General features: G+C 45.1%; 4 protein-coding genes across 10 annotated transcripts in view; 3 read left to right on the forward strand and 1 right to left on the reverse strand.

Annotated features, from left to right (window-relative positions):
- The first annotated feature begins 9308 nt into the window (after window positions 1–9308).
- Window positions 9309–15261, forward strand: cart3 (cocaine- and amphetamine-regulated transcript 3). The gene is made up of 3 exons (XM_068015165.1): window positions 9309–9488; window positions 10398–10481; window positions 15154–15261. The coding sequence occupies exons 1-3, from the start codon at window positions 9345–9347 to the stop codon at window positions 15259–15261; spliced, it is 336 nt and encodes a 111-aa protein (XP_067871266.1). The 5' UTR covers window positions 9309–9344.
- Window positions 15262–33989: 18728 nt separating this feature from the next.
- LOC137350542 (calicin-like) lies at window positions 33990–35777 on the forward strand. Its single transcript, XM_068015201.1, has one exon. The coding sequence runs from the start codon at window positions 33990–33992 to the stop codon at window positions 35775–35777; it is 1788 nt and encodes a 595-aa protein (XP_067871302.1).
- Window positions 35778–38852: 3075 nt separating this feature from the next.
- Window positions 38853–106632, forward strand: tubgcp4 (tubulin gamma complex component 4). 3 transcript variants are annotated; one of them, XM_068015547.1, is made up of 19 exons: window positions 38853–39050; window positions 43156–43284; window positions 46193–46315; window positions 50595–50648; window positions 51229–51285; window positions 57917–57996; window positions 59982–60186; window positions 64018–64183; window positions 64769–64893; window positions 65519–65569; window positions 72563–72668; window positions 78853–78960; window positions 79693–79828; window positions 80657–80834; window positions 83316–83423; window positions 88428–88562; window positions 92574–92690; window positions 93523–93662; window positions 105269–106632. In XM_068015547.1, the coding sequence occupies exons 1-19, from the start codon at window positions 38973–38975 to the stop codon at window positions 105279–105281; spliced, it is 2109 nt and encodes a 702-aa protein (XP_067871648.1). In that variant the 5' UTR covers window positions 38853–38972; the 3' UTR covers window positions 105282–106632. The 3 variants fall into 3 exon arrangements, with proteins under 3 accessions (XP_067871648.1, XP_067871650.1, XP_067871649.1); XM_068015549.1 differs by lacking the exon at window positions 92574–92690; XM_068015548.1 differs by lacking the exon at window positions 83316–83423.
- A 9611-nt stretch (window positions 106633–116243) lies between these two features.
- tp53bp1 (tumor protein p53 binding protein, 1) overlaps window positions 116244–144179 on the reverse strand; it is a 119709-nt gene continuing 91773 nt past the window's right edge. For 3 of the 5 annotated variants that reach the window (XM_068015552.1, XM_068015553.1, XM_068015551.1), the window contains exons 18-29: window positions 140753–141422; window positions 140203–140355; window positions 136232–136545; window positions 134263–134427; window positions 124832–125250; window positions 123021–123212; window positions 121620–121796; window positions 120679–120891; window positions 120117–120211; window positions 118702–118901; window positions 118046–118191; window positions 116244–116587 (exon numbers count right to left, since the gene is read on the reverse strand). In XM_068015552.1, coding sequence (XP_067871653.1) covers window positions 116400–116587; window positions 118046–118191; window positions 118702–118901; window positions 120117–120211; window positions 120679–120891; window positions 121620–121796; window positions 123021–123212; window positions 124832–125250; window positions 134263–134427; window positions 136232–136545; window positions 140203–140355; window positions 140753–141422 — 2932 coding nt within the window. In that variant the 3' untranslated portion in view covers window positions 116244–116399. The remainder of the gene's footprint in view (window positions 116588–118045; window positions 118192–118701; window positions 118902–120116; window positions 120212–120678; window positions 120892–121619; window positions 121797–123020; window positions 123213–124831; window positions 125251–134262; window positions 134428–136231; window positions 136546–140202; window positions 140356–140752; window positions 141423–144179) is intronic. The other 2 variants (XM_068015554.1, XM_068015555.1) reach the window with 2 other exon arrangements.

Below are 144179 nucleotides of genomic sequence, written 5' to 3' on the forward strand. Positions count from 1 at the left end.
TGTTGTGTCCTGACTCTGCATTGCCTTCAAGAGGGAGCTGGACTGATTCTTGGCTGGGGCAGAGCTTGCATCATACAAAAGGGAATTGGACTAAAAGATAGCATACACATGGTCAGTGTGAACTCCTGGACTGTCTTTAATTGCCGGAGTGGTGGTGCAGAGACGAGATTTCCAGAGCTTTTTTTCCCCCTTATGACCCTCTTCCTCAGTTTTTTCACCTTTTCCAAGTGATTACACGACAGGCTAGAAGCATCTAATCACGATGCTCCAGCCATCATGAGCGAGGTGCAAACTTAATGGTCCACCTGATCCTTTCCCACCCTTTAGTTCCTATATCCACAGAGAGTTGTGTTACTAATGATTTTGTCAAGGGGCACAGCTGTAATGAACATGGAGAATGCTGCAGCACAGATTATGTGGGCATACATCAACTCCTGCAGTGAGATCCTGCGATTCCCACACACACACACAATGAGCTCCTGATTTCAGTCATGCCACAGTGGCCTCCTGTCAAGTGACATCTAGGCACTTGCCTCTGGGGAGAGTGAAACCCATAGGTCCAATAGTTTTATTTAAATAGGACCCTTTCCACATGAGGTTTTGGAACAGAGCATTCCCTTTGCAAGAGTTCCAGGAAAGGAAACTCCTATTTCAGACACCAACCCACAGCTGGACAAGCCATGAATGGAGGTTCAGAGTCCAAGATGTCGACTCAGGGAGGTGGACTGCAATTGCCCTGGGCTTTCTTAAGATAGCCACTTCAGTAGAAACATTGATAGCAATGAGTTTCCTCTCTGATTTCCATGTAAATTATCCAATTATGATGCATGCATTGAAGTGGTGACTTAACAACTTTCAACTGAGTTTAGTAGATTTATTTTGAGGGGCAAATCATTGAGACAAAATGTTAAATTTTTGTACAAAAAAAACTGTGAACACTGTGGCCCTGATTGTAGAATTGGGAGTCCAGGGTCGAAGAGGCCCAATAGATTTTAACAGCCATTCCTCATTGTCTTACATTTTGTCGGTGACACACTTGGCATCGGATCCACTATCTCGGCTGGGCACTCGGGCAGCAGCAGGAGCAGGAACTCGGGCCGATGGCGGCTGCAGCCTCAAAAAGGATAGGTTGACCTGGAGAAATGGCTGGCAGGCAGAAAGGGTAAGTCAACACGCACATTTTACCTCTCCGCTCTCCCTCAAGCCCAGTTTCCAACAGGCGAGAGGAGTCAAAGTTGGGGTCTAGAAATCAAAACTGAAAACAGAAAATACAGAAGCAGTCAGTCAGCATCTGCTCAGTTCCAGTTTGTGATATTCTGACGAAAGAATCACACCTGAAGCATGAACCTGTCTTTTTTTCTGTCAGATGCTGGTTGACCTGCTATTCATTTACACCATTTCCTGCTTTTATTTTCAAAAGAAAAGCATCCACATAGCAATTATTTTGCTCCAACCCATGGTGACTTCTAATTAGTGTCAGTTAAAAAAAAGTTATTCAAAAGCGGTTTTGCCTTTTGAGTGTACGCAGTGACACTTATGGCTTATATCTAAAACACACAGGCATTTAAATCTGTTTCTTTACTCCAGTGTATACTACAAAAGACAGAGAAATACCTCATAAGGTCTACCCTGTGCATCTTAATCAGTTAAAACAGAGTGTTTTGTTCTCAGAACTATGGTAATTACATTTCTAATCCCTCGATGTCCATGTGCATTGTCAGCGTGACTTCATTCTTACATAGAATTACACAGAATTAACAGCACAGAAAGAGGCCATTTGGCCCAGATGGTCTTTGCTAGTGCTTGTGCTCCACACAAACTTCTTCCTCAACCTCTTCATCCCAATTTGGACTTGGAAAGCGAAAGTACAATTTCAAAATTCGCAGATGACATTTAATTGGGGGGGTGGTGGGGGGGGGGTGGTGGTGAGTTAATACAGAAGAGGACTGCGACAAAATACAAGAAGGCATTAATGAACTTGCTCAATTGGCATGTAATTGACAAATGAACTATAGGTAAGTGTGAGCTGCTACATTTTGATAGAAGAATAAGGAGGTCATAATCGCCTTGGAAAATACATTTTTATTTGGGGTAGAGGAAACAGAGGGATCTAGGGGTATAGGTATACACTGACACAGGTTAATAAGGCCATAAAAAAGCAAACCAAGCACTGGGGTTAATTTCTATCAGAATAGAAGTGAAAAGCAGAGTGGTTATATTCCATTTGTACAGAACTCTGGTTCCAGCATACAGGTGTACTGTGCACAGTTCTGGTCTCCATTATACAAAAAGGACGTAGAGGCACTGGAAAAAGTTCATAAAGGATTTACCAGGATGATACCAGGCTGAGAGAAATCAGGAAAGATTGAACAGGCTGGGGATCTTTTCTCTAGAAAAGAGAAGACTGAAAGATGACATGATAGAGGTGTTAAAGGTTATGAAGGGATTTGATTGGATAGACATAGCAAAAATGTTACCACTTGTGGGGGAAACCAAAACTAGGGGCCATAAACATAAGTTAGTCACTAATAAATCCAATAGGGAATTCAGGATGCAGAGAGTGATTAAAATGTGGAACTCACTACCACAGGGAGTGGTTGAGGTGAATAGCATAAATGCATTTAAGGGAAAGCTAGATAAACACATGAGGGTGAATAGAAGGATATCCTGATGAGATTAGATGAAGAAGATGGAAGGAGGTTCATATGGAGCATAAATAGCAGAATGGATCTGTTTGGCTGAATGGCCTGTTTCTGTACTGTAAACATAATGGAATCTCACCCCATCAGCATAACCTTCTTCTTCATAAGCTTGCCTAGCTTCCCATTAACTGCATTTAGGATCTGGATAGAGCAACGAGGCTCCAATATATTCAGTTGTCTGGTCTGTTGTGTTTATGACAAAGCAATTTATGGTTTGGGTCCTAAAGCAGGTGTTAAGGTCAATTGTTGGCATACTTAAGGTGCCGTGCACCTGTTTAAGGCAGCCACCAGGGACATGTATAAAGTGCTTGAACCAAAAAGGAGATGTATTTCTGGTGCTGTTCTGATGGGTGAGATTGGTTCCCTATGTCGGACCTCTGCACCTGTTTTCCACACCCCTTTGACACCCATTTTATCCACCTTGGAAAGCTGAGAGGCTAAGTTACTCATCTCAGGATTCAACCCCAAACCCTTTAGACTAGCATTCAACCAACCGAGCTACTTGTCCTTGTAATACAAAAGAACAAACCTGCAACAGATGTGATCTCTGCCCCAGCCAGAAATAGGTTCAGCTCTCACTTGAAGGAGTTTAGCAAGTCAGTATTCACTGACAAGGTGGCATCCTATTTTAACAGGTTCAATATTCCCTGAAAAACCTCCTACTATATAATTTAGTTATAACTTATGACTATGTAGCCTTGTCCTGAGTGTTCCTTGTGCAGTGCACGTAATTATTCATGAGATGCTTTCAGATCTGTCGAACAAATGACGAACATAAATTTCCATTTTTGTTAGATAACAAGGAATCAGGGTCCACATCATCCAACTGAACTTTATTATTTCATATAATCATAAAATTGTACAGCACAGAAGGAGGCCATTCAGCCCCTGGTGCTTGTGTCAGCTCTTTGAAAGACCTATCAATTAGTCACAAACTTCCCTGATCTTTCTCCAAAGCCCTGAAAATTTTATTCCCTCTTTAAATATTCATCAAATTGCCTTTTGAAAGTCATTATTGTATCTTCTTCCACCGCCCTTTCAGGCAGCGCATTCCAGATCAGAACAACTTGCTGAATTCTTATCGAACTCACTGAAATGAAGTGCTTCATCTCCCTTCCTGGTCCTTTTGCCAGTTACATTAAATCTGTGTCCTCTGGTTAGTGACCCTCCTGCCAATGGAAAAAGGTTCCCCGTCCACTCTCTCAAAATCCCTTAAAATTTTGAAAGGCTCTACTAAATCTCCCCTTAACCTATTCTGCTCTAAGGTGAACAATCTCAGCTTCTCTAGTCTCTCCACTTTGTGTTACATTTCTTTTCAAATTCCCCAAGGTGAGAAACTGCCCCCTTTATGGCTGAATACCCTTGGACTTGAACAATGCTTCCTGATGACTTTGTAGGAGGTCTGTAGAGAATTTGATCATGCTATTTAAATTAAAAGTCAGAGCTATTTTGGAATATGGAAACAAAGAGAAAACGCATTGAACATGAGAGCAAAATGTTAAGTAAATAACATTTCTTGCATGCGTTTTCAAATAAGCAAGTGATGTTGACATAGCAAATAATGGAAGTAACACTGCTGCCATATAACTTAATGCAGATAACCAACTTGTGAAATTAATGTCTACTCGGTTGTGTCGGAAGCAATGAAATTCTCTTAAATATATGATCTGACTCATGATTTTAATAACTTATATAAGAAATATGAGGTACGTCTATCAAGATCTTTGAATATAATGGTTCTCACACAACTAAGGAGGAAGGAAGTTAGACTGCCTTGTGACAGCATAGGATCAACTTTCTGAATGAATGGATGGAAAATCGTGGGAGTGTGTCTGCAATTTCCCCATTGTCTGGAGTCCTCATGCACAAGGATCTACGTTGGGGGCATATAGTCAGAGAATTGATCTGACAGGCTCCAAAGTCAGGACCCAATCTGGCTCTGGAGTGCAGTGGAAAGGGGAGGCTGCCTCATCCCATTTGGGCTTTTCAGATGAAAGTACTCAATGGGTTTGTTGCAGGAGTCAGTCTTAAAAATATATTTTAAGAATCCGTACCTGCACTCAAAACATTAAACATTTGCGAGGCTGGAGCAGAACTCTATGTACTTGTGATCTTCTGTCATAATGGCAAGAATGCTGATATGCTACTATCTGCAGCCTGTAGTATAACTTCAGTACTGCCAGCTGCTAACTGCTTTCAAGAGTGACCATATTCAGACTGTTGATACAGTATAAATGCAGCCTAACAGATCCACAAAGCAACAGGAAATTCAACCAGTGATGGAAGTCCCAATAAAAGGTTAGGGCTAGGATTCCCCTTTTGATTTGGTGGGTACATGCACAGGACACTGAATTATACAGACTAGACTCAGGTCTGGACTCAGTTAGCAGGGCTCAGCATGTGAAACTGTAGGGCAAGTCCAGTTTGTGCCAATGTCCTTGTATTCAGGAACTGAAAGGCAGCCTGGGTTCCTCACCATCTAATCATTCCTGCTGTGTCTGTGTGTATTTGTATTTGTGTGAGCGTCTGCGTGTTTGCTATGGGCAGGATTGAGTTTGGCTGTGATGCTGCTTCGCAGTTGAAACCCTTTGATACTGACACTCAGCTTCCAGAGTCTGATGCATGAAGAGCAGTCACTTAAAAGGCTGCTGGTATCGAGAAGTGTATCTGACCATGAATCATGACCGTGGAAGCACAAATACAAGATTGGATTGGTGATTACTTATTCACTATTTTATGCTTGACCTAAACTTTTATATCATTTCTTAACAAAGTATTTCCACTTTTCAACTACTGGCCCTACTGCAGAGTTCCACAAAACAGAACTAACTCAAATCATACAGCTGCTACGAAAATATCATAGAATCACAGAGTTGTTATAGCGCAGAAGAAGGCCATTTGGCCCATCATGTCTGTACCAGCTCTCTGAATGAGCAATTCACCTAGTGCCACTCCCCTGCCTTCTCCCCGTAACCCTGCACATTCATCCTTTTCATCTAACAGTCCAATTCCCTTTTGAATGCTTCAATTGAACCTGCCTCCACCACACTCTCAGGCAGCGCATTCTGGACCTTAACCACTCGCTGTGTGAAAAGGCTCTTCCTCATGTCGCTTTTGCTTCTTTTGCCAATTACCTGAAATCGGTTCCCTCTCGTTCTCGATTCTTTCATGTTTGGGAACAGTTTCTCTCTATCTACTCTGTCCAGACCCCTCATGATTTTGAATACCTCTATCAAATCACCTCTCAGTGTTCTCTTCTCCAAGGAAAACAGTCCCAACTTCTCCAATCTATCTTCGTAACTGAAATTCCTCATCCCTGGAACCATTCTCTTGAATCTTTTCTGCACCCTCTCTCATGCCTTCACATCCTTCCTAAAGCATAATGCCCAGAACTGGACACAATACTCCAGCTGAAGCCAAACTAGTGTCTTATACAAGTTCAACATAACCTCCTTGCTATTGTACGCTATGTCCCTATTAATAAAACCCAGGATGCTGTGTGCTCTATCAAGTAAGCATCCAAATCGCCATTATTAGCCAGGAGACAACATCCATTCACATGTACTTATCAAAAATATATGGTATTTGGTGTTCTGCACAGATTCTCTCTATTTAACAACCTTGTTGAATGACCCAAACATAAGAATGAAAGGATAGAGGCACAGTGGCACAGTGGTTAGCACCGCAGCCTCACAGCTCCAGCAACCCGGGTTCAATTCTGGGTACTGCCTGTGTGGAGTTTGCAAGTTCTCCCTGTGTCTGCGTGGGTTTTCTCCGGGTGCTCTGGTTTCCTCCCACAGCCAAAAGACTTGCAGGTTGATAGGTAAATTGGCCATTATAAAATTGCCCCCAGTATAGGTAGGTGGTAGGGAAATGTGGGGATGTGGTAGGGGTATGGAATTAGTGTAGGATTAGTATAAATGGGTGGTTGATGGTCGGCACAGATTCGGTGGGCCGAAGGGCCTGTTTCAGTGCTGTATCTCTAAAACTAAAATGAAAAACTAAAACGAAAGAGAGAAAAAATTCCTCCTCATCTCCATCTTAAATAGGAGACCCTTTAATTTGAAACTGTGCCCAATAGTTCTAGATTTCCCCCATGAGGGGAAACATCCTCTCACATGTCCCCTGTCAAGACCCTTCAGAACCCTATACCGTTCTATAAGATCACCTCTCAATCTTCTAAATTCCAATGAGTATAGGCCCAACTTGCTTCATAAGACAAGCCCTTCATCCCAGGATGCAGCCTAGTGAACCTTCTCTGAATTGCTTTGAATGCAAGTATGTCTCTCCCTAAACAGGGTGACGAAATCTGTACAGTTTTGGTGTGGTTTCACCAATGCCCTTTACATTTGTCACAAGACTTCTCTACTGTTATACTCCATTCCCTCTTGCAATAAAGGCCAACATTCCATTTGCCTTCCTAATTCCTTGCCCTACCTGCATACTGGCTTTTTGTGATTCATGTACAAGGACACCCAGATCCCTCTGTACTGAAGCATTTTGCAGTCTCTCTCTATTTAAATAATATTCTGCTTTTCTATTCTTCCTGCCAAAGTGGAAAACCTCAATTTTTCCACATTATACTCCATCTGCCAAATTTTTGTCCACTCGATCAACCTATTTGCATCCCTCTGCAGTCTCTTTGTATCCTCCTCACAACTTGCTTTCCTACCTATCTTTGTATCATCAGGAACTTTGGCTACAATACACTCAGTTCCTTCATCCAAGTCATTGATCTAGATCAGAAATAGTTGAGACCCCAGCACTCATCCCTGTGGCACTCCACGAGTTGCAGTTTGTCATCCTGAAAATTAGCTATATATCCGACTCTCTGTTTCCTATTAGTTAGCCAATCCTCTATCCATGCTAACATATTACCCCAACACCATTTTATGTGGTACCTTATCAAATGCATTTTGGAAATCCAAATACAATACATCTACAGATTCCCCTTTATCCACCTTTTTCTTTACATCCTCAAAGAACTCTAATAAATTTTCTACTTCACAAAACTATGTTGACTCTGCCTGATTCTATTGTGATTTTCGAGATGTCCTACTACAATCTAATAATGGATTCGAGCATTTTCCTAATGACAGACATTAGGACAACTGGCCTATAGTTTCCAGCTTTCTGTCTCCCTCCTTTCTTGAACAAAGGTGTCACATTTGCAGTTTTTCAGTCCGCTGGAACCTTTCCAGAATCAAGGGAACTTTGGAAGATTAAACCAATGCATCCACAATCTCTGTAGCCTCCTTTAAGACGCTCGGATGCAAACCATCAGGTCCCGGGAACTTGTCAGTCTTTAGACCCATTAGTAGTCCCATTACTTTTTCTCTAGCGATAGTGATTGGGATCATTGGATACACAATGGTTTCTATTTTTTAAATGATCAGGTTGGTTCAGTGTTGCTTCCAAGTCGGTGGGTTTAAGCCCCACTCCAGGGAATTGAGTGCAAAATGAAGGCTGACGCTTCAGTAATAAAAACAAGAAATGCTGAAAATACTCAGCAGTTCTGGCAGCATCCGTGGAAGCTGTCGCTTCAGTACCGTACTTTCGGAGGAAGTAATAAACTGAGATTCTATCTGCCTGTTCAAGCGGTTCTAAATCATCCCATGGTAGGTTTACCAAGGCATAGCAAGAGAGTTCTCCCAGTGTCTTAACTGATACGCCTCCCTCAACCAAAACCTCCAAGCAGATTAACTTGTTATTTATCACAATGCTGCTTGTGGCACCTCAGTGTTCTCAAACTGTTTTGCTTACAGTAACAGCAGCGACCACTCTTGAAAAATAATTCATCCGCTCTGAACCCCTCTGGAATATCTCGAGGGTATGAAAGGCGGTATAAAAAGCAAGTTCTTTCTTAAATAAACATCTTTGTGACGTTTGTGCTCATTAAAGTCAGGAATAGCAGTGAGGAACAAAATATTGTGCACCAAGTGTCAGCCTCCATTAACAAGAATGAATAGGTTAGATCCGAACTGATAACCATTGCAGTTACTGCTCCTTCCCCTAACATCTAACAACTGATAAATGTTAACTCTGATATAAACACATCCAACACGACCGGACTCACATGGCTGCCCGGGACTTTATAAGGTTTTTTTCAAATAAATAATTCAACATATTAGAAACACAATTCAGCATCTTTTCAGCTGCTTAATAGCAGAATACTCACAGTGGAAAAAAGGAAATGTCCAGCTTTTGTTTTAAAATAGCTTTATTTTATTGTTGTCTCCTTTCTTTGGTTATTAATGAATACCTACATTTTTAAAAACTTTAGGCGGATTATTTGTGAGAATGCTTTTGAAATGATCAGATCCTCGGATCGGAATCTCTCTCTGAAACCCTCTACATGCAAAGCATCACATTGGGTTATGAATGATGCCGATGATGGAGCTGGGTGCGTTGGTAATTTGTTGAGTGGGAGTGAACAAATTTTGATGTGCTTTTCAACCACACCAAAAAGACTTCGATGTACCAATCAGCAAGGCTCTTTAGCTCATCCCTAACCTGGGAGGAGCAAATGAATGTTTACAGATCAGAACCCCTCTTCTATAAAAGCTGAGTTCCTTCGTGATAATCCAAAGGCTGCAACATCCCGAATCTGCTTTGTGTCGGATCAGCAGTCCACTCAGCACCATGGAGAGCGATCGGCTACTCGCCGCCATCTGCCTCTCTATCCTACTGTCCCTGGCGATCAGCACCGAGAGCTCGGATCTGGAGACCAGAGCTCTGAGAGATTTCTACCCAAAAGATTCATACCCGTCCAGCGAGAAGGAACTGGTCAGTTTTTTTTTAAACTTTATTCCTTAACAAGGTTTCTTGAGTGCGCTTTGTAGTTTAAGGTTTATAATTATAACAGTGTGAACATTTTGAAAACGAAAGCAAAATATTGCAGATGCTGGAAATCTGAAATAAAAAGAGAAAGTGCTGGAAATACTCAGCAGGTCTGACAGCTTCTGTGGCGAGAGAAACAAAGTTAACTTTCATACAGTCATGGCGGCACAGAAGGAGGCCATTCGGCCCATCGGCAATCCAATCAGAACCATTTGTATTGAACATTTTTATATCTTTTTATATGATAGGTAAATTGGCCATTATAAATTGCCCCTCGTATAGGTAGGTGGTAGGGGAATATAGGGACAGGTGGGGATGTGGTAGGAATATGGGATTAGTGTAGGATTAGTGTAAATGGGTGGTTGATGGTCGGCACAGACTCGGTGGGCCGAAGGGCCTGTTTCAGTGCTGTATCTCTAAAACAAAACTAAAACAAAACAAATATCTGTCTAGAGGGTTAATCTGTTTTTCTTCTCCAAGAAGACTTTAAAATTTAAAGCAGAGAAGCTGTTTCAAGTGAACAAAAAGCATGAGAAGTGCTGGGATAAGATGACTTGAGATTAAAGACGTGATTCTGTGACCATCATGGGTGGGGCTGGTTGAATGGACTTCAATTTCGTACAATCAGGTTTGAGGGTTAAAATGTTATAGCCAGCATTAGGTTTGGGTCAGGTATCATTACTGTCCCGCGTTCCAAATATTTTTGTTTTGAAGATTTAGTCCTTTTCGCGTGCTGGTCATCAAATTAATTAGATCAAAATGCTTTGGAATACTTGTTTGCAAGAACTATACATGTTTCTACCGATAGTTTCACCAAAGCCCTTTCTGATTCTGAACAACTGATCTGATTCACAGCTCGGAGCACTGCAGGAGGTCCTGGAGAAGCTGCAGAGTAAGCGGCTTCCAACTTGGGAGAAGAAGTTTGGACAGGTCCCATTGGTAAAGTCAACCTGTTCTGTTTCACCTTTCTGCTTTGACGTGATCTTTATCTTCTGTGGCAGAAATGCGTTTGTTTTAAAACAGAAAATGGGCAGGGGGTGAGCATTGTATCTGAGGAGAAAGAACTGCCAACATTTCGGGTGGGGCTCTTTCTAACCCAGAGCCTATGCCCGGCATCATGAAGCCCTTTGCTGCTTCGGGTGCCTTTCCTGCATTTGCTGCCTCCCCTCCCCCCCCCCCCCCCCCAGCTTTCTAGTGTTTTTATTGTGTGTTAGTCGGTTCTGGTAATTGGTATTTTAACCAAAGGGATGTGTCAGTTACTGTTCCAAACCTCTGATACGGTCACAGGCTGAAACAAACAAAAACACTTCTTTATGGAGATGTTTGTAGGATCCCCGTTTAGTGTCTGACACAAATGGGAGCAATTTTAACTCAACCCGCCAGTCGGGAAACTGAGGGGATCGGGTACACGCTGATTTTAAATCCCAGTATTACATACATTTCCTTGACTTCACGCTTGAGGCTGTTCAATATCTGAGTGACAATCTCCCTCTAAAAGGCCCACTGAAATGAAAGAGATTGGGATTAAATAATCAATCTACAGGAGATGAACTTTCAATTTCCATCCCATCATGTCACTTGGTAATAACAGTGCACCATCAATGAGGGATCAGTCAACACCACGGAAAGACGGGAAAACGTTTGTAGATAACCCTGGCTGTAGAATAACATTTCCTATCCGTTTAGTTTCTGAAAGGTAACCCATCGCCCAATAACCGTGTAAATCTGGAAGACCTCTTTCAGACAATTGTTCAGGTCCGTTTCACCAGTTCCTTTGGTACCACTTGGGACTGATTCTGTTCGGTGTTGACTGAAGATTTTAGGATTGCTGCACAAGTATCTGCATTGATAAGTGCGTGACTATCATTGCATTCCTGCAAAGCGTGAAAGGGTTTGGTGTGAAGATCGATTGCATCCTTCCTCTAAAGACTTTTCAGAGATGTATAGTTTTACCATTACCGCGAACCGATTTCCAAATACAAATAATTGCATAAAATCACAGATGTCTGTCCAACAGTCTCCATTCTCTTTCTCACATTCCCAGCAGACAAAGCCCAGGCAGGGTTTCCAGTAATTGATCCTCCCCTAGAATGATACAATACTGGTGCAACATACTGCTGCACATTTTTAGGGAAATATGAGATGGTGTCTGCGAGCTGGAGTGTTACATTTGAGCTCAGTGCCCCGGTGTTGAGAAAGGAAATTCAGCCAGCGTTCCTGCTCCGAATCCGCTGAAGTGGGTTTCGGATGAGGACAAGACCCGGTTCTTGCAGCCGAAACCACTGTCGAGGTTTATGGCCAAGACTCACATACGAATAATGGCCAAATCACAGTTATGGGTCTGGAGACTTTAGAAGAGCACAGCTGCGAGAAAACTGGCGAAGAAAAACTGTCGAGAGGGTAAATAAACACTCTGGTGGTTGATTCTGGCGGAACATTCATCTTTTTATCGTTATTGTCCCTTAGACTGTTGGGGGGGAAAACACTTTAAACACAATGCTTTAAAAACAATGCACTTTCATTTTACCTTAACGGAAGAGGTTTCTTAAAGGAGCTGAGCCCTGAAGTTTTTATTTGATAAAACTGTTTTATAAAGGGATCATTCCGTGAAAAAGGAGTTTTCTCATTTAAGCATGACCCGATCTTTACATAATATAATAAAAACAGAAAATGCTGGAAAAACTCAGCAGGTCTGGCAGCATCTGTGGAGAGAGAAGCAGAGTTAACGTTTCAGGTCAGTGACCCTTCTTCAGAACTCATCTGATCTTGCAGGAGGTTTAATAGATGTCAGTGGGAGAACTGAATGCAAATCCGGCTGGAATTTTGCAGCAAATGGAAGGAATGACTAAATAAAGAACAAGCATCAAAATAGACAAAGTACTGGGTTTACTTCCCAAAAATCCTCGTTCAGATGAGTGAGATCCTGTGTTAAATTGTACTGTCCACAGCTATGTAATGCTGTTAACTTATTGTGGGGATATAACAGGATTGTGCAATATTTCACTCCAACAATGCAAGAAGACAGATACCATATTCAGTAAAGTTTAATTTATTCTTAGATATTGATTTGAAAGTTTGTTAAAGATCTCAAGAAATATCCAGTCTTTATCTGTTTAACTTGTGCATGCATTATTCTGTTGAAAGAACTTGTCACCATCCGTGTCTACAATAGGTGGGCGGAACACCCTCACAATCTTGGAATGAAATAGAAATTTGCAATGAAGCAAAGAGAGAATTTTACTTTCCTCTCACTGCTCATCGAGAATTGACAGGCGGTTTAACTGTGGGATAGATCACAGCTGGATCGAAGCCTACTCTCCAACATCTATTTTTCATCAGGAAGCCAACACTGAGTAGCACTGAGACCTTTTATTGAGTCTCTGTTACCACTCAACACAAACCAGGAATTAAACTTGTGCCCTTCACCAGCCTGAATTTGCAGGATCAATAAATGTGTGTGACGATGCACGTTATTAATGTGCAAATCGCCACAAAGTGCTGGACAATTTGCGACGCTCCCTCCTTAGCCTCGCGAAAAGGAGATCTGGCACTTAACCTTTGTGATTTCCATTAAGTTTTACACCGGAAGTTAAGTCTCGTAATTAACAGTGCAAGTACCCTTCCAACAAAGTGATAATTGTTATCCAAAATCAAAACTTAATGTTTCAAATTGACGACCTTTTCGATAATTATTAACTGCAAATCAACCTCTTTTGCCCAGAAAGTGAACAATTATAAGTGTGGGGTCTCATTCCTCCCGGTTCTGAGTTAAGGAGATTTTTTAAAATATCAAATGTTTTTTGCATGTTTTTTCTTACTTTTGTTTTCTGTCTCTTTCCTTCTCATTCTTAATCCAATCTTTCTTTTTTTTTCTCTTTTGGTACCTGATTTGACCTTGAATTCATCCACTCTAAATTGACTTTCCCCGTTTATTTCTCAATCCTGAAATTTCATTGGTTAAGGACAGTGGCGCAGTGGTTAGCACCGCAGCCTCACAGCTCCAGGGACCCGGGTTTGATTCTGGGTACTGCCTGTGTGGAGTTTGCAAGTTCTCCCTGTGACCGTGTGGGTTTTCGCCGGGTGCTCCGGTTTCCTCCCACAGCCAAAAGACTTGCAGGTGATAGGTAAATTGGCCATTGTAAATTGCCCCTAGTGTAGGTAGCTGGTAGGGAATATGGGATTACTGTAGGGTTAGTATAAATGGGTGGTTGTTGGTTGGCACAGACTTGGTGGGCTGAAGGGCCTGTTTCAGTGCTGTATCTCTAAATTTAAAATAAAAGAAGATAGACTGTTGCTCCAGGTCCTTCACTAAAGGTCCCGCACTTCCAGCAAATTACATTGCAAAATAATTTTGAGCTGAAGAGTGCAAATAAAAAGTCTAACAGGGCACACGGCGAGATGCCCCAATCCAGAAAGATCCAGCCCTTTGTTTTTCTGACACTGATTCTGCTGGCAAATGCAGTGTCCAGTGTGGGTTAGAACAACACAATCCAGAGAGATCCCTGGTTCAGTCTCCGGTCAGTACTAAATTAAATAATCTCGGTCGGTTCAGCAATAAAAAGATGCTATAATTGCCGTTAGCATCCCTGGGCTAGGAAGCAAAAAAAAAAAACCCCTGCCGATTTGTCATCTAGTAACTCCGCTGGAAAGTGGACATTTGTGGATTGTACTTGGCCGTGATGGTCTTGTATGGAATAATGGACAACACTTGTATCTTAAGCTCAGATGTGACTTGTATCATCCTATCAGTGGGCATCACACACCATAACCATGTGTGAGTTAGCACCTCCAAGAAAGGATAGAAAAGAGCAGATAACTCGAGTAGGAGACAAATAGTATTTGTGCAGGATATTGCACAGTATCACCATATCTTTCCATGTCTTTGGAAAACCCATGGTTTCCCCAGGGGCACAGGTGAGATTGAATTGTCTTGGTTCTTTAAGCAGTTTATAAAAGGTCAGGAATGTGCAACAAACTGAGCAATGTCCTGTTAGTCAGCTTGCTTCTAAAATAATTCAACATCTTGTGTGGATTTAATCACTTGTACTCATGGTATTGTTGCTTTTATCCTAACTGACCTGACGTATCATCAAGGAATTAGAAATAATTTTTTCTTGTCTTACCATTTAACGCTCATTGGATGAAGAATGGCAGTGTTTTTGGGGCCAATTTCACATCAGTTTTGGGCATTAAACTCTCCTTGACAAGAATCACTTTGTAAATCTAGTTTCCTCTATACTCCTCCGCTCCCCCCCCCTCCCCCCCACAATAATGTACCTTGTCCCCACTTTCAGAAACATGTATATCCATTTTCAGCTGCCTAAAATCTACCTCTTTCACCAAGCTTCTGGCTCCTAATATTTCGATGCCTCGGGGTCCAGTTTTGTTTGATATTACCCCTGTGAGGCACTTGGGACATTTTACTTTGTTAAAGGTGCGATATAAATGCAAGTTGTTGTTGTCTGGTAAAGTTGCAATTGTTATAGCCTTATTGCTCAATTGTGCGTACCTTTAAACTGAAACCGACTGGAAATGAATGCCAATTTCTTGAAAGTCATTTGGTTTACAGGCTGAAAAATCTGAGTAAGTCCTTGTTTTTGTTTATTTCCAGTGTGATGTTGGGGAACAGTGTGCTGTGAGAAAAGGCGCCAGGATTGGGAAACTCTGCGACTGTCCCAGGAGTTCTGGCTGTAACTTCTTCCTGCTTAAATGCTTGTAGAGAATCCAACAGATTTGGCAAAACCATTTCTATTTAGAATAGTCAAAAGGAGAAAATGAAGACATCTGGTGGACATATTTTAAATACAAAAATATTGTTAGTTCTTCGCATAATGTCATATTACATAGAATTGTTCCTGTAGAACTGCCTGGTTCTGTCTATGTTTCAATGTCCTTTGGAAAGATTGAATCTATTATTAAATATGTTATCCTTGTTTTCTTAAAACAGTCTGTCTGGTCTCTAGATTTCCATGTTTTGGTGCAAAAATAGCCAGTTTTGGTGCTGTTTTACAGGGTGTAGCATTGCCTGCCTCAAAATAAAATGGTCCTTCCTTCAAATGCCAGGCATGTCTTTTATCCAAATACATCTGCCACATTTTAAAATGTTAGGTCAACTCACAACCGGATTGCAAGATGCAACATCTTTAAAAAAAAATTAATATCTGGATGTAGGCATAGCTGGAAAAGCTGGCATCTGTTGCCCATCTTTAATTTCCCTAATACTACTGAGCGGCTTGTTAGGCCATGTCAGAGGGTAGTCAAGAGTCAACCATAAACCATATTGGTGTGGGAACTGGAGCCACATATAGGCCAGGTCGGTTAAGGAGGGAAGGTTTTCTTCCACTAAGGGGCATTAATGAACCAGTTGGGTTTTTACAACACTCTTCATGGCTTCATGGTCATCTTTAAGCAGTGGCTGCACTTAGGAGCATGCAAGTGGCAGAAAGCATCATAGACAGGAGTTTTAGAGTTTTAGAGAAGTGGTTACAACCAAAGTGCAGGCAGATAGATGGGTGACCGCTAGAAGGGGCAGGCAGTCAGTGCAGGAATCCCCTGTGGCTATCCCCCTCTCTAACAAGTATACCGTTTTGGATACTGTTGGGGGGGATGGCCTATCAGGGGAAAACAGCAGCAGCCAGAGCAGTGGCACCACGGCTGGCACTGTTGTTCAGCAGGGAGGGACAAAGCGCAGAAGAGCAATAGTTATAGGGGACTCTATAGTCAGGGGCACAGATAGGCGCTTCTGTGGACATGAAAGAGACTCCAGGATGGTATGTTGCCTCCCTGGTGCCAGGGTCAAGGATGTCTCTGAACGGATAGGGGGCATTCTGAAGGGGGAGGGTGAACAGCCAGAGGTTGTGGTACACATCAGTACCAACGACATAGGCAGGAAGAGTGACGAGATCCTGCAAGGGGAGTTTAGGGAGTTAGGTAGAAAGTTAAAAGACAGGACCTCTAGGGTTGTAATCTCAGGATTACTCCCTGTGCCACGTGCCAGTGAGGCTAGAAATCGGAAGATAGTGCAGCTAAACACGTGACTGAACAGCTAGTGTAGAAGGGAGGGTTTCAGATATCTGGACCATTGGGATCTCTTCAGGGACAGATGGGGGCCTGTACAAGAAGGACGGGTTGCATCTAAACTGGAGGGGCACAAATATCCTGGCTGCGAGGTTTTCTAGAGTCACTCGGGAGGGTTTAAACTAGTGTGGCAGGGGGGTGGGAACCAGAGCAGTAGGAAAGCAAGTGAAATAAATGAGGGGGATCTAGTAAATAAGGCCAGTAAGACTAAGAGGGAGAGCAGGCAGGGAGATGTTGCGGAGCACAGCGGGACTGGTGGTCTGAAGTGCATTTGTTTCAATGCGAGAAGTATAACAGGTAAGGCAGATCAACTTAGAGCTTGGATTAGTACTTGGAACTATGATGTTGTTGCTATTACAGAGACATGGTCGAGGGAAGGACAGGATTGGCAGCTAAATGTTCCAGCATTTAGAAGCTTCAGGCGGGATAGAGGGGGATGTAAAAGGTGTGGGGAGTTGCATTACTGGTTAAGCAGAATATCACAGCTGTACTGCGGGAGGACACCTCGGAGGGGTCATGCAGCGAGGCAATATGGGTGGAGCTCAGGAATAGGATGGGTGCAGTCACGATGTTGGGGGTTTTCTACAGGCCTCCCAACAGCCAGCGGGAGGTAGAGGAGCAGATATGTAGACAGATTTTGGAAAGATGTAAAGGTAACAGGGTTGTGGTGGTGGGTGATTTTAACTTCCCCTATATTGACGGGGACTCACTTAGTGCTAGGGGCTTGGATGGGGCAGAATTTGTAAGGAGCATCCAGGAGGGCTTCTTGAAACAATATGTAGATAGTTCAACTAGGGAAGGGGCCGTACTGGACCTGGTATTGGGTAATGAGCCCAGCCAGGTGGTCGAAGTTTCAGTGGGGGAGCATTTCGGGAACAGTGACCATAATTCCATAAGTTTTAAGGTACTTGTGGATAAGGATAAGAGTAGTCCTCGGGTGAAGTTGCTAAATTGGGGGAAGGCTAATTATAACAATATTAGGCAGGAACTGAAGAATTTAGATTGGGGGCAGCTGTTTGAGGGTAAATCAACATCTGACATGTGGGAGTCTTTCAAACGTCAGTTGATTAGAATCCATGACCAGCATGTTCCTGTGAGGAAGGAGGATAAGTTTGGCAAGTTTCAGGAACCTTGGATATTGTGAGCCGAGTCAAAAAGAAAAAGGAAGCATTCATTGGGGCTGGAAGGCTAGGAACAGATGAATCCCTTGAGGAATATAAAGACAGTAGGAAGGAACTTAAGCAAGGAGTCAGGAGGGCTAAAAGGGGTCATGAAAAGTCATTGGCAAACAGGATTAAGGATAATCCCCAGGCTTTTTATACATATATAAAGAGCAAGAGGGTAACTAGGGAAAGGGTTGGCCCACTCAAGGACAGAGAAGGGAATCTATGTGTGGAGCCAGAGGAAATGGGCGAGGTACTAAATGAGCACTTTGCATCAGTATTCACCAAAGAGAAGGACTTGGTGGATGATGAGCACAGGGAAGGGAGTGCAGATAGTCTCAGTCATCTCATTATTAAAAAGGAGGAGGTGTTGGGTGTCTTGCAAAGCATTAAAGTAGATAAGTCCCCAGGGCCTGATGGGATCTACCCCAGAATACTGAGGGAGGCAAGGGAAGAAATTGCTGGGGCCTTGACAGAAATCTTTGCATCCTCATTGGCTACAGGTGAGGTCCCAGAGGACTGGAGAATAGCCAATGTTGTTCCTTTGTTTAAAAAGGGTAGCAAGGATAATCCAGGAAATTATAGGCCGGTGAGCCTTATGTCAGTGGTAGGGAAATTATTCGAGAGGATTCTTCGGGACAGGGTTTACTCCCATTTGGAAACAAACAAACATATTAGCGAGAGGCAGCATGGTTTTGTGAAGGGTAGGTCGTGTCTCACTAACTTGATTGAGTTTTTTGAGGAAGTGACAAAGACGATTGATGAAGGAAAGGCAGTGGATGTTATCTATATGGACTTCAGTAAAGCCTTTGACAAGGTCCCTCATGGCAGACTGGTACAAAAGGTGAAGTCACACAGGATCAGAGGTGAGCTGGCAAGATGGATACAGAACTGGCTCGGTCATAGAAGACAGAGGGTAGCAGTGGAAGGGTGCTTTTCTGAATGGAGGGATGTGACTAGTGGTGTTCCGCAGGGATCAGTGCTGGACCTTTGCTCTTTGTAGTATATATAAATGATTTGGAGGAAAATGTAGCTGGTCTGATTAGTAAGTTTGTGGACGACACAAAGGTTGGTGGAGTTGCGGATAGTGATGAGGATTGTCAGAGGATACAGCAGGATATAGATTGGTTGGAGACTTGGGCAGAGATATGGCAGATGGAGTTTAATCGGGACAAATGTGAGGTAATGCATTTTGGAAGATCTAATGCAGGTGGGAAATATACAGTAAATGGCAGAACCCTTAGGAGTATTGACAGGCAGAGAGATCTGGGCGTACAGGTCCACAGGTCACTGAAAGTGGCAATGCAGGTGGATAAGGTAGTCAAGAAGGCATACGGCATGCTTGCCTTCATCGGTCGGGGCATAGAGTATAAAAATTGGCAAGTCATGCTGCAGCTGTACAGAACTTTAGTTAGGCCACACTTAGAATATTGCGTGCAATTCTTGTCGCCACACTACCAGAAGGACGTGGAGGCTTTGGAGAGGGTACAGAAGAGGTTTACCAGGATGTTGCCTGGTCTGGAGGGCATTCGCTATGAGGAGAGGTTGGATAAACTCAGATTGTTTTCACTGGAACGACGGAGGTGGAGGGGCAACATGATAGAGGTTTACAAAGTTATGAGCGGCATGGACAGAGTGGATAGTCAGAAGCTTTTTCCCAGGGTGGAAGAGTCAGTTACTAGGAGACATAGGTGTAAGGTGCGAGGGGCAAAGTTTAGAAGGGATGTGCGAGGCAAGATCTTTACATAGAGGGTGGTGAGTGCCTGGAACTTGCTGTCGGGGAAGGTGGTGGAAGCAGGTACGATAGCGACGTTTAAGAGGCACCTTGACTAATACATGAATAGGATGGGAATAGAGGGATACGGACCCCGGAAGTGCAGAAGGTTTTAGGTTAGACAGGCATCAAGATCGGTGCAGGCTTGGAGGGCCAAATGGCCTGATCCTGTGCTGTACTTTTCTTTGTTCTTTGTTTACAGATTTAAAACTGAATTCATATCCTCACGCCGCTATGGTGAAGTTTGAACTTTCAATTATTAGTCCAATAACATAACCACTACATTAGAGTCTCCCTGATAGTAAGGTACTTTTTAATCAAACTGAGGAATATATATAATGCCCATTCTCACAGGAGGCTTGGTTATTGATAAACTAAGTGAAGGTTTATAATACAGGGCACCACCAAACCTGGAAAATTAAGTTGATGTAATCAAGTTTTAGTTTAATGGTGAGATGGCATCAAGATTTTTATTTTTAAACTGTAGGTTAAGATGAGAAAAGAAAGGATAATGGAGATAAAAATAATTTTGAATTCCTGAAAATGAATGTTTTAGTGATAGGACAGTGTGATGAGTTTTGATCATTGCATCATTAGCACATTAGCCTGTGCCAGCTCTTTGAAAGAGCTATCCAATTCGTCCCACTCCCTGACCTCTTTCCCCATAGCCTGGCAAAATTTCCCCTTGATACTAATGGGGATAGATGATAGAAAGGTGGGAGGAGGCTTATGTGGAGCACAAACACAAGCAAAGACCTGTTGGGCCAATTGGCCTGTTTCAATGCTGTAAGTACATTGTAATGTTAATGTAGTGAGGATTCAAGGAGGAGGAGGAAGTGCTTGGAGGTAATAAGTGATCTTGAAGTCAGGAAGGAGAAGCAATTCGAACAACCATGCAGAGAGGCTCTGTTTCAATAATCTCAGCCTTGTAGTTGAAGGAAGTTACATGGTGGGAAAACACTATGGAAAAATAAGGGAGACAAGACAGAATGAACAATAACCAGCCTGGTATCAAAATGACTGAGGCACCGCAGCATAACCATGAATACTGGTGCCTAGCTCAGGAGAGTATGTGGACTAATTAATTGGTGGTTTTCATCCACCCTCCCAGACAGATGTTTGAATATTGAATTGAAATGTACTATTGCATCTTGGATGGAGGGGGAGTAAAATGTCCCTTTCATTCTGTGGTGAAGATATCTCTTGAGTAGCATTTGGATGGTAATCAGGGAGCGCCTAGTTGAAAGAGGAGATGAATAGATTGGGTGTAACTTAAAAAAGCAGAAAGCAGATGGCTCACCTGTGAAACCAGTGGAGAGTTTAGTTTGAGAATGTTGCTTTATGATGACAGTACATACTTTCTTTCTCCTGACTTTCTCCCCTCATTAGTTCTCCTCAGTTCACACACCTAAGAACTCAAGAACATAAGAAATAAGAGCAGCGGTAGGCCATTCGGCCCCTCTAGCATGCGCCACTATTCAATAAGATCACGGATGATCTTCGACTTAATTACACTTTCCCACTGATCCGCATATCTTTAGGTTCCCTTAGCGTCCAAAAATCTATCGCTCTCAGCCTTGAACATACTCAATAACTGAGCATCCATGGCCCTCTGGGGTAGAGCATTCCAAAGATTCACCACTCTCTCAGTGAAGAAATTTCTCATCTCAGTTCTAAATGGCCGACACCTTATCCTGAGACTATGACCCCCCCAGTTCTAGACTCTCCAGCCAGGGGAAACAGTCTCTCAGCATCTATCCTTTCAGCCCCTCTCATGCCAGGAGTTAAGAATATGAGATTGAAACCTGGTCCTGGGCAATCACCAGTTGCCTCGATTCAGAAGGTGCACAAGTGTGCACTGATGACATTCTTCACTTACCTGTCTGCACTCACTTGTTGGGGACCTCTGGTTCAGCTACTCCACTATTGTGTCCAGTTCTGGGAGCTGCACTTTAGGAAAGATGCGAGGGCATTGGAGAGAGTACAGAAAAGATTCATGAGAATGATTCCAGGGATGAGGAATTTCAGTTATAAAGATAGATTGGAGAAGTTAGGACTGTTTTCCTTGGAGAAGAGAAGGCTGAGAGGTGATTTGATAGAGGTATTCAAATCATGAGGGGCCTGGACAGAGTAGATAGAGAGAAACTGTTCCCACTCGTGAAAGGATCGAGAACGAGAGGGCACAGATTTAAAGTATTTGGTAAGAGAAGCAAAAGTGACATGAGGAAAAACTTTTTCACACAGCAAGTGGTTAAGGTCTGGAATGCGCTGCCTGAGAACGTGGTGGAGGCAGGTTCAATTGAAGCTTTCAAAAAGGGAATTAGACAGTTATATGAAAAGGAAGAATGTGCAGGGTTATGGGGAGAAGGCGGGGGAATGGAACTGAGGAAGTTGCTCTTTCAGAGAGCTAGTGCAGACACAATGGGCTGAATGGCGTCTTTCTGCACTGTAACGATTCTGTGATCATGGAGTGTTCTGCACTTTTCATCTTTTAAATTATCTATGACATGTGCCTCATCTAGAGAATGAAGCTGTTAATTTTTCTGAAATTGATAGATCCCTCTGGGAAAATCAGCCATATTCTGTGACATCAAATCAATAAATCCTTCCTTTTCACAAATTCCATCTTAACTCCATGTTGATTAGTTTCTTGGCATTAGTAACAGATGAGAAATGTGTTAATGTGTTTTATGAGTTTCCACGGGTTAATAACTGTAGAGATGATTTATAGGATGAAAGCACAAGCAATCATGGGGAATAGAAGCAACCCAAAGATTGGGAATATATCAACAACTTGTTAAAAATAAGAATGAAGTCAATTGTGATGCCCCTAATGCTGCACTGCCTAAAATCAACTAGCACAATACAGGCTGGGAACCCAACCTTGGACCTTTCTGGTCTCTGTGGGGCTCCATAGCAGAATTGGGCAGTGCATTTACTCACTGATTCATTTGCTCCATAAATTTTAGATTTTGACTGATATCGCTCCTCCGAAGCACCCTGAGATGTCTTCCAACATTAAAGCCACTATATAAATGCAAGTTGCTGTTGAGATAGCCCTACTCACTTGTACCCTGAATAAGATACAGTGTGGATGAAATTCAACCACTGTGGAAAGGAAAGTTGTGTGGAGTGTAAAATGCTAAAGCCCTTTTTGTGCTAACAGCCATATTTCACCCCTAATCACCACCCTCCTCTCCTGGGTCAGGGAGAGCTAAGCAAACCCTTTTGCTTTCAACTGCAGGGAATCTGGCTACAGCTTGCTATAGATTGTGTCTGCTTCAATTGCTACAAGCAGCTATGTTATTTACATGTTTTCAATATATATAAATGTAAACCTGCCATGACTATTCTTTGCCTGCTTGGGTGCACTTCCAACAACACTCAAGAAGTTCAACACCATCCAGGACAGAGCAGGCAGCTTGATCAACACCCCATCCACTGGCTTAAATATCCACTCCCTCCACCATTGGCACACCAAGGCTACAGTGTGTACCATCTAAAAGATGCACTACAGCAACTCACCAAAGCTTCTTTGACAGCAACTCACAAAACTGTAACCACTGTTACCTGGAAAGATAAGGGCAGAGGGTGCATAGGAACACCACCACCTCCAAGTCACACACTATCCTGACTTATATATCACTGTTCCTTCATCCCCGCTGGGCCACAATCCTGGAACTCCTTCCCTAACAGCATTGTGAGTGTACTTCCATCTCACGAACTGCAGCAGTTCAAGAAGGCGGCTCACCACCACCTTCTCAAGGGCAATTAGGGATGGGCAATAAATGCTAACCTTACCGGTGACAGCCACATCCCTAGAATGAATAATAAACCAAAGTAGCATTGCCAACCAATATCCAAGCACGTATGTTCAACTCTACCTTTTGTCGATATGAGTAACAAAAGCAGCGTGACCACTCCCAAAGGAAACTCTTCAGATTCTCCACAATAAACTAACTAAATAAAGGGGTCTGGACAGATAAAATAGGGAGAAACTGTTCCTGCTGGGAGAAGGATGAAGAACCAGAGGGCACCAATTTAAGTAAAGGAAGCAACGGCAACATGAGGAAAAACTTTTTTACACAGTGAGTGTTTAGGATCTGGAATGCACTGTCTGAGAGTGTTGTGGAGGCAGGTTCAGTGAGTGTTTAGGATCTGGAATGCACTGTCTGAGAGTGTGGTGGAGGCAGGTTCAGTGAGTGTTTAGGATCTGGAATGCACTGTCTGAGAGTGTGGTGGAGGCAGGTCCAGTGAGTGTTTAGGATCTGGAATGCACTGCCTGAGAGTGTGGTGGAGGCAGGTTCAGTGAGTGTTTAGGATCTGGAATGCACTGTCTGAGACTGTGGTGGAGGCAGGTTCAGTGAGTGTTTAGGATCTGGGATGCACTGTCTGAGAGTGTGGTGGAGGCAGGTTCAGTGAGTGTTTAGGATCTGGACTGCACTGTCTGAGAGTGTGATGGAGGCAGGTTCAGTGAGTGTTTGGGATCTGGAATGCACTGACTGAGAGTGTGGTGGAGGCAGGTTCAGTGAGTGTTTAGGATCTGGAATGCGCTGTCTGAGAGTGTGGTGGAGGCAGGTTCAGTGAGTGTTTAGGATCTGGAATGCACTGTCTGAGAGTGGTGGAGGCAGGTTCAGTGAGTGTTTAGGATCTGGAATGCACTGTCTGAGAGTGTGGTGGAGGCAGGTTCGGTGAGTGTTTAGGATCTGGAATGCACTGTCTGAGAGTGTGGTGGAGGCAGGTTCAGTGAGTGCTTGGGATCTGGAATGCACTGTCTGAGAGAGTGGTGGAGGCAGGTTCAGTGAGTGTTTAGGATCTGGAATGCACTGTCTGAGAGTGTGGTGGAGGCAGGTTCGGTGAGTGTTTAGGATCTGGAATGCACTGTCTGAGAGCATGGTGGAGGCAGGTTCAGTGAGTGTTTGGGAACTGGAATGCACTGTCTGAGAGTGTGGTGGAGGCAGGTTCAGTGAGTGTTTAGGATCTGGAATGCACTGCCTGAGAGTGTGGTGGAGGCAGGTTCAGTGAGTGTTTGGGATCTAGAATGCACTGTCTGAGAGTGTGGTGGAGGCAGGTTCAGTGAGTGTTTAGGATCTGGAATGCACTGTCTGAGAGTGTGGTGGAGGCAGGTTCAGTGAGTGTTTAGGATCTGGAATGCACTGTCTGAGAGTGTGGTGGAGGCAGGTTCAGTGAGTGGTTAGGATCTAGAATGCGCTGTCTGAGAGTGTGGTGGAGGCAGGTTCAGTGAGTGTTTAGGATCTGTACTGCGCTGTCTGAGAGTGTGGTGGAGGCAGGTTCAGTGAGTGTTTAGGATCTGGAATGCACTGTCTGAGAGTGTGGTGGAGGCAGGTTCAGTGAGTGGTTAGGATCTGGAATGCGCTGTCTGAGAGTGTGGTGGAGGCAGGTTCAGTGAGTGGTTAGGATCTGGAATGCGCTGTCTGAGAGTGTGGTGGAGGCTGGTTCAATCGAGGCATTCAAAAGGGAACTGGATAATTATCTGAAGAGAAAAAAATTGCAGGGCTATGGGGAAAAGGGAGAGGGAGTGAGATTAGCTGAGTTCCTTTACAGAGAGCCGCATGGACATGACGGGCTGAATGGCCTGGAGCATGTGCTGTAACAGTTCTGTGACTCTACAATGCAAAGCGAGAAATGACAAATATGTTGCTTAAAATCACACTTCAGCTTTTGTGAAGAATGGTGCAATTTGAATAATTCCCTTTTGACACTAATCCATCCAAACTAGCATCCCTTTAGGACAATTCAATGTATATTAACATCATTCAAACCCAAAAAATGTTTCTCTTCTGTCGAAATCTCGATCAAAATATTAGTGAAGAACATTAAATTGTTGTTGATGTATGTTAAGGTATTTGGAAATTATTTGGCATCCTTCCCAAACTGTCATTTTATATCTATTGGCTTCTTCAGTTCTTATTGGGAATATTTCAGTATCTTCAGTTCATATAAAAAATTTGTATCATTTAAATATATATTAAAATTCTTAGACCTGCACACACATCCTGTTTACAAAATCCTATTTCCAGTTGTCACACTTCTGTGAGCATTTTCAATTATAAATTCCTGCACCCACTTCGATGGCTATCCGATCACCGTTGCTGTAACTTGTCTGTGTGAATACTGCGAGAAGGTAGGCTCAGTTTTGACTGTGATGCCCTCCATGATCAAATAGCCTGCCAACCCACCACAGTTGTAACAAAACTCCTTAACGAGGAAATGGTGGGGTTTGACAATCTGGAAGGATCAGATCTAATGAACTGAAAGGCCTGCTTCAAAAATTTATTTGAAGAGGAGAAAATTGCAGGGGGAACAGGTTTTGTGTTTAAAGTCTACCCATCATCTGCACATTTATTGATTGAAATCGTTTGTTCCTCCTGACAGCAGAGCTGTGGAGCTCATGGTGCAGTCCACCATCTCTGACATTGAAAATGTCAGAATCTTGACAGGAGACATCTCTCCGGGGTCATTTCATCACAGAAACACACACTGAGGAGCCCATCTGTAACAACTGTCCATACATAGAGTGACATGAGTCACAAAATACTGACAGATAGTTCTCTACATCTTTGACATGTGTTTGCAACTTGCAAATTCACGGGAGGGAAATCTGTCAGTGTTCTGTCGTTCAACTGACAAAAAGGAATCTTTCAAGACACTTCAAAATTCATTGTGCAAAATGTTCACTTGGATCTAAAACAAATCCATTATTTTATTTTAGTTGTCATTTTCTGGATTCTTTGATTGCGATTCACACACATTAGAAGTGGGTGTGTTGAGCATTTCAATAATGGAGATGTTATAATGTTTTGAATGCTATTTTCTTGCTCCTCTGCTGAAAACACTGATTCTTGCTCTTCAGTACATCTGGCCCCGCCAAAATGCCACAACAGGTCTCTTCTCTGATTCGTTGAAGACTGGCCTGCTATGTAAATGTTTAAAATTCTGAAATATCGGACAAGATGGATTGAATTAGACCATTTCCAGTCGTGGAGAAGCATCGAACAAGGGGCCATAGATACGAGATTAGTCGTAAGACATTTAGAATAGATTAAGAGAACCTTCTTTCCACTCTCGTCTCTGGGTCAGAAGATTGTGGTTCAAGCCCCACTCCAGAGTCTTGAGCACATAATCTAGACTGACACTCCAGTGCAGTACCGAGGGAATGCCACACTGCCGTAGGTGCCATCTTTCAGATGGATGTTAAAGCAAGGCCAGATCTGTCCTATCAGGTAAACAGAAAAGATCCCATGGCAGTATTTCAAAGAATAGGGGGAGATGGTGGTGTTGTGTTAATGTCACTGAACCAGTAATACAGATGCCCAAGCTAATGCACTGGGGACATGGGTTCAAATCCCACCGCGGCAGCTGGTGGATATTTAAATTCAATTAATAAATAAGTTCTGGAATTGAAAGCTAGTCTCAGTAATAGTTTCATGGCACTATTATTGATTGTCATAAAAACCTAGCTGGTTCACCAACGTCCTTTAGGGAAGGAAATCTGCCATCCTTACCTGGTCTGGCCTACATTTGCCTCACAGCAATGTGGTTGACTCTTACCTGCCCTCTGAAATGGCCTGGCAACCCATTCAATTGTCAAGGGAAATTTAGGGATGGGCAACAAACGCTGGCCTTGCCAGCGACACCCACATCCCGTGTAAGCATTAAAAAAAAGAACAGGGGTGTTTTCCCCAGAGTCCTCACCAGTATTTATCACTCAAAAAACATCACTAGAACAGGTCAATCTGGTCATTATCTTATTGCTGTTTGTGGGAGCTTGCTGCGCACAAATTGGCTGCAGTGTTTCCTACATTACAACAGTGCACTCAGACTTTCTCTTCAAGTACACTGTGAATGACATCTCAGCAAAATTAAACTGCACAGCTTGTATCAATGCAAAGTTGAAACCACTACACAATCAGCACAAATTGTGTACTATTCCAAGTCCATAAGATCACATCAGAACAAGCAATAACTGCAAAAGACAAGATAATTATCAGACAACTATCAGAACTGTGCTGCTGGACACAAATCAGATACAAGAGTAGATGCATGCTGCATTGATTTGATAAACAAAAGGATTTTGACAACTATTCTAATGGAAGGCACAGGGAACAAGGCAGATCTGACTGAGTATGTTACTTATACAGAATTACACAGAATTTACAGCACAGGAGCAGGCCATTTGGCCCAACAGGTCTATGCTGGTGTTTATGATCCACATGAGCCTCCCCTCACCCCTCTTCATCTCACCCCTTCTCTTCCTTTCTCCCTCATTTGTTTATCTGGCTTCCCCCTAAATGCATCTTTGCTCTTCACCTCAACCACTCCATGTGGTAGCGGGTTCCACATTCTCACCACTTCCTGGGTAAAGAGGTTTCTCCTGAATTCGCTACTGAATTTATTAGTGACTGTCTTATATTAATGACCCCTAGTTCTGGTCTCCTCTGCAAGTGGTAACATTTTCTCTACGTCTACCCTTTCATGATCTTAAAGACCTCTATTAAGCCAGTCCTCAGCCTTCTCTTTTCTAGAGAAAAGGGCCCCAGCCTTTTCAGTCTTTCCTGATAGTTATACCTTCTCAGTTATGTCACCTTTCTCGTAAGTCTCCAGATGTCTATATCCTGTTACAAACAGGTGGGAAGTGGTGTGGGTGACTTCCACTTTTCACCTCTCAAGTGACCTCAGATAGTATTTCAAAAATAGTGTTTTAGTCCTGAGTGTTTTAAGGTCAAATAAATAGACAAATGATAAGTTTTCCTGTAGGTTAAAAAAGATAAATATTTATTTTTTACACAATAATTGAAAATGTTCACGACTTCACCCACTCACGCATTCACACACACGCACACACAAGAAAAGAGAAGACAGTAGAAGGTAGCATGCAATTAGAGTCCAATTGTTGCTTTAAAAATCCTTTAGAAGTCTTTTGGGAGGGAATCTTTCAGTGGTGCAGGTCTGAATGTTCATTGTTTTGAAAAAGATGAAGTGTTGCAGGCTCCTTGTGGTTAAGCCTCAATCTGAAGTCGATGGTGGAAATCCAGGTGCACTGTCGCAGATGGGGAGTTCCAAAGTGACCTTGCAATTTCTCTGCTGCAGTAGTTAAAATGTTATCAGCAGGGCTCCTGCTTAGCTGGAGTTGTCTCACAGCTGTTCTGGCTGGAAAAGGCTTTCCCTGTTGTTCTGCCTCTCTCTCTCTCTCCAGAGAGATATCTTTTAAGGTGGAAACTTGTCAGGTTGGGGTTTCTGTCAAGTGACTAAGGGCTGTCTCCCCTGGGGTGATACATACAATGTTCCAGGATATGGGAACCATTATTACAGGATGGCGTCTGAATGTGGTCCAGTTTGATAAATAGGTGCTATTTCACACCTATTATTTTAGCCTTGGCTTCGGAGTCAGTCTGTCTGTAAAAGTCTTTGTTAGCTCCATTCCTGCAGATAGGAGTTGTTAGCATGGAATGGGCTGTTTTCCATTTCAGTGCATCTTCCCCAAAGCTAATTTAGGTGTGGATAATGGGTTTCATCTTCAACAGACAAACATGTTTATTGACAGTACAGGAGGAGTCACCTGACCTCTACTCTATCTTGCCTGTAGAACAAATGGGCCCATTTTTGTAGTTCAGTTCAACACTTGACTTTTATTTCATAATTGCTCCAGTTCATTTCATATTTCATCACTGTTTCCTTCATGAGCATGACAATCCTTTTTATAATATGGAGCCCAGAAATGAGCATCTTCTCTGCCTTTCCATTCTATTCCTCTAAAAATGAACCATAGTATGTCGTTTGCACTTCTTATGGTTTGGTTAACCTGTGTCGCTACTTTTAATGATTTGTGAATCTGTTCCCCTAGACCCCTTTGATCTTCTACCCCCATTTAGACTCCGGTTTCCTCCCACAGCCTAAAACTTGCAGGTGGTAGGTAAATTGGCCATTGTAAATTGCCCCTAGTGTAGGTAGGTGATAGGGAATATGGGATTACTGTAGGGTTAGTACAAATGGGTGGTTGTTGGTCGGCACAGACTCGGTGGGCCGAAGGGCCTGTTTCAGTGCTGTATCTCTAAATAAAAAAATAAATAAATAAAAATTTTCCAAGGAGTAGGTGACTTCCTTATTCCTCCTATCAAATGCACCGCCTCACAGTTATCTATATTACATCAGCACGCTGCTCCGCAACACACACAGGGTTTTAAAAACCTTTCCAAAAAATCTTTTGGTGCTTTCTGCAATATAATATTAACTCTTTGCATTACATATTTTGAATTGGAACTAAAGAGGTATATTGGGAAGTTTTTCAACAGCTCAATTAGTAACTGTAATGTACAGACATCCCAGATTTAAGCACCAGTACATGTTGAGTTGGTGGTTCACAACAAAAACAGCCATAGGGACATTAGAATCAGCCTCTGTGCCCCCAGGCTAGGGAGAAGAACAAATCAAAAGATAATCACAGATGAATAAGGTCATTTTAGTTCATTAATCCAAATAAATCCTAAATCCCTTAACCCACTCCCAATTTATTTATTTAGCGAATGCAAATCCCCAGAGCCAAGCGATAGCCTCCTCATTTGCTGAGTTTAAGGAGATAGGTCTGCCACTTAGTCTGTAGAGGGGACACTTCTCGGTAATGTGCAGCATTGTCTGAGTCTCTCCACAAATGCTTAAGGGGTTTGTACTGAGGCCCCAGTGGTGGAGTTTGGCTGCGCAGGGGCCCTGGCTTGTCCTGAACCTGTTTAGCAAGGACCACGCTCGCTGCTTGTGGGTTTTCGTCAGATGGCAGATGTTGAGGGAGTGATGTTTGCGAGGACAGGAAGCCAGGGGAGGGGTGTTGAGCGGAGGGTTCCAGTGATGATGTGCATTGTTGCACTCAATTGAGTATCAACAAGATGTGTGTGTGTTGACCTATGCCAGACAGGTGCAGAGTACTCAGCTGCTGAGTATGATAGGGAAAGTGCTGAGGTCCGGAGAGCCCCAGCAGAGCCCCATGTAGATCCAGCAAGTTTGGTTAATAGGTTGTTTCTGGTTTTGACCTTTGCTGCTATTTTCTTCAGATACTCCCGGAAGGTCAAAGACCTATTATAGCACCCAATTAAATCCGCTCTTGTTCCTGACCTCTATCCAGCGACCCCTGTTGAATAATGCTCACGTGAAGACATCTGGTGATTGCAAGATGGAGTTGTGATGCCCGCCATGTTTGAATAACTTGCTTCCGACGTGGCGAATGGCCACTTGGGCCAGTTACTGACATGGCAGAGTCAGCTTCTTCTGGAGAGAGGGGAGAAATTGGAGAGAAAACAGGAACAAAAGATATAGGAGGCCAGAACATCGATGCAGCCAATGGCAATGTGTCAAGGCTTTACACACACAGGGAAACCATTGTTTGAAGAAGTGAACACCCAGGAACATCCATGCACATGACAAAAGGCGTCAACTTTCTCCTTCAAATCAGATAATCTTTCCACAAATAATCCACTTGCATAAAAAGTGTATAAATGGCTCCCATCTCACAATATTCCACATTGGGGAAGAGCTTCTCCCAAATCTCTGTGTTCCTCTAATTCTGGCCTCTTGCGCATCCCTGATTTTAATCGCTCAACTATTGGCGGTCGTGCCTTCAGCTGTCTACATTCTGGAATTCCCAGCCTAAACCTCTCCGCCTCTCTCTCCTCCTTTAAGACACTCCTTAAGACCTACCTCTTTGACCAAGCTTTTGGTCACCTGTCCTAATATCTCCTTATTTGTCAAATTTTGTTTGTTAACACTCCTGTGAAGCACCTTGGGATGTTTTACTATGTCACAAATGCTATATAAATGCAAGTTGTTGTTGAGATCTACACGTGGACACAGAGTAAACATAGAGAAATTGCAAAAGCTGTTCATGATTTCACCAATCTGTGTAAATTATCCGGGTAACATGGAGCAAGCAGAGGAAGCCTATCCCCACATTAATGATATATTATAGAACACAGAAAGGAACTCATTAAAATAAAATGCAAAGTACCAAGGCTGAGAATGTTAACAGCCAAATACCATGGCCAATTGCCTATAGGTGGAATGTAATTACTTCTTCAGTGTGAACTGACTGATTTCTTGTGGCATTCTTCATGGGTAAAAATAAAATGAAATTGTGACTCTCGCTTTCTCTCTACCTCTCTATCACTCAGTGAAATTAGTTCTCCTCGTCTCTGCTCCTTGCCTTCCACTCATTCTGTCTCCCTCTTAATATATGATGTGCTCACCCTTCTGTTATCTAGTCTACTATCTGTCGGAGTCTGTTGTTTCCACCCTCTCTCTCTCTTTTCTTATATCTTCCTTCCCTTCTGCGTGTCTGTCATACCCTCTGTACGTCTCTCCCATAGATAGATTTGCTGGTTGACTCAATCTTGTTGCTTTGTTTTGAAGTCCCTGGACAGACATGTGAAATGGACAAAAAAGCTGAAGTGAGGTAAGGTTGTTAGGTTCCATACCTCCTTCTTGCATTTCTGTCGGGAAATTACCAGGGAAAAAGAGCCCGGTATAAAATATTATAGAATTAGCTTGCAGTTGAGGTGCAACAGTATTGGACCAAGAATTTCCTCTATATCACCACTGGCTCACACTTGCAGATGAAAGGCGTATGGAACAGAACATAAGAACAATGTAGGCCATTCAGCCCCTCAAGCCTGTTCCACCATTCAATTAGATCATGGTTGATCTTCTACCTCAACTCTATTTTCCATCCTATCCGCAAATACTTGGATTCTCTTAATATCTCAGTTTTTAATATACACATCGACTGAGCATCCACAGTCCTCTGGGATAGAAAATTCCAAAGATTCATAACCCTCGCAGTGAAGACATTTCTCATCTCAGTCCCTAATGGCTGACCCCTTATCCTGAGACTATGACCCCTGGTTCTAGACTCTCCAGCCAGGGGAAACGGCCTCTCAGCATCTACCCTGTCAAGCCCTCTAAGCGTTTTACATTTTTCAATGAGATTTTTTTCTTTTTTTGATTTAGAGATACAGCACTGAAACAGGCCCTTCGGCCCACCGAGTCTGTGCCCATTTATACTAATCCTACACTAATCCCATATTCCTACCACATCCCCACCTGTCCCTATATTTCCCTACCACCTACCTATACTGGGGACAATTTATAATGGCCAATTTACCTACCAAACCTGCAAGTCTTTTGGCTTGTGGGAGGAAACCGGAGCACCCGGAGGAAACCCACGCAGACGCAGGGAGAACTTGCAAACTCCACACAGGCAGTACCCAGAATTGAACCCGGGTCGCTGGAGCTGTGAGGCTGCAGTGCTAACCACTGCGCCACTGTGCCGCCCTCATTTTTCTAAACACCAGGGAACATAAGCCCATTTAATCAATCTTCGACAATCTCGGACTTCCGTCCAATGTTAGGTTGGCTGGCCAGGTTTAGAGATACAGCACTGAAACAGGCCCTTCGGCCCACCGAGTCTGTGCCGACCATCAACCACCCATTTATACTAATCCTACACTAATCCCACACTAATCCCATATTCCTACCACATCCCCACCTGTCCCTATATTTCCCTACCACCTACCTATACTGGGGACAATTTATAATGGCCAATTTACCTACCAAACCTGCAAGTCTTTTGGCTTGTGGGAGGAAACCGGAGCACCCGGAGAAAACCCACGCAGACACAGGGAGAACTTGCAAACTCCACACAGGCAGTACCCAGAATTGAACCCGGGTCGCTGGAGCTGTGAGGCTGCGGTGCTAACCACTGCGCCACTGTGCCGCCCACTGTGGACAGGCACAGCCTCTGTCGACAGGGTGATCCCGTACATCTTACATCCTGTCATCGCCGCCTCACCAGTGCCGGATGTCACGTTCCCGTTACACAATGGGTGTCCAGTGTCGCTAGGTGATGTGTCATGTGGGAAAAACATCCAATAGGGAGACAGTAGGCCGCTACATGAATGAAGGCATCCACCGATTCCAGCCTTCAGCAGCGGCAGCAGGGCCATTTTCTCCCCCCTAGCAGGCTGTCTGGCCCTTTAAGCTGCTGCTTGTTTTGGAATCCTGCAGCAACAGCACATCCAGCCTCACTCCCCAGCAAACTCCCAACGGAAAGTAGCAACATGCTAGGAACCCATCGAAATATTTTAAATGAGTCTGACCATGGGGAAACGGTATGGTCGGTTGGGCAAGGAGAAAATTCACTGTTATCTTCCAGGGGAATGCAACCGCTGAGATGGCAACCCATATAATATTATGTGTTTACTCAATTGTCTGATGTATCTATCACAAAGGTTCTACACATGAGGATTGTAAGGGTCGCTGGTGCATTGTGAGATCACAGCTCTTCTTGTTACGTCACTTCCTGGTTACAACAAACTCCCATCTTAAGAGGCTGCTCTGCAGAAGCTTCAGAACTGTTTTGCCCATCCAAGAATGAAGCTGGAATTTGACGACCATAAGCACAGCACCTATATTTTGCAAGCTCTTAATGCCCAGAGGCAGAAGAAGGAATGTTGCGATGTTGTGATCAATGTGGGTTCCCATTCATTCTCCGCCCACCAGAACATCCTAACTGCAGTCAGTCCTTACGTCAAGGACTTAATCTACAGCTGCAATATCCAACCCTCAGATGAGCTGTCCGTCACCATTGACATTGATTACATGAGCCCGGTGTCGGTGGAACAGCTGCTGGAATACTTCTACACGGGCAAGATTATTATTGCTGACAAAAATGTGGAGGATCTGCTGAAGGGAGCCAAGTACTTCATGATAAAGCGACTGAAGTCTCATTGCGTAGAATATTTGGAACTCGTCCTTGACAAACAAAACTACATGTACACCCTCATGCTGGCAGAGACCTACGATTTACCTGACCTGGCTACAACAGCGTACTCATACCTTAAAGACCAATTCTTCCATCTGAGCGAAACAAAGGAATTTGTAGATTGTCCATATCACATCTTATTGAAATTGGTCAAAGATGAAGATCTGCACACTGCCAATGAAGATCAGGTCCTAATGACCATACTAAGGTGGACTAACCATAATTTAGAAGAGAGGAAGGGTTACTTTCCAAAACTGTTTTCCAACATTTATTTAAACGGTATCGCCGATGAGATTCTCTCAGATATCAGCAGCACGGAGCCACTGATCAAGAACAACAACACCTGTGTGTGTGCTATAGTGGACGTACTGAGTCACCGGAAACAGGAAAACCTAACTAGCCTCTCTTACTTCCAACGGAAGGGTGCGCTGCTGGACGTGGCTCTTGTTCTAGGGGGTCAAAGCTCCGACGGCAGCTTTCGCAATACAGTCTATGCGTATGTCATTGATGAGAACAAATGGATTAAAGTTGCTCATATGCCTTACCGAGCTGCGGCTCTGGGTGCTGTCTGCACGAGGAAGTACCTGTACGTGACGGGAGGCACCAATGAGCAAAATGCCAGTCTGAAGGCAGCGTGGAGATATGATCTGGACAAAAATACTTGGAGCAAACTGCCAGATCTCCCGCTGGGACTGGTCTTTCACTCAATGATAGCGTGCAATGGGATTGTGTACACAGTGGGAGGGAGTGTGGCACCGAGGAAGTACATCTCCACCATTTATAGGTATGACGAGAAGAAGGAAAAATGGACGACAGTTGGAAGGATGAGTGTTCCCATGGACTGTGCTGAGGTGGTGACCAAAGGGGACAGATACATTTACATAGCAACTGGGAGGTGCATGATCAATGACCGGATCTCCAGGGTTGGAGTCGTGGACTGTTTTGATACCATAACAGGGGAGGTAAAGCAGAGCTTGACGTTCCCCATTGAGTTCAAACACAGGCCAGTTGTTTCGTTCCAAGGGGAAACAATCCTCAGTGTGCAAAGTCACAAGCACACCATTGAGGTGAACTTGCAAAAGTTCAAAGCGAATAAAACACCCAAGCGAATCCCCTTGCTCCCCAATGCAACCAAACTGGAGGTGTGTCACGCCATGTGCCTCGTTAGGGACATGGTGTTCGTCTGCGGAGGAACATCTGCTACAGACGATGGCAATGTTAAGGAATACTCCGTGAACAAAAGTGCATTCCTATTAGAGACAAAAATAGGAATATGGAATGAGGTGGCGAAGCCTTCTGAAGCTCTGGAAAGTTCCGCCTGCTGCAGAAGCAAACTACAGTGCAAGGTCATACAGAAGCCAGAAAAATCCCTCTCTAAACCAAAGCTGGAGCACTAAAAAGATATTAGATAAATATAATATTCAATATAATATTTTCTGTAATCTTAGCATAAAAAATAAAAGTATTAAAACATGCTTGTTGTTGGAAAATGTCTTATAAAGTCATAACCAACTATAAATAATGCCATTCTTTCACTCCCGGTTATATTAACTATTTAATGTATTAAAAATTTTACAATTGTGTGCACCTTTTTCATTATATTTTCCTTTATCCATATTTATACCTCTTCCTTTCATGGGATGTGATCGTTACTGGTAATTCCAGCATTTTGTTGCCCATCACTGATTGCCCTTGACAACTGAGTAGCTAAGATCCACTTACCCTCATCTAGTATTTGCTGAAATATGAAATACATTGGCACCCCATTCCCGAGCACCTCAAATTTAAAATCGTCTTTAAATCGCTCCTTGTCCTCAGCCTATCTTACCTCTGCAACTTCCTCCAGTCCTCTGCTGCACCCCTCTCCCCCACCCCACCCCCACACATACCCCCACACACCCCTTCCCTGGACAATTTGCTCGTCTGACTCCAGCCTCTTGTACCTTCTCCCCTCCCTCTGTCTCTACATTGGCTGAGGAATCCTCAGCTGCTTAGGTCCTACTCTTTGGAATTCCTTCCCTAAATCCCCTCACCTCTCCTTTTCTCCTTTCAAAATCTCCTCAAAACCCATTTCTTCAACCAAACATTTTGTTATTCATTCCAACCTTTAATTTCCTGGCAAAAATGTCTGTTTTCCATGTGTCTTTGTTGAGGTGCTTTGATATTAATGTTAAAGGCAATATATTGCATACATGATGGAGGGATAGAGGTCAGAGTGGAAAGAGGCTTGCACGGTGTATAAGCATTGACATTGATAACTTGGGCATAGTAGCTTGTTTCTGCTATAGATTATATGGAATATTAAAGGAGATTGCTGTTGTTGGGTCAAGTGGTCACCTTACCTGAAACACTGAGATGTTCCTAGTACCTGAGGCTTGGTACATCATAGTTACCCAGTTAAAAATGAATTAGGAGCCGGAGTAGGCCATTCGGCCCCTCAAGCCTGCTCCGCCATTCAACAAGATCATGGCTGATCTGATTTTAACCTCAACTCCACATTCCCGCCTAACCCCGATAACCTTTCACCCCCTTGCTTATCAAGAATCTATCTACCTGGGACCTCTGCTCATTGTGATTTTTATAAATGACTTGGATGAGGAAGTGGAAGGCTGGGTTAGCAAGTTTGCCGATGACACGAAGACTGCTGGAGTTGTGGATAGTGTGGAAGGCTGTTGTAGGTCGCAACGGGACATTGACAGGATGCAGAGCTGGGCTGAGAAGTGGCAGATGGAGTTCAACCTGGAAAAGTGTGAAGTGATTCATTTTGGAAGGTCGAATTTGAATGCAGAATACAGGCTTAAAGACAGGATTCTTGGTAGTGTGGAGGAACAGAGGGATCTTGGGGTCCGTGTCCATAGATCGCTCAAAGTTGCCACCCAAGTTGATAGGGTTGTTAAGAAAGCGTATGGTGTGTTGGCTTTCATTAACAGGGGGATTGAGTTTAAGAGCCGCGAGGTTATGCTGCAGCTCTATAAGGCCCTGGTTAGACCACGCTTGGAATATTGTGTTCAGTTCTGGTCGTCTCATTATAGGAAGGATGTGGAAGCTTTAGAGAGGGTGCAGAGGAGATTTACCAAGATGCTGCCTGGACTGGAGGGCATGTCTTACAAAGAAAGATTGAGGGAGCTAGGGCTTTTCTCATTGGAGCGAAGAAGGATGAGAGGTGACTTGATAGAGGGGTACAAGATGATGAGAGGCATAGATAGAGTGGATAGCCAGAGACTTTTTCCCAGGGTGGAAAGGGCTATCACCAGGGGGCATAATTTTAAGGTGATTGGAGGAAGGTTTCGGGGAGATGTCAGAGGGAGGTTCTTTACACAGAGAGTGGTGGGTGCATGGAATGCACTGCCAGCGGTGGTAGTAGAAGCAGATACATTAGGGACATTTAAGCGACTCTTGGATAGGTACATGGATGATAGTAGAATGAAGGGTAGGTAGGTAGTTTGATCTTAGAGTAGCTTAAAGGTTCGGCACAACATCATGGGCCGAAGGGCCTGTACTATGTTCTACCTCTGCCTTAAAAATATTCAAAGACTCTGCTTCCACCACCTTTTGAGGAAGAGAGTTCCAAAGACTCACAACCCTCTGAGGAAAAAAAATTTCCCCTCATCTCTGTATTAAACGGGTGACCCCGTATTTTTAAACAATGACCCCAAGTTCTAGATTCTCCCACAAGAGGAAACATCCTTTTCACATCCTCCGTCAAGGCCCCTCAGAATCTTATGTTTCAATCAAGTTGCCGTTTACTCTTCTAAACTCCAGTGGATACAAGTCTAGCCTGTCCAACCTTTCCTCATAAGACAGCCCGCCCATTCCAGGTATTAGTCGAGTAAACCTTCTCTGAACAGCTCCCAATGCATTTACATCCTTCCTTAAATAAGGAGACCAGTACTGTACACAGTACCCCAGATGTTGATCTCACCAATGCCTTGTATAACTGAAGCATAATGTCCCTACTTTTGTATTCAATTCCCCTCACATTTCATGGCACTTGGTCATTTTTTGGCTGAGAATACAGCTAGAGTCTTCATACAGCATGATGAGTTTGGGTTCTGATGAAGAAAGGTCACAGAGCTGAAACGTTATCTCTGCTCCTCTCTCCACAGCTGCTACCTGATCTGCTGAGTATTTCCAGCACTTTGTGTTTTTATTTCAGATTTTAAGCATGCGTTTAAGATTTTAAGTATTGATGAATTTGGGGATGGGAGAAAAGTGTCCCCGCCTTGAACTGCACATAGTAGAATTAGGTATGCATTTACATGTTTGCTGCACTTATTTTCATTATTTCCTCATAATGAAGGAGCTGAGTCAATACACATTTCGCAAATTTGGCTGATGCCAGCAAGAAAGATGGCCGCAGTCCCAGACTGTGAGTTGGTTGGCGCCAGCAACAAAGATGGCGGTAGCCAGCGTCTTGCCAGGAGGAAATATGGCGGCAACTCGTGTTGCCATTTTGATTTGTTTAATGCCAGTTTCAAAAATGGCGGCGACCGAAGGCGCCGTTAAGTTTGAATGGCGGTGAATGGGAAACGGTTTTTTTTTAAATTCGGAGAGCGGCCGCCGTCACAGCCGGTAACGGGGAGACAGGAGACATGATCCACGAGCTGCTGCTGGCACTGAGCGGATACCCGGGCAGCATCTTCATCTGGAACAAGCGCAGCGGCCTACAGGTAAGGGAGAGCCTGAAGCACCATGGCAACCTAGTGGTTTGGGCCCCCTGGAGTCCTGGACCTGCAAATTCACTGTGAATCAGTCACGGCCAGAGCTGGAGGAAGTCATTGGGCCAATCTTAGTTTATCTAGAGAAAAAGAAACTATTGCACATCTGACTGCCTTTTAAATGTTTTCAGAGTTTTTGTCTTAACTATATGGGAGCAGAGCCCATCTCAACTCTTAATCAGTCAGAGGCTCCTGTTACTCAGGTCTAACATTTGCCTTTCAGTGGCACGCACTTGTGTTCTTTTGTTCCCCTCCCTCAATCTAACAAAGTGGCATTCATGGCAGCACCATCACTTCCAGGTCATGCACCATCCTCATTGGGACATAGACCTTCTTTGTCACTGGGTCTAAAACCTGGAGCTCCTTCACCATAGATGGCAGAGACTCAAAAAGCAGGGTAATTGTATGTTTTCCAAATGAGGTACACTGCCCCCAAGCAAACGATGTTCACTGGTTCACAAAACTCGTTCCCTGAATGAATACCCCAACTATTAGCAGCTGCGCGGGTTTAAGTCGGGAGCCACTGAACCCCGAGCTGCCCTGTGGTCCGCAGAAAATTGGACGAGGTTATACGGTGCGGCGGCTTCCGATTTGGTGGGATGGAAGTCAATCTCCTGTTTTCAACCTGTAGCACGCGGAGATTGTGCTCTGTGACCACGGTGCATATGCTGTATTCAGGCATCTCCAGCGAATCCCCAGATTGCGTGAAATTCGTTTGAAGAGAAAATGGTTCTGGAGCCAAAAATGCCTTCGTTAAGGTGGGAAGGTGGAGTGCTGGGGACTGGACTAATGAGCCGGAGCAGATCGTCCTTGGATGCTGTGTCTGCGGGTTCGGTTTAGAAAATATGGTCACCCTATCAAAAAGGCCCAGTAGCATCTTTTCAAGGGTAACTAAGGATGGGCAATAAATATTAGTCTTGCCAGTGATGCCTACATCCCGTGAATGAATTTAAAAAACATCCTGGGTTCACCTAATCATTCCTTTAATTATCTTGATTATTGCACTAAGATCACCTTTCAGATATCACCTTTCTCTCCAGTCTTCCCTCACACCATAAACCCGTGAGATCAGGATCAGGATTGCCAGAAATTATAATATATTTGTAGTCCAAAATGAACAAAATACTTGCCCAAAATTAGCCCAATATGGTGTTGCTTAACTCGTTCAAAGGTAGCCCAATAAACAAGGTATTGTCAAGTTTCTTAGTCTATCTTTACCTTAAGGTATTAGAATGATCAATGCACAGACACACATGCTCTATGCTATGATAGGAGAGTGGGCACTCTAGTTTAGTGCATTTGGAATGGTGAAAGGAAAAGGATGCTTTACAGGTTTAACTTATTTTAATTCATGATTATACTTTGGCCTTTACATTTCCGTCTAACTACAGTATTCCTACATTACAACAGTGACTACACTTCAAATTTCAAAAGTGCTTAATTGGTTGTAAAGCACTTTGGGACATCTTGAGGTAGTGAAAGGTGCTTTCTTTTTTTATTCGTTCAAGGGGTATGGGTGTTGCTGGCTAGGTCAGCATTTATTACTCATCCCTAATTGCCTTTGAGAAGGTGGTGGTGAGCTGCACATAAATGTAAGACTTTCTTTTTATTTAAAACATTAAAAAAAACTGAATTCCGATGATGGGTCGGAGAGGGAAAAATAGATATCCAGAAAACTTATGTATATAAAATTAAAAACTTTGCCGCTCCAATGTTAATAACCAATCAGAGCTCCTACTCTGACAATGGGTTCCCAGAAGCTCTGTGGCAAACTGGCAACATCTCAGCATCAATCAGAACTCATTGTACAGAAGGAAACTTCAAATCAATTGAATCCCTGTTGGATACAATATGCTAATACAATTTGCTGATGACACAAAGATAGGTAGGAAAGTAATTTGTGAAGAGGACATGAGGCTACAAAGGGATATAGATAGGTTAAGTGAGTGGGCAAAGATCTGGCAAATGGAGTATAATGTGGGAAAGTGCGAAATTGGTCTTGGCAGGAAGAATAAAAAAGAAGCATATTATCTAAATGGTGAGAGATTGCAGAGCTCTGAGATGCAGAGGGATCTGGGTGTCCTAGTGCATGAATCGCAAAAGCTTAGTTTGTAGATATAGCAAGTAATTAGGAAAGCTAATAGAATGTTATCGTTTATTGCGAGGGGAATTGAATACAAAAGTAGGGAGGTTATGCTTCAGCTATACAAGGCATTGGTGAGACCACATCTGGAGTACTGTGTACAGTACTGGCCTCCTTATTTAAGGAAGGATGTAAATGCATTGGAAGCAGTTCAGAGAATGTTCACTAGACTAATACCTGGAATGGGTAGGTTGTCTTACGAGGAAAGGTTAGACAGGCTAGGATTGTATCCGCTGGAGTTTAGAAGAGTAAGAAGCGGCTTGATTGAAACATAAGATTTTGAGGGGTCTTGACAGGGTGGATGTGCAAAGGATATTTACTCTTGTGGTGGAATATGGAACTAGGGGTCACTGTTTAAAAATAAGGGGTCGCCCATATAAAACTGAGATGAGGAGAAACATTTTCTCTGAGGGTCGTGAGTCTTTGGAACTTTCTTCCTCAAAAGGTGGTGGAGGCAGAGCCTTTAAATATTTTTAAGGCAGAGGTAGATAGACTCTTGATGAACAAGGGGGTGAAAGTTTATTGTGGGTTGACGGGAATGTGGAGTTGAGGTTACAATCAGATCAGCCATGGTCTTGTTGAATGGCAGAGCAGGCTCGAGGGGCCGAGTGGCCTATTCCTGCTCCTAATTCATATGCTCGTATGTGAATGAACGAATGAGGAACGATAGCATGTGGTGCAGGCATGTGAGGGTCTCAGCCAAGGCTGTCGGGGAGCTATAAAGAGGGATGTGGGGGAATGCTGATGGTTAGCAAGTGGCAGGCAGTGGCTGCATTAATGGCACAGATTTGCTCAAAGATCAGACACCCCACTCAAAGCCACTTTTTCCTGCACATAAAATAAAAATGTCCAAATGGGTGTGGAACCTGGATGATCATCCAGCACTGCTAGCTATCAGCATCCTCGCTGCTTTCTGCTTGAATAACACACCTTGTGACACAGTGACCAGAACTGGGCACAGTTCCCAAAGTGTGACTTGATTGTACTGTTCAATCAGTCCCAGGTAATCATCTGTGATATTTAGAGTAGGCATATAGATCTTACTTAATACCCTCCCTAAGCCACTCCCATCTCTCCTCCAATCTCTTTGGCAATGCTTTTAGTAAGCCCGGCCTCATATCTCCTTTGGCTCTGTTTCAATTTTTGTGTGATTATGCCCCTGTGAAATGTCTTGAAACATTTTACTGTGCTAACGGTGCTATATAAATGCAAGTTGTTAATCTAATCTACATATAATTACAAAAAAAACACAATAACTGACTCAGTTGGTAGTACTCCACATAAGAAGGTTGTGAGTTCGTTGCCCAGCTCTGTACAGAACATAGCAACAGATTTCAAAACAGAAAATCCTGGAAATACTCAGTAGGTCAGAGGAGAGAGGAACAGAGTTAACATTTCAGGTCAATGACCTTTCTTCAGAACTGGCAAAAGTTAGAAATGTAATTGGTTTTGATCAAGTGAAAGGGGAGAGGGTGGGAAGAAGAACAAAGGGAGGGTCTGTGATAGGATGGAGAGCAGGAGAGATTAAATGACTAAAGGCTTCATGTTGCAAGGTCAATGGGACAAGTTTAAAAAAGCAAAAGACGTGTCTAGAGGAGATTTGAATGACAGGATCCTGAATAGCTGATGTCCAAACGCAAAGTGAAGGAAACAGGAGAGAAACAAGAAGAAAAAACAGCAAAGAAACACGAAACAAAATGGGGGCAGAGGTTATGGTCTAAAATTGTTGAACGCAATGTTGAGTCTAGAAGGCTGTAAAGTGCCCAGTCAAAAGAGGAGGTGCTGTTCCTCAGCTTCATTAAACTTAATTAACTTAAATAATCTGTCTCTCCAATGTGAAGCACCCTGAGGAATGTTTCATGTTCGTGGCGCCAAACAAGTTGTTGTATCAGCATTGTCTCTGTTTGTTCCTAGGTATCTCAGGATCTGCCATTCCTTCATCCCAGTGAGACTAGTGTCTTAAATCGTTTGTGCAAATTAGGCACTGACTATATACGCTTTACAGAGTTTGTTGAGCAATATACTGGACATGTGCAGCAACAGGTAGGTTCTGTGCCGAAAAGCTTTCCTCTCCATCCTCTGTTTTTCTCCTCTTCTTACGGCTCTGACTTACACCGTTACTAATGGCTGCTCTTTGCTACCTTGCCTAAGTGACCATTTTTTCATGTGTGAATATCAGCAGGATATGCAACAGTGGAAGCATCAAAATCAATCTCATTCCCTTTTGTACCTGACCTCTAAATACATACACTTCCAACAGGAATCTCTTGAAATGTTATGTAGATTGGACTTCAGTTATGAAGATAGATTGGAGAAGAGAAAGCTGAGAGGAGATTTGATAGAGGTATTCAAAATCATGAGGAGTCTGGGCAGAGTAGAGGGAAAGGCTGTTCCCACTCGTGAAAGGATCGCGAACAAGAGGGCACAGGCTTAAAGTAATCGTTAAAAGAAGCAATGGCGACATGAGGAAACTCTTTCACACAGCGAATCATTAAGATCTGGAACCCACTGCCTGAGAGTGTGGTGGAGGCAGGTTCAATTGAAGCATTCAGAAGGGGATTAGACTTTTATATGAAAAGGAAGAATGTGCAGGGTTACAGGGAGAAAGCAGGGGAGTGGCACTAAATGAATTGCTCATGTGGAGAGCTGATGCAAACACAATGGGCCGAATGGCAGTACTGGTCTCCTTTTATTTAAGGAAGGATGTAAATGCGTTGGAGGCAGTACAGAGAAGGTCTTCTAGACTAATACATGGAATGGGTGGGCTGTCTTATGAGGAAAGGTTGGACAGGCTAGGCATGTATCCGCTGGAATTTAGAAGAGTAAGAGGGGACCTGATTGAAACATATAAAATCCTGAGGGGTCTTGACAGGGTGGATGTGGAAAGGATGTTTCCCCTTGTGGGAGAATCTAGAACTAGGGGTCATTGTTTAAAAATAAGGGGTCACCCACTTAAGACAGAGATGAGGGGAAATTTTTTCTCTCAGGGTCGTGAGTCTTTGGAATTCTCTTCCTCAAAATGCGGTGGAAGCAGAGTCTTTGAATATTTTTCAGGCAGAGGTAGATAGATTCTTGATTAGCAAGGGGGTGAAAGGGTATTGGGGATAGGTGGAAATGTGGAGTTATCAGTTCAGCCATGACCTTATTGAATGGCAGAGCAGGCTCGAAGGGCCGAGTGGCCTATTCCTGCTCCTAAATCGTATGGCCTGTGCTGTAATAGTTCTGTGATTCTTTGAATGGGGAGTAGGAACCCCAGCAACATTTCCCCTCCCTTCCAGAGGATGCTGAGACAGATTGTAGAGCCAGATGAGATCAGGTAACTGTAGCTGATTGTGGATTGGATTGGGCTTCTCCTGGTCTGGATAGTTGAATTACTGTGGCTGGCTGAGATATCAGAGCAACTGTGATTTTTTTTTAACAGAATTGTTATAACATGCAAAGTAAAAAAAATAAGTTTGAAGTTAATGCCACTGAATCATAGAAGTTAAACACAGATAAAGCCATTGTGCCTGTGCTGATGGTAGTTTTTTTAACTGGAGGTGTCTATTCTAATCCCATTTCTCTCCTTTGTTCATATTTTTCCTTTTCAAATACTTAGCCATTTTCCATTTAGCGTCTGCATCATTAGCCACTTGTGTTCTAACATTCTGTGCTCTAATAAACCTCTGTGTGAAAACATTTCTCTTAACTTCCCCCTTTGTTATTCTAGTGATGATATTGAATCTGTTTTCCTATTATCGATATAAATAATCCATTACTATCCTCTTAAAAACGCTTTCATAATCTTTTGTTATCCCCCTTTAATCTTTTCTATTCTAGTGAATAAAGCCTCAATATTTGAAGCTACTCTTCATAACCAAAACATAGGATTACTCAGAGTACACAGCACAGAAAGAGGCCATTCAGCCCAACCGCTCCATTCTGATGTTTATGCTCCATGGTCCATGGCATCATTCTTCACTGCTGCTTTCTATAGCTCTCATGACCTTCCTTAATGCCCAGAACTGCGCACAGTACTCCCATCAATGCCTAACCAATGTCTTGGTACAATTTCACCATTGCTTCCTTGTTTTAACATTTAATGCCCCCATGTCGAAACCCTAAAACCGCTTTGCCTTTTCTTCTACATTCCCATGTTCACCTTCATTGTTCTTACTTTCATTTGATCTTTCTGTTGGGATAATCTACCGGACATGGTAATAGAGGCACTAAGGTTATTCAGAATTCTATAAAATATAACAGAAGTGTTAGAAACATACACAGAAAATAGGAGCAAGAGTAGGCCATTCGGCCCTTCGAGCCTGCTCCGTCGCCATTCACAACGATCATGGCTGGTCATCCAACTCGGTTACCTGTTCCCGCTTTCACCCCCATACCCTTTGATCCCTTTAGACCCAAGAGCTATATCTAACTCCTTCTTGAAAACATACAATGTTTTGGCCTCAAGAGTGTTACTGTGGGAGTGATGACCTTCAATGAAATTCATTGTAGGAATTGGCTACGTTTTAAGAATTAAATCCTCGAATGCAAAGGATAAATTATAGTTATGGCAAATTCAACAATTTCCAGTTATTTTATAACATTTTAATGTTACATTATAGATGACACATTTTAAGGTAAGACATTAATTAGTGGAAAATGATTGCATGCATACAAATTTCATAACTGTATGTAATAGGTCCAATAAATAGAAGCTCTTGTTGGGTACAATATAAAACATTTGTGTCCAATATAAAGGAAGAATGTACGCTTTTTCTCAATTTTAGACAAAATACAAGGAAGACACAACGCAAAAGCTGGCCCTTCAGCCCAACTACTCCATTTCGGCCTTTACTCTTGACAAGAGCAAATCACACTCACCCACCCAGTTTCCATATTTCCTTTATCCCTTTTCCTTCCTCCAGTCTAATCTTGCATTGACTTCTCTTACACAGTGAGTCTTATGTTACAGGAGTGCCACCCTTCCCAACAGGGCCAGGCTGGACTGCACGGCATTTACCTTCGTGCCTTTTGTACAGGACTAGACTCCATGCTGCAGCCCTACAGACAGGCTTTACATGATCTCGAGCAGGAGGTAAGTTCAACCTGTACATAATATTGCATAAACACTAAATAGGAGATGTTTCAGCAATTTCACTATCATTTGAAAGAGCACAGTGTTGTTGGTAATACTTGAGTAAAGGTGTCAGTTTGATCACATGCTGTGCTGTGTCCACTCGAACTGTGGGAGGACAACAGCAATACAATTCTCGTTTCTTTCCTTCCTCAATCTGAGGTCCAGTCTGCCTGTTCTGATGGCTCAGGTGGGTGGTAAAGATCCCATGATGCTGTTTAAAAAAATAGTGGGGAGAGGATTGGAGGGTGGCAAATGTGACACCCTTATTCAAGAAAGGGTGTAAGGACAGTCCGAGGATCTACAGGCCAGTTAGTTTAACATAAGTGGTGGGTAAGGCTTTAGAAACAATAATCAGAGAAAAAAAATCAACAGGCATTTGGAGAGGTTTGAGTTAATGAAGGATAGCCAGCACAGATTTGTAAAAGGCAGATCATGCTTGACTAATCTAATTGAATTTTTTGATGAAGTAACGGAGTAAGTTGCTTAAGGGAATGGAGTGGATGTTGTCTATATGGATTTTAAGAAAGCGTTTGATGAAATACCACATAAAAGGCCAGTTAACAAAATTGAGACTCATGGAATAGGAGGGTCACTGTCAGATTGGATAAAAAATTAGCTTGAGGACTGAAAACAGCGTGTCGTGGTAAATGGTTGTTTTCAGGCTGGTGGATGGTAGACAGTGGTGTTACCCAAGGGTTAATGCTGGGACCACTGCTTATTTTTGGTACATACAAATGACTTGGATCTTGGAATAGAACATAGAACATAGAACATTACAGCGCAGTACAGGCCCTTCGGCCCTCGATGTTGCACCGACCTGTGAAACCATCTGACCTACACTATTCCATTTTCATCCATATGTCTATCCAATGACCACTTAAATGCCCTTAAAGTTGGCGAGTCTACTACTGTTGCAGGCAGGGCATTCCATGCCCCTACTACTCTCTGAGTAAAGAAACTACCTCTGACATCTGTCCTATATCTATCACCCCTCAACTTAAAGCTATGTCCCCTCGTGTTTGCCATCACCATCCGAGGAAAAAGACTCTCACTATCCACCCTATCTAACCCTCTAATTATCTTATATGTCTGTATTAAGTCACCTCTCCTCCTCCTTCTCTCTAACGAAAACAACCTCAAGTCCCTCAGCCTTTCCTCGTAAGACCTTCCCTCCATACCAGGCAACATCCTAGTAAATCTCCTCTGCACCCTTTCCAAAGCTTCCACATCCTTCCTATAATGCGGTGACCAGAACTGCACGCAATACTCCAGGTGCGGCCGCACCAGAGTTTTGTGCAGCTGCAGCATGACCTCGTGGCTCCGAAACTCGATCCCCCGACTAATAAAAGCTAACACACGATATACCTTCTTAACAGCCCTATTAGCCTGGGTGGCAACTTTCAGGGATTTATGTACCTGGACACCAAGATCTCTCTGCTCATCTACACTACCAAGAATCTTCCCATTAGCCCAGTAATCTGCATTCCTGTTACTCCTTCCAAAGTGAATCACCTCACACTTTTCCGCATTAAACTCCATTTGCCATCTCTCAGCCCAGCTCTGCAGCCTATCTATGTCCCTCTGTAACCTACAACATCCTTCGGCACAATCCACAACTCCACCGACCTTCGTGTCATCCGCAAATTTACTAACCCACCCTTCTACACCCTCATCCAGGTCATTTATAAAAATGACAAACAGCAGTGGCCCCAAAACAAATCCTTGCGGTACACCACTGGTAACTAAACTCCAGGATGAACATTTGCCATCAACCACCACCCTCTGTCTTCTTTCAGCTAGCCAATTTCTGATCCAAAGCACTAAATCACCTTCAATCCCATACTTCTGTATTTTCTGCAATAGCCTACCGTGGGGAACCTTATCAAACGCCTTACTGAAATCCATATACACCATATCCACGGCTTTACCCTCATCCACCTGTTTGGTCACCTTCTCAAAAAACTCAATAAGGTTTGTGAGGCACGACCTACCCTTCACAAAACCGTGCTGACTATCGCTAATGAACTTATTCTTTTCAAGATGATTATAAATCCTATCTCTTATAACCTTTTCCAACATTTTACCCACAACCGAAGTAAGGCTCACAGGTCTATAATTACCAGGGCTGTCTCTACTCCCCTTCTTGAACAAGGGGACAACATTTGCTATCCTCCAGTCTTCTGGCACTATTCCTGTCGACAATGACGACATAAAGATCAAGGACAAAGGCTCTGCAATCTCCTCCATGGCTTCCCAGAGAATCCTAGGATAAATCCCATCTGGCCCAGGGGACTTATCTATTTTCAAACTTTCCAAAATTGCTAACACCTCGTCCTTGTGAACCTCAATCCCATCTAGCCTAGTAGTCTGTATCTCAGTATTCTCCTCGACAACATTTTCTTTCTCCACTGTAAATACTGACGAAAAATATTCATTTAACGCTTCCCCTATCTCCCCTGATTCCACACACAACTTCCCACTACTATCCTTGATTGGCCCTAATCTAACTCTGGTCATTCTTTTATTCCTGATATACCTATCGAAAGCCTTAGGGTTTTCCTTGATTCTATCCGCCAATGACTTCTCGTGTCCTCTCCTCGCTCCTCTTAGCTCTCCCTTTAGATCCTTCCTGGCTAGCTTGTAACTCTCAAGCGCCCTAACTGAGCCTTCACGTCTCATCCTAACATAAGCCGCCTTCTTCCTCTTGACAAGCGCTTCAACTTCTTTAGTAAACCACGGCTCCCTCGCTCGACAACTTCCTCCCTGCCTGACAGGTACATACTTATCAAGAACACGCAGTAGCTGCTCCTTGAATAAGCTCCACATTTCGATTGTGCCCATCCCCTGCAGTTTCCTTCCCCATCCTACGCATCCTAAATCTTGCCTAATCGCATCATAATTTCCTTTCCCCCAGCTATAATTCTTGCCCTGCGGTATATACCTGTCCCTGCCCATCGCTAAGGTAAACCTAACCGAATTGTAATCTCTATCACCAAAGTGCTCACCTACATCTAAATCTAACAGGGGAGAATTTCAAAATTTGCCGATGATAGCAAGCTTGGAGTGGCAAACAGTGAGGATGATACGAGCTGCCTGGAACAGGACATTGATAGGCTAGCAGCAGGAGCAGACAAGTGGCAGATATTAAATACGGAGAAGTTTGAGGTGATGCATTTTAGCAGAAGGATTAGGGAGAGGCAGCATAGACTTAATGGCACAGTTCTAAAGAGTGTGCAGGAACAGAGGGACCTGGCGGTATGTGTGTATCAATCTTTGAAGGTGGCAGGACATATTGAGAGAGTGGTTAGCAAGGCATGTGGGATCTTGTGCTTCATAAATAGAGACGCAGAGTACGAACACAGGGAAGTTATGCTGAACCGTTATAGAGCTCTGCTTAGGCCTCAACTAGCGTATTGCTTCCTGTTCTGGTCAACTCATCCTTTAGGAAGGATGTGAAGGTCCTTGAGAAGGTGCAGAGGAGATTTACCAGAATGGTTCCAGGGATGGGGAATTTTAATTGCAAGGTTAGTTGGAAGAGCTGGGGTTGTTCTCCCTGGAGCAAAGGAGATTGAGGGGGGATTTGATCAAGGTATACAAGATTATGACAGGCTTCGATAAGTTAGACAAGGAAAAACTTCCCATTAGCTGATGGTACAGGAGCTAGGGGACACAGGTTGAAGGTTTTGGGCAAGAGATGTAGGAGGAATATGAAGAAACACTTTTTTTATTCAGCGGATGGTAATGACCTGGAACACTCTGCCCGCAAGGCTATTGGAAATGGAGACAATCAATAATTTCAAAAGGAAATTGGATACGCACTTGAAGGAAATAAACTTGCAGGGCTACAGGGTTCGATGGGGAGTGGGACTGACTGGATTGCTCCGTGAAGAGCCATCACGGACTCAACGGGCCGAATGGTCGTCTTCTGTGCCGTGAATGATTCTGTGTCTCTACTGGTGCCCTGACCAGCATTGCCCCCTCAACTAACACCACTGCACTCCAAGACATGTGAAGTGTTCTTGAATGTTTGAACATGTGAAAATGACAGACAAATTGAGGGATGAATACTGGTTATATACAAGCATCTTTTTGAAGCATCCATCTCGAGGGCAATTGAGGATGGGCAATAAATGCTGGCCTAGCCAGCGATGCCTACATCACATGAATGAATTAAAAAAAAAAAAGTGTTTCTGGTACTTACAAGATGATATAATTCTTCTTGTATTTTTATTTTCAGTTCTTGGCAGACCCACACCTCTCCATCTCTCATGTCAACTACTCTTTGGATCAGGTAAGCTCATGTTGCAGTGCATTGAACCTTTTCCAGATTCATTGCAAGTTTTGGGGGGGAGATCGATTAGTGAAATGTGGTTTGCAACCTTGCTGAATCCCTTCTGCTGCTCACAATATTGAAGGCAAATCATCCAACTGTAGTGCTTAGAGATGGAGAACAATGGAGCATGCAGTCAGGAGATTTAGGGACGAGGAATTAAGAGCAGAAGTAGGCCATTCAGACCCTGGAACATGTTCTGCAACGATCAACACAGGTGATGAGGGGAATCTTTTGTGTAATGCGGTTCTAATCAGGACCAAGCTAGCATAGAATTATTTCTTATGTTTTCTCAATATATTATTATTCCCTTTCCATTTTTCAGGATGTATAGGTTGTTTCTTATGGGTAGTCCTGCATTATGGACCTATACTGCAACGAACTGGGTTGGGACTGTCCAGTTTTATTTCTTATCTGACAGTTGCAGATGACGGGAAGTGAAGCTCTTAACCCCATCAGTCTGGGCAGACTTACTGAGCCGAAGTGTTCTGATACAATATTGACCTCTCTTCATTACTTAACAATTTATTTCTATTCCCAGTTTCAGCTGCTGTTCCCATCTGTTATGGTGGTAGTTGAACAAATTAAATCTCAAAAGGTAAGCATTGGTTTTAAGAGATATTGATGACCTCGTATGGATGGATTATTGACAAGAGCTTATTGCCCTATAGAAATTTACTTTATTTTAAACTGTCCAATAAAATGTTAATTTCCCTGTCATAAACCATGAGGGGGAAAGCCCACCTTTTAATGTTATCCACCCGCTATTTACTTCTCGAGCCTCTGCACGTACCCTCTGCCCTTGATGAATCAGGCCTTTCATCATCATTTCCTTGTCTCACGCTGTTCTCCCTGATCAGTTGCATCCTCCCTAGAAACATTCCATCTCCGGCCATCAAACCTAACTCAGAAGTTTCACTTATCCGTATCTGTCCTGTCACCGTTTATTTATGCCCAAAGGCCTGTTAATGAGCTGTTCATAAATGGCTATTCAGTCCACTGCCCTTGTTTCTTATCAAACTGTTGGTCCATGTTGATTCACTAAAGTAGCTCCTATTCTATTCCTACATAGCAATTAACTTTTATATTCCAGAAGCCATCCTAATTACCAAAGTTAGTATGGCTATCTATATATGCATTTATCCAGCTAAGGCCCCTTGCTTGGGCTATCATTACCTAACAGTGATCATTCTACTAGCTTTGTTTCTAGGGAAACAAAACCCTAAGCAGTTTCCAGTAAAACAAAACTTGCATCACTAATCTATTCCTTTACGTATTTCAAGCTGATTTTATATAAAATATATATTTCAACCATGTTTCAAATTTCTAACACTAAGTTGCTGCCCAGATGTTTACTGTTCACAGTGCAGACTGCCTTTCTTTTATGTCGCCTATTAGATGGGATCCAAGTAACTTGTCATCTTGTTACTGATTTCTGAATTAACTCAACTCTTTTTGGCCTTGGTGGTGTGTGGATGAGGAATATTTTAGTCATGGCTCAGTGGTAGCATCCTCATCTCCTGAGGCTGAAGGTTAAAGATGTTGCCTTTTGGATGAGATATTAAACCAAGGCCCTGTCTGCCCCCTCAGGTGGATGTAAAAGAACTCATGCAGTGTTCAAATAAGAGCAGAGGGGTTTTCCCCAGTGTTGCTGCGAATATTATCCCTCAATCAACATTTGTAAAAATCAGATTATTGGATTATTATTACCTTACTGTATGTGGGATCTTCCTGTGTATGCATTGGCTGCTGTGTTTCCACTCATTACCGTTGTAACTACACTTCAAAAAAGTACTTACTTGGCTGTAAAGCACTTTGGGATGTCCTGACGTTGTGAAAGGTGCTATATAAATGGAGTTTTTTTTTGAACATGCTTAGGCTTGTTTAAAATCTTTTGTCATAGATTACTGGGACTTCCCTTTCTTGAAAAGAGACAAACAGGAAGATTGATAGAAGTTTCTGAGAGGGTTTGATGGGTTGTAAATGGATGGGTTTTTTCTGCACAGTACACAGAATTTTAGAACCACAGGCATAGATTAAGGATCAGGACAATTAAACAGGCAATTCAGACAAAATATCTTTTCTGAAGGGTCTATCAATATATGAACAAAATATCAGGGAAGGGAGTGGGGGACAGGAATCCTTATTTGTCACTGGGATTTCTGTAACAATGAGACAGTAAGAGGTTGTCTACCAACTTGAACTGTGAACAAACACCCATCAATACAATGATAGATCCTGTTCTTTCAGTGTTACATTGTGTGTGGTGGGAGTTTATTGAACTATATAACACTTGGAGAAAATGGCAGCAGTTACTCGTGATGGGAGCAATTTATGATGATTAATTAAGAGAATCACACAAGAAATGTGTTGCACAGTGTAAAATCATGTTGACTTACAACATATTTTTCCTGTGGTGCTTTGGTATTGCATCAAATAAGCCTAATAAACAACACTGGAGATGCCTTTCTCAAACTAGTCTGCACAACAACAACTTGCATTTATATGGCACCTTTAAAGTAGCAAATCATCCCAAGGCACTTGACAGGAGCCTTATCAGACTAAATTTGACATCAAGCCACATGAGATATCGGGACAGATAACCAAAAGCTTGGTCAAAGAGGTAGGTTGTAAGCAGTGTCTTAAAGGAAGAAAGAGAGGTAGCGAGGTGTACGTAGGGAATTCCAGAGCCTAGACAGCTACAATAAGGAAATCCCACAACACCAGAAACCACAATATAGAGCATCTCATACAATGTGTAGCAAATTGTTTATACAACAGCAACACCAACTTATATTTATTTAGCGCCTTTAATGTGATAAAACACCCCAAGGTGCTCCATAGGAGCATTATAAAACAAAGTATGACACTGAGACGCACAAGGAGATATTAGTTCAGATGACCAAAAGCTTTGTCAAAGATGTAGTTTTTAAGGAGTGTCTTAAAGGAGGAAAGCGAGGTGGGGAGGCGTAGGGAGGAAATTCCAGAGCTTAGGGCCGAAGTAACTGAAGGTGCGACCACCAATGGTGGAGCGATTAAAATTAGGGATGCACAAGAGGCCAGAATTAGAGGCATGCAGATGTCTTGGAGGGTTGTGGGGCTCGAGGGGATTACAGAGATAGGGAATAAAGGCCTGCTTGGGTCGGGAAAAAGAACCCAACCCGAACCCGACTGAACTACAGCGGACTCGACCCGACCCAAGCCTGACCCGACCATCACTTTACTCACCTTCCGAATGGGAACCTCCGGGAAGCTGCAGCGCATGCGTGATGACGTCATAGTGACGTCACTCGCTCACTGCACAGACTCAGTTTCGTCCTGGACTCCCAGCTCAGGTAAGTTTTTTTTCCATTTCAATACTTACAGGCAGAGCACTTACCGTGTGTGTCTGGTCCGGTCCGGCCCGACCCGACCCGAGCCCGAAAGCTGGATCCGGAAGAAGGGCCTGACCCGACCCTAGCCCGGCACGTGATGTTGGGTCCTGTTGGGCTCGGGTCGGGTAGCAGGCCATGGAGGGATTTGAAAATGAGAATTTTAAATTCAAGACATTGCTTGACCAAGAGCCAATATCAATCAGTGAGCATAGGAGTGATGGGGGAATGGGATTTGGTCCGAGTTAAGACACGGGTCATAGAGTTTTGGATGACCTCAAGTTTACGGAGAGTAGAATGTGGGAGACCGGCCAGGACTGCGTTGGAATACAGGAGTGACCTCTCTGTTGCATTTGAAAGTGATAAAGATCTCTCCCAGTGGCCTTGTAGCTTGCTGCAGTACTCTGCCAAACAGAGCAAAAGGTCCCAGGTTCATAGACTTTGCAGCATAGAAACAGCCTTTTTTTTAATTCATTCGTGGGATGTGGGTGTCACTGGCCAGGCCAGCATTTATTGCCCATCCCTAATTGTCATTGAGAAGGTGGTGGTGAGCTGCCTTCTTGAACCGCTGCAGTCCATGTGGGGTAGGTACTCCCACAATGCTGTTAGGAAGGGAGTTCCAGGATTTTGACCCAGCGACAGTGAAGGAACGGCGATATAGTTCCAAGCCAGGATGGTGTGTGACTTGGAGGGGAACTTGCAGGTGGTGGTGTTCCCATGTATTTGCTGCCCTTGTCCTTCTAGTTGGTAGAGGTCGCGGGTTTGAAAGGTGCTGTTGAAGGAGCCTTGGTGCATTGCTGCAGTGAATTTTGTAGATGGTACACACTGCCGCCACTCTGTATCGGTGGTGGAGGGAGTGGATGTTTGGGATGGGGTGCCAATCAAGCAGGCTGCTTTGTCCTGGATGGTGTCGAGCTTCTTGAGTGTTGTTGGGGCTGCACCCATCCAGGCAAGTGGAGAGTATTCCATCACACTTCTGACTTGTTCCTTGTAGATTGTGGACAGGCTTTGGGGAGTCAGGACGTGACTTACTCGCTTCAAGATTACTAGCCTCTGACCTGCTCTTGTAGCCACGGTATTTATATGGCTACTCCAGTTCAGTTTTCGGTCAATGGTAGCCCCTAGGATGTTGATAGTGGGGGATTCAGCGATGGTAATGCCATTGAATGTCAAGGGGAGATGGTTAGATTCTCTTTTGTTGGAGATGGTCATTGCCTGGCACTTGAGTGGCGCAAATGTTACTTGCCACTTATCAGCCCAAGCCTGGATATTGTCCAGGTCTTGCTGCATTTCTACACAGACTGCTTCAGTATCTAAGGAGTTGCGAATGGTGCTGAACATTGTGCAATCATCAGCAAACATCCCCACTTCTGACCTTATGATTGAAGGAAAGTCATTGATGAAGCAGTTGAAGATGGTTGGGCCTAGGATACTACCCTGAGGGACTCCTGCAGTGATATCCTGGAGCTCAGATGAATGACCTCCAACAACCACAAGCATCTTCCTTTGTGTTTGGTATGACTCCCATTGACTCCAGTTTTGCTCGGGCTCCTTGATTCCATACTCGGTCAAATGCTGCCTTGATGTCAAGGGCAGTCACTCTCACCTCACCTCTTGAGTTCAGCTCTTTTGTCCATGTTGAACCAAGGCTGTAATGAGGTCAGGAGTTGAGTGGCCCTGGCAGAACCCAAACTGAGCAGGTTATTGTTAAGCAAGCACTGTTTGATAGCACTGTCAATGACACCTTCCATCACTTTGCTGATGATCGAGAGTAGACTGATAGGGCAGTAACTGGCCGGGTTGGACTTGTCCTGCTTTTTCTGTACAGGACATGCCTGGGCAATTTTCCACATTGCTGGGTAGATGCCAGTGTTGTAGCTGTACTGGAACAGCATGGATAGGGGCATGGCTAGTTCTAGAGCACAGGTCTTCAGTACTATTGCTGGAATATTGCCAGGGCCCATAGCTTTTGTAGTATCCAGTGCCTTCAGTCGTTTCTTGATATCACTTGGAGTGAATTGAATTGTCTGAAGTTTGGCATCTGTGATGCTGGGGACTTCAGGAAGAGGCCAAGATGGATCATCAACTCGGCACTTCTGGCTGAAGTTTGTTGCAAATGCTTCAGCCTTATTTTCTGCACTAATGTGCTGGGCTCCCCCATCATTGAGGATGGGGATATTTGTGGAGCCACCTCCTCCTATTAGTTGTTTAATTGTCCACCACCATTCACGGCTGGACTTGGCAGGACTGCAGAGCTTAGATCTGATCCGTTGGTTATGGGATCACTTAGCTCTGTCTATTGCATGCTGCTTACGCAGATTGGCATGCAAGTAGTCCTGGGTTGTAGCTTCACCAGGTTGACACCTCATTTTGAGGTATGCCTGGTGCTGCACTCTTCATTGAGTCAGGGTTGGTCTCCTGGCGTGATGGTAATGGTAGAGTGGGGGATATGCCGGGCCATGAGGTTACAGATTGTGGTTGAGTACAATTCTGCTGCTGCTGATTACCCACAGTGCCTCATGGATGCCCAGTTTTGCATTGCTAGATCTGTTTGAAATCTATCCCGTTTAGCACAGTGGTAGTGCCACACAACACGATGGAGGGTACCCTCAATGTGAAGGCGGGACTTTATCTCCACAAGGACTGTGCGGTGGTCACTCCTACCAATGCAGTCATGGACAGAAGCATCTGCAGCAGGCAGATTGGTGAGGACGAGGTCAAGTATGTTTTTCCCTCTTGTGGGTTCCGTCACCACCTGCCGCATACCCAGTCTAGCAGCGATGTCCTTTAGGACTTGGCCAGCTCGGTCAGTTGTGGTGCTACCGAGCCACTCTTGGTGATGGACATTGAAGTCCCCCACCCAGAGTACATTCTGTGCCCTTGCCACTCTCAGTGCTTCCTCTAAGTGGTGTTCAACATGCAGGAGTACTGATTCATCAGCTGGGGGACAGCGGAAGGTGATATTCAGCAGGAGGTTTCCTTACCCATGTTTGACTTAATGCCATGAGACTTCATGGGGTCTGGAGTAGATGTTGAGGACTCTCAGGGCAACTCCCTCCCTACCACTGTGCCACCACCTCTGGTGGGTCTGTCCTGCCGGTGGGACAGGACATACCCGGGGATGGTGATGGCAGTGTGTGGGGCATTGTAAGGTATGATTCCATGAGTATGACCATGTGAGACTGTTGCTTGACTAGTCTCCCAACTTTGGCACAAGCCCCAGACCCAACTGGTCTTTGCCGGTATTTGTACTCCCGCCCCTCTTCATCTCACCTTATTAGCATATACTATTCCTTTCTCCCTCGTATGTTTATCCTTAAATGCATCTATGCAGTTCACCTCAACTGCTCTACAAGATAGCAAATTCCAGATTTTCACCACTGTCTTGCTAAAGAAGTTTCTCCTGAATTCCCCATTGGATTTATTAGTGACTATCTTATATTTATGGCCCCTAGTTCTGGTCTCCCCCACAAGTGTAAACCTCTTCACGTTTACCCTATCGAACTCCTTTCATGATCTTAAAGACCTCTATCTGTTCACTCACACAGCCTTCTATTTTCCAGAGACAAGAGCCCCAGCCTGTTCAGCCTTTCCTGGTAGTTATGACCTCTCTATGTTGATTTAGCTGATTTCATGCTGATACTCAATATTTACACTCTTGTCATTTGGAGTGTTAGAAGAGGGCTTCTGGTGCCCATGTAACCCAACAAGAGCTCAGAGGATGGAAGATTAAAATTATATTTTTAAAAACGAAATGGAATATTTTTATAGTAACATGTTGAATTTTGAGCTATAAATAGATGACTACAGGGGAAGAGAGAGGTTGGTTTTCACTGTGTCTTTGTTTTTCCGCTTTAGATTCATGGCTGTCAACTTCTGGAGACTGTTCACAAACACAGCTGTGGAGGGCTTCCGCCAGTCCGCAGTGCATTGGAGAAGTAAGAGAACATGTGATTTATTGACACTCTGTTCCACAGGATTCCCGACATTGTGTGGCAGTGTAACCTTTGGTTGTAAACATAAACAAAAAACAGCATTTTTTATTAGTAAATTACTCATCGTGTTACCCACGATCAATTGATAAATATAAGTTATTTTTAAATATATAAGATGGTGATGGAATTGGGAGAGGGACTTCAGAAACTTGGTCCCTGGAACAACCTAGTGGCCAGAGCCTGCAACTACACTGTGACAGTTGAGAAAGAAAATTGAATAAGAAATGTTGACATAGTAATTTACAATTGGAAATGATGACAGAAAAGCGTGACTGAAAATTCATGACAGCAGGGAATGCATGTCCTACACAAGATATTTAAAGGCGTTTGTTTTTTTGGTCAGATTTCTCAGCTAAAGAAATATTGCTATGGCATTGATCCTGGTACACTCCTAGTTTTTTATTTGGATGAACAAATAGGGGCAGATGTGTTTTGTCTTCTCTCTTTCTGTGGTCTTGCTATCCCCGGACAAATTGGACAGGGATATTCACAACTTTCAGATTTCTGACAAAGCAACTGTTTGACTCGACCAGCGTTCTTCCTAATACAACCCAGGGCCCACTTAGAGCCCACCTCTCCTTCCCCCAGCTACTGCCTAGGGTGCTTCTGGACATCCGTTCACTGTGAACCTGGCTGTGGGATATAGCACTGTGCCTGCTCTCTCCTCTTGTATTCAGTGAAAGAAAGCAAAAGGTATGCTATTATGAGGCAATGCTATTCCAGCATCTATAGAACCAGAGAAGGAGCATCATTAAAACTGTCAGTTCTGTAATATTTGCCCACAATGTCACAGTCCTGGTTGGTGTATTCCAAATTCAGGAACTGAATGTGCTAAAAACTGCAGACACTGCTTTCCTGGAAGTGCTTTTTGAACAGTAAACAACTTCAGACTGTTATCCTTGAATTGGGGAGGGGAATTCCTTCTAGACTAGAGGAATGGGAGAGCAATAGGTGCCAAACTCAATCTTTAACAATACTTTACATTTTTATTGTTGTCTATTTACTATCAGGGTTAACAACAGTGACTTAAGGACAGGAAGGTTTTAAAGTTACATAACCTAAAAAAGGGCCAAGGTTTGTAGTGCAGGATGCCACAAAGGTTAAAATATGCAGGAGGGAAGCTGAGAAGTAGCAATTAGGTGATACCAATCTTGGATTTTAACAGCATTGGAAAAAGATGGGAGCCTTGAGGGTGATCAGGATTTGCATGGTTTTGATGATCTGGGAAAACTGAGATGAAACGAAGGAAGGATTGATGCATTTCTTTTTTTAAAATTCATTCATGGGATGTGGGCATCACTGGCCAGGCCAGCATTTATTGCCCATCCCTAATTGCCTTTGAGAAGGTGGTGGTGGTGAGCTGCCTTCTTGAACCGCTGCAGTCCATTTGGAGTAGGTACACCCACAGTGCTGTTAGACATGCAGTTCCAGGATTTTGACCCAGCGACAGGGAAGGAACGGCGATATAGTTCCAAGTCAGGATGGTGTGTGACTTGGAGGGGAAGTTGCAGGTGGTGATGCATTTGCTGCCCATGTCCTTCTCGGTGGTAGAGGTCGTAGGTTTGGAAGGTGCTGTCTAAGGAGCCTTGGTGCGTTGCTGCAGTGCATCTTGTAGATGGTACACACTGCTGACACTGTGCGTCGGTGGTGGAGGGAGTGAATGTTTGTTGATGTCGAGCTTCTTCTACACCTTTCACAACCCATCCAATGAAGAAGTACTTTTGAAGTGTTGAAGGAGAAGGTTGTGCTTGTCATGAGAATGAAGGCAAGTGGAAGAGTATATAGAGAGTAATATTAAGAGCTTAGGAAGGACGAGAGGTAAGCTGAAAGGAGCAAAGATCATCATAGTGCTGATAAACTAGTGAGCTAAGAGTTGTTGCTAAATAACTTTAGGTGTGATGATGAGATGCTGTGTTGTTCCAATCCAGGATCCTAGCAGTGTGTCACGGTGTGATGTACAAGCAATTATCTGCGTGGATGCTGCACGGGCTGTTATTGGACAAGTATGAGGAGTTCTTTATCAAGCAAGGGCCTTCCTCTGGCAATGTTAGCACTCAGCCTGAGGAGGAAGAGGAGGAAGATCTGGGAATCAGAGGCTTGACTGGGAAACAGCTCCGGGAACTTCAAGATCTGGTAAGGACAAGAAGCACCAAAAGGTAGAGATGACTCCAATTTGTAAAGAGGTACCAGAAGTGTCTGTAAAGCTGTGTGAATGTGCAAGGTGACGGATGGTAATTGTATATTAAAGAAGTGCATTCCTTTATTATCGACTGCACTGAATGTTCCAACAGTGTGAAGACCACATCTTCTCATGCTGTCTTGTGAAATGTTTAATCGTAGAAGCAGTACAAAAAGGAAAATAGTGGTGGAAATCTATCTGTTTAAAAGTATAGTTGTCAAGTTAGTAATTTTAATTGCAGTTCTTTCTAAGTGTATATAATTATATCTGAATGTGACTTCAGTTAAGATGGTTGAATTTGGATAGAGCTATTGTAACCATCAGCAGATACAATTTAAAAATATTCAGAATTAGTCATTTCAACTATTTTGCTTCATCCTGCCTTCCTGATAGGGTGTCTTATATAATTTAAACTGAGCGTGTCAGGGACACCGACTTGGAGAAGTTATTTGACCTGACAGTGTGAAAAAGCTGAATTAATAGACACAGCTGAAGTGCCCTAGGTTAATGACCATATCACCATTGATGTTCATTCAGCTTCCCTTGGTTAGCTGGCCTCCTTCGAGCCAGTTGCCCTTACGTCACCATCTTTTCACCTCTGGGAGCTGACTTGGAAAATAGCCTAGGCTGATGGGATGGAAAGTCTGTTCTGTCTGCCAGGTGCAAAGAGTTTGAGCAGTCTCAGGCCAGTTCTTAGTGAGTGCTGCCCAAGATTTATAATGGAGTTTTACTTTGTCTGTGGCCAAATTATACCTTAACTGGCAATACTTGAGACAAGGTGCCAAAGTGGAAAAGTGTTACATTCCCCCAGTGCTGACAGAAAAAAAGATTTATATTTATCACAGCTCTCAAATGCAAAATAGAGAAAAAAAGTAGACTTGCATTTATACGGCGCCTTTCATGACCTCAGGCCATCCTAAAGTGCTATACAGCTACTTACGTACTTTTGATTTGCAGCCACTGTTGTAACATGGGAAATGCGGCATCCAATTTATGCACAGCAAGATTCCACAAACGGCCATGTGATAACAGATAATCTGTTTTTCAATGATGTGGGTTCATTTCAATATGATAAAACAGGATCTGGCCAAAGTGGACTGGGAGCAGCTACTTGTAGGAAAGTCTACATCAGACCAGTGGGAGTCATTCAAAAAGGAGTTCAGCACCAACATGTTCTCGTAAAGGTGGAAGGGTAGGACCAACAAGTCCAGTGAACCCATAAGGAAAAAAAAGGAGGCTTATGGCAGATTCAGGGGGCTGAAAACAGCGGAGGCCCTGGAGGAGTATAGGAAGTGTAGGGGGATACTTTAAAAAAGTAATTAGGAGAGCGAAGAGGGCGCATGAAAAAACACTGGTGGGCAAGATAAAGGAAAATACAAGACGTTTTATCAGTATATTAAGGGCAAGAGGATAGCCAGGGAAAGAGTAGGGCCCGTTAGGGACCAAAATGGCAATCTGTGTGTGGAGCCGGAGGGTGTAGGTGAGGTTTTAATGATTACTTTTTATCTATGTTCACTTTGGAGAAGGACGATGTAGGTGTAGAGATCGGGGAGGGGGATTGTGATATACTCAAACAAATTAGCATTGAAAGGGAGGAGGTATTAGCGGTTTTAGCAGACTTAAAAGTGGATAAATCCCCAGGTCCAGATGAGATGTATCCTAGGCTGTTACGTGAGGCAAGGGAGGAGCTAGCAGGGGCTCTGACACAAATTTTCAAATCCTCTCTGGCCACAAGAGAGGTGCCAGAGGACTGGAGGACAGTGAATGTGGTACCATTATTCAAGAAGGGTGGCAGGGATAAACCAGGTAATTACAGACTGGTGAATCTAACATCAGTGGTAGGGAAACTATTGGAAAACATTCTGAAGGACAGGATTAATCTTCACTTGGAGAGGCAAGGATTAATCAAAGATAGTCAACATGGCTTTGTCAGGGGGAGATCATGTTTAACACACTTGATTGAATTTTTCGAGGAGGTGACTAGATGTGTAAATGAGGGTAAAGCAGTTGATGTAGTCTACATGGACGCCAGTAAGGCTTTTGATAAGGTCCCGCATGAGATATTGGTTAAGAAGGTAAGAGCCCATAGGATCCAGGGCAATTTGGCAAATTGGAACCAAAATTGGCTTAGTGGCAGGAGGCAGAGGGTGATGGTCGAGGGTTGTTTTTGCGATTGGAAGCCTGTGACCAGTGGTGTGCCGCAGGGATCGGTGCTGAGACCCTTGCTGTTTATAGTGTACATGAATGATTTAGACGTGAATATAGGAGGTATGATCAGTCAGTTCACAGATGACCCTATTTACGACACCACCAATTTTCGTGAGGATGAAAGCCTTAGATTACAGGACGATATAGATGGGCTGGTAAGATGGGCAGAGCAGTGGCAAATGGAAATTTAATCCTGAGATGTGTGAGGTGATGCATTTTGGGAGGACGAGCAAGGCAAGGGAATATACAATGGATGGTAGATCCCTAGGAAGTACGGAGGGTCAGAGGGACCTTGGTGTATTTGTCCATAGATCACTGAAGGCAGCAGCACCGGTAGATAAGGTGGTTAAGAATGCATATGGGATACTTGCCTTTATTAGCCGAGGCATAGAATATAAGAGCAGGGTGGTTATGATGGAGCCGTATAAAACGCTAGTTAGGCCACAGCTGGAGGATGGTGTACAGTTCTGGTCACCACACTGTAGGAAGGATGTGATTACACTGGAGAGGGAGCAGAGGAGATTCACCAGGATGTTGCCTGGGCTGGAGCATTTCAGCTATGAAGAGGTACTGGATAGGTTAGGGTTGTTTTCCTCAGAGCAGAGAAGGCTGAGGGGGGACCTGATTAAGGTAAACAAAACTATGAAGGGCATAGATGGGGCAGATTGAAAGAGACTTTTTCCCTTGGCAGAGGGGTCAATAACCGGGGGCATAGATTTAAGTAAAAGCAAAATACTGCTGATGCTGGAAATCTGAAATAAAAACAAGAAATGCTGGAAATACTCAGCAGGTCTGGCAGCATCTGTGCAGAGAGAAGCAGAGTTAACGTTTCAAGTCAGAGACCCTTCTTCAGAACTGACAAATATTAGAAATGTAAAAGGTTTTAAGCAAGTAAAGTGGGGTGGGGCAAGAGATAACAAAGGTGAAGGTGTTGATAGGACAGGGTCACAGAGAATAACTGACCAGAAGGTCATGGAACAAAGGCAAATGGTATGTTAATGGTATGCTGAAAGACAAAGCGTTAGTACAGAGAGGGTGTGAATGACTGTAAAGCACAGAGCACTCCAAGCACAAACAAAAAAAAACAAAACAGTGGGTAAACACAGTGGAAACAAACTAAACAAACTGAAAAACCTAAAATAAAATAACCAAATAAAAAAGGAAAAAAGAAAAAATAACTAAGCATAAAAAGGGGGACCCGTCATGCTCTGAAATTATTGAACTCAATGTTCAGTCCGGCAGGCTGTAGTGTGCCTAATTGGTAAATGAGGTGCTGTTCCTCGAGCTTGCGTTGATGTTCACTGGAACACTGCAGCAATCCCAGGACAGAACACTTCAGAATCTGTTCTGATGAAGGGTCACTGACCTGAAACATTAACTCTGCTTCTCTCTCCACAGATGCTGCCAGACCTGTTGAATATTTCCAGCAATTTCTGTTCTTATTTCAGATTTCCAGCATCTGCAGTATTTTGTCTTTATTTTGGGGTATCATGATTATTTGATTTGTATTTGGTGAAGGTATCAATCACTGCAGCTACGTTGTACCAAGTGCTGACTATTTTGTATATTTCCGACAGCGGTTAGTTGAAGAGGAGAGCATGTTGGCTACGTCTCTGAAGCAGTTTTCGCTGCGGGCTGAGATGCTGCCCTCGTACATCCCCGTGAGGGTGGCAGAGAAAATCCTGTTTGTGGGAGAGTCCGTGCAGATGTTTGAGAATCAGAACGTGAACCACACTCGTGCAGGTAGGGCTCAGTGTTTGGAATTTGCCTGATCCTCTCAGTGGGTCACTACAGTGCCCAGCGTGTGACCCTGCCATACCAGGCTGGGAAAGTCTCTGGTTCGATCCCTGTTTCTGTGCTGGGACAGCTGATCTCTAGCCAAGCGCACCACATGGCTCAGCAAGCCACTCGGTTGTAAAAGCAATTTCTACCACCATCCTCTCAGGGCACCTAGAGGTGGACAGTAAGTGTGGCCTCAACAGTGTCGCCCACATCACAAGGGCAGGTTTAAATAAATAATCGGTGATTTGGGGAGAACTCAGTGGGCAGGGGATTGGCAATAGATCCTTATTCATTTTAATAGAAAACTACTAACACTGGAGTGAAAACATTTCAGGAACATTGCTGGAAATGTGCAGTGATTTCAATAGCTAATACTTTGAATATGACACACCTTTGCGATGGTTAACCTGGCTTAGAGATATTTTCCTAAAACCTGCAGTACCAGATAAATTAAAGTAAAATTTTACATTTGCAGGTGGCGCTGTCAATCTTTTGTCCCTTGCACACCAAGCCTGGTAACACTGTACTTTCTGTGTGTGTTTGCAGGGTCCATTTTAAAGAACCAGGAGGATGCATTTGCAGCAGAGCTGCATACGCTCAAACAACAGCCTCTTTTCAATCTTGTGGACTTTGAAAATCTGATTGATAGGATCAGAAGTACAGTGGCTGAGGTAAGGAAGGGTGTAATCGTAAGTTAATTGGAGAGGTTTACATGGTGGTGCAGTTGTACCATGGCATTTGCCAGTGTGTACACCGATACATTGGCCTGTGCTCGTCCTGATGCCTTAATAAGAAAGTCCACTGCCTGGGTGTGGGGTTAAGTCATGCAGGCCAGGAACGCTTGCACCTGCTCCCTGGTCTGTGCTGCATTAGCTGCTCACAGCAGTTTGGCCACTGTTGACCTCCGTACCCCTGGGTCAAGGCAGGGTAAAATTAGCCAGGATTAACACTTCTCATTTCTATCTGTAGACCTCTGCAACAAAGAGTCTTTCCATGGATTTTGGATGGGGACGGAATTAGGCTTGGCTATGATGCCCCCGCAATCGCTATTTTACGGTTTTGAAGAATGGTTACTTGGTGCACTGGAGGGCTGCCTTGAGGAAAGTTGCGATGGGGTTGGGTGGGTTGGATTAGGCAATGGTTGGGCTGAGGTGACATTTTAGGGTAGCCATTGGGTTGTGTCCCTGTTCCTGTGACACCTACAGCAGGTCCTGATGTATTCCTATATTCCATCTCCGACCAGATGGTTACATCAGAGAAGTGAATAACCCTTTGTTTCTCTTTGCATTTAACCAGCACCTGTGGAAGTTGGTGGTGGAAGAGGCAGGACTCTTGGGACAACTTAAGGTGAGATTCACCAGCAGGCAACAATTTGAACATACGAATTAGGAGCAGGAATAGGCCACTCGGCCCCTCAAGCCTGCTCCAACATTCAACAAGATCATGGCTGATCTGATTGTAACCTCAACTCCACATTCCTGCCTTCCCCCAATAACCTTTCATCCCCTTGCTTATCAAGAATTTATATACCTCTGCCTTAAAAATATTCAAAGACTCTGCTTCCACCATAGTTTGAGGAAAGGAGTTCCAAAGACTCACGACCCTCTGAGAGAAAAAGTTTCTGCTCATCTCTGACTTAAATGGGCGACTGCTTATTTTTAAACAGTGACCCCGAGTCCTAGATTCTCCCACAAGGGGAAACATCCTTTCCACATCCACCCTATCAAGACCCCTCGGGATCTTATATGTTTCAATCAAGTCACCTCTTACTTTTCTAAACTCCAGCAGATACAAACCTAGCCTGTCCAACCTTTCCTCATAAGACAACCCGCCCACTTCAGGTTATTAGTCTAGAAAACCTTCTCTGAACTGCTTCCAATGCATTTACATCCTTAAATAAGGAGGCCGATACTGTACACAGTACTCCAGATGTGGTCTCACCAATGCCCTTTATAAATGAAGCATAACCTCCCTACTTTTGTATTCAATTCCCCTCGCAATAAATGATAACATTCTATTAGCTTTCCTAATTACTTGCTGTACCTGCATACAGGCCTTTTGCGATTCATGCACTAGGATACCCAGATCCTTCAGCATCTCAGAGCTCTGCAATCTCTCACCATTTAGATAATGTGCTTTTTTTTCCTATCAAAATGGACAATTTCACATTTTCCCACATTATACTCCATTTGCCAGGTCTTTGCCCACTTGCTTAACCTATCCATGTCCAATTGTAGCCTCCTTATGTCTATTTCACAACTTACTTTCCTACCTACCTTTGTGTCATCAGCAAATTAAGCAATCATACCTTTGGTCCCTTCATCCAAGTCATTTATATAAATTGTAAAAAGTTGAGGTCCGAGCACTGATCCCTGTGGCACACCACTCGTTACATCTTCCCAACCCGAAAATGACCCATTTATGCTTACTCTCTGTTTCCTTTAGCTAGCCAATCTACCACCCATGCTAATGTGTTACCCTTACACCATAAGCTTTTATTTTCCGCAATAACCTTTGATGTGGCACCTTATCAAATGCCTTCCGGAAATCCAAGTACAGTACATCCACCAGTTCCCCTTTATCCACAGCACATTTACTTCTTCAAAGAACTCCAATAAGTTTGTTAAATATGGTTTCCCTTTCACAAACAATGTTGACTCTGCATGATTACCTTGAATTTTTCTAAGTGCCCTGCTATAACATCTTCAGTAATAGCTTTTAACATTTTCTCTATGACAGATGTTAAGCTAACTGGTCTGTAGTTTCCTGCTTTCTGTCTCCCTCCCTTTTTGAATAAAGGAGTTACATTGGCTATTTTCCAATCTAATGGATCCTTCCCCGAATCTAGGAAATTTTGGAAAATTAAAATCAATGCATCAACTATCTCACTAGCCGCTTCTTTTAAGACCCTAGGATGAAGTCTGTCAGAACCTGGGAACTTGTCAGCCCAAAGCTCCAACAATTTGTTCAGTACCATTTCCCTGGTGATTGTAATTTTCTTGAGTTATTCCCTCCCTTCCATTTCCTGATTTACAGCTATTTCTAAGATGTTACTTGTATCCTCAATAGCGAAGACCAATGCAAAATATCTGTTCAATTCATCTGCCATGTCCTTATTTTCCATTATTAATTCCCCAGATTTTCTTTCTATAGGACCAACGCTCACTTTGTTAACTCTTTTCTTTTTTAAATATCTATAAAATCTCTTACTATCTGTCTTTGTATTTCTGGCTAGCTTTCTCTCTTACTCTAATTTTACCTTCCTTATTAATCTTTTAGTCATTCTTTGCTGTTTTTTATGTTCTGTCCAATCTTCTCACCTGCCTCCCATCTTTGTGCAATTATAGGCTTTGTCTTTAAGTTTATTATCTTCAACTTTTTAGTTAACCATGGATGGTGAGTCCTCCCCTTGGAATTTTTCTTTCTCGTTGGAATATATCTACTCTGTGTATTCTCAAATATCCCCTTAAATGTCTGCCACTGCATCTCTAATGACCTATCCCTTAACTTAATTTGCTTTCATGCCCTCATAATTGCCCTTATTTAAGTTTAAAATACTAATCTTAGACCCACTCTTAGCTCCCCCAAACTGAATGTAAAATTCAATCACATTATGATTGTTGCAGCCCAGGGGCGCCTTCAGCATGAGGTCATTAATTAATCCTATCTCTTTGCATAATACCAAGTCTAGTATAGCCTATTCGCTGGTTGGCTCCAGAGCGTGCTTTTCTAAGAACTATCCTGAAAACATTCTATGAACTCGTCATCTAGGCTACCTTTGCCCATCTGATTTTTTCAGTCTATATGTAGATTAAAATCCCCCATGATTATCACCGTACCTTTCTGACAAGCTCCCATTATTTCTTCCTTTATACCCCGTCCTACCATGTGGTTACTGTTAGGAGGCCTGTACACCACTCCTACAATTGACTTCTTGCCTTTATCATTTCTCATCTCTACCCAAACCATTTCTACATCCCGGTTTCCTGAACTTGGGTTATCTCTCTCTATTGTGCTAATACCATCATTAATTAACAGAGCCACCCCTCTTTTCCTAGCTTCCTGTCCTTCCTAAATGTCATGTACCCTTCAATATTCAGGTCCCAATCTATGTCCTCCTGCAGCCATGTCTCTGTGATGTCTATCAGATCGTACTTATTTATTTCTATATGCGCTATCAGTTCAGGGGGCAGGTTGTTCAACCTTGCCCGTCTAAGAGCGAAGTCCAAAGTACGGAAAGTCCTCATCAGGGAACTCCTCTTTGCTGACGATGCTGCTTTAACATCTCACACTGAAGAGTGCCTGCAGAGTCTCATCGACAGGTTTGCGGCTGCCTGCAATGAATTTGGCCTAACCATCAGCCTCAAGAAAACGAACATCATGGAGCAGGACGTCAGAAATGCTCCATCCATCAATATTGGCGGCCACGCTCTGGAAGTGGTTCAAGAGTTCACCTACCTAGGCTCAACTATCACCAGTAACCTGTCTCTCGATGCAGAAATCAACAAGCGCATGGGAAAGGCTTCCACTGCTGTGTCCAGACTGGCCAAGAGAGTGTGGGAAAATGGCGCACTGACACGGAACACAAAAGTCCGAGTGTATCAGGCCTGTGTCCTCAGTACCTTGCTCTATGGCAGCGAGGCCTGGACAACGTATGTCAGCCAAGAGCAACGTCTCAATTCATTCCATCTTCGCTGCCTCCGGAGAATACTTGGTATCAGGTGGCAGGACCGTATCTCCAACACAGAAGTCCTTGAGGCGGCCAACATCCCCAGCTTATACACACTACTGAGTCAGCGGCGCTTGAGATGGCTTGGCCATGTGAGCCGCATGGAAGATGGCAGGATCCCCAAAGACACATTGTACAGCGAGCTCGCCACTGGTATCAGACCCACCGGCCGTCCATGTCTCCGCTTTAAAGACGTCTGCAAACGTGACATGAAATCCTGTGACATTGATCACAAGTCGTGGGAGTCAGTTGCCAGCGTTCGCCAGAGCTGGTGGGCAGCCATAAAGACGGGGCTAAAGTGTGGCGAGTCGAAGAGACCTAGTAGTTGGCAGGAAAAAAGACAGAGGCGCAAGGGGAGAGCCAACTGTGTAACAGCCCCAACAAACAAATTTCTCTGCAGCACCTGTGGAAGAGCCTGTCACTCTAATATTGGCCTTTATAGCCACTCCAGGCGCTGCTTCACAAACAACTGACCACCTCCAGGCGCTTATCCATTGTGTCTCGAGATAAGGAGGCCAAAGAAAGAAGAGTTCATCTGTTTTGTTTCGAATGCTACGCGCATTCAGATACAGAGCCTTTAGTTTTGTCCTTTTATTATTTTTGTAACCTCTAGCCTTGTCTGCTGATTTACTCTTAGATTTGTACTCACTGCCCCTTCCTGTCATAGTCTGTTTATCTTTTCCCATATTAATACCTTCCTCTCTTGTCTCTACTCTTTGATTTACTACATCTTCCCAAATTTGATCCCTTGTCCCACTATTTAGTTTAAAACCCTCTCTACTTCCCTAGTTATGCGGCTCACTAGAACATTGGTCCCAGCACTGTTCAGGTGTAGACTGTCCCAACGGTACAGCCCCCACTTTCCCCAGTACTGGTGCCACTGCCCTACAAACCAGAACCCACTTCTACCACACCAGTCTTTGAGCCACGCATTGATTTCTATAATCTTATTTGCCCTATGCCAATTTGCACGTGGCTCAGGTAATAATCCAACGATTATTACCTTTGAGGTTCTGCTTCTTAATTTGGTGGCTAGCTCCTCGTACTGACTATGCAGAACCTCTTTCCTTGTCCTGCCTATGTTGTTGGTATCTACACGGACTACGATGACTGGATCCTCCCCCTCCTACTGTAAGTTCCTCTCCAGTCCTGAGCAAATGTCCCCAACCCTGGCACCGGGCAGGCAACAGAACCTTCTGGACTCTTGCTCTTTGCTGCAGGGAACATTCTCAATCCCCCTCACTATACTGTCCTCTACTGCCACTACATTCCTTTTTGCTCCCCACTCTTGAATGGTTTCCTGTACCATAGTGCCGTGGTCCGTCTGCTCGTCCACGCTACAGCCCTTGCTCTTGTCCGTGCAAGCTGCAAGAACCTCGAACTTGTTGCTCAATTGCAAGGTTTGAGGCTGCTCCATTCTCACCTTCTCGATTCCCCTTACCTGCCTGACTCACAGTCACACCCTCCTGTCCCTGACCACTGACTAAATCAGACGACCCCATGCTCAGGGGTGTGACTGCCTTCTGGAACAAAGTGTCCAGGTAATGTTCCCCCTCTCTAATGCATCGCAATGTCTGCAGCTCGGCCTCCAGCTCATATACTCTGAGCCGAAGCTCCTCAAGTCCACAGACACTTACTACAGACAGTTTGTCTGTTATTCGTAATTTAATACTTTTAAAAGATCCCAAAAGAGATCAGTTACTGGTCTTTCCATCGAAATGTGTTCAAATCTTGTCCTATGTCTCTGGCTGTAAGGGTCTTGCACAATAACAGTCAAAGTAATTAATTGTAAAAAGAAAGACTTAATTTATATAGAGCCTTTCACGACCTCAGACCTCCAACAATGCAGCACTCCCCCACTGAGGGTGCCATTTTATTCAAGGTACTTTGAGATCCTATGACATGATGTTTGTATATTAGGTGAAATGAGTTTGAGTGCTCTCAATCCATTTCTTAATAACAAAACTGCCCTAATTCAATTCAACGGTAATTATATTAATGTAAGTTCTTTCTTTAGTTAGGGCTGAATTGCCATTCCCACTGTAGGCTGTCAAAAACTGGCTCATGGAGGAAATGGAAAAATGTCACAATGTTGCAGTAAAGGGAACTGCCCTGAGGTTGGAGCTGAGGCACGTTGTTGGGGCAGTGTAGGGAGAGATTTACTCTGCATTTAATTCATGCTGTAACTCCTCTGGGAGTGCTTGATGCTAACACCTGATGACGGGAATGGGCATACTGTATTCAGTTCCCCAGTATTAAGGTCCTTCACCTTTCTACATAGCAAATTCACAGAAGCTTAAAAGATTTTTAGAAAGGGAGAATTAGCTGCTTCCGTTAGTGGAATTAGGATGCTGCAAATTGCATTTGAGATGCAAAGCCTGCAGTAATGCCCAGTCCTTATTAATGTTTGAAGTGGATGAAAAACTTCCATTATATTTACACTGAATGTGATGTTTATTTCAAGGCTACATTTGCAGCTCTCACAAACCTTTAGGGTTATATAAATGTGGCTAGTTTTTCTCCTGCGTATATGCAATTGTTTCCAAAAAGGCTTGGACTTTCAACGCCCGCAATGGAAACTTCTATTTCTCAATTAACAAGTATTCAAGTACTTAACAAGATGACGCATTGTCTTTCCTTCATCCCTACCTCAACCAACAGCTGCTGAAACCCACATCCATGTCATTATCATCTTCAGGCTTGACTTCTCCCACCCTTTCCTCACTGCTCTCCCAGATACACACTACACAACCTCATCCAGGGATCTGCTGCCCAAATCCCAGCCCCTAGTTAGTCCAGCTGACCTCTTACCCCACTCTTCCCTTCCAAGGAGGAAAGAACTCCAATTTATTTAGCTTCTTTCACAACCACAGGATGTGTTAAAGTGCTTCACAGCCAATGAAGTATAGTCATTGTTGTAGGAAAACGCAGTAACCAATTTGCGCACAGCAAGGTCCCATGAACAGCCATGAGATATATGTCCAGATAATGTTTCAATAATCTTGGTTGAAGGATAAATATTGGCCAGGACACCAGGGAGAACTCCCAAGATCTGTTTCACAATAGTGCCTTGCGATCTTTTACGTCCCCCTGAGAGGGCAGACGAGGCCTTGATTTATCATCTCATCTGAAAGGTGGCACCTCTGACGGTGCAGCACTCTTTCAGTACTGCACTGGATGTGTTGGCCTAGATATGTGCTCAAGTCTCTGGAATAGGACTTTAACCCAGATGTGAGAGTGCTACCGCTGAGCCAAGGCTAAGGTTTAACTGATTCTTTCCAATGACCTCAAAGCTATGGCACATCTCGTTGTCTTCCAGTTTTGCTGTAACCTACAGACTATTATTACTCTAGTTTGGTGTTAACTAACCATTCTGGCTTGATGTACCACAACGTTGTCCTGTACTATGGGCCTTGGGTGTTTCACTTTGGTTCACAAAAAAAAATTGTATGGCTTGTTATTATGGGGAGGACTAAAGATCAATACTGAACTGTTTGCTTTACTTTTCCTTGCATTTCTTCAATTGTATTGGTAAATCCAAGTTAAAAGCCATTGACTAACGGGTGTGTTTTCATTCAATACTGTTGGATCTGTCCTGGGCTGTTTTACAGATAATCAAAGATTTCTACCTACTTGGCCGAGGGGAACTCTTTCAGGCTTTCATCGACAGCGCACAGCATTTACTAAATACCCCACCGACTGCAGTCACCGAACATGGTACAGTAAGGTTACTAATGGGAGGGAGGGGATGCTGGTATTATCAGTTATGTTTCCTGAGTATTGGATGATTCCCTTGGCACTATGGGATCTCACAGTTCTTACACAATTTCACTAGAAATACTGAGCAGAGGAAATCCTCCTGCATTTGTTCACAATATCGTTGCACAGAGGATACAAATCCCTGCAGGTACTTTGTCAAAGGAATGTGATGGAGTTCACATGCTAGAGCTCCCAATATGTGACCCTGCAGGCTTCCTTCCTTCCCTTTCTCTATTAAATCTGAGATCAGTAGCTTTTTGCTAGTCAGGATATTAAAGGATGTGGAGGCAAGGCAGGTGGGTGGAGTTAGGATACAGATCAGCTATGAATGCAGGGACAGGTTCGAGGGCCTGAATGGCCTCCTCTTGTTCCTACTCGCTGCATGAATTTGAGGCCTTTTGGACTGTTTCCTTCTCAAAATTATTCTTCCCCAGGACCTCAAAACTGTGGAACCCGGGTTTGGCTTCACCCCATTACCCTGTTGGCATCCTTTCATCTACAAAAGATGATGGACTCACAGGAAACAATCCATTTAGGTGGACTGTCTTCTCTTGGTGAACCTTTGCTGATGGCTGTGAAGGCCAATCTTTGAGAGGCAGATTCTGCCACAGGTGCTGCACGTGGAGCTGCCAAGTGACGCAGTGAGTTGTTGCTTTTTGACGTTGGCACCTTTGGCAAGCTGCTGTAGCAACTGGTTGTCTTGGTCGTGCACACCAGTCTACAGGATGTGTCGCCATTTCCCTATTTCGCCAGCCAGTGACTTCCAGGTTGGATAGTTGATATTTAGGGCCTTCATGTCACGCTTGCAAGCATCCTTGAAGTGGAGCTTTCGGCACCCCACTGGTCATCTGGCTCCTGCTGCCTCACCATATAGCAGATCCTTGGGTGTGCAACCGTCTTTCATCCTGCAGACGTGTCCGCTGCAGTGAAGCCACCTCTGATTGGTGCGAACGCACTTAGGAACTCTGCCTTTGCGAGGACTGCTGCATTTGTGATTTTGTCCTCCGGCTATGTACCCATAATTCACCGCAGACAAGAAGATGGAAATTATTGAGCTTTTTTTTTCCTGTTAGCTGTAAGTCATAGAAACATAGAAAATAGGAGCAGGAGTAGGCCATTCGGCCCTTCGAGCCTGCTCCGACATTCATTATGATCATAGCTGATCATCCAACTCAGTAACCTGTTCTCACTTTCTCCCCATACCCTTTGATCCCTTTAGACCCAAGAGCTATATCTAACTCCTTCTTGAAAACATACAATGTTTTGGCCTCAACTACTTTCTGTGGTAGCGAATTCCACAGGCTCACCACTCTCTGGGTGAAGAAATTTCTCCTCATCTCAGTCCTGAAAGGTTTACCCTGTATCCTTAGACAATGACGCCTGGTTCTGGACTCTCCCACCATCGGGAACATCCTTCCTGCATCTACCCTGTCAAGTCCTGTTAGAATTTTATAGGTTTCTATGAGATTCCCCCCCTCACTCTTCTGAACTCCAGCGAATATAATCCTAACCGACTCAATCTCTCCTCATACGTCAGTCCCGCCATCCCAGGAATCAGTCTGGTAAACCTTCGCTGCACTCCCTCTCTATGCAAGAACATCCTTCCTCAGATAAGGAGACCAAAACTGCACACAATATTCCAGGTGTGGCCTCACCAAGGCCCTGTATAATTGCAGCAAGACATCCCTGCTCCTGTACTCCAATTCTCTCGCTATGAAGGCCAACATACCATTTGCCTTTTTTACCGCCTGTTGGACCTGCATGCTTACCTTCAGCGACTGGTGTACGAGAACACCCAGGTCTCGTTGCATATTCCCCTCTCTCAGTTTATAGCCGTTCAGATAATAATCTGCCTTCCTGTTTTTTCTACCAAAGTGTATAACCTCACATTTATCCACATTATACTGCATCTGTCATGCATTAGTCCACTCACTCTACTTGTCCAAATCATTCTGAAGCCTCTCTGCATCCTCCTCACAACTCACCCTCCCACCCAGTTTTGTGTCATCTGCAAATTTGGAGATATTACATTTAGTTCCCTCATCTAAATCATTAATATATATTGTGAATAGCTGGGGTCCTAGCACCAATCCCTGCGGTACCCCACTAGTCACTATCTGGCATTTGGAAAAAGACCCATTTATCCCTACTCTTTGCTTCCTGTCCGCCAATCAATTTTCTATCCGTCGCAATACACTACCCCCAATCCCATGCGTTTAATTTTACATGCGAATCTCTTATGTGGGACTTTGTCAAAAGCCTTCTGAAAGTCCAAATAAACCACATCCACTGGCTCCCCTTCATCAACTCTACTAATTACATCCTCGAAGAATTCTAGTAGATTTGTCGAGTATGATTTCCCTTTCGTAAACCCTTGCTGACTCCGCCCGATTCTACCACTTTTCTCCAAGTGCTCTGCTATAAAATCTTTGATAATGGACTCTAGAATTTTCCCCAATGCCGACGTCAGGCCGACTGGTCTATAATTCCCTTCTTTCTCTCTACCTCCCTTTTTATATAGTGGGGTTACATTAGCTACCCTCCAAACTGTCGGAACTGATCCAGAGTCGATAGAATCTTGGAAGATGACCACCAATGCATCCACTATTTCTAGGGCCACTTCCTTAAGTACTCTGGGATGCAAACCATCAGACCCTGGGGATTTATCGGCCTTCAAACCCATCAATTTCCCCAATGCCATTTCTCTACTAATACTGATTTCTTTCAGTTCCTCTCTCTCTCTCTCACTAAGCCCTGTGTTCCCCAACATTTCTCGTATGATATTTATGTCCTCCTTTGTGAAGACAGAACCAAAGTATGCATTTAGTTGGTCAGCCATTTCTTTATTCCCCGTAATAAATTCCCCTGTTTCTGACTGTAAGGGACCTATATTTGTCTTCACCAATCTTTTTCTCTTCACATACCAATAGAAACTTTTACAGTCAGTTTTTATGTTCCCCGCAAGCTTGCTCTCGTACTCTATTTTCCCCTTCTTAATCAATCCCTTGGTCCTCCTTTTGCTGAATTCTAAACTGCTCCCAATCCTCAGGTCTGTTGTTTTTCCTGGCAAATTTATATGCCTCTTCCTTGGATCTAATGCTATCTCTAATTTCCCTTGTAAGCCATGGTTTGGCTACCTTTCCCATTTTACTTTTGTGCCAATTGTTGCAGTTTGTCCATGCGCTCTTTAAATGTTTGCCATTGCCTATCCACTGTCATCCCTTTAAGTAACGTTTCCCAATCCTTCAGGGCCAACGCGCGCCTCATACCTTTGTAGTTCCCTTTACTAAGATTCAGGACCCTTGTCTCAGAATCAACTACGTCACTCTCCATCTTGATGAAGAATTCTATCATATTATGGTCGCTCGTCCCCAAGGGGACTCGCACCACTAGATTGTCAATTATTCCTCTCTCATTACACAATATGCAGTCTAGGATGGCCTGTTCTCTAGTTGGTTCCTCAATGTATTGGTCCGGAAAACCATCCCGTATACACTCCAAGAATTCCTCCTCTACGGTGTTGTGACTAACTTGATTTCCCCAATCAATATGCAGATTAAAGTCATCCATAATTACAGATGTTCCTTTATCGCATGCGACTCTAATTTCCTGTTTAATGCCATTCCCAACATCATCACTACAGTTTGGGGGTCTATATACAACCCCCACTAACATTTTTTGCCCCTTAGTGTTTCTCAGCTCTAACCATACAGATTCCACATCGTCAGAGCTAATATCTTTCCTCACTATTGCGTTAATTTCCCCTTTAACCAGCAATGCCTTTTGCCTTTTGCTTTTTGTCTATCCTTCCTGAATACTGAATACCCCTGGATGTTCATTTCCCATCCCTGGTCACCTTGCAGCTATGTCTCCATATCATACCCGTTTACATCTACTTGCGCGATTAATTCATCCACTTTATTGCGAATGCTCCTCACGTTGAGGCACAAAGCCTTAAGGCTTGTCTTTTTAACATTACTTGTCCCCTTCCCACTATTTCTCACTGTGGCCTTGTTTGATTCTGGCTCTTGATTTCTCTGCCTATCACTTTTCTTATTCCCCTTACTGTCTTTTGTTCTTGTCTTTGATTCCCCTCCTCTGACTCCTTGCAAAGGTTCCCATCCCCCTGCCATTTTAGTTTAAACCCTCCCCAACCACTCTTGCAAATACTCCCGTTAGGACATCAGTCCTGGTTGCCCATGTTTCACAGACATACAGCAAAGTGCTGAGAACACGGGCTTTATAAACCATCAGCATAGTCCTAAGGGTCAGCTTGGTGTTATCCCATGCACAATTTGTGAGTCAGCCAAAGGTGGTAGCTGCTCTTTCCCTATTGAACTCTGCTTCAAGTGACAGATTGTCTGTCACCGTGTACAGAAGGTTGCAGAATTTGCTAACCACTTCCAGTGGGGTGTTATTTAGTGTGATCAGGGGTGGAGATGCAACACCTTGTCCTCCTTCCTGATTTATCTTGTCAGATTTATGTGGCTTCAAACTCTGGAAATGTTCCTTTTAAACCTCTTTGACTTTCTGCCTCTCTCCACGCTTTCAGCAGCCTCATGAAGACTGACCAGATCTCTCTGGGGCTAATGGACCCTCTACTGCAACAGTTTCTGTGATGTTATGATGCACATATTCTGCTCATTGTTTTCTATGGAGCAGCCCCCAGACGCACAGAACTGAGGTTGAATCTCAGACTTTCTGGTCTGTATGACTCAGTCCCACAGCCTTCACTGTTGGATTCTGTCTCAAATTAACTCATGAGACATCAGTTCATTTATTACTTTGTTCGTCAAAAGTCCATGTGAGCTTAATTACACACTACATTAATAGACTCTTGCCTATTAGATCTATACTGATACAAGCTGTAAATAAGCAGTTGACTGCATGTTCACATTTGAGACACTGCTGGATTCAGCTGTGTCACCTGTTTTCCCAAAGTGACAAATTTCAAGGACGTTTTCCTCTTTTTCTTAATGCCCATTTCATTGCCCATCTATGGTCATGCTCGTGACTTCAACAATTTAGTTTTAGTTTGAGAACCTTTAGGTCATCAAATTGAACTTTTGTTGGACAATTATGAGCCTTAGATTATTGGGCAGATTGTTGAACCTAAATGTTTATAGAGGTTATGACCTCATCAATGTCCTTTATATTTTATTTATTTCATGGGATGTGGGCATCACTGACCAGGCCAGTATTTATTGCCCATCCCAAATTACCCTTGAGAAGGTGGTGGTGAGCTGCCTTCTTGAACCGCTGAAATGCATGTGGTATAGGTACAACCACAGTGCTGTTAGGGAGTTCCAGGATTTTGACCCAGCGACAGTGAAGGAATGGCGATATAGTTCCAGGTCAAGATGGTGTGTGACTTGGAGGGGAACTTGCAGATGGTAGTGTTCCCAAGTGCCTGCTGTCCTTATCGTTCTGAAGTTATAGACTGGTTAACTTTCATCACACATATGTCTTGCTGTCAGTTAGTAAAGTTGCTTCCTGTTAGCTTTTCGATTGTTTTTATCCTGAATCAAGGATTTCAGAAAGACTCACTTCATTTTATCCTGCCCACAATTCTTACCATCGAGGGGGCTGAGGGGTGACCTGATAGAGGCCTTTAAGATTATGAAAGGGTTTGATAGGGTGGATGTAGAGAAGATATTTTCACTCTTAGGGTGACCAATACTAGGGGCGATCAATATTAGAGAGTCACCAATAAATCCAGCAAGAGATTCAGTAGAAACTTCTTTCCCCAGAGAGCGGTGAGAATGTAGAACTCGCTGCTACAGGGAGCAGTTGAGGCGAATCGTATAGATGCATTTAAAGGGAAGCTAGATAAACATGTGGGAGAAAGGAATAGAAGGATATGTTGATGGGGTTAGGTGTAGAAGGGTAGGATGAGGCTGGTGTGGAATATAAACACTGGTTTGATTCTACTGAGTTGAATGACCTCATTCTGTGCTAGAAACACTTTGAACTAAGGTTCTCCCTTAGTTTCAGTAAATAAAAAGTACAAAAGCGAAAATATGTGTACTCCAATATTCATGATCAAATTCCAATCTAACTGTTTTTAGATATGAGAGCAAAGAGTCTGGTTTAATTTCTTATGATTTGTTTTTCCTCCTTTTCCCCCAACACCGCATTTCAGATGTCAATGTAGCGTTCCAGAAATCAGCACACAAAGTGTTATTGGATGATGACAACCTTCTTCCACTCCTGCACCTCACCGTCGAGTATCATGGCAAAGACCCCAAAGGTAGGAAGGGGCATGCGTCCCTCTTGATCAGTCTGTGTAAACGTTATTTAATGTTCAGTCTGGAACTGTATGGGACCTGCCTCAAACAAAAGCCCTTCAGTAAGTTGCAGTCCTCAGTGTGTCATAGGGCACAATTCGGAACATCAGCGCATAGGTTGTTTGAACCTTACAACTGCATGCGAACATCTGCCTGCTAGACTATCCTTGCAAATTGGCAAACAAGCAGCACTCGTGTGTCAAGAGGAAGGGTGTGTCACCCCTTATGTTCTAGTTTTGTGAATTTGTGATGCAGAACTACATGTAGACTTTCTACAGTTCTTAATTTTTGTTCAGTTACCCCTCCTTCTCTAAAGTAACGCCTCCTTGATGCAGCTTTTCTCTACTCCCAACCCCAACTCAATAGGTGGCTTCTCCCTGTTGAGGTATATTTCCACAGGTGCCAAGTGTTCCTCACCCAATTGGCCTGCCTTCACGTATGAACCTTGGCCTTGACTTGTTGGGACATCATTTTAGCATGAGAGGCAATCACGGTCAAGTCTGAGCTCACCCTCACACAATGTCCAGACATGTGTGCTTTCCAGCCTTATCTGGATTATTCAGATGAGTTCTGTGCTAAGTAAAGTATACATGTTGACAATGGAGCTAATTTTGTGCTCTGTTATATTTCTCTTGTCAGTTTATTGTCTTTTCTTTTCGCCTCCCTCTGCACTCTCCCCACCTTACTCAACACAGATTCAGCACAAAACCGTGAAACTCTGCGGGAATCTTCCCCTCGTGAAGCCCCTACTTCTGGCTGGTCTGCTCTGGGACTCTTGTACAAAGTGCAGTGGCCTTTGCACATCCTGTTCACTCCTGCGGTGCTGGAAAAGTAAGTTTACTTTGTGCATTTCTTTTTTCTTTGTTGTTGTTTGTTTAAAGAGTATTTCCAGTTTCCTCCCCATTTCTCCCCCTCACTACTGAACAGTGCTGGCAGTTGCAGAGGTCGCAAGTAATCTCTACAGGCACCTCTCCAGTACGTTACCCAGGATGGTGCCATCTTTCATGTGCGACAGCCTGAGCAGTGTGCTTGTCAGCAAGATATTGAACTGTATGGGGGGCATTGCAGTGTCCTGAACCAGCGTTCACATGCGTGCTTTCCAGCAGGCATTACTGACTTAGTTTTCCCTTCCTAACCAAACAAAGCTGAGGCCAGTTGTAGAATATCTACTGTTGTCCTAGATGAAAGCAGCTCACTCAGCACTGACAGTAAATTAAACACACACAGCACAAACAGAAAATGCTGGAAATACTCAGCAGGTCTGACGGCATCAGTGGAGAGAGAAACAGACTTAACACTTCAAGCCAGTGAACCTTTACCAGTGAAAATGTTACTGATGTAACCGGTAAGTGTAGAGACAGGGAAGGGGGAGGGAAAAGAACAAAAGGGAAGGTCTGTAATCGGATGGAAGGCAGGAGTGACTTACTCCTGTTTTAGAGGTGTTTGGGGGATGAATGTTGGCTGTGGCACCAGGAAGAACTCCCAGGAATTAGTATCATGGGATCTTTTACATTGATCAATAGAGCTTTGGTTTAGCATATTATCCAACGGCACCTTCAACAGTGCAGCACAAAGAGTGTCAGTTTGGAGTGGGAAAGATTTGCAAGAGCACCAGGTTTTGCTCGCGTATCTCACTCCGTGTCTCATTCTCTCCCTCAGGTACAACATTGTCTTCAAGTACCTGCTGAGTGTGCGACGAGTGCAGGCAGAGCTGCAGCATTGCTGGGCTGTGCAGATGCAGCGGAAACACCTCAAATCCAACAAGTCGGACGCCATCAAATGGAGACTGAGGAATCACATGGCCTTTCTCGTGGACAACCTGCAGTACTACCTACAGGTAACCGGGAATAAACAACTGCCTTCAGCACAATATGATTCCGGGGGTCCAAGGGTTAGATTATGAGGAGAGATTACATAAACTAGGCTTGTATTCCCTGGAATGCAGAGGTTATTAAGGGGTAATTTGACAAAGTTTTTAGGATTTTTAAAGGAATTGATAGGGTAGATCAAGAGAAACTATTTCCACTGGTGGGGGAGTCTAGAACAAGGTAACCTTAAAATCAGAGCCAGGCCATTTAGGAGAGAAGTTTGGAAACATTTCTTAACATCAAAGGTTGTAGATGTGTAGAACATTCTCCCACAAAAAGCAGTAGCTGCTAGTTCAGTTCATAATTTTTAAGTCCATGATTAATGTATTTTTTGCTAGCCAGGGTCATTAAGGAATATGGAGCTAGGACATAGATAAGCCTTGATCTCACTGAATGATGAATAGGCTTACAGGGCTTCCTCCTGTTCCTATGTAATAAAAAGCCTGTGCCCTTGCATTGTGTGGAAAATATTTTGCACCATTCCATGTATTTTTTATTTACACAGATTTAGTTTGAATGTTTCTATTCTGTGGTCGCAGCTAAGAGGTTGCAGGTCCCACCATGGCCTCGAATGTCGTTACAGTATGACATAATGAATGGAAAGGGGTGGGTTTGTGCAGGGACTATTATTTATTGAAAGGGCTTCCCGATTTCATGCTGGAAAAATAATCTGAGGACTTGTTTGTTTTTTATGACCTACTGGGAAGCATGGGAGGTCAGACTCTGCTTCCTGGCAAGATGTCCTGTTCTTTCACTGGGATTGTCCTGGAGAAGCTCCATTAAGGGCATGGGGAATCATACTGAGGGAGTACTGCACTTTTGGAGGTGCCATCTTTCGGATGAGATGTTAAATTGAGGTCCCGTCTGCCATTTGCGCCCACATCCTGTGAATGAATTTTTTTTTAAAAAGCTGGAAGTTGTAGGTGGTACTTGGGAGCAGATGTTGTTTTGCCATTTTGTTCTTGGATTGAGGTTAAGTTCCTATTACAGATTTTCTATTTCCCAAACTAGCTATCCTAAGGCCATGATTGACAATTTAGTACCAAATTGGTGTTAATTTGTTTTATTTCTAGTGTGGAAACCTATAAGGAACTGGATTGAAGCTCCCTAAGCTCATATCATGCAGAATCCTTACAGTCAGCAGGCTTTCATCCCCTCAGTCTACTCTGGGTTCCAGGTCGCTGTTGAAAGGCCAGTGTCTAACATTCAGACATTTAATGAACCCATCCTGCTTATACTGTCCAATGGTTTCATGAATTTTGGGGTGCGGGTTGGGCAGAAGAAAGGGATATGTAAGTGTCCACCTGCATTTCCCTCCCTTACAGTACTGTAATTCTGTCATCCTTCCCCCTAGCTCTCTTGGAGCGGTACGGTTAACTGGAAATCAAGTGAACTGGCACTTTTATTTGCAAACAGTAAAAGCAAACAGTTTGCACTCACAACTTTGTCGATGCTAATCTCAGTTATTGGAGTGCAGGGTTGTAAGACTGAGCTGTTATTGGCTGATCCCCCCTGTGGGTCGCCGTCCGCCGAACAATTGGCCACATTGGACTAGACAGGAGGAATATCAGCCTGGCTTCCAGCTCCTGTGGGACAGAGCATGTCAGGTTAATCCTCGCTGTGAAGCTTCTCACTGTTGAATATCTTGCTCTATTCAGGAGAAAAGATGAAAGTGTGGGGGGATTGGCTTTAAAATAACAGCTAGAGGTAAGGTGAGCCGTTTACCTAACAGGAGCATGGAATACAAGAATCCAATTAAAAATCACATCTCAATCTAGATTAAAATAATTTCCCTCCACCACCCCAGGATATATGGAAGAAACAGGCAGAAAAAAATAGTTCATTCTGGATCAATTGGAAAGTTATTGGGTTGAAGAGTAGGCAGTCTTTTCCGCTCCTGTGCAGTTCCTCGACGGACTGAGACATATTGGAGGGTGATAAGTGTCATTTATGTACCCGAAACAATGTATCATGGCAACCTGCAACTTGTCCGATTGCTTTAGGGAATTGTTTTTTTTTCCCTCTCTGTCTGTTCACCACCCCAAGTGTTAGACCCTGCCCTCCCTACTCACTTGTGATGCTATCAGACGGGGGTGAGCCTGATGGACTTCTCTCCCCTTTCTAGTTTGAATGAATTAGATTGGTGTATATTGAATAAAGGGGAGTAAGAGATATTAGGAGACTCGCTTGTTTCACTCGAGAATAAGAAAGGGAGTATAGAGACCTTGGGTGCAGCAGTGGAAGTACATGACTGAGATAGTCATGAATGAATGGTGAAAGGGGGTGGCCTCCAATGGGTTGGATGGTCTTTTTATTCTAAGCTGTCAAAAATCCTACCTGCTATAATGAATATTAAGTGTTTTAGTTTCGTGTATAATGACAGCTTTATCTGTGCCCCCCAACTTCCATATGTGACTGATTTTATTACACTTATTTCCACACCTGTATAGGGCATGCGGTTCTGCTCGGTGTGCTACAGCACTCCACGTAGCTCTTCCCCGCAGGTAGGAGTGGCACGGGCTGCAGAGCGGTGCGGACGGAGTCAGGTCTTCCCTCAGGCAAGTCGCTACCAGAGTGACCAAACTGAGAAGTGTCAGGCAACTCAGAGAGACCCGGACATGCAAGCACAGAGGTGTAAACTAGACATCTTAGATATAAGGATTAGTTAAGCACAAGTACTTTCATCCAGTGTAAGTGGGTGTTGAGAATTCAGCAGTAGTTGGAACCTGGAGGGTATGGGGTGGGGTGGGTTAGTTTGTCTGGTAATAGATTGGTTGACATCCTTGTGTAACATTCCTTTTATATACTGTTTTAATCAGACCTTCATGGGAAAGCAACATCTCAATCAATACACTACCAGAGGGAACTGACACCCATACTTCACATGACACCCATACTTCACATGACTTGTTTAATTCTCAAACCCAACTATTATCCTGATATTTCCAGTGAACATCAACGCGAGGAACAGCATCTAATTTACCAATGATGCACGCTACAGCCTGCCGGACTGAACATTGAGTTTGTTACTTTTATTTTAGTTTGTTTCATCATTCATTTTTTTTTTTTAACCATGTGCCTACCCACTTTTTTTTCATGTTTGTGCTTTGGGCCAGGACTGTTCATTTTCTGTCTATTAACACCTTCTCTGTACTAACGGCTTTGTCTTTCAGCACACCATTAACATACCGTTTGCCTTTGCTCCATGACCTTCTGGTCAGTTATTCTCTGTGACCCTCTGCCCTATCAACACCTTGCCTTTTGTTATCTCTTGCCACACCCCCGCTTTATTTGCTTAAAACCTATTACATTTCTAACATTTGCCAATACTGATGAAGGGTCACTGATCTGAAACTTTGCTTCTCTCTACACAGATGCTGCCAGACCTGCTGAGTATTTCCAATATTTCTTGTTTTTATTATCCCATCACATCCTGTTATATTGCAGAACACCTTTCAGTTGGAGCCAGTTACTTCCTCACGGCCGGTATCACTTAATCTATACTGCTGGGTCAATTCAGTGAACCAGTTATGCTTTTCTCCATCTGTATTGTGCCCATTCCAACAAACACACTAATCTTTTGATGAATTTTACATTCCAACGGCAGGTGGCCCCGTACAAGGTAGGTAAAACTTGACGTAGTCACTTGTTTTAAACTTTCTGTCAGCTGGCTGATACAAATCCCTTTGTCCTGTGCAGACACAACAGATTCTTTCTTCAGTTTGACAATTCTGATCCTTGGGCTCCAGGCTACCTTCTAATATCGAGGCCTGTTTGTCACTCACAAAAACCCACAAATTTATCTTTTCTCCTCCCCAATTTTTGGACACCAGATTTCACACTTCATTAGGAATGCAAAGCAGTTTTTTAATAGTCGTTTGGTAGTACAGAACTTGAGTATTGCTGAAAACAGAGACATTTTGTCGAAGGTTTTTGTCTTGCACTCATCAGGATAATCTGCAAGAGTACCAATGTAAGGGAAAACAACAACTTTATACTGTATGAGAAGAGAGTGTTGATTGGTTGGCAAGTAAATTCTGATTGGTAGAGGTGTTGTCATGGCGAATGCACCAGTTTATGGTGACTGACAGTTAACTGCCAAGCTTTGTTTGAAATTTAAACCAGGCAGCTTGACTCTGTTTGGTCAAGGCATTGCCCTAAGGAATGAGCCAGCGAATGGCTGTCACTTATTTTGTTTAGCTGAAACAGGCATAATGTTTGTACATGTTCTTTCTGCCTGCAAAGAACAGGGCTCTGTGTATTAACATATATATTTTCGACCCTGAAAAGTGCCCAGTCTACCTCAAATTACCCTGGAAGGGTAACGTATCCCAGGGATTTGAACAACAGATGAAGCTAGCTGTTTCACACTGTTCCTATGCAGTAGCCGCATGTGTTCACCTCTAACAGGATGCTGCCATCAAGCCACAAAGACGTCCTGCCTATCACACAAATGAGTAATGTGATATATGAATTTCAATGCCAGTGTGGTGCTAGATATATAGGCCGTATGTTCCAAAGACTGGCGGATTGTATCAAACAGCATGTCCCTACCATACCCAACTAGCCTGTGCTTGCTAAACTCAAAACACGTTAGATGTGATTCTGCGATTGGACAGCATTTGGTAAATAATCCTCAGTGTGCTAAGAGTTATGCTGGCAACCAATTTAAGATTATCAGTCGGACTCGCAGTATGGCACATTTGCGTGTACTGGAAGCTACATATATTAGTACACAGGGCTCTGTTCTTTGCAGACAGAAAGAACATGTACAAACATCGCACCTGTTTCAGCTAAACAAAGTAAGTGACAGCTATTCTCTGGTTCATTCCTCGTGGCAATGCCTTGACCAATCAGAGTTCAGCTCTCTGGTTTAAATTTCAAACAAAGCTTGGCAGTGAACTGTCAGTCACCATAAACTGGTGCATTCTCCATGGCAACGCCTCTACCAATCAGAGTTCATTTGCCAACCAATCAGTACTCTCTTCTCATACAGTATAAAGTTGTTGTTTTTTGCAGATTGTCCTGATGAATGCAAGATGAAAAGCTTTGATAACATGTCTCTATTTTCACAATACTCAAATTCTTTTTTAAATATAGCAAGAAATGAATCTGGGCATCTCATGCCAGGTTCTGACCTGGAGCCTGAAACTCTCAGTTTACTGATCATCAGTAGATCTCTAGTGTCAGCCATGGCTCAGTTGATCACACTCTCGTCTCTGAATCACAAAGTTCTGGGTTCAAGTCCCACACTAGTACATGAGCACAAAAATCAAGGCTGACACTCCAGTGCAGCACTGAGGGAGTACTGTACTATCAGACATGCCGTCATTTAGATGAAATGTTAAACCAAGGTCCCATCTGCTTGCTCAGGTAGATGTAAAAGATCACATGGCAGTATTTCGAAGAAGAGCAGGGGAGTTCTCCCCAGTGTCCTAACCAATGTTTATCCCTCAATCAACATCACTAAAACAGAGTATTTGGTCATTATCGCATTGCTGTTTGTGGGAGCTTGCTGTGCACAAATTGGCTGCCATATTTCCTACATTACAACAGTGACTAGACTTCAAAAGTACTTCATTAGCTGTAAAGTGCTTTGAGACATCCGGTGGTCGTGAGAAGTGCTATATAAATGCAAGTCTTTTTGTTTTACTTTTTTCAACATATTTATAGGTAATCGGAATTACATGGCTTCCTATCAGGAGTATTTGACAAGTTTTACTTTTAGTTTTAGTCATACAGCACTGAAACAGGCCCTTCGGCCCACCGAGTCTGTGCCGACCATCAACCACCCATATATACTAATCCCATATTCCTACCACATCCCCACCTGTCACTATATTTCCCTACCACCTACTAAGGGCAATTTATAATGGCCAATTTACCTACCAACCTGTAAGTCTTTTGGCTTGTGGGAGGAAACCGGAGCACCCGGAGGAAACCCACGCAGACACAGAGAGAACTTGCAAACTCCACACAGGCAGTACCCAGAATTGAACCTGGGTCGCTGGAGCTGTGAGGCTGCAGTGCTAACCACTGCACCACTGTGCCGCCCCAAAAAATGATCTTAAAGAGCCTTTGACTGTACGCATCGCAGGAGATGTGCCAGAATGTGTGTGTATACGCATAATATCTCTGATATTATTTTATGCCGCGCTTTATACAGAACATCAGCTAATCACAACCAGACAACTTGTAAAGAAATATGCAAACTGAGAGAGAGTAACTGGTCTTTTTATAAAGAGAGAAGCCAGTGAGCTGCCAACCTACAGCAATGGTAATTAGCCTCTTACTGACTGTAGGATCTGCCTGTTTTGACCACTACCCCACAGGATGCAGTGGCACAAAGCATTAGTAGTTGCAACATCATGACTGTGGGACCAACGGGCAAGGCCACAGGGGATCAGCTAGTCAACAGTGCAATTCTGCGTAATCATTCCAAGCAGAGGGATTTGCCAGGTGGGATCAATTAATGCAGCAAAATGCAGCTTACAAATATTAAGAAATAGATATACATCTTTAATTGTATTTGCAGTGTCAGTATGCACATGTTGCTGAAACATCTGTATGCCCACATACCATGTAAATCTGTTTACACTGAGTTTGAACAAAGAAGTTGCATTGATACCATTGCTTCTTTGGAAGTGTGTCATTTAAACTCTAAACTTCGGCTTATTTTTACAAAATGCCCCATGTGTAAAACTCAGTGTGGTACTGAACCATACAAAACGGGTAGATCCCGGGTTTGATCCTCTAGGAGAGTTAGCTGACCTTATTTCAGCCAGCTGGGAGGGAGGGGGTGTCCACAATTTGTCTCAACCTTCAATGAGGGAAATGAAAAACCTGCTAGGTTTACCACTCCTGTTTGCATCCCCTGAAATGTGCCCATGTATTGTCATCTGCTGAGGACTGGACTGAATTGTGAAGCCCCCTTCACAGTAAGACAGCCTGCTGATGCTCTCAGTTTAGCCTCATGTATGACGAAAAGCCGCTTGCATGCGTCTCTTTTTTTCTCTCAATTGAATCCTTCTTTCCCTCTCTCCATTTCTCTTTCTACACCGGGTTTGACTGTAATCAATCTCTCTCCTCCTCCATCTGTTTCTTTCTCAATCCTTAAATCCCTTTTGTTCAGGAGATACACTCAGTCCCGCTCTTCTCCGAGGTCTCAGATGGCCTGTTGCCCTCGTCTCACTGTTATCAGCTCGTTCGCGCTACCAGTAGGTCGCGGCACAAGACTTTTTCAAGCTGATGGATGCAGGAGAAGTTCTAACTAACGGAGCACTCTATGAGATGTTCCGCTTCAGCAAAGTTCAGCTCAATAACGCCCGGCAGCAGTTGCAGTCCTGATTGGTAACTCCACATTTACCATAATTTGCTCTGCACTTATTTAAATTAGAAGCTTGCAACGCTACATCCAGCAACAGAGCTGAGAGTGGAAATTGCCTGGTGCAAACATTAGCCCGAAGCAAGTTAGCGCCAGGTGTAGTTCCGAGTCCCACGATGTGTTGCCCCTCCAGATTTGCTCTTTCTGGGCTGCTAAATATTTACCTGTGCCATTCCAGGTGGATGTCCTCGAGTCCCAATTTTCACAGCTCCTCCAGGAAATAAACTCCATCCAAGATTTTGAGAGCATCCGTCTGGCCCATGATCGCTTCCTGAGTAACCTGTTGGCTCAGTCGTTCATCCTGCTTAAACCAGTAAGTATACATTCCATAAAAGCAAGGAAGTTATGCCTCTGCTGGAGTATTGTGTTCGATTCTGGACCACAACACTATAGGAAGGATGTCATGGCTTTAGAGATGGTGCAGAGGAGATTTACTAGAATTTTTTTTTTATTTATTGATGGGATGTGGGCCAGGCCAGCATTTATTGCCCATCCCTAATTGCCCTTGAGAAGGTGGTGGTGAGCTGCCTTCTCGAACCGCTGCAGTCCATGTGGTGTAGGTACACCCACAGTGCTGTTAGGAATGGAGTTCCAGGATTTTGGCCCAGCGATAGTGAAGGAACGGCGATATAGTTCCAAGTCAGGATGGTGTGTGACTTGGAGGGGAACTTGCAGGTGGTGGTGTTCCCATGTATTTGCTGCCCTTGTCCTTCTAGTTGGTAGAGGTCGCGGGTTTGGAAGGTGCTGTCTGAGGAGCCTTGGTGCATTGCTGCAGTGCATCTTATAGATGGTACACACTGCTGCCACTGTGCGTCGGTGGTGGAGGGAGTGAATGTTTGTGGATGGGGTGCCAATCAAGCGGGCTGCTTTGTCCTGGATGGTGTCGAGTTTCTTGAGTGTTTTGGGGCTGCACCCATCCAGGCAAGTGGAGAGTATTCCATCACACTCCTGACTTGTGCTTTGGGGAGTCAGGAGGTGAGTTACTCGCCTCAGGATTCCTAGCCTCTGACCTGCTCTTGTAGCTACGGTATTTATATGGTTACTCCAGTTCAGTTTCTGGTCAATGATAGCCCCTAGGATGTTGATAGTGGGGGATTCAGCAATGGTAATGCCGTTGAATGTCAAGGGGAGATGGTTAGATTCTCTCTTGTTGGAGATGGTCATTGCCTGGCACTTGTGTGGCACGAATGTTACTTGCCACTTATCAGCCCAAGCCTGGATATTGTCCGGGTCTTGCTGCATTTCTACACTGACTGCTTCAGTATCTGAGGAGTCGCGAATGGTGCTGAACATTGTGCAATCATCAGTGACCATCCCCACTTCTGACCTTATGATTGAAGGAAGGTCATTGATGAAGCAGCTGAAGATGGTTGGGCCTAGGACACTACCCTGAGGAACTCCTGCAGTGATGTCCTGGAGCTCAGATGATTGACCTCCAACAACCACAACCATCTTCCTTTTGTGCTAGGTATGACTCCAGCCAGCGGAGGGTTTTCCCCCTGATTCCCATTGACCTCAGTTTTGTGAGGGCTCCTTGATGCCATACTCGGTCAAATGCTGTTTTGATGTCAAGGGCAGTCACTCTCACCTCACCTCTTGAGTTCAGCTCTTTTGTCCATGTTTGAACCAAGGCTGGGATGAGGTCAGGAGCTGAGTGGTCCTGGCGGAACCCAAACTGAGCGTCACTGAGCAGGTTGTTGCTAAGCAAGTGCCGCTTGATGACACTGTTGATGACACCTTCCATCACTTTACTGATGATTGAGAGTAGGCTGATAGGACGGTAATTGGCCGGGTTGGATTTGTCCTGCTTTTTGTGCACAGGATATACCTGGGCAATTTTCCACATTGCAGGGTAGATGCCAGTGTTGTAGCTATACTGGAAAGCTTGGCTAACGGCACGGTAAGTTCTGGAGCACAGTCCTTCAGTACTATTGCCGGAATATTGTCAGGGCCCATAGCTTTTGCGGTATCCAGTGCCTTCAGTCATTTCTTGATATCACGTGGAGTGAATCGAATTGGCTGAAGTCTGGCATCTGTGATGTTGGGGACTTCAGGAGGAGGCCGAGATGGATCATCAACTCGGCACTTCTGGCTGAAGATTGTTGCAAATGCTTCAGCCTTATCTTTCGCACTGATGTGCTGAGCTCCCCCATCATTGAGGATGGGGCTATTTGTGGAGCCACCTCCTCCAGTTAGTTGTTTAATTGTCCACCACCATTCACGGCTGGATGTGGCAGGACTGCAGAGCTTAGATCTGATCCGTTGGTTATGGGATCGCTTAGCTCTGTCTATCGCATGCTGCTTACGCAGTTTGACATGCAAGTAGTCCTGGATTGTAGCTTCACCAGGTTGACACCTCATTTTGAGGTATGCTTGGTGCTGCTCCTGGCATGCCCTCCTGCACTCCTCATTGAACCAGGGTTGGTCTCTTGTCTTGATGGTAATGGTAGAGTGGGGGATATGCCGGGCCATGAGGTTACAGATTGTGGTTGAGTACAATTCTGCTGCTGCTGATGGCCTACAGCGCCTCATGGATGCCCAGTTTTGCATTGCTCGATCTGTTCGAAATCTATCCCATTCAGCACGGTGATAGTGCCACACAACACGATGGATGGTATCCTCAATGTGAAGGCGGGACTTTGTCTCCACAAGGACTGTGGGTGGTCACTCCTACCAATACTGTCATGGACAGATGCATCTGCGGCAGGCAGATTGGTGAGGACGAGGTCAAGTATGTTCTTCCCTCATGTTGGTTCCCCCACCACCTGCCGCAGACCCAGTCTAGCAGCTATGTCCTTTAGGACTCGGCCAGCTCGGTCAGTAGTGGTGCTACCGAGCCACTCTTGGTGATGGACATTGAAGTCCCCCACCCAGAGTACATTTTGTGCCCTTGCCACCCTCAGAGCTTCCTCCAAGTGGTGTTCAACATGGAGGAGTACTGAGTCATCAGCTGAGGGAGGGTGGTAGGTGGTAATCAGTAGGAGGTTACCTTGCCCATGTTTGACCTGTTGCCATGAGACTTCATGAGGTCCGGAGTCGATGTTGAGGACTCCCAGGGCAACTGCCTCCCTACTGTATACCACTGTGCTACCACCTCTGCTGGGTCTGTCCTGCCGGTGGGACAGGACGTACCCGGGGATGGTGATGGCAGTGTCTGGGACTTTGTCTGTAAGGTATGATTCCGTGAGAATGACTATGTCAGGCTGTTGCTTGGAAAATGGTTAGATTCTCTTTTGTTGAAGATGGTCATTGTCTGGCACTTGTGTGACATGACTGTTACTTGCCACTTATCAGTCCAAACCTGGATGTTGTCCAGATTTTGCTGCATGTGGGCACGGACTGCTTCAGTATCTGTGGAGTTGCGAATGGTATGGAAAACTGCAATCAGCAGCAAACATCCTCACTTCTCACCTTATGATGAAAAAAAGGTCATTGATGAAGCAGCTGAAGATGGTTGGGCTGAGGACACTAGATACTACCCTGAGGAACTCCTGCAGTGATGTCCTGGGGCTGAGATGACTGGCCTCCAATAACCACAATCATCTTCCTTTGTGCTAGTTATGACTCCAGCCAGCGGAGAGTTTTCCTTCTGATTCCCATTGACTTCAATTTTGTTCGGACTCCTTGATGCCATACTTGGTCAAGTGCTGCCTTGATATCTAGGGCAGTCAGTCTCCCCTCACCTCTGCAATTCAGCTCTTGTGCCTCTGTTTGGGCCAAGACTGCAATGAGGTCTGGAGCCGAGTGGCCCTGGCAGAACCAGTGATTCTAGTGGAGAGAAAAGAGAGAGCAATGTTGGTAATCTGAGGACACAGATTTACAGTGATTAGCAGAAGAACCAGAGGCAACAAGGAAAAAAAGGTTTATGGAGCGCTTTGTTGTGATACAGGACTCTGGGGAAAGAGCAAGAGTGTGGCATTAATTAGATAGGTCAATTAAAAGTTGGCACAGTTACGGTGGACCCAATGGCCTCCTTCCGTACTGTATAATCCTGTGATTCTGCTGCAAGTGCTAGAAATCTGAAATAAAGATAGAAAATGCTCCAACAGGTCAGGCAGTAACTGTGGAAAGAAAAACAGTTAATGTTTCAGGTTGATGACTGTTCATCAGAGCTGGAAAATTCAGAGCCAGGAGGAAGGGGGCGGGGTGGAAAGATCAGAATGGAGAGGTCTGTGATGTGGGTGGCAGGAACAATAGAATGACCAGGTGTCATTTTCTTCGTGTTTTCTGAGATGCGGAGACACTTGCTGCTGCAGCAATATCCCGTTTTTTTCAATGAATAGAGAGCATTTAACATTCGGGTGCTTATTCCCATGCTCTGCAGGTGTTTCATTGTCTGAATGAGATCCTCGAATTGTGCCACAACTTCTGCTCCCTGGTCAGTCAGAATCCGGGGCCCCTGGACGACCGTGGTACCTCACAGTTGGAGCTTCTTGTAACGGTAAACCAAGCTACAAACCATCATTCCTTCTGCATGTGTTTGGCTGTGCTGGCTCCGTGCCTTTTGAGCTGGAAGACTGCTGGGGTTTGACCCCAACTCCCGTACCTGAGCACGTCACCTAGGCTGATGTTTTATTGCAGTCACGAATAGCAGCTGCACTCTTGCAGGTGCCGCTCTTGAAGGTTAAAGTGAGACCTCTTCTGCCTGCTCGGGTGGTTGTCAAAGATTCCCCCGGTGGGATTCAAAGGAGGTATACTGACCGACATTCCTCTCTCAGCCAACAACAATAAAAACAGACAGATTATTCATCTGATTTGCTGTTTGTGACATCTGGATGTGCACAATTATCAACAGTGACCACCTTAAAAGCAGTTATTGGTCATGATGAACGTCAGAATTTAAATAAAAGCGAGTATTCTTTCTCTCCTTGTTTCTCTCACCTCTCACGCCTCTCTTTCCTCGCCCCCTCTCTTTCCTCGCCCCCTCTCTTTCCTCGCCCCCTCTCTTTCCTCGCCCCCTCTCTTTCCTCGCCCCCTCTCTTTCCTCGCCCCCTCTCTTTCCTCGCCCCCTCTCTTTCCTCGCCCCCTCTCTTTGCCCGCCCCCTCTCTTTGCCCGCCCCCTCTCTTTGCTCGCCCCCCCCCCCCCCCCCGTCTCTCTCCCTCTCTCTCTGTGTCTCTCTGTTCTTTCCAACAATTTGAGATCTCTGCAAATTGATGGGAAGATAGTTTAAATGTTACTTGTAACGCCCAGGAGTCGAGGCATGCATTTAAAAACAAAAACAATTCTTCTTTAGACTGCAGCAGATTTGTTTTCTGTTTTTGTTGAATCCTAGGGGTTTAGCCGTCAATCGTCACTGCTGTTCAAGATCCTGTCCAGTGTTCGGAATCACCAGATTAACTCTGACCTAGCCCAGCTTCTGCTGCGACTTGACTACAACAAGTACTACACATATTCAGGAGGCACGCTGGGCAGGTAAGAGACAGCAGAGTATACAATAGACAAGATCAGCCACTTTTGAGGAAATTCGATATCAAGCAGTGGCGAAATTCATGCCTGCTGTAGTACTGCACTAGGGGATAAATACATGGCCCGGTGTAGTCCTGTAATAGGGGTTAAATACATGGCCTAGTGTAGTACTGTACTAGGGGTTAAATACAGGGCCTGCTGTAGTTCTGTACCAGGGGTTAAATACATGGCCTAGTGTAGTACTGTACCAGGGGTTAAATACATGGCCCGGTGTAGTACTGTACTAGGGGTTAAATACAGGGCCTGCTGTAGTTCTGTACCAGGGGTTAAATACATGGCCCGGTGTAGTACTGTACCAGGGGTTAAATACATGGCCCGGTGTAGTACTGTACTAGGGGTTAAATACAGGGCCTGCTGTAGTTCTGTACCAGGGGTTAAATACATGGCCCGGTGTAGTACTGTACCAGGGGTTAAATACATGGCCCGGTGTAGTACTGTACTAGGGGTTAAATACAGGGCCTGCTGTAGTTCTGTACTAGGGGTTAAATACATGGCCTAGTGTAGTACTGTACTGGGGGTTAAATACATGGCCCGGTGTAGTACTGTACCAAGGGGTTAAATACATGGCCTGGTGTAGTACTGTACTAGGGGTTAAATACATGGCTTGGTGTAGTACTGTACTAGGGGTTAAATACATGGCCCGGTGTGGTACTGTACTAGGGGTTAAATACATGGCTTGATGTAGTACTGTACTAGGGGTTAAATACATGGCTTGGTGTAGTACTGTACCAAGGGGTTAAATACATGGCCTGGTGTCGTACTGTACCAGGGGTTAAATACATGGCCCAGTGTAGTACTGGACTAGGGGTTAAATACATGGCCCGGTGTAGTACTGTACTCGGGGTTAAATACATGGCCTGGTGTAGTACTGTACTAGGGGTTAAATACATGGCCTAGTGTAGTACTGTACTGGGGGTTAAATACATGGCCCGGTGTAGTACTGTACCAAGGGGTTAAATACATGGCCTGGTGTCGTACTGTACCAGGGGTTAAATACATGGCCCAGTGTAGTACTGTACTAGGGGATAAATACAGGGCCTGCTGTAGTTCTGTACTAGAGGTTAAATACATGGCCCAGTGTAGTACTGTACCAAGGGGTTAAATACATGGCCTGGTGTCGTACTGTACCAGGGGTTAAATACATGGCCTGCTGTAGTTCTGTACTAGGGGTTAAATACATGGCCTAGTGTAGTACTGTACTAGGGGATAAATACAGGGCCTGCTGTAGTTCTGTACTAGAGGTTAAATACATGGCTTGGTGTAGTACTGTACCAGGGGTTAAATACATGGCCCAGTGTAGTACTGGACTAGGGGTTAAATACATGGCCTGCTGTAGTTCTGTACTAGGGGTTAAATACATGGCCTAGTGTAGTACTGTACTAGGGGATAAATACAGGGCCTGCTGTAGTTCTGTACTAGAGGTTAAATACATGGCTTGGTGTAGTACTGTACCAGGGGTTAAATACATGGCCCGGTGTAGTACTGTACTCAGGGTTAAATACATGGCCTGGTGTAGTACTGTACCAGGGGTTAAATACATGGCCCGGTGCAGTACTGTACCAGGGGTTAAATACATGGCCCGGTGTAGTACTGTACTGGGGGTTAAATACATGGCCCGGTGTAGTACTGTACCAAGTGGTTAAATACATGGCCTGGTGTAGTACTGTACCAGGGGTTAAATACATGGCCCGGTGTAGTACTGTACTGGGGGTTAAATACATGGCCCGGTGTAGTACTGTACCAAGTGGTTAAATACATGGCCTGGTGTAGTACTGTTCCAGGGGTTAAATACATGGCCCGGTGTAGTACTGTACTGGGGGTTAAATACATGGCCCGGTGTAGTACTGTACCAAGGGGTTAAATACATGGCCTGGTGTTGTACTGTACTTGGGGTTAAATACATGGCCTGGTGTTGTACTGTACCAGGGGTTAAATACATGGCCCGGTGTAGTACTGTACTGGGGGTTAAATACCTGGCTTGGTGTAGTACTGTACTAGGGGTTAAATACATGGCCCGGTGTAGTACTGTACTAGGGGTTAAATACATGGCCCGGTGTAGTACTGTACTAGGGGTTAAATACCTGGCTTGGTGTAGTACTGTACTAGGGGTTAAATACATGGCCCGGTGTAGTACTGTACTTGGGGTTAAATACATGGCCCGGTGTAGTACTGTACTTGGGGTTAAATACATGGCTTGGTGTAGTACTGTACTAGGGGTTAAATACATGGCTTGGTGTAGTACTGTACTTGGGGTTAAATACATGGCCCGGTGTAGTACTGTACCAAGGGGTTAAATACATGGCCTGGTGTTGTACTGTACTTGGGGTTAAATACATGGCCTGGTGTAGTACTGTACCAGGGGTTAAATACATGGCCCGGTGTAGTACTTTCCTAGGGGTTAAATACATGGCCTGGTGTAGTACTGTACTAGGGGTTAAATACATGGCCTGGTGTAGTACTGTACCAGGGGTTAAATACATGGCCTGGTGTAGTACTGTACCAAGGGGTTAAATACATGGCCTGGTGTAGTACTGTACCAAGGGGTTAAATACATGGCCCGGTGTAGTACTGTACTAGGGGTTAAATACATGGCCTGGTGTAGTACTGTACCAAGGGGTTAAATACATGGCTTGGTGTAGTACTGTACTTGGGGTTAAATACATGGCCTGGTGTAGTACTGTACCAAGGGGTTAAATACATGGCACGGTGTAGTACTGTACTTGGGGTTAAATACATGGCCTGGTGTAGTACTGTACCAAGGGGTTAAATACATGGCCTGGTGTTGTACTGTACTTGGGGTTAAATACATGGCCTGGTGTAGTACTGTACCAGGGGTTAAATACATGGCCTGGTGTAGTACTGTACCAAGGGGTTAAATACATGGCCTGGTGTAGTACTGTACCAAGGGGTTAAATACATGGCCCGGTGTAGTACTGTACTTGGGGTTAAATACATGGCCTGGTGTAGTACTGTACCAAGGGGTTAAATACATGGCCTGGTGTTGTACTGTACTTGGGGTTAAATACATGGCCTGGTGTAGTACTGTACCAAGGGGTTAAATACATGGCTTGGTGTAGTACTGTACTTGGGGTTAAATACATGGCCCGGTGTAGTACTGTACCAAGGGGTTAAATACATGGCCTGGTGTTGTACTGTACTTGGGGTTAAATACATGGCCTGGTGTAGTACTGTACCAGGGGTTAAATACATGGCCCGGTGTAGTACTTTCCTAGGGGTTAAATACATGGCCTGGTGTAGTACTGTACTAGGGGTTAAATACATGGCTTGGTGTAGTACTGTACTTGGGGTTAAATACATGGCCCGGTGTAGTACTGTACTTGGGGTTAAATACATGGCCTGGTGTAGTACTGTACCAAGGGGTTAAATACATGGCCTGGTGTTGTACTGTACTTGGGGTTAAATACATGGCCTGGTGTAGTACTGTACCAGGGGTTAAATACATGGCTTGGTGTAGTACTGTACTTGGGGTTAAATACATGTCCTGGTGTAGTACTGTACTAGGGGTTAAATACATGGCTTGGTGTAGTACTGTACCAGGGGTTAAATACATGGCCCGGTGTAGTACTGTACCAAGGGGTTAAATACATGGCCTGGTGTTGTACTGTACTTGGGGTTAAAGACATGGCCCGGTGTAGTACTGTACCAAGGGGTTAAATACATGGCCTGGTGTTGTACTGTACTTGGGGTTAAATACATGGCCCGGTGTAGTACTGTACTAGGGGTTAAATACATGGCTTGGTGTAGTACTGTACTAGGGGTTAAATACATGGCTTGGTGTAGTACTGTACTTGGGGTTAAATACATGGCCCGGTGTAGTACTGTACCAAGGGGTTAAATACATGGCCTGGTGTAGTACTGTACTCGGGGTTAAATACATGGCCCGGTGTAGTACTGTACTAGGGGTTAAATACATGGCCCGGTGTAGTACTGTACTAGGGGTTAAATACATGGCTTGGTGTAGTACTGTACTAGGGGTTAAATACATGGCCCGGTGTAGTACTGTACTAGGGGTTAAATACATGGCTTGGTGTAGTACTGTACCAAGGGGTTAAATACATGGCCCGGTGTAGTACTGTACTAGGGGTTAAATACATGGCCCGGTGTAGTACTGTACTAGGGGTTAAATACATGGCTTGGTGTAGTACTGTACTTGGGGTTAAATACATGGCCCGGTGTAGTACTGTACCAAGGGGTTAAATACATGGCCTGGTGTAGTACTGTACTAGGGGTTAAATACATGGCCCGGTGCAGTACTGTACTAGGGGTTAAATACATGGCCCGGTGTAGTACTGTACTAGGGGTTAAATACATGGCCCGGTGTAGTACTGTACTAGGGGTTAAATACATGGCCTGGTGTAGTACTGTACCAAGGGGTTAAATACATGGCCTGGTGCAGTACTGTACCAAGGGGTTAAATACATGGCCTGGTGTAGTACTGTACGAGGGGTTAAATACATGGCCTGGTGTAGTACTGTACTAGGGGTTAAATACATGGCTTGGTGTAGTACTGTACTAGAGGTTAAATACATGGCCCGGTGTAGTACTGTACTAGGGGTTAAATACATGGCTTGGTGTAGTACTGTACTAGAGGTTAAATACATGGCCCGGTGTAGTACTGTACTAGGGGTTAAATACATGGCTTGGTGTAGTACTGTACTAGAGGTTAAATACATGGCCCGGTGTAGTACTGTACTAGGGGTTAAATACATGGCTTGGTGTAGTACTGTACTCGGGGTTAAATACATGGCCTGGTGTAGTACTGTACTAGGGGATAAATACAGGGCCTGCTGTAGTTCTGTACTAGAGGTTAAATACATGGCCCGGTGTAGTACTGTACTGGGGGTTAAATACATGGCTTGGTGTAGTACTGTACTAGGGGTTAAATACATGGCCCGGTGTAGTACTGTACTAGGGGTTAAATACATGGCCCGGTGTAGTACTGTACTAGGGGATAAATACAGGGCCTGGTGTAGTACTGTACTGGGGGTTAAATACATGGCCTGGTGTAGTACTGTACTAGGGGATAAATACAGGGCCTGGTGTAGTACTGTACTAGGGGTTAAATACATGGCCTGGTGTAGTACTGTACTAGGGGTTAAATACATGGCCTGGTGTAGTACTGTACCAAGGGGTTAAATACATGGCCCGGTGTAGTACTGTACTAGGGGATAAATACAGGGCCTGCTGTAGTTCTGTACTAGAGGTTAAATACATGGCCCGGTGTAGTACTGTACCAAGGGGTTAAATACATGGCCCGGTGTAGTACTGTACTAGGGGTTAAATACATGGCCCGGTGTAGTACTGTACTAGGGGTTAAATACATGGCTTGGTGTAGTACTGTACTAGGGGTTAAATACATGGCTTGGTGTAGTACTGTACTAGGGGTTAAATACATGGCCCGGTGTAGTACTGTACTAGGGGTTAAATACATGGCCCGGTGTAGTACTGTACTAGGGGTTAAATACATGGCCCGGTGTAGTACTGTACCAAGGGGTTAAATACATGACCCGGTGTAGTACTGTACTAGGGGATAAATACAGGGCCTGCTGTAGTACTGTACTAGGGGATAAATACAGGGCCTGCTGTAGTTCTGTACTAGAGGTTAAATACATGGCCCGGTGTAGTACTGTAGTAGGGGTTAAATACATGGCCCGGTGTAGTACTGTACTAGGGGTTAAATACATGGCTTGGTGTAGTACTGTACTAGGGGTTAAATACATGGCCCGGTGTAGTACTGTACTAGGGGTTAAATACATGGCCCGGTGTAGTACTGTACTGGGGGTTAAATACATGGCCCGGTGTAGTACTGTACTAGGGGATAAATACATGGCCTGGTGTAGTACTGTACTAGGGGATAAATACAGGGCCTGCTGTAGTTCTGTACTAGAGGTTAAATACATGGCCCGGTGTAGTACTGTACTAGGGGTTAAATACATGGCCCGGTGTAGTACTGTACTAGGGGATAAATACAGGGCCTGCTGTAGTTCTGTACTAGAGGTTAAATACATGGCCCGGTGTAGTACTGTACTAGGGGTTAAATACATGGCCCGGTGTAGTACTGTACTAGGGGTTAAATACATGGCCCGGTGTAGTACTGTACTAGGGGTTAAATACATGGCCCGGTGTAGTACTGTACTAGGGGTTAAATACATGGCTTGGTGTAGTACTGTACTAGGGGTTAAATACATGGCCCGGTGTAGTACTGTACTAGGGGTTAAATACATGGCTTGGTGTAGTACTGTACTAGAGGTTAAATACATGGCCCGGTGTAGTACTGTACTAGGGGTTAAATACATGGCCCGGTGTAGTACTGTACTAGGGGTTAAATACATGGCCCGGTGTAGTACTGTACTTGGGGTTAAATACATGGCCTGGTGTAGTACTGTACTAGGGGTTAAATACATGGCTTGGTGTAGTACTGTACCAGGGGTTAAATACATGGCTTGGTGTAGTACTGTACTAGGGGTTAAATACATGGCCCGGTGTAGTACTGTACTAGGGGTTAAATACATGGCTTGGTGTAGTACTGTACTAGGGGTTAAATACATGGCCCGGTGTAGTACTGTACTAGGGGTTAAATACATGGCTTGGTGTGGTACTGTACTAGGGGTTAAATACATGGCCCGGTGTAGTACTGTACTAGGGGTTAAATACATGGCCCGGTGTAGTACTGTACTTGGGGTTAAATACATGGCCTGGTGTAGTACTGTACCAGGGGTTTAATACATGGCCCGGTGTAGTACTGTACTGGGGGTTAAATACATGGCCTGGTGTAGTACTGTACCAGGGGTTTAATACATGGCCCGGTGTAGTACTGTACCAGGGGTTAAATACATGGCCCGGTGTAGTACTGTACCAGGGGTTTAATACATGGCCCGGTGTAGTACTGTACTGGGGGTTAAATACATGGCCTGGTGTAGTACTGTACTAGGGGATAAATACTGGGCCCGGTATAGTACTGTACTAGGGGTTAAATACATGGCCCGGTGTAGTACTGTACCAGGGGTTTAATACATGGCCCGGTGTAGTACTGTACCAGGGGTTTAATACATGGCCCGGTGTAGTACTGTACTAGGGGATAAATACAGGGCCTGCTGTAGTTCTGTACTGGAGGTTAAATACATGGCCCGGTGTAGTACTGTACTAGGGGTTAAATACGTGGCCCGGTATAGTACTGTACTGGGGGTTAAATACATGGCCCGGTGTAGTACTGTACTGGGGGTTAAATACATGGCCCGGTGTAGTACTGTACTAGGGGATAAATACAGGGCCTGCTGTAGTTCTGTACTGGAGGTTAAATACATGGCCCGGTGTAGTACTGTACTAGGGGTTAAATACATGGCCCGGTATAGTACTGTACTAGGGGTTAAATACATGGCCCGGTGTAGTACTGTACCAGGGGTTTAATACATGGCCCGGTGTAGTACTGTACCAGGGGTTTAATACATGGCCCGGTGTAGTACTGTACTGGGGGTTAAATACATGGCCCGGTGTAGTACTGTACTGGGGGTTAAATACATGGCTTGGTGTAGTACTGTACTGGGGGTTAAATACATGGCTTGGTGTCGTACTGTACAAGGGGTTAAATACATGGCCCGGTGTAGTACTGTACTGGGGGTTAAATACATGGCTTGGTGTAGTACTGTACTGGGGGTTAAATACATGGCCCGGTGTAGTCCTGTACTGGGGGTTAAATACATGGCTTGGTGTAGTACTGTACTGGGGGTTAAATACATGGCCCGGTGTAGTACTGTACTGGGGGTTAAATACATGGCCTGCTGTAGTACTGTACTGGGGGTTAAATACATGGCTTGGTGTCGTACTGTACAAGGGGTTAAATACATGGCCCGGTGTAGTACTGTACTCGGGGTTAAATACATGGCCCGGTGTAGTACTGTACTAGGGGTTAAATACATGGCCCGGTGTAATACTGTACTAGGGGTTAAATACATGGCCTGCTGTAGTACTGTACTGGGGGTTAAATACATGGCTTGGTGTAGTACTGTACTGGGGGATAAATACAGGGCCTGCTGTAGTTCTGTACTAGAGGTTAAATACATGGCCCGGTGTAGTACTGTACTAGGGGTTAAATACATGGCCCGGTGTAGTACTGTACTAGGGGATAAATACAGGGCCTGCTGTAGTTCTGTACTAGAGGTTAAATACATGGCCCGGTGTAGTACTGTACTAGGGGTTAAATACATGGCCCGGTGTAGTACTGTACTAGGGGTTAAATACATGGCCCGGTGTAGTACTGTACTAGGGGTTAAATACATGGCCCGGTGTAGTACTGTACTAGGGGTTAAATACATGGCTTGGTGTAGTACTGTACTAGGGGTTAAATACATGGCCCGGTGTAGTACTGTACTAGGGGTTAAATACATGGCTTGGTGTAGTACTGTACTAGAGGTTAAATACATGGCCCGGTGTAGTACTGTACTAGGGGTTAAATACATGGCCCGGTGTAGTACTGTACTAGGGGTTAAATACATGGCCCGGTGTAGTACTGTACTTGGGGTTAAATACATGGCCTGGTGTAGTACTGTACTAGGGGTTAAATACATGGCTTGGTGTAGTACTGTACCAGGGGTTAAATACATGGCTTGGTGTAGTACTGTACTAGGGGTTAAATACATGGCCCGGTGTAGTACTGTACTAGGGGTTAAATACATGGCTTGGTGTAGTACTGTACTAGGGGTTAAATACATGGCCCGGTGTAGTACTGTACTAGGGGTTAAATACATGGCTTGGTGTGGTACTGTACTAGGGGTTAAATACATGGCCCGGTGTAGTACTGTACTAGGGGTTAAATACATGGCCCGGTGTAGTACTGTACTGGGGGTTAAATACATGGCCTGGTGTAGTACTGTACCAGGGGTTTAATACATGGCCCGGTGTAGTACTGTACCAGGGGTTAAATACATGGCCCGGTGTAGTACTGTACCAGGGGTTTAATACATGGCCCGGTGTAGTACTGTACTGGGGGTTAAATACATGGCCTGGTGTAGTACTGTACTAGGGGATAAATACTGGGCCCGGTATAGTACTGTACTAGGGGTTAAATACATGGCCCGGTGTAGTACTGTACCAGGGGTTTAATACATGGCCCGGTGTAGTACTGTACCAGGGGTTTAATACATGGCCCGGTGTAGTACTGTACTAGGGGATAAATACAGGGCCTGCTGTAGTTCTGTACTGGAGGTTAAATACATGGCCCGGTGTAGTACTGTACTAGGGGTTAAATACGTGGCCCGGTATAGTACTGTACTGGGGGTTAAATACATGGCCCGGTGTAGTACTGTACTGGGGGTTAAATACATGGCCCGGTGTAGTACTGTACTAGGGGATAAATACAGGGCCTGCTGTAGTTCTGTACTGGAGGTTAAATACATGGCCCGGTGTAGTACTGTACTAGGGGTTAAATACATGGCCCGGTATAGTACTGTACTAGGGGTTAAATACATGGCCCGGTGTAGTACTGTACCAGGGGTTTAATACATGGCCCGGTGTAGTACTGTACCAGGGGTTTAATACATGGCCCGGTGTAGTACTGTACTGGGGGTTAAATACATGGCCCGGTGTAGTACTGTACTGGGGGTTAAATACATGGCTTGGTGTAGTACTGTACTGGGGGTTAAATACATGGCTTGGTGTCGTACTGTACTAGGGGTTAAATACATGGCCCGGTGTAGTACTGTACTGGGGGTTAAATACATGGCTTGGTGTAGTACTGTACTGGGGGTTAAATACATGGCCCGGTGTAGTCCTGTACTGGGGGTTAAATACATGGCTTGGTGTAGTACTGTACTGGGGGTTAAATACATGGCCCGGTGTAGTACTGTACTGGGGGTTAAATACATGGCCTGCTGTAGTACTGTACTGGGGGTTAAATACATGGCTTGGTGTCGTACTGTACAAGGGGTTAAATACATGGCCCGGTGTAGTACTGTACTCGGGGTTAAATACATGGCCCGGTGTAGTACTGTACTAGGGGTTAAATACATGGCCCGGTGTAATACTGTACTAGGGGTTAAATACATGGCCTGCTGTAGTACTGTACTGGGGGTTAAATACATGGCTTGGTGTAGTACTGTACTGGGGGTTAAATACATGGCCCGGTGTAGTACTGTACTAGGGGTTAAATACATGGCCTGGTGTAGTACTGTACAAGGGGTTAAATACATGGCCCGGTGTAGTACTGTACTAGGGGTTAAATACATGGCCCGGTGTAGTACTGTACTCGGGGTTAAATACATGGCCTGGTGTAGTACTGTACTAGGGGTTAAATACATGGCCCGGTGTAGTACTGTACTAGGGGTTAAATACATGGCTTGGTGTAGTACTGTACTAGGGGTTAAATACATGGCCCGGTGTAGTACTGTACTAGGGGTTAAATACATGGCCCGGTGTAGTACTGTACCAAGGGGTTAAATACATGGCCTGCTGTAGTACTGTACTGGGGGTTAAATACATGGCTTGGTGTAGTACTGTACTGGGGGTTAAATACATGGCCCGGTGTAGTACTGTACTAGGGGTTAAATACATGGCCCGGTGTAGTACTGTACTAGGGGTTAAATACATGGCCCGGTGTAGTACTGTACTAGGGGTTAAATACATGGCCCGGTGTAGTACTGTACTAGGGGTTAAATACATGGCCTGGTGTAGTACTGTACTAGGGGTTAAATACATGGCCCGGTGTAGTACTGTACTAGGGGTTAAATACATGGCTTGGTGTAGTACTGTACTAGGGGTTAAATACATGGCCCGGTGTAGTACTGTACTGGGGGTGAAATACATGGCCCGGTGTAGTACTGTACTGGGGGTTAAATACATGGCCTGGTGTAGTACTGTACTGGGGGTTAAATACATGGCCCGGTGTAGTACTGTACTGGGGTGAAATAAATGGCCCGGTGTAGTACTGTACTGGGGGTTAAATACATGGCCCGGTGTAGTACTGTACTTGGGGTTAAATACATGGCCCGGTGTAGTACTGTACTGGGGGTGAAATAAATGGCCCGGTGTAGTACTGTACTGGGGGTTAAATACATGGCCCGGTGTAGTACTGTACTGGGGGTTAAATACATGGCCTGGTATCGTACTGTATTATGGCTTTAGGTTGTTTTTGCCGTATGCTGCGTTCGCTGATTTCAAGCAGCCCATAAATGGAGGCAGAAGGGAACTGTTGGTTTCGGAGGGGGAAATCCGTCCAGGTTTATGGTCCGTTGACCACTGCTAGAAAGTATGTGTGAGAGCATGTCCGTGTGCGCATATCTCTGTGTGCATGCACACTTGTTAAGTGCGAAAAGATATAATTCTTGCCTTTGATGCCTATGTTACCTTGTGATCCTCACTATAGGCATCTGGTGCCTGTAGAATCAGTTCCTTGGATGTGTCAGTACCTTTTGGAAAAGGGGTGAAATCGGAGGGAGCAACTATTTGCTGTGAGAGGTGGAGGAAAAAACAAGGCGTGTTTGACTTGTGTAACTCTGCAAGCATCCATTTTTCTAACAAAGCATTTTATTCTTTTTCAGTTTTGGCATTTGACCACTGGGCACAGGATGGTCTTGTGTACCATCTGCATCCTGCCTTTCACCAGTATCTGATGCTCCTGTTCTGTCTGTGGTGTTGATATGCTATAAATGAACCTCCTGATCTGAAGACTGCCTCCAACTCATCCCCTCCTACAACAGCCTTGGGTAAACCACCCACGCGAAAGCTTCATTAACCAAGACATTAGGGTTACAGTGCAACCTGCAATCATTTTATACAGTCGTTTGTGGCAGGGTTTGTGAACTTTTCACCCTACTCCTCTCTCTGCATGTCGGATGCATTCAGGCTGGAAACTATTTTACGTTTCTGTAGCAGTTTATCTGCAGCTTTGCAAAACCTTAACTTTTTAAGAGTGTTGGTGATCGTGAATTCCCTACTGTACTTGTGTCTTTCCAAATTGTCCCAGTTCCCCGCTCCACTGTCCTGCCTCTGAAGGAGTGGAATACGAATGTGTCACAGGACCAAATCCCAAATCTCATTGACTTTTACCAGCGATCGAAACTCATTTAAGTATTGCTTGTGAACGAATTCTTAGTGGCAGAAAGGATGAATCTTTCAAGGTTTCCTCAAAATGTGGACTGGTTTGATCCAAAAGCCTTGGATAATTGGGAGTCCTGTACCATCTGTTCCTGCCCCCGATCTCTGGGACCCGTTTGGAAGAGCGCAGGTTTAAAATGAAGCATCCATGTTCTGTTGCTTTAAGTGATTTTTGCCTCTTGATTCTAATTCCCGAGGAGTCCACTCATCTGCCTCCTTGCTCCCTGCCAGTCTCTGGTTGTGAACAGGGCTAAACACTGGGGTCTCTGCCTTCAGGGGCAGGTTTGAAACCTGACCCACTACCCCGACATTGCATCAGAATTGTCTGTCATACGACACTGTCCCTAATTTGGGAACCACGCTAACAACTACTGTGGGAAATGGGGACAATGCCCCAAGGGTATAGTGAAGATGCTTTACTGGGTTTGAGTTACATTAATGGAGCAAAGTGGAGGGAGCATTGCTCTGCTTATTGCTTCCATTGTCAATGGTCTGGATATGCTTGATGCATGAAATTGGAGAGAGTTCCTTTCCTGACATCTCTTGCCCTGGCGAGAGGAACACTCACACAAGGTAAAATGGCAGATCCTTCCATAGCCTTCCCCATACACTGTAAAGATCAGCAATTGAATAGGTAGTGCTCAGAACAATCGTTTCATTAGCTGTTTCCCGATAACTACAAAGAGCACAGTCCAATGTTAAACCTCACAGTCCATCCACATCCACTGATCCCACAGGAATAGTGAGATCTTTTTTGTGAGCCTGCCTCGTTTTTGTAAGTAGAACAAAATAAAATCGAATGCGTGCATCTCTGGCTGAGACCAGCTCCGTGACTTTGCCACAGTTTGCAGTATAGCAGCAGCCTGCACAGTCTAGTTGGTTTTTAAGGTTGTGGATCACACAAACCTCATGTCAGTTACTCTAGGAGAGGAGCATATGTGATGGGACCCCGAGGATGGAGCTGCGGATCCCACCCCCCAACCTTTCTCCCCAATATTTGAGCACCAGGAGCATCACACGCTGAATCCCTCCTCTGATATTTACAAGTAAGCATTTTCCAGGGATAGTCACTGGAAAGCCACTTGGAGCAGGAACTGTGGCTCGGCCCCTTTAAACAAGGCCCTAACAGAAAGGACAGGCGTATTGTAAATATGCACAAATCGGTTGTCCCTGAGTTGTACGTTTCAAGAGGAACTTTAATATGAAGTTGTGAAGATGCATTGGTCTAAGTATTTATTCCGCAGGCCTATTCATAGTTAAACTGTGAGTGACACAAGTAATCATCTACCTTCTAGCCTGTCCCCGAAAATGTTAATGCTCCAGTAAACTGCACCATGCCACATGTCAGAACCTCTCCTCTCCAATCCATTACCACTCCCCGCCCCCCCCCCCCCCCCCACCCCGAGGAAGCCCCGAGATTAAAGCTGAGAGATATTCTTTATCACTGATTAACATGTGACCGCGTGGGTATTCTCCGGGTGCTCCGGTTTCCTCCCATAGCCAAAGACTTGCAGGTTGATAGGTAAATTGGCCATTGGCCCTAGTGTAGAGAGGTGGTAGGGAATATGGGATTACTGTAGGGTTAGTATAAATCGGTGGTTGTTGGTCAGCACAGACTCGGTGGGCCGAAGGGCCTGTTTCAGTGCTGTATCTCTAAATAAATAAAATAAATAAAAATAAATAACCTTGCAAATTGTTCCCTTTAAAGTATATAATCCAATTCCCTTTACTGATATCAGTTCTAAGTTTATCTTTTATTAGTTTGAGCCTATGTCCCATTATTTTACTCTTGCAGTTTAAAGTAATATTTTGGGTTTGCCCTTTCCATTCCTGTCTCTATCTTATATTCCTCTGTCGGATCACCCCCAGGCTGAAAGACCCAAGTTACTCCAGTCTTTCCATATAACTCAGACTCTGACACTGGGATCAGCCTTGTAACTCCTATGTGCACCGCCTCCAGCACTTCAACTTCTCCTTTGTGTCTCAGTGACCAGAACTGAGTTGCAGTCAAGAAAATTCCGGAATCAATGTCTGACTGGAGTCCCACTCACCAGCCCGCTCTGCATCAGTGAGTGATGGAATGTGGGTCTGCCTCATACACTGGGTTCCTGGCATTAACCATGCTTGTATCCTAACTCGCACCATTCACCCATCACCTCTGACTGACACTTGCTGACATTCCTAGTCCAGCAAAGCCTCGTGTTTAAAATTCTCATCCCCACCCCCACCATGCTCTCACCTCCCCTATCTCTGTAACCTCCTCCTATCCTCTGAGAGCTCTACATTAATTGAAGGCTGTGTCTTCAGCTTCCTGGGCCCTAAGCTCTGGAATTCCCTCCCTGAACCTCTGTGCCTCTTTTTCCTCCTTTAAGACGCTGCATAAAACCTACCTCTTTGATGAAGCTTTTGGTCATGTCCCCGTGTCCCCTTATGTGGTTTGGTGTTAAATATTGTCTGGTTTACACTGCTGTGAGAGAGGTACTCAATATCATGAGGGGTCTGGTTGGAGTAGAGAAACTGTTCCCATTCGTGAAAGGGTTGAGAACGAGAGGGCACAGATTTAAAGTATTTGGTAAGAGAAGCAAAAGTGACATGAGGAAAAACTTTTTCACGCAGCGAATGGTTAAGGTCTGGGATACACTGCCTGAGAACGTGGTGGAGGCAGGTTCAACTGAAGCATTCAGAAGGGAATTAGACCATTATATGAAAAGGAAGAATGTGCAGGGTTACAGGGAGAAGGCAGGGGAATGGAACTGAGGGAGTTGCTGTTTCAGAGAGCCAGTGTGGACATGATGGGCAGAATGGCCTCCTTCGGGACTGTAGCGATTCTGTGATCTGTGATAACAGTGACTATACCTTAAAAATACTTCATTGGCTGTAAAGCGCTTTGGGACATCCTGTGGTTGTGAAAAGCACGATAGAAATGCAAGTCTGTCTTTCTCAGTGGAAGTAAAAGATCCCATGGCACTAATAGGTGAGTGTTCCTGGCCAATAGTTATTCCTCGACCAATGTCACTAGGTCATTACATGTTCTCGTTCTTGCTGCTATTGGTCAGCTAATTCAACATTACTGCTGTCACCACGAATACTTCAAACGACCTAGTTCAGTTTGCTATCACATTACTGTGTGCAACTTGGCTGCAGTGTTTCCTACATTTACAACAGTGATTACACTTCAGAAGTACTTTATTGGCTGCAAAGTGCTGTGGGATGCCCAGATGTTGTGAAAGGCACTATAAAAATGTAAGTGTTCTATGTGCAAATACACCATCCTACACACTTCTTCCTCCCTGTATCCTCTCTGTGTTGAAATCAAGGCTTATCACAGTACTCTTAACTCATCCTTTCCTATCATGTCAAAACAGTGGAACTCCTTACTCTTCACTCTTCCTCTCTTGAAACCCAAGATTGGTTTCACCTAATCCCCACTATCTGAGTGAGACCGGCAGAGTTTAAAAGTGCAGCAGGGAAGGAGCGAGACCGGCAGAGTTTAAAAGTGCAGCGGGAAGGAGCAAGACTGAGTGAGACCGGCAGAGTTTAAAAGTGCAGTGGGAAGGAGCGAGACCGGCAGAGTTTAAAAGTGCAGCAGGAAGGAGCAAGACTGAGTGAGACCGGCTGAGTTTAAAAGTGCAGCAGTAGCGCACCAGAGTTTTGAAAAGAAAAGTCAACTGTGATGTCACAGGAGAGCTGCAAGGTGATTGGTTGGTGAGTCACTGCTGTTAGGGAATAGCTCTAAATAGCTGGGTAACTATCTCGGGTAAGAAAAGTTTAAAAGTTTAAAGTTTATTTCAAATATAGTAAGTCGTGTTTTTTTTTAGGGAGTTCTGTAGTAATGAGGACCAGGGAAGAAGGGCCATAGAGTAGCTGATATTATTGGACATTAAGATCTTCCAGAAAGTTTAATTTAATTTAAAGGGTTAAGTTATGGCAGGAGAGCTCAAAGCCGTGGTGTGCTCCTCGTGCTCCATGTCGGAATCCGGGAACATTTCCAGTGCCTGGGACCAGCAAGTGTGCAGGAAGTGTCTCCAGTTGCAGCTCCTGGAAGCCCTGGTTTCGGAGCTGGAGCAGCAGCTGGGGACACTGTGCAGCATCCACGAGGTGGAGAGTATCGTGGATAGCATGTATAGAGAGGTGGTCACACTGCAGGCTCAGACCCCACAGGCAGGAGGGGAATGGGTGACCACCAGGCAGAGCAAGAGGACGAGGCAGGCAGTTCAGGAATCTCCTGTGGCTATTCCCCTGCAAAACAGGTATACTGCTTTGGATACTGTTGGGGGGAAATGGCCTCTCAGGGGAAAGCAGCAACAGCCCAATTCGTTGCACCACAGTTGGTTCTGCTGCTCAGGGGCGGAGTAAGAAGTGTGGGAATGCAATAATTATAAGGGATTCAATTGTAAGGGGAATAAATAGGCGTTTCTGTGGCCGCAAAAGGGACTCCAGGATGGTATGTTGCCTCCCTGGTGCGAGGGTTCAAGGATGTCTCAGAGCGGTTACAGGACATTCTGAAGGGGGAGGGTGAACAGCCAGTGGTCGTGGTACACATTGGTACAAACGACATAGGTTAAAAAAAAAGGATGAGAATATAGGGAGCTAGGAAGTAAGTTGAAAAGTAGGACCTCAAAGGTAGTGATCTCAAGATTACTACCAGTGCCACATGCTAGTCAGAGTAGAAATAGCAGGATATATCAGATGAATATGTGGCTGAAGAGATGGTGTGAGGGGGAAGGTTTTAGATTCCTGGGGCATTGGGACCGGTTCTGGGGGAGGTGGGACCAGTACAAACTGCACGGGTTACACTTGGGCAAGACCGGGACTGATGTCCTAGGGGGAGTATTTACTAGAGTGATTGGGGAGGGTTTAAACTAAAATGGCAGGGGGATGGGAACCTTTGCAAGGAGTCAGAGGAGGGGGGATCAAAGTAAAGGACAAAAGACAGTAAGAGGAATAAGAAAATTGGGCAGAAAAATCAAGGGCCAGAATCAAGCAGGGCCACAGTGAAAAATAGTGGGAAGGGGAGAACTAATGTTAAAAAGACGAGCCTTAAGGCTTTGTGTCTTAACACGCGGAGCATTCGCAATAAAGTGGATGAATTAATCGCGCAAATAGATGTAAATGGGTATGATATAGTCGGGATTACGGAGACATGGCTGTAAGGTGACCAGGGATGGGAAATGAACATCCAGGGATATTCAGTATTTCGGAAGGACAGACAAAAGCAAATGGCGGTGGAGTTGCATTGCTGGTTAAAGAGGAAATTAACGCAATAGTGAGGAAAGATATTAGCTCTGACGATGTGGAATCTGTATGGGTCGAGCTGAGAAACACTAAGGGGCAAAAAACGTTAGTGGGGGTTGTATATAGACCCCCAAACTGTAGTGGTGATGTTGGGAATGGCATTAAACAGGAAATTAGAGATGCATGCAATAAAGGAACATCTGTAATTATGGGTGACTTTAATCTGCATATTGATTGGGCAAATCAAATTAGTCACAATACCGTACAGGAGGAATTCTTGGAGTGTATCCGGGATGGTTTTCTAGACCAATACATTGAGGAACCAACTAGAGAACAGGCCATCCTAGACTGGGTATTGTGTAATGATAGAGGAATAATTGACAATCTAGTAGTGCGAGACCACTTGGGGACAAGTGACCATAATATGATAGAATTCTTCATCAAGGTGGAGAGTGACGCAGTTGATTCTGAGACAAGGGTCCTGAATCTTAGTAAAGGAAACTACGAAGGTATGAGGCGCGAGTTGGCCATGAAGGATTGGGAAACGTTACTTAAAGGGATGACAGTGGATAGGCAATGGCAAACATTTAAAGAGCGCATGGACAAACTGCAACAATTGTTTATCCCTGTCTGACGCAAAAGTAAGACGGGAAAGGTAGCCAAACTGTGGCTTACAAGGGAAATTAGAGATAGCATTAGATCCAAGGAAGAGGCATATAAATTTGCCAGAAAAAACAACAGACCTGAGGATTGGGAGCAGTTTAGAATTCAGCAAAAGAAGACCAAAGGATTGATTAAGAAGGGGAGTATGAGAGCAAGCTTGCGGGGAACATAAAAACTGACTGTAAAAGTTTCTATAGGTATGTGAAGAGAAAAAGATTGGTGAAGACAAATGTAGGTCCCTTACAGTCAGAAACAGGGGAATTTATTATGGGGAATAAAGAAATGGCTAACCAACTAAATGCATACTTTGGTTCTGTCTTCACAAAGGAGGACACAAATATCATACCAGAAATGTTGGGAAACACAGGGCTTAGTGAGAGAGGGGAACTGAAAGAAATCAGTATTAGTAGAGAAATGGTGTTGGAGAAATTGATGGGATTGAAGGCCGATTAAATCCTCAGGGTCTGATGGTTTGCATCCCAGAGTACGAAAGGAAGTGGCCCTAGAAATAATGGATGCATTGGTGGTCATCTTCCAAGATTCTATAGACTCTGGAACAGTTCCTACAGTTTGGAGGGTAGCAAATGTAACTCCACTATTTAAAAAGGGAGGTAGAGAGAAAGCAGGGAATTATAGACCAATCAGCCTGCTGTGGGTATTGGGGAAAATCCTAGAGTCCATTATCAAAGATTTTATAGCAAAGCACTTGGAGAAAAGTGGTAGAATCGGGCAGAGTCAGCATGGATTTACGAAAGGGAAATCATGCCTGACAAATCTACTGGAATTCTTTGAGGATGTAACTAGTAGAGTTGATGAGGGGGAGCCAGTGGATGTGGTTTATTTGGACTTTCAGAAGGCTTTCGACAAAGTCCCACATAAGGGATTCGCATGTAAAATTAAACGCATGGGATTGGGGGTAGTGTATTGCGATGGATAGAAAATTGATTGGCGGATAGGAAGCAAAGAGTAGGGATAAATGGGTCTTTTTCCGAATGCCAGGCAGTGACTAGTGGGGTACTGCAGGGATTGGTGCTAAGACCCCAGCTATTCACAATATACATTAATGATTTAGATGAGGGAACTAAATGTAATATCTCCAAATTTGCAGATGACACAAAACTGGGTGGGAGGGTGAGTTGTGAGGGGGATGCAGAGAGACTTCAGGGTGATTTGGACAAGAGTGAATGGGCTAATGCATGACAGATGCAGTATAATGTGGATAAATGTGAGATTATCCACTTTGGTGGCAAAAACAGGAAGGCAGATTATTGTCTGAATGGCTATAAACTGAGAGGGGGGAATATGCAGCGAGACCTGGGTGTTCTCGTACACCAGTCGCTGAAGGTCAGCATGCAGGTGCAACAGGCGGTAAAAAAGGCAAATGGTATGTTGGCCTTCATAGCGAGGATTTGAGTACAGGAACAGGGATGTCTTTCTGCAATTATACAGGGCCTTGGTGAGGCCACACCTGGAATATTGTGTGCAGTTTTGGTCTCCTTATCTGAGGAAGGATGTTCTTGCTATAGAGGGAGTGCAGCAAAGGTTTACCAGACTGATTCCTGGGATGGCGGGACTGACGTATGAGGAGAGATTGAGTCGGTTAGGATTATATTCGCTGGAGTTCAGAAGAGTGAGGGGGGTTCTCATAGAAACCTATAAAATTCTAACAGGACTTGACAGGGTAGATGCAGGAAGGATGTTCCCGATGGTGGGGGAGTCCAGAACCAGGGGTCATAGGCTAAGGATACGGGGTAAACCTTTCAAGACTGAGATGAGGAGAAATTTCTTCACCCAGAGAGTGGTGAGCCTGTGGAATTCACTACCACAGAAAGTAGTTGAGGCCAAAACATTGTAAGTTTTCAAGAAGGAGTTAGATATAGCTCTTGGGTCTAAAGGGATCAAAGGGTATGGGGCGAAAGCCGGAACAGGTTACTGAGTTGGATGATCAACCATGATCATAATGAATGGCGGAGCAGGCTCGAAGGGCCGAATGGCCTATTCCTGCTCCTATTTTCTATGTTTCTGTCTGGCAGGTGTGGGTAGATCTGTCCCTTTGGTGTCCAATTTTTTACAGAAAATTCCAGAAGCACACTTGCAACAAAGACAGCCACAAAGTCAGCAAACCTAACTGCAATGCAAATCAGCTGAGCTCAAGGAAATGAACAAATTGTCTTCGGCTTTGTCTTTCCTCTGTGGTCCCTGCTCCTGCCACCAGATGGCAGCATCGCTACAGCATAGTGAGTGTGCTGCTTGTTCCTCAATAGAGGATAGGTTGTACTGAATGGAGGACAAAACAATGTCATCTAATTTTACTGTTCTTTTTTAAGTTGGGCCACAAAAGAAGACACTCTCAAGATGCGAGAGAAGATTAAATGTTTGAAGGGAGAAGGTTTTGTAGGCCTATGGGGAAAGAGCAGGGAAGTGGGACGAATTGCGTAGCTCTTTCAAAGAATTCTCACAGTAGCTTGGGTTTAAAAGTTGACACAGGAAGGCGGCTAATGGAGATAAATATTGCACAGCAGAGAGATCCTTGGAATAATGTTAGTCGTGGTATATTTAATGAAACATAATCAGATTAAATATTCCACCCCCGACCCAACTCCTTTCCTGGAGTGGCAGACAGCTATTCAACTACAGGGGCATCGCAACTGAGCCAAATTCTGTTCTGACACCCGCACATGAAAAATTTCAGCCGGGGATTTCCCCGATCAATGATTATAACTGGGAATCTTGGCTGATTTCCCATCTGTGGGGATGGGGAATAATGAAGGTACCGGACACTCACCCCACCCCCACCCCCACCACTAACCTCCCCCTTCCCCCTCCATTTACCATCTCTTACCTCCTCAAGCACTCTGCCCATCTTATTACCTGTGCAAGAAGAGTTGGGACACAAGTCAGTCATCGACCCTCACCCAGCCCTATCCACTCCTATTGTGCCTACTCTGACCCAGCTGTTTACATCCACCAGTCTCTGCTTCTTTCCTCCCTGTAGCTGATAAGTCAGCTAGTAGTTTGTGCGTGGACCATCAATAAGTTATGCCTTCAAGGCCCCACTCCAGAGACTTGAGCATATAATCTCAGCCGATACTCCCAGTACAGTACTGAGGGAGTACTGCACTGTTGGATGTGCCATCTTTCAGAGGAAATGCTTAAAGTAAACATGAAACTGTCAGATTGTCAAAAACCCAACTGGGTCACTAATGTTCCTTCAGGTAAGGAAACCTGCCATTCTCATCTGGTCAGGGCCTATATGTGACTCCAGCCCCACACCAATGTGCTTGATGCTTAATTGCCCTCTGCAATGGTCCAGCAAGACACTGTTATGTCAGACTCACTGGCAGTGGTTCAAGGCAGCTCACCACCACCTTAAGGGACAACTAGGGATGGACAATGAAAACTAGGCTTGCATTTCTATTGCCTTTCTGAACTTCAGGGGTTCCCCCCCAAAGCACAAGTATAGTCACTGTTGTAATGTAGGAAACAAGTTTACACAGCAAGATCCCACAAAACAGCAACGTGATCATGACCGGATAATCTGTTTTTTGTGATGTTGGTTGAGGGCTATATTATAGCCGGAGAACTCCCCTGCTTTCTTCAAGATTGTGCCATGGGATCTTTTACATCCACTTGAGAAGGCAGATGGGAGGGCCCTTGGTTTAATGACTCATCCCAACGACAGCACCCTCCAGCTTTGCAGCACTCCCTCAGCACTACACTGGAGCGTAAGCCGAGATTTTGTGCTCCAGTTTCTTGAGTGTAAGCCCCAGCCGACTCCAGCACTTGAGCACGTGATCCAGGGCAGCACTCCAGTGCATTACTGAGGGAGTACTGCATTATCAGAAGTGCCATCATTTGGATGGGATATTCAACTGAAACCCTGTCTGCCTATTCAGGTTCTGGATGTTGAGGGAGCCCAGGGCCACTATCTGAAGAGAAACCGAGTTTTCTCTCAGTACCCTGGTTAAGAGCTTCAAAACCAACTGCACCAAAGAGATTAAATGTTGAATCATCTCATTCTGTTTTCATGGGTCTTGTTGTGCACCACATGGCTGCAATATTCAGCTATGTTGCAAAAGTGCACTTCTAAATGTAAATCCTTGTACGTGAAGCATATTGGCATACCTGAGAGGAGTGAAAAACAGTGTAAGGAAGACTTGTGTTTCTACAAGACTGATGTCTCAGTACACAGCAATTACAAAGCTTTTTTAAAAAATGAATGAAGGGTTTTGTGACGGAAATTAGGGAGAAAGTGTTTCCGCTGGCAGCAGAGTTGCTAACCAGCGGACACAGATTTAAGATTAATTGGCAGAAAGGGTGGGGCCGGGGGAGATGAGAACTTTTACAAAAAAGGATCAAGGCCAACAATCAACACTCACCCAAGCTGATACGTTGCCTCAAAGCCAGCGCCGATTTCAGCTCAGTCTGTTCCCATGAATAAATTATTCACAGTTCAAAAATAAAATTAATTTAAATCTGACAAAAAGGCCGAGAAACACGGTTTATTCCATTATTTTTTAATAAAAATGAAACCAATAAAACTATGTACATTTTCATACATGCAGTTACAAACACAGACAATTAAAAGCTTCTAAAATGTAAAACAACAGCACAATTGATTGGCGGTTGAGGGAGCAAGGGGAAGGAGAGGGAAGGGGCATGATCGGATGTTTCCTTTTAGCTGGGTTTATAGGTGTGTTTGTACTTGGGGTGGTTGTTGTGACTGACTCTCTGTCCCGTGACCAAGCTCTGGATGATCCACTCCTGCGAGACTACAGGCAGGGCCAGCGACTCAGCACACTTCAGCAACAATGGCGGACAGGAGGAATCGGTCACCACAATGTCACAGGTCCCCAACGGGACGTCTGAAAGCACAAGAAACAACGATCAGTTTAACCAAAAAGGCATTTTCGCATCCCTTTCCGGCCTCAAAACACCAGAGGCTGATCTTTGCACCCAGTTATGTTCTGAAGTAGACAGTGGGACTAAAGAGAGCACAGCAGACCTACTGTGCAATGTCACCACCCATTGATGGTCTCAGAGACCAAGGGTGGGCATTTACTGGACTAAGAAGCATTTCAGGCACAGTGTCGAGGGAGCTTTACTCTGTATCTAACCCCTGTTTTTTAATGTCTGACAAACTTCCAAGACTTCAAACACATGGAAGAAGAGAAGAGAACAATATACAAAAAACCCTGAGACAGTCAGAAAACAACAGCAGGAGGAGAAGGAGGGAAATGAATCTCTGTTTATGTTTTAATTTGAAGACCCCCCCCCCACCCCGCAGAAACAGAGTCACATTTAAACAGTTTATCTAACCCCCGTGCTGTACCTGTCCTGGGAGTGTTTGATGGGGACAGTGTAGAGGGAGCTTTACTCTGTATCGAACCCTGTGCTGTACCTGTCCTGGGAGTGTTTGATGGGGACAGTGTAGAGGGAGCTTTACTCTGTATCTAACCCTGTGCTGTACCTGTCCTGGGGAGTGTTTGATGGGGACAGTGTAGAGGGAGCTTTACTCTGTATCTAACCCTGTGCTGTACCTGTCCTGGGAGTGTTTGATGGGGACAGTGTAGAGGGAGCTTTACTCTGTATCTAACCCTGTGCTGTACCTGTCCTGGGAGTGTTTGATGGGGACAGTGTAGAGGGAGCTTTACTCTGTATCTAACCCTGTGCTGTACCTGTCCTGGGGAGTGTTTGATGGGGACAGTGTAGAGGGAGCTTTACTCTGTATCTAACCCTGTGCTGTACCTGTCCTGGGAGTGTTTGATGGGGACAGTGTAGAGGGAGCTTTACTCTGTATCTAACCCTGTGCTGTACCTGTCCTGGGGAGTGTTTGATGGGGACAGTGTAGAGGGAGCTTTACTCTGTATCTAACCCTGTGCTGTACCTGTCCTGGGAGTGTTTGATGGGGACAGTGTAGAGGGAGCTTTACTCTGTATCTAACCCTGTGCTGTACCTGTCCTGGGGAGTGTTTGATGGGGACAGTGTAGAGGGAGCTTTACTCTGTATCTAACCCTGTGCTGTACCTGTCCTGGGAGTGTTTGATGTGGACAGTGTAGAGGGAGCTTTACTCTGTATCTAACCCTGTGCTGTACCCTGTCCTGGAAATGCTGATACTGATTATTTTCGACACTAAGTGTTTCGATCCCTATTTTTAACACTCCTTGCTTTAACACTAGGAAGAGAACAGGCCTCACTATTTTTATAGTGCAAGTGGCGAACGTCTGCAAGTTTCACACAACTACACAGATTTCACTAATGACCAACCCGCACCCGCTTCCCCCCCCACACCCCACCCCAAACGGCGGGCTGAAGCTGCTCACCCTTGTTGTGTGCTGTTGAATTGTGCTGTCTGACTGACATTGCCCCTCCCATCATCAGTATCTCTGACCAAAGGCTGAGAAAACTCTCCTGCTGATCTGAAACAAGCAGCACCTTCATGTTCTTGAACGGAGTGGTCCGAGGATGCCTGTGGAATAGAGCGGGAATACATCAGGAAGACAGATCGACAAAGTTTATTTAAAATGTTTTCATTGGCTTTGGGGTGTCGCCAAATGTTTTGGAAGCTCGACTATGGAGATTAAGTGGGTGGGTAGAGTCAGTGATAGGGGAGAGTGGACATGGGCTGTGAGAGGGGATTAAATGGGTGGGTAGAGTCAGTGATAGGGGAGAGTGTACATGGGCTGTGAGAGGGGATTAAATGGGTGGGTAGAGTCAGTGATAACGGAGAGTGTACATGGGCTGTGGGTGATTAAATGGGTGGGTAGAGTCAGTGATAGGGGAGAGTGTACATGGGCTATGAGAGGGGATTAAATGGGTGGGTAGAGTCAGTGATAGGGGAGAGTGTACATGGGCTGTGGGAGGGGATTAAATGGGCGGGTAGAGTCAGTGATAGGGAATAAAGATCCACACTCTCCCCTAACAACAGTGGAGAATAAAAATAGAAAATGATGGAGAAATGAAAGACCCATCTTCTCACCACTCTAGGATGCGGTCTGCCTCCACACTATATCCTGCAGGAAGCAAGTAATTCTTGTAAGGCTGCAGCTGGTTTGAGAGGCAGCTGTCCCGGACCCACAGGTTAGACACACACGGGACTCCACTGGCGATACAGAGGAAATACTTCTTCGTTCGACAATGCTGGTCTGCTATCAGTACGCACTGAAACGCAGCTTTACACTGAAACACAACAGGGTCACGCCGTGAGTCTCACCGTGCAGGAAAGCAGCCTCTGGAAAATATTTAAGTGGCTGTACATAACTACTTGAGTTTAGTTGTCCATTAAGGAGTTGCCCCGTTCCTCTTTACATCTGGGACCACACTCGGAATGCAGCACAAGTGACTGACTGCTGGCTCTATAGATTATGTCTCAAAGTTGAGTTTGGGCATGAACTCTGAGCGCAGAACTAGACCCTAACTTGGCCAACATTGCTTCAGAGAAACTGGACACGATTAGGGGACCTCTCGATATCACCTTGTTGGTGTCGGTACGAGAGGGAGCTGAACTCTCCTGTACTTGATGCCAACTCTGACTGGCACCATTGATTGGAGGGTGGCAGCAAAGTGTTTCAAGCAACATCACCTTGAGGAAGTAAAAAGATACACGTATGGGCTGGGAAAATTTACAGTGATAGGTATTCACAGTGAATTGCCACAGATTTCCCATGCTCTTGTAACTGGTGAATTAACAGCTCTCTCTGGATCCATTGTACAATCACTGCTGCATTGATGTCTGGCTCAACTAGCCATAGTGACAGAGTTACTGCAATTGTGGTGAGACAGGAGAGTGGTGTCAGTGGCTTTGTGGATAACACTCTCATCTGAGGCAGAACATTGTGGGTTCAAGCCACACGGCCGAGACTTCAGCACAAAAATCCAGCCCGATACTCCCAGTGCAGTACTGAGGGAGCCCTGTATTGTCAAAGGTGCTGCCTTTTGGATGAGACGTTAAACCGAGGTCCTGTCTGCCTTCTCAGGTGGATGTAAAAGATCCCATTTGAAGGAGGGCAGGGGAGTTCTCCCCAGCGTCCTGACCAATAGTTTATCTGTCAACCGTCACTAAAACGGATTATCTGGACATCATCATATTGCCATTTGTGGGATCTTGCTGTGCACAAATTGGCTCCTGCATTTCCTATATTACAACAGTGATTCAAAAGTACTTCACTGGCTGTAAAGTGATTTGAGACGTGCTGAGGTTATGAAAGGCGCTAGATCAATGCAACCCTTTCACTGTACAGCTGACAGCAGTCTGCCTGCATGTCAGTTTGTTGCATCGTTTCATTTGGTGTTAATCCCTTCATTCTCCTCCTTTACCTCCCCACTTACCCAAGATCAGTGTCAGAGCAGCAGGGCTCATTATAGAAAAAAATATATATATATTTTTTTTTTTACCTGTGCTTCGTTGAAATCCTGGAGGATGTATCCACCACCAGCTCGTAGCTGTGACTCTGTGTACTGCTTATTGTAAGCTGCAGTCTCCACGTACTCTACAGTTAAACAGGGACACAGTGAGATACCAACTTCACCCATCAACCTACTATCCAAATACTGGGATCTACCCATTCTCTCTGTGTGCCTCAGTGACACACAGTGAATTTACAACCTGAAGCTTGGGTGATATATTACAGCCGCTAATTCTGGTTGGATTATTCCCGGACGTTCGATCAGGTGATGCAGTTTGCAAACCTGCTGTGAAAAGTTGGAGTGTCTCACTGGAGGGGAGGGACTGGGTATTGGAAAACTCCCCCTCACACCCCCGCTGCAGTGGTGGTTTCTCTGTCCTCCCTCATGTGTTGCAGACTCTGTTCCCCTCCCCCCAGTGTTGCCCTCTCTCCAATGCCCCTCATTTCCACTGCCCCCCCCCCCCCACCCCCCACCCCCCAATCTCGTCAGCTTAGTCATAATGAACTAACAATAGAGACATGGGCAGGAGAGAAGGAAAGACTGGGCTCACCCTCATCGTCCTCACCGCTGATTGCTCCGTCCCGTTGAGCTTGCTTGTTCATCCGCCGGTCTGCTTCTGTTGCCACGGTGAGAATGAAGGCGTAGCCCACAAACAAGGTGGGGCTTTTTGGTATAGGACCGTGCTGGGCTTCCACCAAGGTGCTGGACTCACCGCAGACATCTCCCTCCGAGCGGCTTGAAAACCCACTTGTCTTAGTGCTCCCTGCAGACCAGAAACCACAACCCTCAGAATTAACAGCACAAAGGCAGGCCATTCAGCCCATCTGCTCCATGATGGTGTTTATGCTGCACATGAGCTCCTCCCACCCCTCTTCATTTCAGCCTAACCACAATCCTCCTATTCCTTTCTCCCTTGTGTGTTTTCCAGTTTCCCCTTAAACGCATCTATACTATTTGCCTCAACCATTCCCAGTGGTAGCGAGTTCCACATTCTCACCAGTCTCTCCATAAAGAAGTTTCTCCTGAATTCCCTTATTGGATTTATTATGCGTGACTCTCTTACATTCATGGCTCTTACTTTTAGTATCCCCAAAAAGTGGAAATATCTTCTCCAAGTCGACTCTATTAAACAATTTCATTATCTTAAAGAATTCTAGCAGCTCACAAGTCAGAGAAAAGAGCCCGGCTTGCTCAAACCTTCCTGCTAGTTGGAACCTCTGTTCTGGCCCTAGGAGGAAAAGGCAGCTGAGGAATGACCCAACAGCAATCGTTAATATTTGAACATGCTAAGGAAAATGGATAAATACTTGAAAGGAACATTTGCAGGGCTATGGGGAAAGAGCAGGGGGGAGTGGGAACTAACTGGATAGATCTTTCAAAGAGTCAGCACAGGCACGATGAGCCGAATGGCCTCCTTCTGTGCTGTACACTTCTGTGCTTCTAATAATGAACAGCCATTCCCAATCCGGTTGCCAAATGTCTCGCCGTTACCGGATTTTGTGGCCCCCGGTTTGCGCCCACGTTTTGCAGGAGAGCGTTCCTCGTCTGAGCTGATCAGCTTCCTCTTCCCCGAGAGCACCATGGCCCTCGGGCTGTCCCCCTGTTTCCGGGTCGGAGTGCTGGCGCCAAGGTTGCTGCGACGCTTTCGTTTCCCTTCCACCAGGTTATCTGGGGGCAAAGGTTTAATTCATCATTGTAGAGACGCACCTCAGCTCAACACCCGTTACATCAGAAAGGCTCAAAGCCCCTGTCCAGCTGGTTTACAACAACCCTGCATTTATATAGCACCTCCAACAATGGGGAAAAAAACTCACTTCACAGGAACGTTACTAAACAAAAATTTACACTGAGCCAAATAAGGAGATATTCCGACAGGCGACTAAAAGCCGGGCTTTAATTAGTATTTTAGAAAGGAGGAGAGAGGTGCAGAGGTTTGGGGAGGGAATTCCAGAGCCTGGGGCCCAGGCAGCTGCAAGCACAGACACCAATGGTGGAGCGATTAAAATCGGGGATGCACAAGAGGCCAGAATTGGACAAGCGCAGATATCTGAGCATTATAGAGCTGAAGGAGATTACAGAGAAAGGGAGGGGCAAGACCATGGGGAGATTTGGATACCAGTCTGACAGTGATGACAAATAATTAAATCATATTACGTATAATGCAAAGAGGTATAAAATAAATACATTTATAAAGAGGTATAAAATACATTTAGAAATAGAGACAGAGTTAAAAGCAAGAAAGTTATGCTGAACATTTATAAATCACTAATTCGACAATTCTAGGCACTAGATTTTAGGAAAGATGTCAAAGCCGTGGAGTGGGTAGAGGAGATTTACCAGAATGATGCTGAGGACGAGGGACTTCAGTTACGTGGAGATACTGAAGAAGCTGTGATTGATTTCCTTATGGCAGAGGAGGTTAAGGGGAGATTTAATAGAGCTGTTCAAAATTATGAGAGATTCTGGGAGTAATCAGAGGACACAGATTTAAGATGATCAGCAAAATAATTTTTTTCTGAGGCAGCAAGTTATGACCTGGAACAATAACAATACTCAACTTGGTACAGGGACACTTGTCTTCACTCACCAGGATTGACCACGCTCTCCCAGCTTGCTGTGCACCAGGAGAGCTACAGCCTTCATCCAGGCCCACAGTCGGTTCCCCCACCTCCCATCACTTCCAAAACTGGCCACGATTCCCAGCCTAAACTGCCATGTGTCCCACAAGGGAGGAGGAGGGCCAGACTCGTGATGCCTTCCGTGGTTCAATAGCCCACTGGCATTCACCGCCGAGGCTCAGGCAGTTGAGGCAAGGGTGCGTCCCTGGTAAAACAAGAGCAAATGGGCGGCCCAGAGGTAGCACCGCCTTGGGGAGCCTTCTTCCCCACTTACCCAAGCTGATGTCGGCTGCCATGGTGAGAGGGGTGGTTGCCTCACAAGGATCAAGACCGAACTGCTCGCGCAGTCGGTTGCCCTGCTCGAGCGACAGAATGACCGCCATTCGCTTGTACCACTTCTGTAGACCATCCTTCTCGATGCAGTAGTAAAACTCCTCCGCCTCCTTCCGGTGAGCCTTCACGATACCTGTAGATAATGGCACACGAGAAGCTCGCTGTCTTTACAAGTGGTTTGTCAGCCTTTATTGCAAGGGGATTGGACTAGAACAAAGTCTGGCCGATATACACTTTAACTCCATTTACAGCTCCACATCACCTGAAATCACTGACCCAACAAACATCTAATCTCAGTCTCCATAGTTCCAAGCTTCCCCCAGCAAACATGCTCTTTTGTGGCAGACGGTAAGAAATTTACACTAACTTTTGCCTGCATAGAAAACCGGAAATTTTTTTTTTTGAATGAGTTGAGAGACTGGTCAATGTTGGGATTCAGGGGTCCTTGTACAGGAATCACAGTAAGTTAACGTGTAGATAATTTGGAAGCCAAAGGTATGTTAGCCTTTATTGTAAAGGGTTTTGAGTATGTGAGCAAGGAAGTCTTGCTGTAATTATACAGGGTTTTAGTGGTGCTGTACCTGGAGTAGTGTGTACATTTTTGCTCTCTTTACCGAAGGAAGGATATGTTGCTTTAGGTTTACTAAATTGATTCCTGGAATGAGAGGGCTGAGGACAGACAGAGTAGATAGACTGATATTCCCTGGAGTTTAGAAGAATAAGAGGTGACCTCATTGAAAAATATAAAATTCTTAAGGGGTAACGCTGAGAGACTGTTTCCCCTGGCTGGAAAGTCTAGAAGTACGGGCCACAGTCGACTCTAGGGGTATGGGGGAAAGTAAGGGAGAAATCTCTGGACAACCCATTGATGATGTAGCTGCCATATCATAAGACAATTGGTAGACAGAAGGGATATGGGATTGGGACGGGACAGTGGAGTCGATGTAGATGTTGGGCCTTATTGAATGGCATAGCAGGCTCGAGGGGCCGAATGGCCTACTCCAGCTCCTATTTATGTCCGTATGCCGACAGAGCAGAGCGTGACACAATACTCTGAGCTGCACAACAGCTGTTTGCCTTGACACATAGGAGCAGGAGTAGGGCATTCAGCCCATCGAGCCTGCTCCACAAATTAAATCGTATTGTATGACTGCAAATCCAGCAGCCACAGGTGAAAGTGTTCTCACCCCCTCACACTCACCTTTCCCCTATCAAAAAGAGTCTCAAGGTGCTTTACAATGAGAGAACAGAGGGGACAACAAGCAGGGCTCCAGATGAGAATAGAGCAGTGATCGGAAGACTGAGATGAAAGCAGCCACGAGACCAAAGGTGATGGGAGTGAATCCTGAGGAGGGGCTGAAGGGTCAGCTGCAGGTGGGCAAGGCCAAGGGAATGCACAGTAGTGCAAAATCCAGTGCAATAGGACAACCTATCAGATTCATGATCATTTTTACTGATTCTGGGTTTTTATTTGGGTATTAAAGGGATATGGATCTGAGGCAGATTAAATAGGGTTAAGATACAAATCAGCTATAATTTAATTGAGCGGCAGAACAGGCTTGAAGGGCTGAATAGCCTTACCATGTTCCTATGCAACAGGTTCAAGAGGCTCTATGGCCGTACTCCCGATCTGAATGTATTTCCAGACTTTTTCTTTTAAAAACTGAATCAAAATTCTCCTTCAGTAGGATTCGATCTCTGGCCTGGCGACATAACCCGCTATATCCTGCCTAGGGAGCGGACACCAGATACCTGCACTGAAGTACTCGTCATCAGACAGGGCCGTCACCTCCGTCTCCACAGGGATGGGGTCGCACAGCAGGATGTCCTTGCCCGGCACTTCGCACTCATAGCCGTCATCGAACCGCACCTTGTACTTGCCGTCGCCGGAGTCACGGGTAATCGCTCCCGAGTAGAAGTATCCATTGGATGACCACTTGGCAACTACCCGCAGCCCCACGAAGCTACTGGCCTGGGAGGCCGGGAGCTCAGGGTCAGAGGGCAACGACCCCTGGGGACGTGGGATCTCCGGTGAGCCCGAGCGGGGGAGGGGCGGGGGAACCGCCTTCTCCGGGGGACGCGCCATGATGCGGGTGTAGTGTTCCTCCTCAGGAGATGTGGCACTCGACAGGTCATCTCCACGCGCCCGGGGTGACACCTGCATCATCTCCCTGCAGGAAAAAAAATGAGGACAAGAGACGGGGCGTTAGAGAGAAGGGAAAAGAAGAGAAAGAACGCAATGAGTACTTTTCTCCCCCCTCCCAAATGAGGGGTTCAAATCTCAGGGCATGCAGACTGAAACCCAAGAATTTAGTTGGGAAGTCAGGGGAATATTTTTTCACCCACAGCACAATGAAGTTGTGGAATAAGTTATCGTACTAGAGAGAGGTGTGTACATGGGTAAATTCAATGCTCCCAGTAGAAAGCCTGTTTATGATCGCTACTGCCCTCAGAAGCCACGCCCCCCAGCGCAGGGAGCAAACAAGGTAGCAAGGTAAATCCATTTAACAGGAAAAAGAGGAAAAGACTCCCATTTATATAGCGCCTCTCACATCCCAAAGTGCGTTATAACCAATTAATTACTTTTGAAGTGTAATCTAGAAAACATAGTAGCCAAATTACGCACAGCAAGCTCCCACAATGAGATAATGACCAGATAATCAGTTTCAGTGATGTCGGTTGAGGGATTAACTATTGGCTGGGTCAACCTGCTCTTCTTTGAAGTTGTGGCTGCAAAATCTTTTAACTCGAGGGGAGACAGAGCTTTGGTTAAACATCTGATCCAAACAACAGCACCTCTGACAGTGCAGTGTTCCCTCAGTACTGCGCTGGGAGTGTCAGCCTGTATTATGGGCTCAAGTCTCTGACGTAGGATGTGAACCCATATCCTTCTGACTCAGTGGCAAGAGTACTACATGCTGAGCCACAAAGGTCAGGAGGTCAATCTCTACAAACACAGAGCACAGCGGTCCCACAATCATTACCCCCCCCCTCCTCCTCCTCCCTGCCCAAACACACTCCTGATGGACAACCTCTTCCCTACAGCATAACCTTCACCACTTTCCTACACTTAACCCCACCCTGTTAATACCCTGGGCCTTGACAGTGCAAAAATATATCAGCCAGGGTTACCTCACCAGACCATAATTCTCCAGCCAGCACGGAGGTTAGCCGAGGATGCCACTGGGCTTTGTTTCGAAGCTCTAACTGGTCCAATAACCCAGGCTCTAACAAAGAATGGATGGGGAAAAGGGTGCGATTTAAAAGTGCCCTGAAGACAGTGACTGTCTCAATCATCTGATCTAATGCTATGCAGAGACCTTTCAAAATTGGACACAGCTACCTTCAGCATTCCTCCCTGCCCAAAGACACACTCACTCATCCAACCCTCCACTTTCTGTTTCCTCATCTCTTCAACTACAAGAGACTGCCAATTCTGAGCTGCCTTCCATCTGCAGATCATGACAGGACTTCCTCTACAACCTCTCAGATATATACCATTATCCCCAAGACTTCATATCTTCACATATTTACATCCACACAGTCCACCTTTCCATCGGACAGCTCGAAGGTGCGGCACTCATTGTTAGTGTGTAAATGTCATTGTAAGAGGATTTGAGTACACGCAGCAAGGATGTCTTACTGCAGTTATACAGGGCCTTGGTGAGACCACATCTAGAGTATTGTGTGCAGTTTAGCTCTCCTTATCTGAGGAAGGATGTTCTTGCCATGGAGTGAGTGCAAAGAAGATTTACTAGGCTGATTCCTGGGACGGCAGGATTGATGTATGAGGAGAGATTGGGTCGACTAGGCCTATATTCACTAGAGTTTAGAAGAACGAGAGGAGACCTCATAGAAACCTATAAAATCCGAACAGGACTAGACAGGCCAGATGCAGGGAGGATGTTCCCACTGGCTGGGGAATCCAGAACCAGGGGTCACAGTCTCAGGATACAGGGTATGCCATTTAGAACCGAGATGAGGAGAAATTTCTTCAGAGGGTGCTGAACCTGTGGAATTCTCTACCGCAGAAGGCAGTGGAGGCTAAGTCATTAAATATATTGAAGAAGGAGACAGATATATTTCTTAATGCCAAAGGGATATGGGGAGAAAGTAGGAACAGGTTACTGAATTAAACGGTCAGCCATGATCTTTTTTGAATGGCGGAGCAGGCCCGAAGGGCCGAATGGCCTACTCCTGCTCCTATTTTCTACGTTTCCACAACCACACAAAGGTAGTCTCCTCCGCCAACTCAACAGCTTAAGGACTGATACAGAACATTTGGCCCATCAAACAGATTGTCTGCTCTGTAAGACTCCATCCAGTCTCCTTTTACAGAACAACTGAGTGCCACAGTGTTAGACTCTGGGGGAGTCTAGTCAAGACTGACACAATAAAAGTCTTTTTTATTTAATGATTCTTGGGATGCGGGCATCGCTGGCAAGGCCGGTATTGGTCAGTCTCCTAGTTGCCCCTGGAGGTGGTGGCCTTGAACTGCTTCAGTCTGTGTGCTGAAGGTACATCCACAGTGCTGTTCGACTGGGAGTTTAACTGAGCAAGAATGAAGGAATGGCAATATATTGCCAAATCAGGATGATGTGCGGCTTAGAGAACTTGCAGGTGGTGGTGTTCCCATGCGCCTGCTACCTTTGTTCCTCTTGGTGGTAGAGGTCACTGAGGTAGAGGTAGGGGTCTTGCCTCCTCTCTCTGCCAGATGTGAGGGCCCTGTACGAAATGGGAAAACAGCTAGAGAACACTGTCCTGGGATGGTGTGGAATGTTCCACAGGAGCAGTTGTTCCTCTGAGGCTGAGAATAATGTTTGTTGGGGAGCTCTGCTTGTGGCTGTGTTTTTCCAGACCTGGGAGTGCTCGATGTTCAGAAACACCAACATTACTCACCCCAGTGAGGGGGGAAACATTTAAAAATAAAAAGAAAGGTTTATTTATTTATTTTTATTTAGAGATACAGCACTGAAACAGGCCCTTCGGCCCTCCGAGTCTGTGCCGACCATCAACCACCCATTTATACTAATCCTACACTAATTCCATACCCCTACCACATCCCCACATTTCCCTACCACCTACCTATACTGGGGGCAATTTTATAATGGCCAATTTATCTATCAACCTGCAAGTCTTTTGGCTGTGGGAGGAAACCAGAGCACCCGGAGGAAACCCACGCAGACACAGGGAGAACTTGCAAACTCCACACAGGCAGTACCCAGAACTGAACCCGGGTCGCTGGAGCTGTGAGGCTGCGGTGCTAACCACTGCGCCACTGTGCCGCCCCGGTCCCACAGTATATTCTGAAAGTTATAATCACTGCTAATCAGGTGTTCTCATCCAAAGTTGAACTTGGTCAAACTCAACGTGGACATACTATATTTTTTGTCACAAGGATAACAGCCTTCCTTTGCCCTGCAGCACACTCCTTAACTACCCTTGATTATGGGATGTGCAACACATGACTGCAGCTCTCAACGTGCAAGGGCTTCTCTGTAACTCAGACGATTGCTTCCTTTGCCTTGGTTTCTCGGTGTTCTAATTCAACCCTCCAGTACAACCAGCCTCCGTCACCGAGCCCCTCACTTCCTCAGTACCTTCCGACTTCCACAAAAAAAAACTTGTATTATATTAAAAGTGCTGTATAAATACAACATCACAAGGTGTTTCACAGGAGTGTTATAAAGCGGAGGTTTGACATTGGGACACGCAAGGCAAAGTGACCAAAAGCTTGGTCAAAGGAGGAAAGAGAAGTTTAGGGAGGGAATTCCAGAGCTTAGGGCCCAGGCAGCTGAAGGGTACAACCTCTAAAGGCCTGCTACCCAACACCAACCCGACAGGACCCGACAACACGTGTCGGGGTCGGGTCGGACACACACGGTAACTGAGCCGGGAATCCGGGATGAAACGGAGTCTGCGCAGTGAGTGAGTGATGTCACTGTGATGTCATCACACAGGCACTGCAGCTTCCTGGAGCATCCCAGTCGGAAGGTGAGTAAAGGGATGGTCGGGTCGGGCTCAGGTCGAAATTGGAGGGACTCAGGCCGGGTCTGGATCGGTCGGGTTCGGGTTGGGTTCTTTTTCCTGACCTGAGCAGGCCTTTAACGACCCCAATGGTGGAGCAATCAAAATCGGGGATGCTCAAGAGGCCAGAATAGGAAGAACGCAGCCATCTGGGGAGGGTGGTAGATTCCAGAGAGAGGGAGCGGGGTGAGGGATTTAAAAACACAGATCAGAACTTTAAAATTGAGGGGTTGTTTAAGCGGCAGCCAATGTAGGTCAGCGAGCATGAAGGGGTAATGGATGAATGGGGCTTGGTGCGAGTTAGGACGTTTGGGATGAGCTCAGGTTTATGGAGTTCGCTGCATAAGAGCAGACAGTGGCAATGCATCCAAACTGCCTACGATGCTTTACATGGAACTTAGACCCCAGAAACAGGCCATTCGGCCCAACTGGTTCATGCTGGTATTTTGCATCCATACAAGCCTCCTCCTACCCCCTCCTCATTATTCTTTTCATGGGATGTGGGCGTCGCTGGCCAGGCCAGCATTTATTGCCCATTCCTAATTGCCCTTGAGAAGGTGGTGGTGAGCTGCCTCCTTGAACCGCTGCAGTCCATGGGAGGTAGGTACACCTACAATGCTAGTAGGAAGGGAGTTCCAGGATTTTGACCCAGCAACAGTGAAGGAACGGCGATATAGTTCCAAGTCAGGATGGTGTGTGACTTGGAGGGGAACTTGCAGGTGCTGGTGTTCCCATTCATTTTCTGCCCTTGTCCTTCTAGGTGGTCGAGGTCGCAGGTTTGGAAGGTGCTGTCTAAGGAACCTTGGTGCATTGCTGCAGTGCATCTTGTAGATGGTACACACTGCTACCACTGTGCGTCGGTGGTGGAGGGAGTGAATGTTTGTGGACGGGGTGCCAATCAAGCGGGCTGCTTTGTCCTAAATGGATACTCTATCTGAAGTCTATTCCATCTGAAGAAATTTGATAGACTTTAATTAGTAAAAGGAAATTTTACTATCTCTTTGTCCTATTCTTACATTGTACCTCTATTGTCATGGTCTTTAATGAATATTCGTACATTGATTATGAATGGTCAGATAGCTAGTAAACTTAACCTGATGTGTATATAAAGATTAGGAAATTGCTGGAAAGATGTAAGGCAGAAATTAAATCAGTTATAGTAACATTGATATCTGGACTAATTTAGACTCACTTGAATCAAGAGCTTCTTGAGTGTAGTTGGAGCTGCACCCATCCAGGCAAGTGGAGAGTATTCCATCACACTCCTGACTTGTCCCTTGTAGATGGTGGACAGGCTTTGGGGAGTCAGGTGGTGAGTTACTCGCCACAGGATTCCTAGCCTCTGACCTGCTCTTGTAGCCACGGTATTTATATGGCTACTCCAGTTCAGTTACTGGTCAATGGTAGCCCCGAGGATGTTGATAGTGGGGGATTCAACGATTGTAATGCCATTGAATGTCAAGGGGAGATGGTTAGAATCTCTCCTGTTGGCGATGGTAATTGCCTGGCACTTGTGTGGCACGAATGTTACTTGCCACTTACCAGCCCAAGCCTGGATTTTGCCCAGGTCTTGCTGCATTTCATACACAGACTGCTTCAGTCTCTGAGGAGTCACAAATGGTGCTGAACATTGTGCAATCATCAGCGAACATTCCCACTTCTGACCTTATGATTGAAGGAAGGTCATTGATGAACCAGCTGAAGATGGTTGGGCCTAGGACACTACCCTGAGGAACTCCCGCAGTGAGATGATTGACCTCTAACAACCACAACCATCTTCCTTTGCACTAGGTACAATTCCAACCAGCGGAGAGTTTTCCCCCCGATTCCCATTGACTCCAGTTTTGCTCGGGCTCCTTGATGCCATACTCAGTCAAATGCTGCCTTGATGTCAAGGGCATTCATTCTCGCCTCACCTCTTGAGTTCAGCTCTTTTGTCCATGTTTGAACCAAGGCTGTAATGAGGTCAAGAGCGGAGTGGCCCTGGCAGAACCCAAACTGAGCCTCCCTGACCGGGTTATTGCTGTGCAAGCGCCACTTGATAGCACTGATGAAGACACCTTCCATCACATTACTGATGATTGAGAGTAGGCTGATGGGGCGGTAATTGACCAGATTGGATATGTCCTGCTTTTTGTGTGCAGGACATACCTGGGCAATTTTCCACATTGCCAGGTAGATGCCAGTGTTGTAGCTGTACTAAAACAGCTTTGCTAGGGGCACAGCAAGTTCTGGAGCACAGGTCTTCAGTACTATTGCTGGAATATTGTCAGGGCCCATAACCTTTGCAGTATCCAGTGTCTTCAGTTATTTCTCGATATCACACGGAGTGAATAGAATTGGCTGATGCTGGGGACTTCAGGAGGAGGCCCAGATGGATCATCCACTCGGCACTTCTGGCTGAAGATTGTTGCAAATGCTTCAGCCTTATCTTTCGAACTGATGTGCTGGGCTCCCCCATCATTGAGGATGGGGATATTTGTGGAGCCACCTCCTCCTATTAGTTGTTTAATTGTCCACCACCATTCACGGCTGGATGTGGCAGGACTGCAGAGCTTAGATCTGATCCGTTGGCTGTGGGATCAATTAGCACTGCCTATTGCATGTTGCTTACGCTGTTTGGCACGCAAGTAGTCCTGGGTTGTAGCTTCACCAGGTTGACACCTCATTTTGAGGCATGCCCTCATGCACTCTTCATTGAACCAGGGTGGGTCTCCTGGCTTGATGGTAATGGTAGAGTGGGGGATATGCTGGGCCATGAGGTTACAAATTTTGGTTGAGTACAATTCTGCTGCTGCTGATGGCCCACAGCTCCTCATGGATGCCCAGTTTTGCATTGCTAGATCTGTTTGAAATCTATCCCATTTAGCATGGTGGTAGTGCCACAGAACACGATGGAGAGTATCCTCAATGTGAAGGCGGGACATTATCTCCACAAGGACTGTGCGCTGGTCATTCCTACCAATACTGTCATGGACAGAAGCATCTGCAGCAGGCAGATTGGTGAGGATGAGGTAAAGTAGGTTTTTCCCTCTTGTTGGTTCCCTCACCACCTGCCGCATACCCAGTCTAGCAGCTGTGTCCTTTAGGACTCGGTCAGTAGTGGTGCTACCGAGCCACTCTTGGTGTTGGACATTGAAGTTCCCCACCCAGAGTACATTCTGTGCCCTCGCCACCCTCAGTGCTTCCTCCAATTGGTGTTCAACATGGAGGAGTACTGACTCATGAGCTGAGGGAGGGCGGTAGGTGGTAATCAGGAGGTTTCCTTGTCCATGTCTGACCTGATGCCATGAGACTTCATGGGGTCTGGAGTCAATGTTGAGGATTCCCAGGGCAACTCCCTCCCTACTGTATACCACTGTGCCACCACCTCTGCTGGGTCTGTCCTGCCGGTGGGACAGGGCATACCTGGGGATGGTGATGGCAGTGTCTGGGATATTGTCTGTAAGGTATGATTCCGTGAGTATGACTATGTCAGGCTGTTGCTTGACTAGTCTGTGGGACAGTTCTCCCAACTTTGGCACAAGCCCCCAGATGTTAGTAAGGAGGACTTTGCAGGGTCGACAGGGCTGGGTTTGCTATTGTCGTTTCCGGTGCCTAGGTTGATGCCGGGTGGTCCGTCCAGTTTCATTCCTTATTGACTTTTTGGTGGTTTGATACAACTGAGTGGCTTGCTCGGCCATTTCAGAGGGCATGTAAGAGTTAACCACATTGCTGTGGGTCTGGAGTCACACGTAGGCCAGACCAGGTAAGGACAGCAGATTTCTTTCCCTAAAGGACATTAGTGAACCAGATGGGTTTTTACAACAATCGACAATGGTTTCATGGTCATCATTAGACTAGCTTTTTTTAAAATTCCAGATTGAATTCAAAACCCACCTTCTGCCATGGTGGGATTCGTCCCCAGGGGAATACCTGGGTCTCTGGGTTACTAATCCAGTGACAATACCACTACACCACCGCCTCATCTAACCCGCACTAACCAGTGAACAAGATATATCCACCATTTGCACTTGTAATCTGATAGACGGTCAAAGTCTAATTTATTTTTAAGTCTACATTGCCCCTCCCCTTCAGAGCACGACAAATAACCACGGATGTTGGGAAGTTATTTCCTGGACTGGTTTCCATCATCCGAGGGGGCTGAAGAGGAATTTTCCAGAGAGTTTTATCACCTTACAGGTGCTGGGTTTATTCTGGGTTTTTTTTTAAACCAATAGTTACATTGAGTGTGGGTTGATGTCAGTTGTGGCTCAGTGGGCACTCTTGCTCGTGTGTCAGAAGGTTGTGAGGTCGATTACCTCTTCAAATCCAGGCTGACACTCCCAGTGCTGTATGGAACCAATGGGCAGGAAAACGAGAAAGAGAGACCTGCATTTCTATAGCGCCTTTCACCACTTCATGACATGCCAAAGTACTTTACAGACAACTTTTTGAAGTGTAGTCACAGTTGTAATGAAGGAAATGTGACAGCCAACTTGCGCACAGCAAGCTCCCACAAACAACAACGTGAGAATGACAATCATCTGTTTTAGGGATGTTGATGAAGGACACTGGAGAAAACTCCCCTGCTCTTCTTTGAAACAGTAGACATGGGATCTTTTATGTCCATTCAAGAGGACAAACAGGATCTGTTTAACATCTCAACTGAACGTTAGTTAGGGTTTGCTCGATTCTGGTACCCAAGTTATCCCTCTACATGTGAATTGTTCCCCAAAATAACTTCTCATTTAACGATCATTATTTGACAGTCGATACCCGCTTTCCACTCAGTCAATCCGCTGGACTGAGGGAACAAGGATGTTCGTCGAGTCAGAAACTGACCTTTCACCTCTGGGGCCTGGTTCATCTCCAGCCCAGACAGTTGGGACAATAGTCTCTGACTACAGCTAAAGGCCCGACATGCATTCTCGGTCCAGCATAAAACTACCCTAACTGGGTAGTCTAGAGACGCCACAGGACAGCTGGCATTGGTAGGGTGTGCTGGTTAGAACATAGAACAGTACAGCACAGTACAGGCCCTTCGGCCCACAATGTTGGCAGTCAAAACCATTGCCGGGGCGCGGCACAGAACTAAAAGGAGCCACAGTGCCAATACTAATGTGTTCCATTTCCCCAGTGCCAGCATTCCGACATTCCCCAACTGCACTGCTTACCTCCCAACGAAAGATCTGATTGGCGGTCGTCCTCGTTTCCCCCTGCCCCGGGGTGCAGGGCTTCTTGGCGTCTGTTTATTGCCCATCGGCGTGTCTTCGATCTCTACCACTCCAGATAGCGGCTGCTTAGAGGGCGACCAAGACAGGGCTCCAACCTTCCGAGGGCTAAACAAAAACAATCAAAAAGGTGGAATTGTGGGTTAAAAAAAAGAAAATACGCACAATCAGATCTCTCCTGGGATTGTGTTTATTAATAAGCCACTCACCTGGGCTGGCAGATGTAGTAACTCCTCCCAACCACCAAGTGACACAATGAGCTGGACATCAGCCCCTCTCACTTTGCGAACTGGGGTCAAACCCCGAGATGACAGGCTCCTCTGGAAGAAGCAATGTTCCGCACTCGAGTGCAGCAGTGAGCCAACCCGGAAGGTACTGCGCAGGCTGTTCAGGTTGTCCCGTTTAAGATATCGCGTTTAAAAAAAAATGTAAAGGTAGCGCACAAAGAGGCTGCACACAATGAAAAGCTTTAGAGGTGACATTGGCAAGATGTCCCATGTGAATTCAAATAGGCAGCGCAACCAGTGCATCAACCTTTTCACCCAGAGAGGCCACAGGATGGCAGGTGAGACTTAAAACAATGTCACTCTAATATTCTGTATCTAACCCTGTGCAGTCCCTGTCCTGGGAGTGTTTGATGGGGAGAGTGTAGAGGGAGCTTTACTCTGTATCTAACCCCGTGCTGTACCTGCCCTGAGAGTGTTTGATGGGGACAGTGTAGAGGGAGCTTTACTCTGTATCTAACCCCATCCTGTACCTGTCCTGGGAGTGTTTGATCGGACAGTGTAGAGGGAGCTTTACTCTGTATCTAACCCCGTGCTGTACCTGTCCCGGGAGGGTTTGATGGGGACAGGGTAGAGGGAGCTTTACTCTGTATCTAACCCCGTGCTGTACCTGTCCCGGGAGGGTTTGATGGGGACAGGGTAGAGGGAGCTTTACTCTGTATCTAACCCCGTGCTGTACCTGTCCCGGGAGGGTTTGATGGGGACAGGGTAGAGGGAGCTTTACTCTGTATCTAACCCCGTGCTGTACCTGTCCCGGGAGGGTTTGATGGGGACAGGGTAGAGGGAGCTTTACTCTGTATCTAACCCCGTGCTGTACCTGTCCTGGGAGTGTTTGATGGGGACAGTGTAGAGGCAGCTTTACTCTGTATCTAACCCCATCCTGTATCTGTTCTGGGAGTGTTTGATCGGACAGTGTAGAGGGAGCTTTACTCTGTATCTAACCCCATCCTGTACCTGTCCTGGGAGTGTTTGATCGGACAGTGTAGAGGCAGCTTTACTCTGTATCTAACCCCCGTTTTTTTTTTACTAGAAAACCCATCACATTTATTGGTGTGTACATTTTCTTTTTACAAAACCGATTAAACCAGTGATTCTGGAATGTTCGGATATCTATACAGCCTGGAAGCTCAGGAACAGTATCAAGTTAATGGGAAACCATTTGCCATTTCCAAAGAATGAGCTGTATGGGCAGTGAGCTGCAGACACTTGACCCTCTGCCCAGGCACAATGCCTTCACAACCAGTGACTGAGCTGGGAGATTCCCATTAACTTGGTATCTAACCCCCGTGCTGTACCTGTCCCGGGAGGGTTTGATGGGGACAGTGTAGAGGCAGTTTTACTCTGTATCTAACCCTGTGCTGTACCTGTCCCGGGAGGGTTTGATGCGGACAGTGTAGAGGCAGTTTTACTCTGTATCTAACCCCGTGCTGTACCTGTCCTGGGAGTGTTTGATGGGGACAGTGTCGAGGCAGTTTTACTCTATCAAACCCAGCACTAGTTGACAATGGGCAGGAGATAAAAGCAGAGATGGGGGTGGGGTGGGGAAAGAAAGAGACCACTAAACCCACCATGCAGTCACCAATACAAGTCCCACATCTGACCACCCACTAGGTAGCGCTGGCCCCCACCTGAGTTTAGACTGGATGCCTCTGCCACTCGGCACAACAAACTCCCGAGGGTCCGTCCCTCCGTTCTTTCCTCTGGTGATGCCTCCTCCCCTTCCCCGCTCATGAGAGGTGGGGGCCCCTCCCCCGCTGCTGCTGCTGCTGTGTGCCAGCGACGTGATGCTGCTGGTTCCACTGGACCCCCGCAGTAAGCTGGAGGCTTTCGAAGAGAAGGAACTGATGTCCCCTAGGTCACCAGAGGTCATGGACCCCGTGGCCCGTGACGGAGAGACCTCGTTCTCGTATTCCCGGCATTCCACCACTGGTTCCTCACTCTCCTAATGAAACAAAACAGAGACAGAAAGGGGCAGCATTAAATGGAGACCCCTGATCTATTTAGATTTGTCAGGCGTGGCACAGTAAGTAACATTCGCACCTCGGAGTCGCTAAGGTCGTGGGTTCAAGTCCCACTCGGGGGATTTGAGCAGATAATCTCAGTTAGCATTCCAAGTGCAGGACTGAGGGAGTGCCTCGCTGTCGGAGGGGCAGGACTGAGGGAGTGCCTCGCTGTCGGAGGGGCAGGACTGAGGGAGTGCCTCGCTGTCGGAGGGGCAGGACTGAGGGAGTGCCTCGCTGTCGGAGGGGCAGGACTGAGGGAGTGCCTCGCTGTCGGAGGGGCAGGACTGAGGGTGTGCCTCGCTGTCGGAGGGGCAGGACTGAGGGAGTGCCTCGCTGTCGGAGGGGCAGGACTGAGGGAGTGCCTCGCTGTCGGAGGGGCAGGACTGAGGGAGTGCCTCGTTGTCGGAGGGGCAGGACTGAGGGAGTGCCTCGTTGTCGGAGGGGCAGGTCTGAGGGAGTGCCTCGTTGTCGGAGGGGCAGGACTGAGGGAGTGCCTCGTTGTCGGAGGGGCCGTTAAACAGACTCCACCTGCCCTATCATGTGGACGTAAATGACCCCAAGTCTGCTTTTTTGAACAAGAGCCGGGGAGTTCACTAAAACTGATTATCTGGTCATTATCTCATTGCTGTTTGTGGGAGCTTGCTGTGTGCAAATTGGCTGCTGCATTTCCTACATTACAATAATATCACCTTATCTTCATCAAAATCCTGGAACTTCCTACTTAACAGGAATGTGAGAGCACCGTCACCACACAGACTGCAGCAACACCCCCTCAAGGAGCAATTAGGGATGTATAATAAATGCTGGCTTTGCCAGCGACACTCACATCCCACAAATGAATGGTAAAAAGAATGAATAGCATAGATGCATTTAAGGGGAAGCTGGATAAACACAAGTGACAAATGAATAGAAGGTTATACTGATAGAATGAGATGAAGCAGGTAGGAGGAGGCTCATGTGGAGCAGAAACACACTGTGCTGTATGTTAATTGTATATGGTGTTTAATTGAATACAGGTGGTGGGCACTAACTGGGGATTCACCTGTGCCCCAATAAATAGACACAGACTGAAACTGTGGTCGCTGGATTAGGAGGTGCATGCTTTTATTGTGTATTGAGGAATTAAGAGGGCTAAAAGGGGTCATGAAATATCTTTAGCAAACAGGGTTAAGGAAAATCCCAAAGCCTTTTATTCATATATAAGGAGCAAGAGGGTAACTAGAGAAAGGATTGGCCCACTCAAGGACAAAGGAGGAAAGTTATGCGTGGAGTCAGAGAAAATGGGTGAGATTCTAAACGAGTACTTTGCATCGGTATTCACCGAGGAGAGGGACATGACGGATGTTGAGGTTAGGGACAGATGTTTCATTACTCTAGGTCAGGTCGGCATAAGGAGGGAGGAAGTGTTGGGTATTCTAAAAGGCATTAAGGTGGACAAGTCCCCAGGTCCGGCTGGGATCTATCCCAGGTTACTGAGGGAAGCGAGAGAGGAAATAGCTGGGGCCTTAACGGATATCTTTGCAGCATCCTTAAACACGGGTGAGGTCCCGGAGGACTGGAGAATTGCTAATGTTGTCCCCTTGCTTAAGAAGGGTAGCAGGGAAAATCCAGGTAATTATAGACCGGTGAGCCTGACGTCAGTGGTAGGGAAGCTGCTGGAGAAGATACTGAGGGATAGGATCTATTCCCATTTGGAAGAAAATGGGCTTATCAGTGATAGGCAACATGGTTTTGTGCAGGGAAGGTCATGTCTTACCAACTTAATAGAATTCTTTGAGGAAGTGACAAAGTTGATTGATGAGGGAAGGGCTGTAGATGTCATATACATGGACTTCAGTAAGGCGTTTGATAAGGTTCCCCATGGTAGGCTGATGGAGAAAGTGAAGTCGCATGGGGTCCAGGGTGTACTAGCTAGATAGATAAAAAACTGGCTGGGCAACAGGAGACAGAGAGTAGCAGTGGAAGGGAGTTTCTCAAAATGGAGACATGTGACCAGTGGTGTTCCACAGGGATCCGTGCTGGGACCACTGTTGTTTGTGATATACATAAATGATTTGGAGGAAAGTATCGGTGGTCTGATTAGCAAGTTTGCAGACGATACTAAAATTGGTGGAGTAGCGGATAGTGAAGGGGACTGTCTGAGAATACAGCAGAATATAGATAGATTGGAGATTTGGGCAGATAAATGGCAGATGGAGTTCAATCAGGGAAAATGCGAGGTGATGCATTTTGGAAGATCCAATTCAAGAGTGAACTATACAATAAATGGAAAAGTCCTGGGGAAAATTGATGTGCAGAGAGATTTGGGTGTTCAGGTCCATTGTTCCCTGAAGGTGGCAACGCAGGTCAATAGAGTGGTCAAGAAGGCATACGGCATGCTTTCCTTCATCGGACGGGGTATTGAGTACAAGGGTTGGCAGGTCATGTTACAGTTGTATAAGACTTTGGTTTGGCCACATTTGGAATACTGCGTGCAGTTCTGGTCGCCACATTACCAAAAGGATGTAGATGCTTTGGAGAGGGTGCAGAGGAGGTTCATCAGGATGTTACCTGGTATGGAGGGCGCTAGCTATGAAGAGAGGTTGAGTAGATTAGGATTATTTTCATTAGAAAGACGGAGGTTGAGGGGGGACCTGACTGAGGTGTACAAAATCATGAGGGGTATAGACAGGGTGGATAGCAAGAAGCTTTTTCCCCCCCCAGAGTGGGGGATTCAATTACTAGGGGTCACGAGTTCAAAGTGAGAGGGGGAAAGTTTAGGGGGGATATGCGTGGAAAGTTCTTTACGCAGAGGGTGGTGGGTGCCTGGAACGCGTTGCCAGCGGAGGTGGTAGACGCGGGCACGATAGTGTCTTTTAAGATGTATCTAGACAGATACATGAATGGGCAGGAAGTAAAGAGATACAGACCCTTAGAAAATAGGCGACAGGTTTAGATAGAGGATCTGGATCGGCGCAGGCTTGGAGGGCCGAAGGGCCTGTTCCTGTGCTGCAATTTTCTTGGTTTCTTTGTTTGTTTCTAAGTCTGTAAATAAATGCTTCTAAAAGTGTGTAAAGATTGGCTCCAGTTCTATCCTTCAGCATCTGGCTTTCTGGATACAACACTATATTCTATGTAATTCTATTCTAGAGGGCTTGACAGGGTAGATGCTGAGAGGTTGTTTCTGCTGGCTGAAGAGTCTAGAACTGGAGGCACACTCGCAGCATACGGGGTCAGCCATTTCGGACGGAGATGAGGAGCAATTTCTTCACTCAGAGGGTTATGAATCTTGGAATTCTCTAGCGCAGAGGGCTGAGGATAATCAGTTGTTGAGTATATTCAAGACAGAGAATGATAGATTTTTGGGCACAAGGGGAATGAAGAGATAATGGGGATAGGGTGAGAAGGTGGAGTTGAGCTAGCTGATCAGCCATGGTCTTATTGAATGGGGAGCAGGCTCAAGGGGCCGGATAGCCTACCTCTGCTCCTTTTTCTTATGTAGAATCACCTGCACCTTTGAGCTCAAAGAGGTTTCCACATCTGCCTTCCTCGGACAGCGACTTCTTCGCATTCCAACCCCGAACACAGACTCCACCTCACCCTCGATGAGTTCTTACCTCGGTCACTTTGCGCTCCACCTCTTTCCCATCCATGTAGTAAACGTCAGTGATGATGCGGGTCAGGACCGTGCGCACCTCACGGATGGTCCGGACGTGCCTACGCAGGAGCCGTCCTGGCGGAGGGGCAGGCAGCTCAAACTCCTCGTCCTCCTTCATCCGAAATGAGCGCGAGCAGAGCCGTTTAAATAAAAAAGACAAAATGTCAGCTGGTCGACGCAGGATAAAGCACAGCTTCAGGTCAAAGCAGCAGGCAATATCGATTTGAAAATCAGCAAGAAATACTTTAAAGACAGACATTACAGAGATTATATTTAATCAAAAAGTGTGAACCGTTCGGAACAAACTGCAAAAAAAAAAAATTCTAAACTCAGCTCAATAAATGGGGAGAGTTCGGGAACCTGATGAATGACTGTTTTAGAGCATTTAGACTGCTTCTGAATGGGTTCGGCTTGCTGACTCTCTGTCTCTCACTTGGATTTTATGTTTCACAAACAAGACAAACCCAAAATCTAACATCACACTCGAAATTAAGCAAACGACTGAGTACCTGACTGTGGAGGGAATCCGTGTCTCGATCGTCTGCTCCCTGATTTGCATGGAAGGAGGTGCTCCTTGACCGCATTTCAGGCTTCTCAGAGGTCCTTTCTGTCTGTACCATAGCGTCCCGAGATGGAAGTTTGCTGCTTTCCTGCGGCGCGGAGCTGCCGATGTTGGTCTGAGTGGCGGTGTGCACGAAGCTAAAGTCTGTCAGACACTCGGGAGCTCCACCACTTCCATGAGGCTGCACGGCCCGCGTGCTCACTTTGCTTTCGATTGCCCTCCTCTCCGCTGGCTTGGCCGACATCGCCTTCTCGTCTTTGAGACAGGGCTGTGGGGTCTCACAGACCTCCAGAGTTCTCTCTTCAGCCTCGCAGTCAGTATCCCCCTGGCCTTTGGCCAGCACTTGACCACAGGCCACAACGTCCAACTCCATGGCTTCTTCTTCTTCGCTTTCCCCCCTGCTCCCAGCCGAAGGCTTGGCAGCGCTCGATTCTGGCATGGATTCCTCGGGCGTCTCCCCGACTTCCCCCTCCGCCTCATCTTCTAGCGGCGTCTGGCTGACCAGGATGTGACGCCGTGCTCTCTGCTTCGCCCGCTGTTGGCGCTGCCAGGCCTTGTGGTCTTCACAAGCTTGCTCTGCCTCTTCCTCGGTGCTGGGGAGGCTGTAAGGCTCATTTCTGAAAAACAGCATCAGCAACAGGTCCGCGTGAAAGAAAGAAACTCTCTCAGTTCCCCGACCACAAAGTGGTTCAAGGAGGAAAATCCAAGGCTGCGTTTGCTGACAATGCAACCACTCGGTGGTGCAGTCCTGGCACATGCTTAAATGCAGCCTCATCCACTGAAACGTCACAGTCTGCCACCTCACCGGCAGCTTCCAGTAATAAAGATGGCACTGCTGTGGTTCGGCCACATTTGGAATACTGCGTGCAGTTCTGGTCGCCACATTACCAAAAGGATGTAGATGCTTTGGAGAGGGTGCAAAGGAGGTTCACCAGGATGTTGCCTGGTATGGAGGGCGCTAGCTATGAAGAGAGGTTGAGTAGATTAGGATTATTTTCATTAGAAAGACGGAGGTTGAGGGGGGACCTGATTGAGGTGTACAAAATCATGAGAGGTATAGACAGGGTGGATAGCAAGAAGCTTTTTCCCCAGAGTGGGGGATTCAGTTACTAGGGGTCACGAGTTCAAAGTGAGAGGGGAAAAGTTTAGGGGGGATATGCGTGGAAAGTTCTTTACGCAGAGGGTGGTGGGTGCCTGGAACGCGTTGCCAGCGGAGGTGGTAGACGCGGGCACGATAGCGTCTTTTAAGATGTATCTAGACAGATACATGAATGGGCAGGAAGTAAAGAGATACAGACCCTTAGAAAATAGGCGTCATGTTTAGATAGAGGATCTGGATCGGCGCAGGCTTGGAGGGCCGAAGGGCCTGTTCCTGTGCTGTAATTTTCTTTGTTCTTTGCTCAATTTGTCACAAAAAACAAATTAAACCCAAACCCCCTTCACCTCTCAACGGCTGCGATCACAGCCTCCAATCCACCCCTAAAAGTATCCCACTCCATCATACCATTGCCGCTTCTCTTTGCCCCTACTCCTCTGCCATTCTGCTCGCTGCTGTCTCCCCTCAGCCACTTGCTCCAGGCCTCGCTGCTTCACCCCTCTCGGCCGCTCGCTCCCCACCTTGCTGCTTCAGCGGCTTGTTCCCTACCCCCCACACCCCCTCCAAAACCCAATGCTTCTTCAGGTGGTGCGGCAGGAAGCAGGTGGCTGGGAGAGGCCGGGGAAGAGTGAGCAGCCCTGGGGGATGGGAAGTGGTGAGGGCAGGAGCGAGTGGCCGAGGGAGGAGTGTGGAAATGGCGAGCAACAAGAAGCTCGGGGTCATGTTTTCAGACTGAGCGGTGGTGTTCCGCAAGGCAGTCACCCAATCTGCACTTGGTCTCCTCAATGTGGAGGAGACTGCATTGTGAGCAGCGAATACAGGTAAAACCTCCTCTCTCCTCACTATCCCAGGCCCCAAACACTCCTTTCAGGTGAAGCAGCGATTTACTTGTACTTCTTTCAATGTAGTATACTGTATTCGCTGCTCACAATGTGGTCTCCTCTACATTGAGGAGACCAAGCGCAGATTGGGAGACCGCTTTGTGGAACACCTCCACTCAGTCCGAAAACATACCCCGAGCTTCCGGTTGCTTGCCATTTCAACACTCCCCCCTGCTCTCATGCCCACATGTCTGTCGTTGGCCTGCTCCAGTGTTCCAGTGAACATTACCGCAAGCTCGAGGAGCAGTACCTGATCTTTCGATTAGGCACTCTACAGCCTGCCAGACTGAACATTGAGTTCAATAATTTCAGAGCATGACTGGCCCTTTTTTATTATTTTATTTTATTATTTGTTTTACCATGTGCCTGCCTTGAACTGGGTTTTTCATGTTCGTGCTTTTGGCTAGGGCTGTTCATTATTCTGTCATTAACGCTCTCTCTGCACTAATGCTTTGTCTTTCACCACACTATTAACATACTCTCTTTGCCTTTTCCTCATGACCTCCTTGTCAGTTAATCTCTCCAGCCCTGTGTCCTATCACACACCTTCCCTTTTGTTCTCTTCCTCAACCCCCTCCCCTTCACTTGCTTAAAACCTATTCCCTTTCTAACCTTTACCAGTTCTGATGAAGGGTCACTGACCTGAAACGTTAACTCTGTTTCTCTCTCCGCAGATGCTGCCAGACCTGCTGAGTATTTCTAGTACTTTATGTTTTTATTTCAGATTTCCAGCAGCCACAGTATTTTGATTTTATTTTAGTGTTACTTTAGCAATCCTTACCCCGACAATTTTGTTTTACTTCCAGTCTCATCCCTTTGCATATGGAAGATCTAGAAGACGGCTTGATCGAGACTTTTTAAATATCAACAGGATTCTGTGAACCACACCTCAGAAAACATTTAGTGGCCTGGGGCGGGAGGGAAGGGGGGGAAACGGAACAAATTCACCAGAATGATTCTGGGGCTTAGAGTTAAATGGAGGCAAGTGGCATAAATTTAGCTCCAATCCCCTTGAGTTCAGGAAGTTGAAAAGGATGATCTGATCAAGACGTTTAAAATAATTCGATGGGGTAGATACAGAGAAACTATTTTCTCTGATGGGTGGAAAAAAAAAAAAATCGAGAACGAGAAGACGAACTTAAAATTAGAGCCAGGCCGTTCGACAGGAAGATCAGGAAGCAGATCATCACCAAAAGGAGAGTGGAAATCTGGAACACTCTCCAAAGAGCTGTGTATCTCGGGGACAATTGGAGCTTCCACTACACAGATTGAGAGATGGAATCATGTTTGTAGGAAAAGGGTAATAATGGATTATGGAACCAATGCTGTTAACATACAGATTGGCGGAACAGGCTCAAGGGGCTGAATGGACTACCCCGTTCCTATGTCGCATCACT

Source organism: Heterodontus francisci, chromosome 35 (assembly GCF_036365525.1).
Source record: "Heterodontus francisci isolate sHetFra1 chromosome 35, sHetFra1.hap1, whole genome shotgun sequence".
In the NCBI taxonomy this organism is placed as follows: domain Eukaryota; kingdom Metazoa; phylum Chordata; class Chondrichthyes; order Heterodontiformes; family Heterodontidae; genus Heterodontus; species Heterodontus francisci.

What these genes read in the sequence shown, in the direction of transcription:
- cart3 (XM_068015165.1), top strand. Translation starts at nt 9,345, where the DNA reads ATGGAGAGCGATCGGCTACTCGCCGCCATCTGCCTCTCTATCCTACTG. An exon ending in CGTCCAGCGAGAAGGAACTG is followed by an intron (nt 9,489 to 10,397) that starts GTCAGTTTTTTT and finishes TCTGATTCACAG; the next exon opens with CTCGGAGCACTGCAGGAGGT. An exon ending in AGTTTGGACAGGTCCCATTG is followed by an intron (nt 10,482 to 15,153) that starts GTAAAGTCAACC and finishes GTTTATTTCCAG; the next exon opens with TGTGATGTTGGGGAACAGTG.
- tubgcp4 (XM_068015547.1), top strand. Translation starts at nt 38,973, where the DNA reads ATGATCCACGAGCTGCTGCTGGCACTGAGCGGATACCCGGGCAGCATC. An exon ending in TACATGATCTCGAGCAGGAG is followed by an intron (nt 46,316 to 50,594) that starts GTAAGTTCAACC and finishes TTTTATTTTCAG; the next exon opens with TTCTTGGCAGACCCACACCT. An exon ending in TCCGGGAACTTCAAGATCTG is followed by an intron (nt 60,187 to 64,017) that starts GTAAGGACAAGA and finishes TATTTCCGACAG; the next exon opens with CGGTTAGTTGAAGAGGAGAG.
- LOC137350542 (XM_068015201.1), top strand. Translation starts at nt 33,990, where the DNA reads ATGAAGCTGGAATTTGACGACCATAAGCACAGCACCTATATTTTGCAA.